A 122822-nucleotide genomic window follows, 5' to 3' on the forward strand; every position below is an offset into this window, starting at 1 on the left:
TGGTGGACACCTTCGGTGAGGGATGCTGTCAAGCTGAAGAAGGAGTCCTACCGGGCCTTTTTGGCCTGTGGGACTCCAGAAGCAGCTGATGGGTACTGGCGGGCAAAACGGCATGCGGCTCGGGTTGTCGCTGAGGCAAAAACTCGGGCGTGGGAGGAGTTTGGAGAGGCCATGGAGACAGACTTCCGTACGGCTTCGAGGCGATTCTGGTCCACCATCCGGCGTCTCAGGAGGGGGAAGCAGTGCAGCACCAACACTGTTTATAGTGGGGATGGTGCGCTGCTGACCTCAACTCGGGACGTTGTGGGCCGGTGGGCGGAATACTTTGAAGACCTCCTCAATCCCACCAACATGCCTTCTGTTGAGGAAGCTGAGCATGGGGACTCTGGGCTGGGCTCTCCAATCTCTGGGGACGAGGTCGCCGAGGTGGTCAAAAAGCTCCTCGGTGGCAGGGCCCCGGGGGTGGATGAGATCCGCCCGGAGTTCCTTAAGGCTCTGGATGTTGCGGGGTTGTGTTGGCTAACGCGACTCTGCAATATCGCATGGACATCGGGGGCAGTTCCCCTGGACTGGCAGACTGGGGTGGTGGTCCCCCTGTTTAAAAAGGGGGACCGGAGGGTGTGCTCCAATTACAGGGGGATCACACTCTTAAGCCTCCCTGGTAACGTCTATTCAGGGGTCCTGGAGAGGAGGGTCCGTCGGATAGTCGAACCTCGGATTCAGAAAGAGCAGTGTGGTTTTCGTCCTGGTCGTGGAACTCTGGACCAGCTCTACACCCTCAGCGGGGTCCTGGAGGGTGCATGGGAGTTCGCCCAACCAGTCTACATGTGTTTTGTGGACTTGGAGAAGGCGTTCGACCGTGTCCCTCGGGGGGCCCTGTGGGGGGTACTCCGGGAGTATGGGGTACCGGGCCCTTTGATACGGGCTGTCAGGTCCCTGTATGACCGGTGTCAGAGTCTGGTCCGCATTGCCTGCAGTAAGTCGGGCTCGTTTCCGGTGAGAGTTGGACTCCGCCGAGACTGCCCTTTGTCACCGATTCTGTTCATTACTTTTATGGACAGAATTTCTAGGCGCAGCCGAGGTGTTGAGGGGATCCGTTTTGGTGACCTTAGGATCGCATCTCTGCTTTTTGCGGATGATGTGGTCCTGTTGGCTTCATCGGAACGTGATCTGCAGCTCTCACTGGAGCGTTTCGCAGCCGAGTGTGAAGCGGCCGGGATGAGGCTCAGTGCCTCCAAATCCGAGGCCATGGTCTTGAGCCGGAAAAGGGTAGAGTGCCTTCTCCGGGTCAGGGGGGTCGTCCTGCCTCAAGTGGAGGAGTTTAAGTATCTGGGGATCTTGTTCACGAATGAGGGAAGAAGGGAACGGGAGGTCGACAGGCGGATTGGGGCAGCGTCTGCCGTGAAGCGGGCGCTGTACTGGTCCGTCGTGGTGAAGAGAGAGCTGAGCCAAAAAGCGAAGCTCTCGATTTACCGGTCGATCTACGTTCCCACCCTCATCTATGGTCATGAGCTTTGGGTCATGACCGAAAGAACGAGATCACGGGTACAAGCGGCCGAAATGGGTTTCCTCCGCAGGGTGGCTGGGCTCTCCCTTAGAGATAGGGTGAGAAGCTCGGTCATCCGGGAGGGACTCAGAGTAGAGCCGCTGCTCCTCCACGTCGAGAGGAGCCAGTTGAGGTGGCTCGGGCATCTGGTAAGGATGCCTCCTGGACGCCTCCCTGGTGAGGTGTTCTGGGCACGTCCCACCGGGAGGAGGCCTCGGGGAAGACCCAGGACACGCTGGAGGGATTACGTCTCTCGGCTGGCCTGGGAACGCCTTGGGATTCCCCCGGAGGAGCTGGAAGAAGTGGCTGGGGAGAGGGAAGTCTGGGCCTCCCTTCTGAAGCTGCTGCCCCCGCGACCCGACCCCGGATAAGCGGAAGAAAATGGATGGATGGATGGATGGATGGATAACTTAAAAAATGCAGTCAAACTATATTAGCAGCAAAAGACTACATTTGTCAGTCAAGGTGCTTAAAAACACCACAGATTTGGGAAAAAATGGTTAGAATAAATAAACAGGGTAGGGATTAAAAAATTAACCAACAGAGTGAAAAGATGTTATACTTTCTGCAAGAAGAGACTAGAGTTTGGGTTTTTTTTGCAGACCATCTGCAAAAATAGTGATGTTGGTTGTGTTATGGTAAGATTGTTATTTGGTGACATAAATTTACTTTAATGTAAGCCATTTTGCGCACCAAACACTTCTAAAATAAGTATGTCACTACAGTGAACAAACAATGGTAAAAAAAAAAGTTCCCATAATTTTGTAAAAATATGTTAGATATGGATTAAGTAGAATTTATTTTCCAAGTACGGGAGCTCCAGAGTACGGAGCCCTGCAGGGGATATGGGGAAATATTTTTCTTTTGCGTTACCTAACAATAAATTTTGTGTTCCCTCGCAATATGCTTTCTACAATATTTGGTGGTCTAGTTTGTATAGAGTCACGGATGTCAATTTAACATTTCAAATATATACATATTTAAAGAGCCTACCCTAGTGAAAAAATATACTTTAGTATATTTCAAATATACTAACATTTGTGTAAATACATTTTAAGTATACTAAGCATTAAGTGTACTTCCTATAAATATATACGAAGTATACTAAAAGCATGCTTGTACCAATTTTGACATTATAACTTCAAACATACTTAAATATAATTGTACCAAAATACACTTTTAAGAAATATATTAAATAAAAATATACTTTAGGTGAACAAAATATGTATTTGCCCAAGTGTAAATATACACTTGCTCAAGTGTATGTTTAAGTTAACTAATCCTAAGTGAACTTGAAGTACACTTATGATTAGTCTGACTTAAAGTATGCTAAGTATGTTAAACTGTAACATATTTAGTATGTTAATTTTTCAGGGGGGCGAGGAGTTACCTGTATATGATCTCTGCTTTATTGCGCTGCAATGGAAATTACTCAACCACAGAAACACAAAAAAATTAGTTTTTTTAAATTTTAGGTAATAGTCTACAAAATAACTCAGGCCAAATAAAGTTGCAAGTGAAAACAAATTCCACAACATTAAACTACTGTTTTGTATGTAATGTCCATGTTCTTATTGTGTCAGATCTGAACTCTGAAACTAAGCATTGATTTTGTTATTTTCAAAGAAAACAAACGCAACAATGAAGCGATTCCATGTACGGTAAGTCTAAAGTAAAATTTGGTCATAGGGACGCTGACAGAAACTGAACAGCATAATGGCATTACGTAGGGAAGCTGTTGTAGATCACATAGTGGAGTATTTACAGGAAGATGGGAAATAAACAGCTTTTAACCCAAACAAATTAGAAGGGAATACTGACCAAAGAGATGTACTACTACTGCTGCTACTACTACTACTAATAATAATAATTAATAATAATTGTCTATTAAAGGTAGATGGAAAAAGAAGGCCTAATGTAACGGACAAGAAGGGAGGTGGGATGAGATGGAAAGTGAACATAGCAGGATTTCATTCTGCCGCAGCCTGGAGGAGGAGAGGGAGGAGGAGGAGGAAGAAGCCTGACGCGGGACGTTTGTGGAGCGGAGCACCGCGGATTTCCTCCAGCTGGCAACCAGGGGCACAATGATGGGAATAACTGTGGAATGATAAGGACCGTTAGCTCAGGATGGGCAGGCGAAGAGATCAGCTTTAACTTCAGCCGGTGGCGGTTCAGCTTGGAAATGGTAGGAGCAAACCTGGTCGTTACAGTAATGTCTTTACTGTATTCCTAAAAGAGACGCGACCTAAAGAGTGAGAGGACCAACATTGGCCAAGCAGCTCAACTAAGTCATTAATTCCCCGTGTATTTCATAGAGCTTCGTGTCGGAGGCTGTTTTTCTGTCGAGTTCTTCAGCAGTTTTATGCCGCTCCGCGACATCACACTCCTGTTCCTTTCAAACCTAGCAAATAAACTATTCCTTCTACCGAGACACACGTACGGCGTCACCGCTCAGCCCGCAGACAGCGGGGGGTTTCAGGACTCACATTATACGCAACCATAAAACACTTAATATTAGAATTAAGTTAACTTTTACAGTCGACTCGTCCTTTCATCCAGTTGGCGTTATCAGTCAGACACTCCGTCCAAGGCGGAAGTGCTAAGCGTATATCCATCATTTAAATAACAATCCAATCGGATGAAGCTCACTTTTCTGATCACACACAGGCCGAATTTAACACACGGGCCTGAAACACCATTAGGTGGACTGTCACCTACCAAACGATAAGTTTTCCGATTCTAACAGGATAAAATATTTAAACTCCCGCAGTTTTCACCGAATTCTGGCGTATGTTGGTTCTGCTTCGTGAAACGGACTTGCTGGAACAATCCAGCTTTTATATGATCTGCAGCCTTTGCTGAGAGAATGGCTGTAGTGGTGTGTTAATAAAAGTTGTGTTGGTCGGCGCTTTGGAGCAAAGCAGGCCTGTCTCTGTCCCGATCACCAGCGGGACAATAAAAGGCCAAGCTGAAGTTCAGTTGCTGCTGCTGCTGCCTCCTCCTCCGCCTCCTCCCCTTTGTGGAAGGCTGGATATATTTTTTTACGTGTTTATGTTAGTCAGCAGAAAATGGCTGCAGTAACAGCCAGAGGGTTGAGTTAGAATGAGAGGCCGACAGAGGGCCTCCTTTCCTGGCGTAGAGATAAGGAGGCAAGCTGCTGTGAAAACACATCTTCAGCTTTCTATCTATATTATCTATCTAGCTATCTAGCTGTTATAACCACTGCATACACTTGCACTGATTGAACTTGTTCACAGACATAAGAACCATCCACTTCCATCCTTTGTCAACAGTGTACTTTAATGTTTAACATTAAGTTGGACTTAATGTATTATGGGATCTAAACCATTTTAGATCCCATTGTTTTCAATTTGGGCACCAACTGTGTTTTACATGTTAGTTTTCAGTACACTTCAACCAAAACATATTTACAATATAATTGTGAATAAAGCTGTCACATAATAAACTGTGAAAAAAATGAAGCATTGTGATAACTTCCTAGATGTGCTGTATGTTGTTTCAGTTGACCAGGTGGCTGCTGAAACCTGTGATGCAGACAAATTATTCGTGGTTTATATTTGAATAGTAAGAATGGCCTGAATTTAACTTTACAAGTCATAATGACCACTTAAAGTATTTTACACTGGAGTCACGTTCACTCAACCACACACACATGCACACACCAATATGCAGATTAGTACACAACTTGTACTTAACTTTACAATTTCAAGTCAACTGACTATTCTTCCCACTCAGCCAGTGTTTTAAAACATCTTCTGCTCTATTCTGAGTATTAGAAGTCTATTATCAGAGATGCCATTGAAAAACTAGCAAGAGAACTATCTGGGAAAATGTCATTCTCAACTGAAAGGAATTCTTTAATTCTTGAACTCAACTTTTTTTTAGCTTTATGTCAGCTGTTCATTGCTTTGAATAGGTGAGCAGCAGCTGGTATGGAAGGGAGTGTCTGTTATTGCATTGCTTCTGCTGGAAGAAATGCAACAATTTAAGCACATATACATCTGTAAGTTTTCATTGATTTTGACAAATCAGTGTCTTTAAATAATTAATTATTCTAATATTGATTTTATTGAAATATTGCTTTTTTTGACAGCCCTAAACTTAACTATTAAGATACTCTGCATACTCCTCATAAATTCCCTGCCATCCTCCCTGAAGGCTGTTTTTTCTTGCTTAGCAATTCCTTCAGGTCACTGGTGATCCAGGGTTTGTTGTTGGGGAAGCATCTCACTGTTCTGGTGCGGATAGTCTTAACTCAGATGTTTATTGTATTTATCAATCATGGCATTGATGTCCCCTCCATGTGGCTACCATACTGTGTTCCAAATAGAACAAAGAGAAAAACAAAGCTCTGTGTGGCCTCACCAGCAACAAACCCCAATAAAGAGTAGGCTACCCTGCAACATAGCGCTGTACAATCATGGTAAATGCAGTCTGAAACAAGTGCCATGGTGCTGAAGATTTATTTATTTTCATTATAAATCAGTTTTCCCTTTCATCTCTTGGTTGTACATCACAACCAGGAGATTGTGTCATTTGTTTCAGTTAATTTTTGCTGTTAAAAACATGGATTTTTATTTTTTGCATTAGAAAATCATGCAAAGAAAAGTAAAAATAGCTTCTGAAATTATTTTTCTGTTTTGTATTACTCTAATGTTTCGCCATCAGTTTAATTAATTTGTTTGTAAAAAGATCTCACATTGCCCATTAAAACTGAAGGAAGAGATGGGTTGAACTCTCTCTCTTTTGCACCCATTAAATCTCGTCCTTGTCTGATCTGGGGTTTTCAGAGCTAATTTCAGTATCATTTGAACCTTTGATGTGTCAGTCAGCACCTCCTGGTTGTAAAACTCCACCTGAATCGTAAATCATTGTGTTCCTCTGGTTACACATCATAGCAAAAGTACAAAAATAAAAGAGGAAGAACAAAAATTCATGTAGCTGCATAATATCCAAAATCACCAAGAAAAACAATTAAAAAAGCAATGTTTCAATTTGAAAAAAATAAATAAAAATACATCCAACAGCTTTTGATGTTTTCCAATATTTATTGCAATTGCTATGAATACTGTTTAAAGCTTTAGATAGGGTAGGCTAGGACGAGCTATATTGTCACATATTTGTGGGGTGCACTAATTATTAAATCTTTGTTTTACATTTAATGAGTTAATAACAAAAAATATCCACTAAATAAATCTGCTACACCCCAACTTTACAGCAGACTCTGATGATAAAAGATACTCCCATGGCTTATGAGGCTGGTCACCCTAGCCACCCTTGTCATTAAAGTCCACAGAGGAAAAATAATGATATTCTCTTACAGCTCATGTGCTCTCCTCTGAACAAAGTCCCAACTAGTGGACATGAAATGAAATGAAAGTAAATGAAGCATTCTTTCAAAACAGTTGTCTTGTTGAACACATATTTCCACCACTTACTCAAATCTAAACGGAGCTGGAAATTTATAAAGTTATCAATGTCTTTAAAGAACAGTTCTGTGTACATTTAATATGTATTTTTTCTTAGCTCTACTGCCAAAGATGTGGGCTGGTTTCTGCCACCTAGTGCAGTAAGCATGCATGACAACTGGGAAAATAAACATGAACATAATAATTTGGCAGTTACGTGCCAAATGTTAGTCTGTGGCTCAGTTGGAGAGAACTCCAGCTGAAACCCCAGCTAACATTAGCTTTAAGCTAACACCAGCAAATCCAGTCACCAAATAACATATCAGCTTACTACAAAGGTGACCTACCTGTTTACAAAAGAAAAAGCGCTCCCCTAAAGTTATTACCCCTAAAGAAACACCAGCAGCAACTTTTCTTAGACTCATTTGACAGGAGACCTGGGCTACAAAAAGCAGATCATGGTAAATCTTAGATCTCTCAGCTAAGCTCTTGATAGTGGCCAGTAGGAAAAAGCCACTGAAAGTGTATCTACTCTGAGTACCTCCTGGATGACTGAGCTTCTCACTCTATCTCTAAGGAAGAGCCCAGACACACTACCGAGAAAACTCATTTTGGTCACTTGTAACCATGACCTCATTCTTTCAGTCATGACCCAAAGCTCATGACCATAGATGAGGGTAGGAATGTAGAACAACTGGTAAACAGAGAGCTTCGCATTTTAACTCAGCTCTCTTTTCACCACAACAGACCGGGACAGCGCCCACTTCACTGCAGAAACTGCGTCAATCCGCCTGTCAATCTCTTGCTCCATCTTACCTCACTCGTGAACAAGATCCCGAATATCTCCCTGGGCTGCTACCTTATTGTGGTGGAGGGCCCACTCTGGAGCCAGGCCTGGGGAGGTGGGACATGTTAGTGAACGCCTCGTGTCTGGGCTTTAACCCATGGAGCCCGGCCGGGCTCAGCTCCCTCCCACCGATCGGAGGGACCAAAGGGGTCGGGTGCAGTATGGGATGTATAGTGACCGAGAGCAGGGACCTTGGCGATCCGATCCTTGGTTACATTTAGGCTAGACAAAGAAAAATTGTTCTTAGGTCTTGTATGACCGCAAAGTAGATATGAATTTGAAATCAAGGGAAGAAAAGAAGAGGAAAACAGGAGGAAGGAAGGGAGAAGAGATTGCCTGAGACAGCCAGTGAATTCTAGCAACACTGAATTCAGTTGTTCTGGATCAAGACAATTAAATTTTTTATTTATCAGTGTATATACAACAAACATTACAGACTAACAAAAAGAAAAAGGATAATTGATCTGCAAAATAAATAACCAGATAATAGAATGAATAATTCCAACAAAAATAAAATAACCAAACAAAAACAAGAGAAACAAACAGACAAACAAGGAGATATAGATTAAAAAGGATACATTCAAAACAAAGACAAAACACTACATAATCAATTGGTGTCACAACAAAAACAATGAAATTATTTATGTGGATTAAGGTATACTCTTTTCTTTTAATCTTTGTAGTTATTTTCTAATTTGAATTATTATTCAAATTAGAAATTATTACTATGAATTATTATATTAGGCTCTCTCATTTTCCTTCTCCTTCCCTGGTCTTTGTTTCCGCAGTAACATTAACTCACCGGCAATAAAATGGCATCTAGAATTATGGAGTATATTTCATTAAAATATTTAAATTGATTATTATCTATTGCTGATTGTTGTTCCATTGATATTTGTTGTATATGTAGATCTAGCCATTGTGAGGTACTGAATTTTTTTCCTATTTTTCCAGTTATCAGAATGTGTTCCTGACAGGGCCACAAGCAGCAGGGTTTGGGTCTATTTGGAGTTTATATTTAGTTCTTCTAAATTACCAAGTAACCAGACTGAAGGGGATAGTGGGATGTTATGGCCAGAGATTTGAGACAGTTCAATGATCGTTTATTTTTAGAAGTTTTATATTGGTGGATAGAGCCAGAATGTGTGGAGGTGGTCATCAGTTGTGTTAAGTGCACAGTGTGTGCAGTTGTCCGATTCTATAAATCCTGTGCTGTGTGATTTGTGGATTATTTTTATATTGTATTAACTGTATGTTGGTGTTGTAGGACATGGTAAAAATGTTATGGCAAACATTATTCCAAAATTGATTATGTGTGTGGCGAATGGTAAGGTATTTTCCCATTTACACTGTAAAATATTAGAAGGTGGTTTAACTTGAAAATTAAAGTCCACCTGCTGCCTTGAAAATGCCATTTAAGCCAACAAGAAAACTGTACTGGTTTTAACTCAGAAATAAGCAAGTTGTGTAAACATTCTTCTTTAAGTTTGTTAATCTTGAATTGTACATTTTAACTTATTTCTCCAGTTTAAATCAAATAATACTTTCACAGTATGTCGACATGTCGACAAAACTAGGCACTCAAGGACCTGCAGAGTCCAAATCTGGGTCAAAATGGTAGATTTTCAAAGAATACATCTTTTACTGAGAAAAAAGTGAAAGGAAAAAACCGCCCCCACCTAGTTGAAGGACACGCATGTATTTATTATTTTCATTCACAACATCAAGTTAATAACTACTTATTTTACTTTAAAATAATTGAAATTCTTGTTTCAAATTGCATGAACAAAATTTCTGATCTGATAATGAATTTTATTAAGATGTCTGACTATTCCTTTGTTAATGATGGAAGTGTGATATTATTGAGAAAATGATCAATTTCTTTGAAATCATTTTCCTTATTCCTCTTAAGTCATGATAGAATTGTCTGAAGGTGTTATTTATTATTTGAGAGTCATTGGTAATGCTTCCTGTGGAGTCTTGAATTGTTGTGATGAGGGTTTTTTTTCCATATCATGTTTAAATTGACTAGCTAAATATTTGCCAGATTTATCATTATGTTCATAATAGTTATATTGTAGTCTTTGTGTAACTTGTGTAACTTGTGTCTTTTTACGAATAATGTTATCAAGTAAATATTTAGTGCCTCTAATTTTCTTCAGTGTTTGTGCTATTGGGGTAGTTGCATATGAATTGTGTAATTTTTTTAGTTTGTCTTCCAGGTAATTCTCTAAGTTTTAACTTTTTTTTTTTTTTGAATGATTGTTATGAAATTATTTTTCTTCTTATCACTGTTTTGGCTGTTTCACAGATGAGAGATAGAGATGTGTTTATTATTTCATTTGTTTCCATTAAAATGACCAGTGTTTCTTAAAGTATTAATCAAATTGTCTTGTCAGTTGTCTTGCATTAGAAATGTGCTGAATCACCATCTTTGGCTTGCTTTTGTTTCAGTTTTCTTGTGTAATATAAAACTGATGAGGGCATGATCGGATATGATAATTGGATGAATGGTAGGATTGGAAATATCTGTTGTGGAAGAGTTACTGGTAAGAAGTATATACATACACCACACACACGCACACACACACATGCGCGCACACGCAGACACATACATACAGTATACACATACAGATTAATATATACATTCATACCTATTCCTAACTCTACACACATACATACACACTTGTACACTCACACACATTTAAATTTTTCTAAATTACTGGGGAGAGAGCAAAATAATAAACAAATCAGAAGAAAACCTTTTTGCGGGGACCTAACGTGCATGTAAAAAGAGAGACGAAGAGAAGGAAGAGTTAAAATAAAATACAGCAAAATAATGTAGTAGTTGTAATGACAGACATTAATTATCTGACAGAAAATAAAACATAATAATATTAATGAAAATAGAAAACAATAATGAAAAAAAATCTGACTTATTTATACAGTGTATCACAAAAATAGTACACTTCTCACATTTCTGAAGATATTTAAGTATATCTTTTCATGGGACAACAGTGACAAAATGACACTTTGACACAAGGAAAAGCAGTATGTCTGCAGCTCATATAACAGTGTAAATTTATTCTTCCCTCAAAATAACTCTATATACAGCCATTAATGTCTAAACCGCCGGCAACAAAAGTGAGTACACCCCTAAGAGACTACATCCCTAAATGTTCAAACTGAGCACTGCTTGTCATTTTCCCTCCAAAATGTCATGTGACTAGTTAGTGTTACTAGGTCTAAGGCAGTGGTTCTTAACCTGGGTTTGATCGAACCCCAAGGGTTTGATGAGTCGGTCTCAGGGGTTCGGCGGAGCCTCTGCCGCGGAGGTAAAGACACACTTGTGTAAAGTCGTGATGACGCCCCGCTTTGCCATCACTTGCTGCAGAGGATCACGTTACATTGCTTAGCCAATCAGTGCTGCGGAGGAGCACTGATTGAAGGAGTTCCACTCTCGGCATGGATTTGAACTTTTGTCTTTAATTACTTCAGCAAAGCTCACTGTTTTTACCAAATTCTATAGCCTAAATCTGCTCCTTAGTCGCATCTTTTCGGGGTTGCTACTGCCTCTAGTGGTGTGGGGGTGGTAACACAGCTAATATAATTACATTACTAAATCAGAATACTGCAAAGTATTTTGTGTGTCGGGTGGGGGTTGGAATAAGAAGGGTTCGGTGAATGCGCATATGTAACTGGGGGGTTCGGTACCTCAAAAAAGGTTAAGAACCACTGGTCTAAGGTGTACGTAGGGAGCAGGTGTGTTCAGTTTTGTAGTACAGCTCTCACACACTCTCATACTGGTCACTGAAAGTTCCAACATGGCACCTCTTTGCAAAGAACTCTCTGAGGATCTTAAAAGATTAATTGTTGCGCCAAATGAAGATGGCCAAGGCTATCGGTCAGGAGGATTGTCAACACCCTGAAACTGAGCTGCAGCACAGTGACCAAGATCATCCAACATTTTTAGCTGGGTTCACTCAGAATAGACCTCACGTTGGTCAGTGTACATGCTCAGTGTCACATCCAAATGCTGTCTTTGAAAAACAGGCACAGGAGTGCCATCAGCATTGCTGCAGAGATTAAAGAGATGGAGGGTCAGCCTGTCGGTGCGACCATACGCCACGCACTACTTCAACTTGGTCTGCATGACTATCACTCCAGAAGGAAACATCTTCTGAAGTCTGCACACAAGAAAGTCCGCAAACAGTTTGCTGAAGACATGTCAACAAAGGACATGGATTACTGGATCCAGGTCCTATGGTCTGATGAGACCAAGATTAATTTGTTTGGTTCAGATGGTCTCCAGGATGTGTGTCAGGTGTCAGGTGAGGACTACAAAGATAAGTGTGTGATGCTTACAGTCAAACATGTTGGTGGGAATGGCATGGTCTGGGATTGCAGGAGTGTAGCAGGTGGTGGGTAGTTATATTTTAGGAACGCCAATATGTACTGTGAAATACTGAAGCAGAGCCTGATCCCCTTCCTCCAGAAACTGGATCGCAGGGCAGTGTTCCAGCATGACAATGACCCCAAACACACCTCTAAGACGACCACTGCTTTACTGAAGAGGCTGCAGGTAAAGGTGATGGACTGACCAAGCATGTCTCCAGACCTAAACCCAATAGAACATCATTGGGGCATCCTCAGGTGGAAGGTGGAAAATCGCAATGTCTTGAATATCTGCCAGCTCTGTGATGTTGTCATGGAAGAGTGGAAAAGCATTCCAGTGGCAATCTGTGAAGCTCTAGTGAACTCCATGCCCAGGAGAGTTAAGGTAGTTTCGGTAAATAATGGTGGCTACGCAAAATATTGACACTTAAGGAACTTTCACCAAGGGGTGTACTCACTTTTGTTGCCGGCAGTTTAGACACTAATGGCTGTATATGAAATTATTTTGAGGGAAGAATAAATTTACACTGTTATATAAGCTGCACCCAGACTACTTTTCAATGTGTCAAAGTGTCATTTTGTCAGTGTTGTCCCATGAAAAGTTATTCTTAAATATGCAGAAATGTGAGGGGTGTACTCACTTTTGTGATACACTGTACATGAGGGTTTTAAAACAAAGTAATAGAATTACCAAAGAAAACAAGGATAAAGAAAAAAAAGAAATATAGTCAATAATGATAATGTTGTGGATAAAAATACAAAACAACCAGGTATGTATTTACATGCCCAAAAAAATCCATCCATCCGTCCGTCCGTCCGTCCGTCCGTCCATCCATCCATTTTCTGCCGCTTATACGGGGTCGGGTCGTGGGGGCAGCAGCTTCAGAAGGGAGGCCCAGACTTCCCTCTCCCCAGCCACTTCTTCCAGCTCCTCCGGGGGAACCCCAAGGTGTTCCCAGGCCAGCCGAGAAACATAGTCCCTCCAGCTTGTCCTGGGTCTTCCCCGAGGCCTCCTCCCGGTGGGACGTGCCCGGAACACCTCACCAGGGAGGCGTCCAGGAGGCATCCTTACCAGATGCTCGAGCCACCTCAACTGGCTCCTCTCGACGTGGAGGAGCAGCGGCTCTACTCTGAGTCCCTCCCAGAGGACCAAGCTTCTCATTAAGGAACTCCGGGCAGATCTCATCCACCCCTGGGGCCTTGCCACCAAGGAGCTTTTTGACCACCTCGGCGACCTCGTCCCCAGAGATTGGAGAGCCCAACCCAGAGTCCCCAGACTCAGCTTCCTCAATAGAAGGCATGTTGGTGGGATTGAGGAGGTCTTCGAAGTATTCCGCCCACCTGCCCACAACGTCCCGAGTTGAGGTCAGCAGCACACCATCCCCACTATAAACAGTGTTGGTGCTACACTGATTCCCCCTCCTAAGCCGCCTCGGCAATGGAGGTACCATTGCCGAGGTACCCTCGGAACGTGTTCAAAGTTCTGCCGGAGATGAGAGTAAAAGCTCCGTCTCACAGGGGACTCCGCCAGACGTTCCCAGCAGACCCTCACTACACGTTTGGGCCTGCCAGGTCTGACCGGTTTCCTCCCCCACCACTGGAGCCAACTCACCACCAGGTAGTGGTCAGTGGACAGCTCCGCATCTCTCTTCACCCGAGTGTCCAAGACATACGGCCGCAGATCCGATAAAACGATGACAAAATCGATCATCGAACTGCGGCCTAGGCTGTCCTGGTGACAAGTGCACATATGGACGCCCTTATGCCTGAACATGGTGTTCGTGATGGCTGCAGTGGTTTGTGATGGAGTTCTGTGACGAGCACTGAAGTCCCAACAACAGAACACCACTCGAGTTCAGATAGGCCCAAAAAATAAATAAAAATAAAAAAATAAAATCTTAGTGGTGATAGCAATAAAATAAGGTAAAACTGACAATGATAATGATATTAATAAAATAATTTACATATTAAAACAAATAATAATAATATTGATGACAACAGTTCTGATAATAAATCTGTTCTATTGAGTTCTTCAATATTAATAATAAAATATGGCAAAAACTCACATATACACACAGAAATATACCGCTAATTCCATTCTGACACAAGCATGTAATCAGCACAAAATGCAACAGAAAGGCAATTAACAAGAACCTTATTTTAAACACTTAATTCAGCTCAGATAATGAAACGTTCTCCCTTTGAGTTGATCATTGATCAAAGCAATGTCCAAAAATCCAAAAATTGATGGAACAAAACAACTTGAGGAAGGTGTCGAGGGTTGGCTGGCGACCCAGCGTGGGGTTCTCAGCCGAACCTGTGGTACTTTTGGTTGGAAACACAGAGGAAAGTATCTTTCTGGTCGAGGAATGGAGAGGCTGCCAAAGCAGGCAGACACGCCAAGAGTCTCTATGGGAACGCACAAACGCGTGGTACGCAGAATACTTTCTAGAAGTTCTACAGTGAACACTTTGAAGGTTTTGAAATAAATCTGCTTCTTGGCAAGCAGGTTAGAAGAAAAAGGTTCGCAGTTCTTGTGTCTCAGTTGGAGGTTGACTCCAAAGACGAGGCTTTGGGATCCAGGCCTTGCATTTGTATTGGGGATCAGTTCTTATCTGATCAGCTCCGAGTTTTATTGCAGGGAGTTTGACAGTGACGTCTCTAACACAAAGAATGTGATGTCTCCAGCGGTGGTGTCTCCAGTACAAGAAATGCTCAGAAATTAGATCTGATCAGTTTTTGAATTAAGATGGATTACAATAATTAGTTGAAAATAGATTTATTAACAATATATAAGTGGTATAAAAATATCTAAAAATGAAATAAGGAAAGAAATAAGAAAAGTAAATGTTTGAAAAAAAAGTTTAACATGAAATAAATGAAACAATAGATTAAAAATAGAAATCATGAAATGATTATTTTGGTTCATTTGTTGGAACATTAAACAATTTTATGGGGCAATTTATTTAATTCTCTATCTATTCTTGATTTTTGCAGAATTTGTCCTCCATAGGACCCACCACTCTGGGTTCACAGGACAGGCCAAAACTTATTCTAAGTAGTTCTTAAACTCAATTAGCAACTCTAGTTTACTTATTCTTAAACGTATTTGAACTCACACAATTTGTATGTGAAACTCAATTATTTTGGTTAAATGATTGTTATTCCATGCATTAACCTTTTGTGTGTGTGTGTGTGTGTGTGTGTGTGCGCGCGCGCGCGTGTGTGTGTGTGTTTGTCTGTTTGTCCTGTAGGATGAGTTCCATCCATTCATTGAGGCTCTGCTGCCCCAGGTTCGTGCCTTCGCTTATACATGGTTTAACCTTCAGGCCAGAAAGAGGAAGTACTTCAAAAAACATGAGAAGAGGATGACTAAAGAAGAAGAGAGAGCTGTTAAAGATGAATTACTGGGAGAAAAAGCAGAGGTAGATTTTTAAAATAATGCTGTGCAGCTAATTATCAACTAAAGTGCTGATTTCATGAACTGAGATTTCTGTTTCTGTATCATTCTGCTACTAGGTGAAACAAAAGTGGGCTAGCCGACTTTTGGCGAAACTAAGAAAAGACATCAGACCTGAATGCAGAGAGGACTTTGTCTTGTCAATCACTGGGAAGAAGGCTGCGTGTTGTGTCTTGTCAAATCCTGATCAGAAAGGCAAAATGAGACGAATAGACTGTCTCAGACAAGCTGACAAGGTAAATCGATAGATAAGTAGATATTTTCTGCTAAGGAGAGTTATTAGCAGAAAATAATCACATTATTTTCTACTAGTTATTAGTTATAAGTTATTATTTTCAGTGTATATTCTTGTTGGGAATGATTGAACATCATAGATGAACCAAACTTGTTAATGCCAACTCACAACGGATCAAATGAACACACATCGAAAGCATCAGTATTTTGGCCAATTGCAGTTATTCTTTTAAACCAGCAGGTGGCATAGCCCAGCAGGAGAAGCAAATAAATTAGTACACTAAAGTGAATTTTCCATACATATATATACATACATATACATATATATACACTCCTGATAAAAATCTTAAGACCAGTCAAAAAATTGCAAGAATTTGCATCTTGCACTATTGGATCTTAAGAAGGTTCTAAGTAGAGCGTCACAATGTTAAAGGAAAAAATCAGTGAAAGAGACAAGAACTTTTGAGCAGGGAATTTTCTGAAAACTGCATTTACACTAAAACATGATTTTTTTCAGCTGATCAAAAGTTTAAGACCATAGCTCAAAAAAACCTGAAAACCCCCCAAAACAGAACTCCAAGTGTCAAAAAAGGACTCAGTAAATGAGTAGCTCCACCATTCTTTTTGATGACTTCAAACAATGGTTTAGGCTTGATGCCAGTGTTTCCAGGAGGCTAGAGGGAACGTTGCTCCAAGTGTTGAAGATGGCTTCACGAAGGGCATCCACTATCTGGAACTGATGTCCATTTTTGTAAACTTCCCTTGCCATCCATCCCCAAATGTTCTCAATTGGGTTTAGATCTGGGGAACATGCAGGATGGTCCAAAAGAGTGATGTTATTCTCTTGGAAGAACTCCTTTGTCAGGCGGGCATTGTGAACTGCAGCATTGTCCTGTTGAAAAACCCAGTCATTACCACACAGACGAGGGCCCTCAGTCATGAGGGATGCCCGCTGCAACATCTCCACATAGCCAGCTGCTGTTTGACGCCCCTGCACAACCTGAAGCTCCATTGTTCCATTGAAGGAAAACGCACCCCAAATCATGACAGCACCCCCACGACTGTGCCGTGTAGAAAACATCTCAGGTGGGATCTCCTTGTCATGCCAGGAACGTTGGAAGCCATCAGGACCATCAAGGTTAAATTTTTTCTCATCAGAGAAGACAACTTTCTTCCACCTTTCAATGTCCCATGTTTGGTGCAAAGTCCAAACGGGCAATTTTGTGGCGTTGAAGAAGACGTGGCCTTTGAAGACGTTTTTTGTTTCTGAAGCCCTTCTCTCGTCTGATGGTTATTGGGTTGCAGTCAGCACCAGTAATGGCCTTAATTTGGGTAGAGGATCGTTCTGTGTCGTGACGAACAGACAATCGGATCCTGTGGCTCAGAGCTGGTGACATTTTTTTGGGGTCTACCACTTGACTTTTTTGTTCCATAAACCTCAGGATCATTTAAAAAATGCAAAATGACTGTCTTACTGCGTCCAACCTCAGCAGCGATGGCACGTTGTGAGAGGCCTTGCTTATGCAGCTCAACAATCCTACCATGTTCAAAGTCAGTGAGCTTTTTTGCTTCTGCCATCAGGAGGCCTTAACAGTGTAAAGACTTGACAGAAAATGACATGGAATCCAGATTTTTGCACAGCTTTTGGCTTTTAAAGACTATGGTCTTAAACTTTTGATCAGCTGAAAAAAATCATGTTTGAGTGTAATTGCAGTTTTCAGAAAATTCCCTGCTCAAAAGTTCTTGTCTCTGATTTTTTCCTTTAACATTGTGACGCTCTACTTAGAACCTTCTTAAGATCCAATAGTCCATCCATCCATCCATCCATCCATCCATCCATCCATCCATCCATCCATCCATCCATCCATCCATCCATCCATCCATCCATCCATCCATCCATCCATCCATCCATCCATCCATCCATCCATCCATCCATCCATCCATCCATCCATTTTCTTTCACCCTTGTCCCTCAGTGGGGTCGGGAGGGTTAAGATCCAATAGTGCAAAATGCAAATTTTTGCAATTTTATGACTGGTCTTGATTTTGATCAGGAGTGTATATTCCCTTCTCACCCTCCATGGATGAGAGAGATCTCATCCTCTGAGCTCGGGTCCTCTACCAGAGACCTGGGAGCTTGAGGGTACTGTGCAGTATCTTGACTGTGCCTAGAACTGCACATTTCTGGACTGAGATGTCTGATGTTGTTCCTGGGATTTGTTTTAGCCACTGCTCCAGTTTGGGGGTGCCTGCCCTGAGGGGCCCGATGACCACACAAAGCAAATTTGGAAGTGTTGAGTCAACTCCTACAGAGATGAAGTCAACACTTTGAAAGTGTCTATATTGTCCACTCTGGATGGTGTAGAAATTACACTTTCGAAAGTGTTATTTGTGATACAATTGAATCAACACTCACAGTAGTTGAAATTAAACACACATCAGTGTTGACTTACCCAACACTAGTGTATTTTGTCAAAAGTTAACACTATGAATGTGTTAAACACGCATGTAAAGTGTATATCAACATATAAATCTTGAGTTTTAAAATACTACTGGCAGGGTGTGCTGGGGTGGTGCAGGGGTTAAGCACAACCCACTTATGGAGGCTCTAGTTTTCAATGTGGCTGTCGTGGGTTTGCTTCCCCTTCTCTCATTACCCACTTTTTTTTGTCAATTTACTACCAAATAAAAACCATCCATCCATCCATCCATCCATCCATCCATCCATCCATCCATCCATCCATCCATCCATCCATCCATCCATCCATCCATCCATCCATCCATCCATCCATCCATTTTCTTCCGCTTATCCGGGGTCGGGTCGCGGGGGCAGCAGCTTCAGAAGGGAGGCCCAGACTTCCCTGTCCCCAGCCACTTCTTCCAGCTCCTCCGGGGGAATCCCAAGGTGTTCCCAGGCCAGCCGAGAGACGTAATCCCTCCAGCGTGTCCTGGGTCTTCCCCGAGGCCTCCTCCCGGTGGGACGTGCCTGGAACACCTCACCAGGGAGGCGTCCAGGAGGCATCCTTACCAGATGCCCGAGCCACCTCAACTGGCTCCTCTCGACGTGGAGGAGCAGCGGCTCTACTCTGAGTCCCTCCCGGATGACCGAGCTTCTCACCCTATCTCTAAGGGAGAGCCCAGCCACCCTGCGGAGGAAACCCATTTCGGCCGCTTGTACCCGTGATCTCGTTCTTTCGGTCATGACCCAAAGCTCATGACCATAGATGAGGGTGGGAACGTAGATCGACCGGTAAATCGAGAGCTTCGCTTTTTGGCTCAGCTCTCTCTTCACCACGACCGACCTGTACAGCGCCCGCTTCACGGCAGACGCTGCCCCAATCCGCCTGTCGATCTCCCGTTCCCTTCTTCCCTCATTCGTGAACAAGATCCCCAGATACTTAAACTCCTCCACTTGAGGCAGGACGACCCCCCTGACCCGGAGAAGGCACTCTACCCTTTTCCGGCTCAAGACCATGGCCTCGGATTTGGAGGCACTGAGCCTCATCCCGGCCGCTTCCCACTCGGCTGCTAACCGCTCCAGTGAGAGCTGCAGATCACGTTCCGATGAAGCCAACAGGACCACATCATCCGCGGGACACGGTCGAACGCCTTCTCCAAGTCCACAAAACACATGTAGACTGGTTGGGCGAACTCCCATGCACCCTCCAGGACCCCGCTGAGGGTGTAGAGCAGGTCCAGTGTTCCAAGACCAGGACGAAAACCACACTGCTCTTCCTGAATCCGAGGTTCGACTATCCGACGGACCCTCCTCTCCAGGACCCCTGAATAGACCTTACCAGGGAGGCTTAAGAGTGTGATCCCCCTGTAATTGGAGCACACCCTCCGGTCCCCCTTTTTAAACAGGGGGACCACCACCCCAGTCTGCCAGTCCAGGGGAACTGCCCCCGATGTCCATGCGATATTGCAGAGTCGCGTTAGCCAACACAACCCCGCAACATCCAGAGCCTTAAGGAACTCCGGGCGGATCTCATCCACCCCCGAGGCCCTGCCACCGAGGAGCTTTTTGACCACCTCGGCGACCTCGTCCCCAGAGATTGGAGAGCCCAGCCCAGAGTCCCCATGCTCAGCTTCCTCAACAGAAGGCATGTTGGTGGGATTGAGGAGGTCTTCGAAGTATTCCGGCCACCGGCCCACAACGTCCCGAATTGAGGTCAGCAGCGCACCATCCCCACTATAAACAGTGTTGGTGCTGCACTGCTTCCCCCTCCTGAGATGCCGGATGGTGGACCAGAATCGCCTCGAAGCCGTACGGAAGTCTGTCTCCATGGCCTCTCCAAACTCATCCCACGCCCGAGTTTTTGCCTCAGCGACAACCCGAGCCGCATGCCGTTTCGTCTGACCGGCTTCCTCCCCCACCACCGGAGCCAACTCGTCACCAGGTAGTGGTCAGTGGACAGCTCCGCACCTCTCTTCACCCGAGTGTCCAAGACATACGGCCGCAAATCCGATGAGACGATGACAAAGTCAATCATCGAACTGCGGCCTAGGGCGTCCTGGTGCCAAGTGCACATATGGACGCCCTTATGCCTGAACATGGTGTTCGTGATGGACAATCCGTGACGAGCACAGAAGTCCAACAACAGAACACCGCTTGGGTTCAGATCGGGGGGCCGTTCCTCCCAACCACGCCTCTCCAGGTCTCACTGTCATTGCCCACGTGAGCGTTGAAGTCTCCCAGTAGAACAAGGGAGTCCCCAGGAGGGGCACTCTCCAGTACCCCCTCTAAGGACTCCAAGAAGGGTGGGTAATCTGAACTGCCGTTCGGCCTGTAAGCACAAACAACAGTCAGAACCCGTCCCCCCACCCGTAGGCGGAGGGAGGCTACCCTCTCGTTCACCGGGGTGAACCCCAACGTACAGGCGCCCAAATGGGGGGCAACAAGTATGCCCACTCCAGCCCGGCGCCTCTCACCGTGGGAAACTCCAGAGTGGAAGTACGTCCAGCCCCTCTCAAGGAGACTGGTTCCAGAACCAGAGCCATGCGTCGAGGTGAGGCCGACTATTTCTAGCCGGAACCTCTCAGCCTCACACAGTAGCTCCGGCTCCTTCCCCACCAGAGAGGTGACGTTCCACGTCCCAAGAGCCAACTTGCAGGAGGAAGGCCTGTCCTGGTTCCACAGCAATGAGGAAGGCTTCAACACTGGCTCCCATCTTTGGCAAAATGCTAAGACAACAAATAATAAAAATTAACTATATAGAGAACAGCTACATTCAAATAGCAAACGAAGCCAATAAGAAAGTGCTTCTACAAAGACCTAGGATCATTAGAGTAACACATACCTGCACATATTTGACAACATGGTCCACAGTTTGACATGAGCTGTTTTGGCATTTTTCTTTGGCCCTTGGATGTAGGAAAGAGAACATGAACCAACAGAAGCCTGTTTTTTCCAGCCCTGAAGGAAAAACAGGAAATACAGCAGAAACATTAAAATAAATAAATATTTTAAAAAGAAGTGTGAGTAAAACTAATCAGACTCACCTCTATGTGTCACTATCATATTCATTCAAATTACTCTGCACACCCGGTTTGCAAGATAAAGCATAAAAAATTCAGAAATAATTAAAGAAATAAGTCAGCTTATAGAAACATTTTTGGACAGCATTAAAAGTTGTGCCAACCTGTCTGAAGAAATGTGTTGAAGTCATCATAACAGACTTCAGTCACCAACTAATAATAATAAAAAAACATTTTGGCAGTTTTTAGATGTGCCACATCGTCAAATGGCTTAATTAACTCCTCATTGTGTAGATACGTTCTCCAGAGTCCTGCTCATCACCTAATTATTGTATTCAGGTGTGGTGCAGCAGCGGCACATATAAATGTTGCAGGACAGTGACCCTCCAGGACTGGAGTTTGACACCTATGGCATAGATCAAGCCAACGGTCCAGCACAGCCGCTCCCCGTTTTGGAGTCTACAGCCAAAAACTTGATGAAAACGACCTCCGCAGCTAAATAATGTTAACTCAAATGGCCTCCAGATTTTCCTGACAGTTTTAATGTTTGGTTAAGATAATAAACAGTCGTATATACCGTGATAGCCAAACAAATAAACGTACGATAAGCGAACTATGTGAATCGATACTCTTGCGTAAGTGGACAATTGCCGTTTTTAATTCATATAGCACTCTATCTATCTATCTATCTATCTATCTATCTATCTATCTATCTATCTATCTATCTATCTATCTATCTATCTATCTATCTATCTATCTATCTATCTATCTATCTATCTATCTATCTATCTATCTATCTATCTATCTATCTATCTATCTATCTATCTATCAGGGCCGTGCAGAGACCACTAAAGGGGCAGGTGCTCAAAAAAAAAAAGGCCACATCTACTAACCGCATTCTAGGACAGAATATTAACAAAGCCACACAGCTTTAAGAGTTTAATAAACAATGATAAATTACAAAATTGTGAGATATACAATCAAAGCTAACGAACATCTCTAAACAGAGCATACAACTATGCATATGTAAGATATTTTATTAGTAATTTCTTTCTGCAGGTCTATTTTGTTATAGGAAAGTATTGTAATATTTAAACCAGCAATTTAGCAAGATATGTAAATCAGAGCTGGACCAGACATATTTTGTCTTTACAGAATTACACTATTAAAAATATAAATAAGGGCACAATGCAACCTTTTAGTGGACTGTAATATATAAAAAGAGCTGCCTGTTTGCTGCAGTGGAGATGAAGACGGTCCATTCAGGAAAGCAGAGCTGCATCAAACTTTAATGTGGAACTGCAGAAAAAAGAAAAAAACAAAAGCAAACATTGAATTGTTAATGTATGTCACCATGAGAAAAACCTGCTGAGTTTTGCTTAAAAAACTTTTTTAAACATTTAAATCACACATTTGTCTCATGAAGTGATTTTTTATTTTTTTTGCAAAACAAACTTATTTGTGCATGTCAGAAATCTTTTCTTGCTATTCTAAGTTTTGGGCAGGACGCAAAATCGCAACAAAAGATTTCTGATGTGTGAAAATAAAAGTTTATGTTTGGCAAATAACTTTTTAAGTTCACGTGACAAAAATTTGTTATTTAATTTTAAAAAATAAAGTTTTTTAAGCAAAATGATTTGTTTTTTAAAAAAGGAATCATTAGAATTACAAAAGTTTTGATTACAATTTTATTTTACTTAACTGAGGTTTGTTTTTTTTCCTCCATTGAATAATTAGGAAACAAATTTAACTTCATACTCTGCGAACCAGACCCTAAACTTAAAGTCTGGGTTGAGTTTTTTTCCCTTCATTAATTACACACTTTATGTCTATCATGGTAATTCACGGTGAGTTATTTTTAATCCTAAATTAATATCCTTGTTGGACTTTTATTTAAGTGTTATTTTCCTTCAAGATACATTTACCTAACGCCAGAATAAATGAAATGTACATTATGCAGCAAAGGAAATTAGAAGATCGGACATTATCCATTATGGAGATGATCGGTTTTGGACGGACGATGTGCCTCGTATTGCATAAGCGATACTGAAGAATGACTGATATCATTAATGGTACAGGGAAGAAGCTTTTAGTTATCTTGCTTTGCTAGCAAAGTCGTTAGCTATCAGCTAGCTAATAGCGCAACAACAACAGCCTGATGTCTGTATGATAAAAACACTGAATCGATAGATGAGAACAGTTTCTCCTCACCTGGCTGTCTCCTCCCGCTCTGTAGTTCTTCAGAGAAAGGCAGACACAGAGGCCTGTCAGTGTCTGTTGTATTTCATTACCTCTCTGCTTAAAAAGAGAGGTAATGATTGTTTCTGGATCCGAGCTGAAGCAGAAACAAGACGTTCAATGTTTTCCGTCATCTGCAAGTAGCAAGTCTACTCCACTTTATTCACCAAAAACGTTTTTTTTTATTCACCAAAAACTGTTCTATATTTTGGAACGTTCGCTATGTTGAGCTCCAGTTAGCCGCTTTCGCACTGCGCGAGAGGCAACTGCGTCATGCGTCACGGGCAAAAGGTCAAAGGTAACAAGGTGACCAAAAAAATAATAAAATAAATAAATAATAATTTTAGTACATGTTTTGTGTCAGAAGAGGGCTTAGAAAATAATAATACAAAAAAATAAAAAAAATAAAAATTGACCAAAAGGGCACTTGGGGACAAGGAGCAAAAAGGGCAGGTGCTCAAGCACCCCCAGCCCCCTCCCTCCCCTCTGCACGTGCCTGCTATCTATCTATCTATCTCTATCTGAGATAGATAGATCAGACGTCGCCCGGCTAAACAAGGTCTGCGTCAGGTGCTGGGGAACCAGAGCACCTTGATAAAAAATGGGCTACTGGAACAAGACGGAAAGAACATGCATGCAAAGAATGTGGAAGGAATGGTTAGTTTGACATCCCCAGTCAACACTAACTGCCAAACAACTAGTAGCTCAGTGTTCCAATATCCGCAAATTGCTGTCACAAGTTGAGGTACAACACAAATGCTACGGCAAGGGGGAGGAGCCAGGACGCCAGGTCAGAGGGGAGTTAACTCCAACTAGATGCCCAGAAACTGGGTATCTAGCTACAGTAATGAATGAACCATAAAAGCTGAACAAGGCAGCAACTGACCTGAGAGAGAGAATCGTGGCCCGAATGAACACCAGGCAACCCCGACACCAATTACAACGGTTGAGTGAAGTACCATCAGAAAGTCTCATTGAAGATGTAGGGATAGCATTAAGAACTATCCCTACCAACACCATAACAGAAACCAATGAGCTGATATACAGTTCAGCATCAGTGATCCTTGAGATGCTTGGCTATAAGAGCAACCATGAGACCCAATACCCACCATGGAAAAGACGGTTAGAGGCTAAAATCAAGATAACAAGGAGGGAAGTGAGCCAACTGTCAGAACTCCAAAGGGGTGCAATGAAAAGATCAGTACCTAAGCAGTACAGCCAGATACCCATACCTGAAGCACTCGAAACTGCCAAACAAAGGCTCCAAGCCTTGGCCAGCCACCTAAAGAGATGCACAAGAGAGAATGAAGCCAGGAGGATTAACCGGCTCTTTTCCACCCAACCAGCTAAAGTGTACTCCCAATGGCAGGGTAATAACAACAGAGCAGACCCACCAAGGCTGGAGACTGAACAATACTGGAAAGGCATATGGGAAAGGGAGGCGTCCCACAACAGCAATGCACAGTGGCTAACCTCTCTACGAGAGGACCACAGCAACCTCCCTGAACAAGCCCCAGTAACCATCACTGTGGCAGATGTCCAAGAAAGAGTCTCAGGTATGAAAAACTGGACCAGGACCAGGACCTGACATGATCCATGCCTACTGGTTGAAGAAACTCACTGCCCTCTTTGAGCGACTGGCAACTCAACTGAACCAGCTGCTACAAAATGGGACTCACCCTGAATGGTTAACTGAAGGGCGGACAATCCTGATCCAGAAGGATCCCTCAAAGGGTTCAGTCCAATCCAACTATCGGCCAATAACCTGTCTCTACAACATGGAAGCTCATGTCAGGCATCATAGCGGCTAAGATAAGCAGGCACATGGATAAATACATGAGCACGGCACAGAAGGGCATAGGCATAAATAGCAGAGGAGCCAAACACCAACTCCTGGTAGAACACACAGTTGCCCGAGACTGCAAAACCCGACACACCAACCTGTGGGCAACACTGTGGTCTTCACATTCCATGCCTTTTCCAGTTCCTCTCTGAGGCCCTAGTATTTCTCCAGCTCGGCTCATTCTTGTGCTCCTTTTTCCTGATGTTGTAGTCACTTGGTATTGCTACATCCACCACAACGGCTTTCCTCTGTTGTTTATCCACCACCACAATGTCCGGTTGGTTCGCCATTACCATTTTATCTGTCTGGATCTGGAAGTCCCACAGGTTCTTAGCTCGGTTATTCTCCACCACCTTTGGGGGGTGTTCCCCACTTTGATCTCGGGGCTTCCAGTCCATATTCTGCACAGATGTTTCTGTACACTATGCCGGCCACTTGGTTATATATGTCAACTCAGCCAATCACATGGCAGCAACTCCATGCATTTAGGCATGTAGACATGGTCAAGACAATCTGCTGCAGTTCAAACTGAGCATCAGAATGGAGAAGAAAGGTAATTTAAGTGACTTTGAACGTGGCATGGTTGTTGGTGCCAGATGGGCTGGTCTGAGTACGTTAGAAACTGCTGATCTCCTGGGTTTTCAGATCAGAGTGGGGACAAAATTGTTCATTGGCTGCAAAGGAGCCTGGCAGGAGAAGCAGAAGTCTTTGCACACCAAAAGTGCAATCTTTCTTGGGCTCTAGGCCTGGACTTTCAGCTTGCCATCAAAATCTGACCAGATCTGCGGTTTATATCTCACACAAACGGGTTTTTTCATCTCATCTCGGCTCATAGAAGTTGGCTCCTGCAGCTCTGCTCCTCCCAACGCGTCCTAATCTTTCATAATTCCGTGCTCCAGCTAATATACCCATAGAAAGGCTGCGGTAGCACATGTGACCCTAATACTGAACAGCGATTGGCTGTTCAGTAGTCTCGCGGGGATCGGTGATATTATATTAGAACTATTGAACTAACTTGAACTATAGTGGAAAAACCAGAGAATGAGGGAATGGAAGTTAAAATTCACACCCAGGTTACACACATGCAATTCCCATGTGATACACATGTGATTCCCATGTGATACACATGAATCCCATGTGATCACATGTGATACACATGTTTCCACATGTGACATGTCATGTCACATGTGTAAAAAATTATGTGATCACAAGATGTAAGGAACACTGAACACATGAACAAAATACTTGCCCACATGTGGAAATGTGACCCACATGTGAAAAACCACAACCACATGTGGGAAATGGGAATCACATGTTTTCACATGTGATTTTCATGGGATTTTTTTTGTAAGGGTACAGAGAATTCCAAGTGTAAATGAACCTTACAATCATTTTATAAAGTAATGTTTTTTGCCCATAGTATGACTTCTATACTGATTTGTATACCATAACATGATTTGTATATACTCCTCTGTATTTTGTGTCATTTCACTTTCACACTTTTTTTTCCCTCTTCAAATACAACATTGGCCTTTTTCCGTAAGGAAGGGGTGCAAGACACAGTTTAGCTAACTGTGAACATCTATAAAGGACACTTGTTCACATTGGGTGCAATAGTACATTTCTTTTGAGGGGAGGTGGCAGGGTCCCATGAGGGAGGGGGTTGATGACCTGCAGTTTTACTTATCATTGCATCTCACATTTAGGGAGGTACTGATACCATCCAGTTATCTCTTGATGGACACTAAGACAAAGTTATGGTTGGCTGTAGTGAGAATAATTTCATTCTTTGTTAATGATTATAATCTTTGTATTCCAGGTGTGGAGGTTAGACTTGGTGATGGTTATCCTCTTTAAGGGAATTCCTCTAGAAAGCACAGATGGAGAGCGTCTGGTTAAGGGAGGCCAGTGCTCCAATCCTGTTCTTTGTGTCCAGCCACGACACATCTCTGTTTCTGTGAAAGAGCTAGATCTCTACCTCGCCTTCTATGTCCAGGAGAAAGGTATCTACAGTCACCCTCGCATACACAAATATATATATATATATATATATATATATATATATATATATATATATATATATATATATATATATATATATATATATATATATATATACAGTGGTGTGAAAAAGTGTTTGCCCCCTTCCTTATTTCCTGTTTTTTTGCATGTTTGTCACACTTAAGTGTTTCGGAACATCAAACCAATTTAAACAATAGTCAAGGACAACACAAGTAAACACAAAATGCAATTTGTAAATGAAGGTGTTTATTATTAAAGGAGAAAAAAAATCCATGAGTATTGTTTAAATTGGTTTGATGTTCCGAAACACTTAAGTGGGATAAACATGCAAAAAAACAGGAAATGAGGAAGGGGGCAAACACTTTTTCACACCACTGTATATATACACACACACACTTTTACATTCTGTCTTCCCTTGTTTTCAGAGGCAGAGCAGAGTAACAGTCCCAGTCGTACTGGAGTTGGCTCTGATCAGGAGGACAGTCGAACAGCACCTATAGGTAACGAATCTCCTTAAGAAAAATTCCCTCCATATAGCTTGTTTGCTACAGCAATATTTGTGTGTGAAAACACACTGTAGATTAGGTGTCGCATTGACAGAATATTTTTTGTATTTGACCGGTATTTTTTTTTAAATCAACGGAAAAAACTGAAGCTCATCTGTCATGTTGTCACCCTCACTACTGGTTGAGATGTCGAACACTTTCAATTTTACACACATTGCGGAGATAAATAAAAAAAACAATACAAAAACATGACTTCTGAATACCATCTCTGACATGGACAGTGGAGTAAATGAATCTTGCTGACTGGGAGCTGACAGCGCGCTGAAGAGTTATGATGTGTTCTCACCAAACGTGTTTTGAGCAATCAGACGTGTCTGCTTTACATTCAAAGTCTATTTGGAGATGTATTGAAGGTGTGCACGATTTGAAGCATTCTGAGTATTTTGAGCATTTGACACACGTCAAGTGCGTACGACCTGTCTAACACGAGTTGGAAAATCAGAACCAACAGGTAAAGCGCTCATACTGTACCTGTGGAGATGATTCATTTCGTTGTTCTGTCAGTGGTTTTTATCACTGCAGAGAAGGAGAAAAGTTAGATATGTTCATCTGCTTGATTAATATGTGATGGGATCTGAATTGTCTGTTCAGCTTGTTCGATATTAATTAAACCACATAAAAATTAATTGTAAAATTAAAAATTGATGGATAAAAATAAAATATGATGGAATATGTTTGATGTGTTCAGTCAAACAGACAATAAAATATTTTAGTGCGACCTCTGATATAAATACCTGAAATATTTACTGAAACTTCTTTGAGCCAAATGTGAAATTAGGCTTTTATTGACTCTCACCTCATGTGTGGACAGCAAGAATTGTAATGAAGAAAAGGGGAGAGAACATTCCATTTGTAGGTGTTGTAATACTAATTTACAACAGTATATTTCTTTTCTTGGTTAATTTTTTAAGTCATCGTTTATAAATGAATACATGAGTATTTTAAATCAGTGGTCCCCAACCTTTTTATTACCGCGGACCGGTCAAGTCTTGGAAATTTTGCTGCGGCCCAGGGAGTGGGGGCTGGGAGACCGTCAGACAAGGCTTCTGGATGTTGGTGTTCCCGCTAAATCCTGAATATACCCAATTTGGGTTGTCTTGGCCCTTTTATCGTAGCCTGTGGAGTTTTCCCTGACTGGGAACAAGAATGCAACCTGTTGAATGTGACAGGTAGCCAATCAGAAAGCGCGGTGACGTAAGAACAGAGGGGAATCCCAAACAGCTGACATATCTCGCAACTGAGAGTGCGGTGGATATCGGAGATGATATGTGGAAATGTTTATTAGTAAAGGTCATTATTATATATTATTATGTTTATTCAGTTAAAGATGTTAACTATGAAAAAACAGTCACCTCCAAATCATAGTGCATCAAATAGAGCGGCTGCTCCCGTCGTCTTTTATCCACCGCCTTTTGTTTTTGTTACATCTTTTATCTCTTAAAATGAGTCCACAAACTATCACTATTGCTTCTACATCATCATCCATGTTTGGTTATTCTAAATTCCCATATGCTATGTTGGGGTTTTTACTGGATTATCCTCTGGAATTGGGATGTTCGTGACTGGAATCGGTTCGTGTTGCTCCTGCCATTTGTCTGAACACGAACCGATCAAACCTGTTGTACTTTTATCAGCTCTGTGGTCACAGAGGTTTGGAGAATAGGCCGACAATTCTTAAATCTTGCCGTCTAAACCAGACTTAAGACTCACAAGCTCTACTCATCTATTCTCGACCACTGCCCAAACGCTCTGACTCTGGTCACTATGGTAACGTTTACATATCCCTTCAAAATAAGATACAGATGCGCCACAAAAACGAACATTTTACTTTCGTGAAAATTTTAACTCACGATAATGACTAACAGGAGCCCGGAGTTTGTTTCTCTGCAACGAGATGGTCCCATCTGGGACTGATGAGAGACAATGACACCCGAAGTGTTGCTTATATCCACAGCCTGCTTGGTCTCTACGTGGCAACGCAGTTTGAAGCTTCATTGCCTCATTAGCAAGCCGGTCGCCACATGTTACGCAGAGCGGCTTGTAATGTGGGACTCACCTACCGGTCTGGGATAAATCCATTCTCCTGTCTCTTCTCTGGGCCTTTTCCCCTTTGCAAAGAAACTTTCCAAATACATCTGATCCGTTTCTTACTCATTTTGCTGTTTGTGGGCTCAGTGTTGGCGTGCAAGTAACCGAGAGAATCCGGTTAAAGGATTTTCAAAATAAAAGATCCTCCAGACTCAAATAATTCATAAAATGGAAATATTTAATTATTTCTTGCGCGGCCCGATACCAATTGGTCCACAGACCGGTACCGGTCTGTGAACCAGGGGTTGGGGACCACTGCTGTCTGGATACAGCCTGCACCTATTCCCTGATGAGAAATAGTCAGTGGAAAATAATTGCTCGAGAAGGGGAGGTTTTGAAGCCAGCTGACAACCAAAAGTTTGCACTTGCCAATGGCAAAACATATAGCGCCTTAGGGAAGGCAACCATCTTTTATGGGTGGCATGGGATGATGTGGTCTTTAGAGACCTTTGTGGTGGAGGATAATAACCTCACCTTTCCCATCATCTTAGGTCTCAATTTTCCATCCAAAACTTCTGCCATTATCAACCTAGGTGACCACACATATGGGTTAAAAGGGCCAAAAGGTTATACTTTTTACCCTTTTTCATCTTCATCATCTGTGCATGCTTGTTCTTCTCCAATTCATCTGATCCTGGCTCTGCCCATGGAGGAGAACAAGGGATCAACCACAGAGTCATATCCTATGATGACAAAGCAACCACCGGAAGTCCAGAAGCTTTTGATGGCCTGGCCATCTGTATGCTCAGATACATTGGGTAGAACATCTGTGGAAGAACACAGAATAATGACCACAGATGAAATACCCGTTTGCTGCAGAGCTTACCGGGTGTCTCCTTTCAAGTGGCAAATAATAAAAGAACAGATTGATGCAATGCTCAAAGATTATAGAGCCATCACAGTCTTCCTGGGGGTCCCCTGTTGTCCTTGTTCCCAAACCAGACAAATCTTTACGATTTTGTGTGGACTACAGAGCTTTGAACACCAAAACATGGGATGCCTATCCCATATGTGCATTTTTGCTCTCAATGAAATCTTAGATCTATACAAGAGACATAATACCACAATTTTTATGTGTTTTATAGATGCTTGTTATTACGCAATAATCAGCCACACCCCTACCTCTTCTCAGACTCCTGCTGACTGACTACTGACCAGCTCTTTGTCTAACGAGTCCGTGAAGCCTCTACCTCCTCAGTATTACCACAGATGAGCATGTAGAGGGTATTCTGTTTAAGCTGGAAGCGAGAAAGATGTGTCTAGACTCTAACTACCTTCAGATCCTGAGATTATGACCTTTTACAGTTAATGGATCGGACATCCAAATAGCCCATGGTAGCCCGACTCCAGAAACCACCCCAGTTAACGGTACCTCTTTGTCTATCAATAACGTGCACTTGTTACAGTCTAGATAATTTTAGAGACTCGGCCCGAGTCCCGAGGTCATTATTTATCATAACTAAAGAAACGTCTGAAGCCCCCCCATTTCACAAGGATCATGAACATTGATTTTATGTTAACCAGAAGAATTGTTATTCCTGTGACTTAATTAATTTAACTGTCCACAACATCAAGTAGACTTTAATATTTTATTAGCAAGCTTTAGCAGGGGAAAATGACATACAGCTATTTCAATCAAAATCAGAGGATCAAAATATAAAAGAATTTTTAGAAAACACACTTCCCTTCTAGTCCCTATACTGTGTCACTGAACCTTAAGAGAGGCTTTGGGATGCGGTTCCACTCTTTCCCAGATGCTGAGTTAATCTCGGCAGCAGAAACTCTAAATTCCATGGTCAGGGACCCATCTTGCTGTATCAGAGTCCTTTTTCAGAATAAATCCAAAGCTGAACTGGTGAATATTCTTCATGAACTCAGTTCTTTATCCATAGGTGATCTTTGGGGATACCCCCATGTCCACTGCAGCATCGTTGAGATGTTTCTGGGGTTGAGAGTTAGGCACATGTCGAATCAGAACCCCGGGTTGTGGATTATCGGATCTTGTTCCTTTCTAGAGCAGCGCGAAGTCTTCACCTTCCTGTGGTTTCAAAGTATCACCTCAATCTTGATCCTGCATCTTCTTGTGGTCTTGCCTCGAACGCTGCTGGAACAAAGAACCCCGTTCTTCTCCTGTCTCCACCTTTTATACTCTCAGTATTCCAGCCATGTGCACCTCTGTGACATACACAATCTTCTACTGTTGCGCTTACACAATCTCCCATTGGACCATTACCTCAGCCACTTTGGCTATCCACTTTTCGACATCTGGCATTTCGCTTATTTTGCAATCCCCCTTTTCTGTTCCTCTTTTCTCACAGTCCTCTTTTCCCACGCAAGCTCTTACATTGCGACACAGTATTAGGGCATCTCATCTTACTTCATTTATGATTTCTTATTTTTACTCTTTAGAATCAAGTTCACATAATTCATTACATTGATTAATGGTGCATTCTTAAAATGAAGATTACACAGTTGTTAATCACTTCAAATCATAATACTGAATTACTTGCTTCTTCTGGGTTTTTCTCACAATACAGATTGTACATGTTTCATTACAATAAAGATTACATAAGTTTTAATCAACATTAAATCATGATTCAAGATTACTTGTTTCCCTTGGGCTTTTATAATCTGTTTTCTGTGTATCCCGGAGAGATCTCAATCAGTTCCAGCCATGTTTCATGACATGCTTCAAAAGCATTTGATTATGTTAATCATGACAAATAGTTTCATAAATTGCATGAGAGAGGAGTTCCGAAATATTTATTAAGAATATTAGTGTATTGGTATGCCCACCAGAATGTCTGTAAAATGGGGAAACTCTGTAACTCTGTACTTTTTAAAGCATACTGTACTCCAATGTATACAGCCCACCTGTGGCGGCGTTACAGGAAAAGCAGTATGAATAAACTTGAGGTCACTTATAATGATGGCATGAGGATGCTACTTAGGTGCCGCGATGGAGTAGTGCCAGTCAGATGTTTGTGAATGCCAATGTACCAACCTGCGCTGCTGTGCTTCGAAACATTATGCACAGATGTGTAGATTAACAGACTCTGCAAACAGCATCATTCAGACTTTGACCAATCCTGTTCAAAGCTCAGTGAGGTTCTTCTCCAGTTTGTGGAATCATTGGCGCATTAGTTTATATGTCAGTGATTAGGGTTAGGATTATTTCGTTATATATATACATATATATATATTTTTCTTCTTTTTATTGTTATGGACCATAATTGTGTCTAAATAAAGAGATTGATTGATTGATTGATTGATTGATTGATTGATTGATTGATTGATTGATTGATTGATTGATTGATTGATTGATTGATTGATTGATTGATTGATTGAAAAATGCTACTTTTTCCAGCAAGAACTCAGGTTTCTGGGACACATTGTGTCAGCAGAAGGAGTTTAAGTGAATCCAGAAAAAACCCACACCATTACGGTTTATCCAACTCCAACTAACCATAAGACTCTCCAGAGATTCCTTGGAATGGTTGGTTGGTACCACAAGTTCATCTCACATTTTGCAGACATAGCTACGCCTCTTTATCAGCTGCTCAAAAAAGATGTAAGGTGGGAGTGGACAGTGGACTGCCAACGTGCTTTCATGACGCTGAAGAAAGCTTTGGTGGAATCACCCATACTGGGGCAGCCAGATTTCGAGTTACCATTCAAAATTCATACAGACGCCAGTGATGTTGGTCTGGGGGCTGTCCTGGTCCAACCAACCCCTGATGGAGAAAAAGTCATTGCTTTTGCTTCAAGATCATTGAAAGGAGCAAAGCACAACTACTCCACCTCTGAGAAGGAATGTTTGGCGGTTGTTTGGGCCGTGGAAAAGTGGAGACATTTTGTAGAGGGTACAAAGTTCACCGTTTACACTGAACATGCTGCCTTAACCTGGGTATTCAATTGCCCCAGAACCAGTTCTAGGTTAACACGCTGGGTGTTGAGGTTGCAAGACTTCAATTTTGAAGTACGATATAGAAAAGGAATGAACAATGTAGTGTCAGACGCTCTATCCCGCGCGATGCCTACTGACTCAGCTGGACCAGCACATGTAGCCCTGAATTCTGCTAAAGCCACGTTGGGATTACCCCTATCATTAGCAGAAATCAAGGAAGCTCAGGAAAAAGACTCAGACCTCATGGATATGGCCCAGGATCCGAGATACCACAGACCTGACAGGTCAAAATATACGATCTCTGGTATAGAAAAACCCCACTAAAAGATGGCATGAGATATCAGCTGGTGGTTCCCAAGTCTTTGGTTCCTCAGTTTCTCCAGTACTTCCATGATCGTCCATTGAGTGGACATCTGGGCAGGCTAAAGACACTTCTCCGGCTGTTGGAGGTTGCACGGTGGCCGTCAGTTCGTAAGGATGTGTGGACTCATGTAAAGAACTGTGCAGTTTGTCAGAAGTACAAACCGGACAGTCAAGCTCCAGCTGGCTTTCTGCAACCCACACCTCTGACGGAACCCTAGGCAAAACTTGGGGTTGACTTGATGGGACCTTTTCCAGCCAGTAAAAAAGGAAACGTCTTCCTTTTTGTTGTGATCGATTACTTCACAAAGTGGGTGGAAATGTTTCCTATAAGAGACAGCAAGACACAGAAACTCATCACTATCCTTCGGGAGGAGATATTCACTTGCTTTGGAGTTCCACAAAGCCTGGTGTCAGATCGTGGACCCCAGTTTACCAGTCAAGAGATGTCCAGATTTTGCTCTGCGTGGGGGGTAAAACACCATTTCACCACCAGCTATCATCCCCAATCTAACTTGACTGAACATGCTAACAGAACTACCAAAACAATGATAGCCTCATTTGTTGGACAACATCACAATCTATGGGACCAACATATCTGGGAGTTCCGTTTTGCCATCAATGGTGCTCAACATGAAACCACAGGGAAAGCCCCTGCAGAGCTAATGTTGGAACGTCAACTTCAAGGGCCATTGGAAAGGATGATAGCCAAACCACCATCACCTCAGCAAACCGTATACAAATTGTTGGAGCGACACAATGAGATGAAGGAAGAAGTCAAACGGAAAGTTGGGATAAGTCAAACCCGACAAGCCAAATACTACAATGCCCGGAGGAGGGGTGTATAGTTCCGGCCTGGAGATTTGGTTTGGGTCAGGTCTCACCCCCTTTCCAAAGCAATAGATAATTTTTCCGCAAAGTTAGCGCCAAAATGGTCAAGACCAGCTACAGTGAGGAAACAGTTAGGCCCAGTAAATTATCAGCTCCAGTGGAAAGACCAGAACCAAGAAACAGACACAGTTAATGTGGTTAACTTAAAGCCTTAATTTGGGGTTCAGCCTCCTTTGCCTCCGGCTGGGAGGTTGGGGGAATTGTAACATAACCACTATGTTTGGTTTTTTCTTCCTGGATAAATACATTGAAGAGTAAATGTATCATCTAGTTTGTATAACAGTTGCTGTTATTTCATTGTAAAATTATTCCAAATTTCCACTTTTAAAACTGATTTTTAGGCAGGTCATGCTGGTTTTTAGGTGAGGCTGATGTTAGTGTATAAAAAGGGGCGTGTGCGTCGGCGTGTGCGTCGGCGTGTGCGTCGGCGTGCAGCAGCGCAACCAGAGTGGAAAACGCTCACCGTCAGATCTGTGCAGCAGGAGACTTGACTTGACTGAATGTTTATAACAAGTTAGTGATGGGCAAATGAAGCCTCATGAAGCAATGAACCTTTCCAGCCCTTTGCTTTGCAAAAAGGTTCATTACTCGATGCTTCATTCATTGCTCACTAGGGACATCTGCTGGTGAAACTGCAACACTTTAACTGGTGTTGCATATTTTACCTGATGCCTGTGACGTGTCCTCCTTGAGTGTATTTGTGAGTTCCGCTTTAAATAGAAGCTGAATTTTACAATGTAAACTCCAAACTAATATTTTTTAACCTTGTAGCGTAGATATTTTCTTCAATCCCATGTCCAATAATTGAAGAGTAGTAAGGACAAAGTAGCAGGTTGAAAGTCTAGTGTGTGCATGTGTGTGTGTAAATATTTGCCATTTCCCCAGACTCACGACAGTCTTTAGCTGACTGTTTGTTTCTGCAGATGGTCCAGAGTTCCAGGAAAGTTTTGTGACTTCAGGAGTCTTCAGTGTTCCTGAGTTGGTCCAGGTCTCAAGAAGTAAGTCTTCTTTACCTGAACTGGGCAGTGAACGTGAACTGTCCAATGTCTCAGCATGGGTCAACAATCTAGAAGGGGGGGGGGGAACTAATGATTAATATATTAAGCCAGAAATTTAGCATACTACAAGTGTCAACCAACAAATGCCATGGAACCTTCATGAAATAAACTGATGGGGTTTACCTAAGGTGGCCATTTTTTTGGGTAAACTTTAGTTCTTATTATTTCATTCTCATTACACCATTCACTTACTTTCTCCCTAGCAGCCCCTTGTGCTTTAACCTTCCATTACATCCCATTTAGTTATTTAAAATATTTTTTCTTTTGAGCTCTTCCTGTACCTCCCAAAAATTTGAGTCTTGAACAACACCAATTAAGAAATATTCATATCCAAATCAGAACGTCAGAATGATCCAAAACATCGACAGTTGGGTGTAGAAGTTTCAGTTTGTGTGTACTCTTAAGTCTGGACAGAGTTTTTTGCTTCTAATTGTAGCTCCAGTAGTTACAGGAGTGGGACCTGGTTTCTCTATTGGGGAGCTTCAAGGTCATCTAGCCTATGACCTTAACCAGTCCATCAACCAACCGGTCAGCCTGCGACGGTCACTGGCCAGCACGTCCTCCAGCGGGTATTCACACACAAAACATGCATCTGAGTTACTGATTATATTATGATTGTATAATATACCGTATTTTCCGCACTATAAGGCGCACCTTCAATGAATGGCCCATTTTGAAACTTTTTTCATATATAAGGTGCACCGTATTATATAGACGCTTCAGTTTTTGTTGACAATTTGTTCTGTACTCTATTATTACACATCCATCCATCCATTTCCATCCGAGGTCCCTCTCCCCAGCCACTTCTTCCAGCTCCTCCGGGGGAACCCCAAGGCGTTCCCAGGCCAGCCAAGAGACATAATCCCTCCAGCGTGTCCTGGGTCTTCCCCGAGGCCTCCTCCCGGTGGGACGTGCCTGGAGCACCTCACCAGGGAGGCGTCCAGGAGGCATCCTGACCGATCCACCTCAACTGGCTCCCTTCGACGTGGAGGAGCAGCGGCTCTACTCCGAGTCTCTCCCAGATGACCAAGCTTCTCACCCTATCTCTAAGGGACCCTATCCCCTGCGGAGGAAACTCGTTTCGGCTACTTGTATCCGTGATCTCGATCTTTCGGTCATGACCCAAAGCTCATGAATGACCCAAAGCTCATGACCATAGATGAGGATAGGAACGTGGATCGACCGGTAAATCGAGACCGTGTCCTATTTCTAGCCGGAACCTCTCAGCCTCGCACACTAGCTCCGGTTCCTTCCCCACCAGAGAGCCAAGGATCAGACCGCCATGGTCCCCTCCCTCGGGCTGCCGCCCGTTACACACTGCACCCAACCCCTGACCAGGGGGGGACCCACGTCTCCTCTTCGGGCTGAGCCTGGGTAGGAGCCCGGCCACCAGGTGCTCGCCATCATGCCCCACCTCCAGGCCTGGCTCCAGGGTGGGGCCCCGGTGACCCGCGTCCTGGCGAGGGATCCAAGGTTGTTGTGCATCATGAGGGGTCTTCAGGCTGCGCTTTGTCTGGTTCCTCACCTAGGACCTGTCTGCCCTGGTTGGTTGGTGCTAGGATCATTGGGACACTCAAACCCCTCCACTATGATAAGGTGGCAGCCCGAGGAGAGGGCACATCCACATTTGTAAAGAAAAGGTCCCCGAGTACTTTATATAGTAGACTGCCCCAGTCATTGTTTCACTCACGGTGTTGATGTTGCGATATTGTGCCCAACTGCTTTCTGGGTAACACAGACCAACCGACACGCTGCCGCCGCAGTCTCTGTCTCTCTTCCCCCACCCCTCCCCCTCCTGGCTTTAAATGTATTATCAAACTTTATTAACAAACCAGCTTTCTGACAAGTATCCCAGCATGCACCGTGCACTTCTTCTTCTACGGGGGAAAATGAAGTCGGCGGCTGCTTACCGTAGTTGCTAGACCTGTTGTGACTCAATATTGGTCCATAAGGCGCACCGGATTATAAGGCGCACTGTCAGCTTTTGAGGAAATTGAAGGTTTTTAGGTGCGCCTTATAGTGTGGAAAATACGGTAATCAGTTGATTATATGAGTTGATGCTGATTGTATTTTAGAGTTAAAAGAGGAAAATTCAGAATCAAGGGACTCATCTAGCAGGTTTATTAGGCTGTGCTTGAAGTCGAAGAAAAAACAGAAGATGGGAGCTGAAGTAAAGCAGAATAAACATGTTGAAAGCAGGAGAGACCACACCCTGGAGGTTACACATTAAGGACAGATAGCTTCTTCTGTGTTTCTATGTTGACTTTTTATACCTGTCTGGCATATATCACTTCTTATCAGTGATCTAAGGGAGGATTTATGTTGCATTAGTGAAAATATGATTGGCATTGAAAAGGCCTGTGTTAGTTTTAGATAGGCTTGCATTAGTTTTGAATAGGCTTGCTTTAGTACTGGATGGGCTAGCTCAAGGGTGGGCAATCCTGGTGAATGTAAAAGTTGCAGGAAACCGATCCTCGAGGACTGGAGTTGACCACCCCTGGGCTACCTGCTTGCATGCCTACATCAGTCATCCCATAATTTCTTCTTTAAAGAAATTTTTTATGAAGAAAACTGGTTGGCATACAATATCTGTGAGCGACATACATTAGATGCATTTATGTGTGTTCTTTTGACAGTTTACTGTAATCCAACATGTCTACACACAAATAGTACAGGTTTGATATTAAAAGAGCAATTTTATTTAGCAGTACAACACTTACGCATATTTATTATTGTTCAAAAGTGTTGAACAATAACTTAAGAATGATTATACTAATCTGTTTGTAGGAGTAAACGCCTTAAGTCCGGCTCCATTGAAGAGGATGCTGACAGTCCTGGAGGGGAGTATTACAATTCACCTGCATCTCCTGCAAGCAGCTCCAGGAACTGGACTGATGACTTGGAAGGAGGTAACACGATAAGCAACATCTTATTGGACAAAGGTACCAGTTAGCCTGAGAGACAGACACTTAAATCGTTTTATTTTGTGTCAGCAGAATAATTTACTAATGCCCCTTTTCCACCGGCTTGGTTCGCTTTCAGAGCTTTCCCACCTGCTTTTTTTGGGGGCAGGCCCTGCTTTTCAGGGCCCTGCTTTGGAGCATGGCCAGCCTGGCCAGTCTTGTGTGAAATTCTATTCCCCTGTGAAAATCTGTTCCCCTTGTGTCGGGAGCGCGCATTGCAGCCAGAGAGGCGGATCTGTCGGATCCGACCATTTTCACGGTGCTTCTGATCAATTAAAACAACTCATATAATCATGTCAAGGTTGTAACATTCAGTTTAATCAGCTGCTGTTTAAAAAAGAAGCAATAACAAAATCGTAAAATAAAGGTCTTGTGTGGAGGTGTTCTTATGGCTGTTGTTTTTTCAGGTACCTGAAATAATCTGTTCCCCCTCAATCTCATAGGAACAAATTAATTTACCAGCAAGTCTTTGTTTATTCCTCTCATCATCAACGGTAAGTCCTGAGGATTTGGTAGTATTTGCTCTTTATTTGCCAAAGTTATGAGGGGGGAACTGTATATTGTAGCTGATTTAAATAATCTGTTCCTCTCAACATGAGAAGAAATTAATTTACCAAGAAGTCTTTAACTGTGCTTATTCCTATCTTGATGAACAAGAAATCCTTCTATTTTGGTACCATTTGCACATTATTTTCCAGAGTTATTACAGGAGAACCATATAATTTAGCTACCTGAAATAATTTGTTCCCCTGACACAACATGGGAACAAATTAATTGCCCCGTAAGTCTTTAACTGTTTTTATTTCTCTTATCAACAATAAATCGTGTAAGTTTGAAAACACCTGCTCATTATTTGACAAAATTATGAGGGGGGAACCATATATTTAGGTATCTGACATAATCCGTTCCCCCTCCATAGCGCAGGTACAAATTAATTTACTACCAAGTCTTTAACTTTATTCCTCTCTTGATGAATAATAAATCCTGCAACAGATTATTTCAGGTGGATAAAATATTTGGTTCCCCCCTCATAACTTTGGCAAATAAAGAGCAAATGTTACTAAAATCACAGGATTTATTGTTGATGAACAGAGGAATAAGAACTGTTAAAGACTTGTTGGTAAATTTGGTCCCATGTTATGGGGGGAGGGTTATTTCAGGTGACTAAAATAGTGGGTTCAAAACATCTGCAAGTGTTTTCAAACTTGCAGGATTTACTGGTGACAAAGAAAGGAATAAGCACAGGTAAAGATTTTGTGAAAAAAACAATTACAATTAGCTCCCCTCTTATGGAAGTGGAAATTATTTCAGGCAGCTAAAATATTTGGTTTCCCCCTTTAACTTTGACTAATAATGAGCAACATTTTCCAAATCACATGATATGTTGATGATGAGAGGAATAAACACAGTTAAAGACTTGTTGGTAAAGTAATTTGTTCCAATATTATGGTGGGGGAAAGGATTATTTCAGGTTGCTAAAATAATTGGTTCCCTCAAGCAACCTTGGAAAATAATGAGAAAATCTTACAAGAGAGGAACAAGCATGGTTAAAGACTTGCTGGTAATATAATTAGCTCCCATATTATCTGGGGGGGGGACAGATTATTTCAGGTAGGTAAAATAGTTGGTTCCCCCGTCATAACTTTTCAAAAATATGATCAAATGTTACCAAATCCACAGGATTTGTTGATGAATAAATACAGTTAAAGACTTGCAGGTAAATTAATTTGTTCCCATGTTATGAAGAGGGAACAGATTATTTCATCCCGCTAAAATATTTGGTTCCCCCCTCATAACTTTGGCAAAAATTTAACAAATGTCTTCAAACTTATAGGATTTGTGGTTTATTAAGAGAGGAATAAGCACATTTAAAGACCTGCTAGAAAATTATTTATTCCCATGTTATACAGGGGTAAAGGACTATTTCAGGCAGCTGAGATATATGGTTCCTCTCCTTTTAACTTTGGCAAATAAAGAGCAAATGCTAGCAAAATCACAGGATTTGTTGATGAAAAGAGGAAAAAGCATGGCTAAAGACTTTCTGCTAAATTAATTAGCTCCCATGCTATGGAGTGGGAATAGGTTATTTCAGGTAGCTAAATTATATGGTTCCCCCTTATAACTTTGGCAAAAAGCAAATGTTTTCAAACTTGTAGGATTTGTTGTTGATGATCAGAGGAATAAACACAGCTAAAGACTTGTTGGTAAATTAATTTGTTGCCGTGTTAAGATGGGGAACAAATTATTTCAGGCAGCTATAATATATGGTTCCCCTCCTTAACTTTGGCAAATAATGATCAACTGTTACCAAATCAACAGGATTTGTTGTTGATTATGAGAAGAATAAATACAGTTAGACATTTAAATGAATTTGTTCCCATATTATGGAGGAAGAACAGATTATTTCAGGCAGCCGAAATATCTATAACTTTGGGAAATAAAAAGCAACTGTTTTCAAATTCTCAAAGAAATTTCCTTAATCGAGTAATCTGCTATATTTTACATTAGAACAGGATTTACCAGAAAGCCTACACTCTCATCTTTTCAAGAAGTCTTAATTTTTGTGCCCTGCTATCCAGCCAGCTTCCATTCTCTTATATCAGCAATGAAAAATTATAAATACACACAACGTCTTGGAAACTCATGTTTGGTGACTGTCAAGCTTAAGTGACAAAAGTTGGAGAAAGACCAATTCTCTTAGCGATTAAAAACAACAACACAAAACAGCGTAAGAAGACCTCCTGTCATGGTGGGTTTGAGGTTCTTGAACCACATGCAGAAACACTCAGAGAGGAATTGGATTAGTAACTGGTTTATTTACAGCTCAGACAACACAAAAACAGTCAACTGCAGATCTACGCCGGTCCAGGGTCCGGGGATTTCTGCACACAGGAAGAGAGCAATGGTGACTTCAAATGCGGAAGGGAATTTCAGTTCTGAGAAGGCTCTGACAGTTCTTACTTGTAGTCAACTGGAGAGCGAGCGGGGAGGGGCAAGCAGAGCCAGGGAGGCGAGGCTTTTCCTAGGTTGTTTGCAGGTCAGGTGGTTCAAAGTGCTGGAGGGCGGACAGGTTCGTCTTCCTCATGAGATCGAGAGGGAACAGTGCAGAGGCGTCATGAGAGGATTCCTCCAAAAACTCAGGTAACTCAAAAGGTCCAAGTGGAACTCGAAACGTCCTGGAGAGGATTCACAAAGAAAGGTTAGATTATAAAGAAGTAACAAATCTAGTTACAGGCTGCTAAGCGACACTATGAGGGGCTCTGTGTACCAATGCTGGCAAACACTCTGGTGAGGAGGAACTGGCCGCCTGCTGCTCATATACTCCTCTCGGTGATGATTATTTCTTGCAGGTGCGTAAGCAGGAGACCTGCTGGCCCACTCTTCTGGAAAGATGCAGCCACAAGGCACCCTCTGGAGGATAAACATGGAAAAAACACAACTACCCCGGCCTGGTCCCCAACACCTCCACACAAGACCTCGTTTATTTACTTATTTTATGATTTTGTTATTGTTTCTTTTTTAAACAGCAGCTGATTAAACTGAATGTTACAACCATAGGCGTAACTTCCCAAAGGACTGGTGTGGACATGTCCCAACCAACTCTGGCATGAAGGGGACCGTCCCCACCAATATTTGCTGTACCTTTTTTTCTTTATGTGTCTTCATCTATGTAACTCGGCACAGATGCCAAGTTACATACTGTCTTCTAACAATAGATGTTGTGGCAAAAGCCACATGTTATTAAGTTTTAACAATGAAAAGAAATGTGCATGGTTTTAATATTGAATTGTATATTTATGTTTTTGTGGTACAGGTTTGTCTCCCCCAGTGAAGAAGGCAGAGCTGGACAGCCCTTCTCCACAGGAGGGCTCACCAAGGATGGGATCCTTCACTCAGCACCACCGGCCAGTTATAGCAGTGCACAGTGGTGTGTAGCACTCAGAGTCCCTAACATTCTCTTGCTCTGCTTTACAAACACACCAGGTCTTCCACAGTCATACTGTATGTTACATTTATAAGATATTTTCCTATAAAAATTTCACAAATATTTTATATTCTTTCAGGTCTCTCTCGATGTCCTCATCCCTCCTCATCGCTTCACTTTCCATCTTCTTCCTACTTTGCCCATGGAGCAATCCGATACCCCCCCCATCTGGCCCAGGACCCCTTGAAGGATCTAGTCTCGTTGGCTTGTGACCCTGCAAATCAGTCCCCCAGCTCTGTAAGTTCCTCTGTTCATCTATAATCCAAATATATCATTTTGAGGCACTTCACAAAAAGTCATTTCAATTTAGTGAACAATTGGGTGAACTGTAACAAAGAGCAGTACACAGAACAAAATGAAACCTTTTTATGGAGGAAAGAAAAAATCTTTTTGCCATCTATTGGTGGCAGCATCTTGGAGGCTGTCGGTAGAACCATGGAGGCCAGCAGCAGAACCCTGGAGGCCGGCAGCAGAACCCCGGGGGCCGGCATCAGAACCCTGGAGGGCTTCAGCAGAACCATGGAGGCCCAGCAGCAGAAGACTATACGCTGGCTGCAGAACTCTGAAACCCAACAGCAGAACCCTTGAAGGAGCTGCAGGATTGTAGGGCTCTGAGGTGAAGAGGACCAGGCTGAAACGGGAAGACGAGGAATCATTGTCCTGACCCTCTGAGGAATGACTTGATTCAGCCTGCCTTTCCAGAATGGCAGTGGAGGTATCGCAATGTCAGTGACATCTGTGCCTGGAGGAGGAAGAGGAAACAGGAGGCACTGAGACAGGAAGTGCAGAAGATGAGAAAGCATGCGCGAGGATTTAAGTGTCTGGAGCAGAAGGGATTTATGCCACCTGCTGTTCCCACTGCACCTCCTCCTAGAAGTTAATTTGTATAACATATTTCAGCAACAAGTTAGTTCAAAGTGTTTTAACGACATGCAGTCACCAATTGTGAAACCAGTTATGTTACATTTTGTCAAGTGCCATCATCAAAATCATCATTACACATCAAATATATTGGTCAATATTCCAGTGATTGTGATTCAAAAGCAACTCTAATTGTGCGTCCACATCAAACGCGTTTGTCTGGTTAACATTCAAAGTTTATGTGGAGGCGCATTGACGGCCCATTGCGGTGTGTTTGGAGCGTCCGATACATCCAACAAATAGGCCGACAACGAAAAACAATGGCTAGCACTATTTTGACGCACCTCCACATAGACTTTGAGTGTAAACCAGACACTCGAAACGCGTTTGGTGTGAATGCACTATAAGAGGTTAGCTTTTTATAACTGATTTCAAGGAACTCAATGTTTCAGCTGTTTTGCTGTCCTCCAGCTTCACAAACCCCAAAGAATGAAGCAGAGGTTTCCATTCACACAGCAAATACAGTCCATTGAAACTTTTATGGGAGCAGGGTTTAACCGACACATCTGCTGATCAGATTGATCCAGAAGATTGATTTCAAAAAACAATAAATCAGCCTAAAGGAGGTCCGGCATGTGACCTGAACATGTCCAACATGTGAGCATTATGGATCATGATTTTCAGGAGATGGAGCACTCCACACGCTCCATCTTCTTTGGGAATGGAATAAAAGTTAAGAGGATGGAGTGCTTCACGTTCCTCTGGAGCCCAAACATGTGTTGACCTTTCATGGTCCGCACACACCTCCCCATAAGAAGTGAAAGCACAGCAAGCACTTGACTTCCTCAGTGAGCTCCCCCAGCTGCTGCTGACCAGTCTTCATCTAAGTGGAATGTTCTGCTTCTGAAGGAAATCCCTGCTCAGGTCTGACCGTGAGGACGGGTCCACTCTTCCCCTTTCAGACATTTATGCTGGCTGACTGCAGTGAAGAGCCAGTTAAATCATTAGAGAGCCTTCTCACCATGGATGTTGACTCTTCTCCTCCATCTCCTCTGGTAGACGCTACAGGAGACATTCATATGCTACCATTAAAAGTTCAATCCTTAGCTGTTTTTGAAAACACACTTGTTTAGGGATTATTAGATTAAATTATCTGTGTAGACAAAGCTGAGTTCCTATATTATTATTTAAAAGTATACAAAAAATCCCCAAAAAGTTATCTGAAATATGAAAAATGTTAGATTAGCATCTTGAATTCATTTTCACTGCATGTAGCGTTAAAATGCTGCTTACATTTCTATGTGTCGCCTGTTACTATTTAAAACCAGTGTCTTTCTGTCTCTTTACCAAAAGATAATTATACCACTCATTTGTTTTGCAGCTGAATGGCAGCACTCAGGTTAAAGTGCCCAGCCATTATATCTCCTCCCAGATGTTAGCTCCCCCAGGACCAGCATCCTCCCTCCCCAGACCAGCAGTTCCCACAGAGTCCAAAGCTTCTACCTCTGCCTCTGATGGGGGGGGGAATTCCCCTACATCACCCAGTAAGTTTCCTCACAATGATTTCTATACTACATGTCTACACAGAATGCATCTGTTTACATGCTTAGTTTTACTCTGCATGAACTACAAGGTTTAGGAGCAGCAATAACAGACTCATGGTCATAAGAGCTGTTACCTGACCTTGAGGAACTCTACTTGTTTTCTGTTGTATGAAGCAGGCAGAAAAAACTGGCTCTGATTTATAGTTAGAACCAGGCAGACTAATATGAACTCTGCTCAGCCACAATGGACTGACATGGGACAGACACAAAGATGTGTGATAACATAACCACCTACCATTAATATTAACACATGACAGGAGTATGACATGACACAATGCTGCCGCCCATAGCATTGTGCTATGGGCGGCAGCCGAGGGAGGGGACCCTGGCGGTCTGATCCTCGGCTACAGAAGCTGGCTCTTGGGACGTGGAACGTCACCTCTCTGGTGGGGAAGGAACCGGAGCTAGTGTGCGAGGCTGAGAGGTTCCGGCTAGAAATAGTCGGCCTCACCTCGATACATGGCTCTGGTTCTGGAACCAGTCTCCTTGAGAGGGGCTGGACATACTTCCACTCTGGAGTTACCCACGGTGAGAGGCGCCAGGCTGGAGAGGGCATACTTGTTGCCCCCCATCTGGGCGCCTGTACGTTGGGGTTCACCCCGATGAACGAGAGAGTAGCCTCTCTCCGCCTACGGGTGGGGGGACGGGTTCTGACTGTTGTTTGTGCTTACGGGCCGAACGGCAGTTCAGATTACCCACCCTTCTTGAAGTCCTTAGAGGGGGTACTGGAGAGTGCCCCTCCTGGGTACTCCCTTGTTCTACTGGGGGACTTCAAATCTCACGTGGGCAATGACAGTGAGACCTGGAGAGGCGGGGTTGGGAGGAACGGACCCCCGATCTGAACTCGAGTGGTGTTCTGTTGTGTTGTTGGACTTCTGTGCTCGTCACGGATTGTCCATCACGAACACCATGTTCAGGCCTAAGGGCGTCCATAAGTGCACTTGGCACCAGGATGCCCTAGGCCGCAGTTCGATGATTGACTTTGTCATCGTCTCATCGGATTTGCGGCCGTATGTCTTGGACACTCGGGTGAAGAGAGGTACGGAGCTGTCCACTGACCACTACCTGGTGGTGAGTTGGCTCCGGTGGTGGGGGAGGAAGCCGGTCAGACCTGGCAGGCCCAAACGTGTAGTGAGGGTCTGTTGGGAACGTCTGGCGGAGTCCCCTGTGAGACGGAGCTTTAACTCCCATCTCCGGCAGAACTTTGAACACGGTCCGAGGGAGGTGGGGGACATCGAGTCTGAGTGGACAATGTTCCGTACCTCCATTGCCGAGGCGGCTTAGGAGGGGGAATCAGTGTAGCACCAACACTGTTTATAGTGGGGATGGTGTGCTACTGACCTCAACTCGGGACGTTATGGGCAGGTGGGCGGAATACTTCAAAGACCTCCTCAATCCCACCAACATGCCTTCTGTTGAGGAAGCTGATTCTGGGGACTCTGGGTTGGGCTCTCCAATCTCTGGGGACGAGGTCGCCGAGGTGGTCAAAAAGCTCCTCGGTGGCTGGGCCCCGGGGGTGGGTGAGATCCGCACGGAGTTCCTTAAGGCTCTGGATGTTGCAGGGTTGTGTTGGCTCACGCGACTCTGCAATATCGCATGGACATCGGGGGCAGTTCCCCTGGATTGGCAGACTGGGTTGGTGGTCCCCCTGTTTAAAAAGGGGGACCGGAGGGTGTGCTCCAATTACAGGGGGGTCACACTCTTAAGCCTCCCTGGTAAGGTCTATTCAGGGGTCCTGGAGAGGAGGGTCCGTCGGATAGTCAAACTTCGGATTCAGGAAGAGCAGTGTGGTTTTCGTCCTGGTCGTGGAACACTGGACCAGCTCTACACCCTCAGCGGGGTCCTGGAGGGTGCATGGGAGTTCGCCCAACCAGTCTACATGTGTTTTGTGGACTTGGAGAAGGCGTTCGACTGTGTTCCTCGGGAGGCCTTGTGGGGGGGTACTCCGGAAGTATGGGGTACCGGGCCTCCGGAGGAGCTGGAGGAAGTGGCTGGGGAGAGTGAAGTCTGGGCCTCCCTTCTGAAGCTGCTGCCCCCGCGACCCGACCCCGGATAAGCAGAAGAAAGTGGATGGATGGATGGATGGATGGATGGATGGATGGATGGATGGATGGATGGATGGATGGATGGATGGATGGATGGATGGATGGATGGATGGATGGATGGACGGACGGACAGGAGTATAAAGTAACTTGATGTTTTTTTATTTTACTGTATGTGATTCTAACCAAATACCAAATTTTTCCCTTAATGGGGTATATGCCACGAGAGGTGGTGACGTATTTCCGTTTGAATTTATGCCACATAGATTGGTTCCGGGTCCTGCTTGCTCCTATTGTTTTTACCCAAAGCTGCAAGATCTGTACCATGAAAAAGACGCAAAACTTAAAATATCTGTGAGCTACTGGTACAACAATCGAGTTTTGTGGTGTGCCGTTGTGTCCAGTAATTAGCCGGTACCATCCAGTGCTTAGTTTTTTTTTTTCATTTTCCTGCTGATATCAAGGCAACAGCGGAATGTAGCCAAAACTTAGCCAATAAAGCCAACACCCGGTTTGTAGCTGCCTGCTATTTCAAAGCTTGAGGATATTGAAGATCCAGCGTCAGAAATTGGAAGACGGAGGTTAAAAGGGAGCTGTATGTGCTTCGTTCACTGGAATAATTTGTTGGAGGAAAATAATGCAGGAGGAAATCCACTGCTACTGGAACAGGCTGAGAACAGAGGCAGCGATTCGGCACAAGGTAAGTCAATACATGTGTGTTGATGTATGGGTTTGTGTTATACGGAGTATTAAATTATTTTTAGGCAACTCCTTAGCTTTTTTTTAATGTGATAATTATATAAAATACATTTAACATGCAGTCGAAGCGATACCGAGCAGGTAATTTAAGAACAACCGAGGGCAGCAACGCTTCAGCCCGAACTAGTCAGTCAGATTAAGGTCCAAAACCTTTGTTTTACAGCCGTTTAAGTGGCACCGACCCACATAAAAAACCCACAAAACAAAGGTACAAATCACGTATTTCCCGAATCCCGAAAATATGACATCTACCTTTGCTGTTTCATAATTATAATCCACATTAGAGTGAATTTTTTCACTTGGCTGTTATAATTTGTTCTTGCGTTTCCCCTCTGAGCTTCTGCTTAGAAAATGAGGTTATGACTGCATTTTGTTTTTAAGATGGTAAATTTATGTTTGCCTCGACTTTTATCAACTAATGCCTCTCATATGCATCATTTTTTGTATTACTGTTTGTGCAGATATTAGGCGAACATTGTGCTTTGCCTGCTAGTAGTTTAAATTAATTTCAGCTGCACACTTTCAAAAGAGTATTCAGATTTTAACATGCATTTTCTAAGTAGTATTTTAGTTCACTTTTACTCAGTAACTTCAGTGTTGTTACAACTCTGAAACATTTTTTTTGCAGTTTCTTTGTGATACCAGAACTATTTCACTTAAACATTTAATTTCCTGAGATATTGTCAATTTATTTTCAAGCGAAACTCTCAAAAAGAGCTGAGGATTTATTAGTTTTGATTACGTTGTGCAGCTAAATATGGACACTTATTAGTTTTTTTTCTTTTTTAATTTTTCAGGTTTGCATCGCAACACCTTGTGATGTGTTTCTGAGCCTTGATTGAGCCTCTGTGCCGATTACCTTTTCACTGGATCCAAGCACCTGGACCAGCTGACGGCGTCCATCAGTCCACGGTCTGCCAGATCATCACAACGTGGACTAACTTTTTATTTACAGTACTTGACTTTTTATTTACAGTACTTGACTTTTTATTTACAGTACTTGGTTAAACTATGATCTTGAAGCCAGAGCACCAGATATGCAAAAATCTACCTGCAGACTTTGTTGGCTACCCTGACACTGCAGTCAACCTGGACGAGGCTGAGCCGGACTTCCTCTCCTCCAGAGTGACGAGTTTTAATCACCAGTAAAGGCAAATAAGTCTGATGTCTGATTAGCTGCTAGGAAGTATATCATATATTCACTGTTTATTTTGCTACCCGGTTTGTTCCTACAATAAAATGTAATCTTCATTTCACAAACCTTGTTTTCCCCATTTCTTTGTGTTTACGTTATATCAAGTATTTGCATGTAGATCAGGAATTCAAGTGAGATATTAAAATGCAGCACATTTAGGTTATACCAGCGAAGAAATGTGAATATTAAGTAATGTGTTGTTGTTGTTAAGGGCTGCACAGTGGCGCAGTTGGTAGAGCTGCTGCCTTGCAGCAAGAAGGTCCTGGGTTCGATTCCCGGCCTGGGGTCTTTCTGCATGGAGTTTGCATGTTCTCCCTGTGCATGCGTGGGTTTTCTCCGGGTACTCCGGTTTCCTCCCACAGTCCAAAAACATGACTGTCAGGTTAATTGGTCTCTCCAAATTGCCCCTAGGTATGAGTGTGTGTGTGCATGGTTGTGTGTCCTGTGTGTCTCTGTGTTGCCCTGTGACAGACTGGCGACCTGTCCAGGGTGTACCCCGCCTCTCGCCTGAAACGTTGGCTGGAGATGGGCACCAGCACCCCTCCCAACCCCACTGAGGGAAAAAGGGTGCAAGAAAATGGATGGATGGATGGGTGTTGTTGTTAATTTAATATGCTGAATAAGGCTGGATGATACAAAAAAAAATTTGTATCAACCAGATTTGATTTTAATCGATTCCCCCCGCCCTCAATTTCTATACTAAAATCACAGAAAATACTTTTTAAAAATGCCTTTATTTCAATCATTTCCCTGCCTTTCCTTTATGATAGAGAGTTGGATAAGGGAACATTACGGTCAGGATACAAGAAATTTTAATTGCAAGAAAGCAGTCATCGTTACAGCAGAATAAAGATTAAATTTTATAACAGTCTTAAAATTACAAGAAGTCAATGAGAAATAAAGATTCAGATTGATCTGATGTTACCAGCTCAGTCCTTGTGGTTCTGACATTTGTCAGTAATCAAGAGGATGTACATTTCCACCTCAACTGACCAGGTAAGCATTAAAAATAAAAAATACTGTATAAACAAATACTGTATACAAAACGGAAAAAGAGTAACTGATAGAAATACTTTATATAAAGAAAAGCAAAAACATTAATAGCAGGAGAAAAGTTGTTGGCAACAATAGCTCAGCCAATCTTTCCCTCCAGGAAGCCATCAAACAGAACTGTCCAACTCCAACTATAATAAAGATTAAAAAAAGAAAGTAAACGGAAAGTTAAATTAACAAATAATGCCAAATTAATAATTCAGATCTAAAGTGTTCTGGAATCTATTGACATTTTACAAATTTCACAAATCAATTAGAAGGTTTCACAAATGTTTTATTTTTTCTGCTGTTAGTACAGAATAATCTAGTTAGGTCTGAAATGTCTAAGTCTTGTAGTTTTTAAAGTACAACACATTAAAAAAGCTCAAAATAGTGAAAAATTAAGTGTAATCGCACTTTAGCTATTTTCCGAATTAGATGCTACATTCGGAAACTAACTTCAGCTTTGACTGATAGATAGATTGATTGATTTATATTGTGCCCAATCTATCTATCTATCTATCTATCTATCTATCTATCTATCTATCTATCTATCTATCTATCTATCTATCTATCTATCTATCTATCTATCTATCTATCTATCTATCTATCTATCTATCTATCTATCTATCTATCTATCTATCTATCTATCTATCTATCTATCTATCTATCTATCTATCTATCTATCTATCTATCTATCTATCTATCTATCTATCTATCTATCTATCTATCTATCTATCTATCTATCTATCTATCTATCTATCTATCTATCTATCTATCTATCTATCTATCTATCTATCTATCTATCTATCTATCTATCTATCTATCTATCTATCTATCTATCTATCTATACAGCATAGATATGTAGATTGCACAATGCACAGATAATCAAAACACTTAACATTTACATAGCATCTTTGTAAGCTTGTCCCTGTTAGCTACGTCAGATCTATGAGGCATTATGGTGAATACAAACGATTTATTAACTTACCTTTGAAGTTATTGTGAAGTTTTGATACATCCAGCTTAAATCCTTTGTTGTTGTTGGAGCGTTTCAGGACGTCTGAATAATTATATAAGCATCATTAATAGTCGTGCAGGACTGAGGAGCCACTGTTAACATACTGTTGCCTGTGCACCGGAACCATTCTATGTGGCATAAAAATGCGGAAGTGCTAAAACGGAAGTCCGAGGCATATACCCCATTATTCCTTCAGCAATTTAACTTTCAATCTGAAAAAATAAACTCAACCACAGAACCTCTTCTGCTTCACACATTTCAACAAGATGCTTTCCCTGCCTTTCCTTTATGATAGAGAAACATTTTGTTAGTAATACCACTAACATGAGAGTGTATAATTCCTTCAGCATACTCTGCTCCTGGGACCCCACCTGCCAGCCAGTCTTCCTTTGTTGGAGTCAACCCCCGAGACCCCGGGGGGCTGTACCACGCCCAGGTCAGTACAGCTATTTCTGCAGTCTTGGAATCAGGTTATGGCCTAAATTATTGATATAAAATAAATTATATGATTCCAGTGGTAAACCTGATGCTAGCAACATCAGCAGAAAATTATTGAATGTCTTCACCTAACAAAAGATGAAGACGTTGGTTGGTGTTGAACTGATAGAAACCTTGATTGGTGGATAGCGCTGCCTTCTAGGCTTCAGGCTGCAGAAGCCTGAAGCAGAAATGGCTCAAATAAAACCTCTTGATTTTTTCTGAATTTCATTTAAGAACTGTAAAATGCATTGTCAGCTGAATTATTTGGATTTTGGAAAAACAAATGCATTTTTCTTTCTTTAAATTTGCTACTTTTGACTTTAGTTTGCAATTTTGTAGTGTATACAAAATACCTATCCATCCATTATCTTACATGCTTATCCCTAGAGGGGTATTGAGGTGGGGCTGGTGCCTATCTCCAGCGGTCAACGGGTGAGCGATGGGGTCACCCTGGACAGGTCACCAGTCCATCACAGGTCAAAATACAATAATACTCTGAAAGAAGACATTTCAGTTCTGAGCAAGCATGTAGTGACAGTAATGCTCTAGGTTGAAACTTGTAATAGAAATGTAATCATGTTTTTAGTCAGCTGAGTAAACACAGAGAAGTAAGAGTACACCAAATTTACTCCAGTCTTCATCTAAGTGGAATGTTCTGCTTCTGAAGGAAATCCCTGCTCAGGTCTGATCCGACTCCTTCTTGTTTATATCCTGACTCTTCTTTGTTTCTCTTCCAGTCTTGGTATCTGGGCAACTAAGCAAACTTTGGCAGAAAGCTGATGAAGCTGACAGCACACTCCTGGAGGAAATAATCCCATCAAGACACCATCAGAGCAGAAAACATCCTGGTCTCATGCATACATAAATATATATGACCATGTATTTATGTATGCTTCTCACAAGAGAGGACCTAGATGGAAGGTGGATGCTGCTCAGCCATGTAGCGGTGCCTGATTGAACTCTGCTGTATAATACTGCATAACTGTCATAACTGACAGCTTCTGGGATTTTCACATGAAGGCTATGGGTTGGTGCAGATGTCAGATTGGTTTCTAAAGAACTACACATCAACTCTGCAGGTTCTGGGAAGCTTGTAAGCCCACTGCATCCCAAGGATGGACCCTGTTGTCCCAGGATACATGTCAGCCTTTATTCCAGGCTGTCCGCTTTAAGTCCTGCTGGAGGCCTGTATACATCGCAGCTCCAACGACTGGAACCTCCGGTCCTCCTGCCTTCACAATGCAGGTGCTGCTTTTAATATATGCAAACAAGCCTCCATTCATTTCCAGGCTGACTAGAATGTTTCTATGTATGTTTGCACTTTTTAGTCATTATTGAGATGAGCTGAGTTTCTTTTTCATTCCCATCCATCCTGAGACAGAAGCTTTCTTTTTTTGACAATCATCAATGCAACCTAAAAGCTTCAGCTTTTAGGTTTCATTGCAAAATATTTAATATGCTTTCAAGCTGAAAACAAGGAGTGAAATAAGATTTATCTTCTTGCCTTGTTCAACACAACACAAGCACTTTTAGAGATTGAGAGGAAAAGCTAGTAAACTTCTGTGGATGTTTGGGATAACATGCTGGAGATGTCTGTTCCTATGGAGACACGGGTTTCTGTCTGTGAGTCAGGACCTGTTGACATGCAGCCATGTTTCTGGGTAATGAAGGTGATCAGTGTAGAAAGCAATGCAGCAACCTGTTTGAGTTTGTGCGTTCTCTTTCCTGCTCTGTTTTGAGGAGATGTTATGTTCTTGTGTCTGTTTTGGAGCAGAAAGCCAACAGTGCACTATGGTCATATTGACCTCCTTTTTTTGAGAAAGACTTGGTATTGTTAAGCCTGACTGTGCTCTAAAGTGTTTGTGGTGTGCAGGAGTTCTACATACTGAGCTGAGGAGAGGAGGATGGTGTCTCTTTGACTTCTAGAAAGAGTATTTGGTTCTGTTAGGTTCTGGAATGGCTAACCTCAACCATATGTGCACTGAATGTACACTGTGTGGGACCTCAGGTTGAGTTTCAGACCAGAGCTGACATCAGCAATGGTGTGAGGAGACAAGCAAGGACCAGGTTTTAAAGGCAGATGTCGTTTTTCATGATGCTAAAAGTCTGGGGTCAGCTGTAAAATAATGCTTTAGTCAATTATTATTATTATTATTATTATTATTATTATTATTATTATTATTATTATTATTATTATTATTATTATTATTATTATTATTATTATTTCTAAATCGTGCTGCATAGAACATATTAAACATGATCAGTGTTTAATTTGATCAGCGTAATCCCCTGCTGTCTTTATGTAAAGGAGACTCAAATCCACATTCTTATAATGAAACTGAATCAAAACAGTATTCTCATTATCTCTACTTCTATACTCTTTTAGTACATAACTCCTCATCACGCTTTCATTTGTTGCTATGGAGATCAAAACACTAAACAAAAATTAACAAAGAAATACTTGTCCAGGACAAATAGTACAGGTCCATTCAATAAATTAGAATATTATCGAAAAATCCATTTATTTCACAAACTTTATCTGCAAGTGAAACACATTGTATAGATTAGTAACACACAGACGGATGTTTGAAAGCCCTTATTTCCATTAGTAATGATAATTATCCACTTACATTTAATGGAAATATGACAATTGAAATAAATAATATAAACATTTTAATACAGAAATGTTGCCTTATAAGTGAAAGTATGTTTAATACTTGCTTATTTCCAAAAGTTACTTTTGATCTGACAAATGAGCCTCATATTACAAGTTATTTAATATGATTACACGTTTGAGCAAACAAAAACTTGTAAAATTAAGAGTTTACCTAAATGTGTCCATCGGATGGTGGTGGGTTCTAGAAGAACTAAAAAGCACACTAAATGTTTCTGTTCGTAAAAGCCTCGTCAGACTTTAGGCTTGGTTCTCAATATTTTGCTCATAATTTGTGTGACATAGAATGTCCTGCAGGTTGTGGTCTGAAGTTTAACACCATGTTTGGTGTCATCTGTCTTGTAGACTGGCAAAGCAGTCTACAGTTCACTTTGCTGTTCTATACTCCATGATGCAGCAGTTTTATTTCCCACCTTTAACATCTACAAACAAACTAAATTTTATGTTTTACCAGTGCACTTTATCTGATTGGAGCTGTTGTTTATCAGCTCATTTCATCTCATCACTTTCAGTACGAGCTGCTTAGTAGTGCTTTTTGTCCAAACCTTGCATGTTTTAATGCTAAAAAGTTATTTTGTTATTGCTTTGACAACCCATAATTTCAAATAATCTTCTTTATCAGGATTGTCAAACTTCGCTTCTCAAGTGGTTTGTGTTCTGGATGTTTAATGATCATGAGGGGTGACTGGTGGGCCTCTGTACAGTTGGATCACATACTAAGGTAGAGATTCAGCCAGCTGTGTCACAGCAGGTTCACATCTAACACAACACTTCTCTTAGCAAAGAGCCGGACACCTTCGTTCTATAATACACTCCTAGTCTGTGTCCAAAGTGTGTCCTGTCAGCCATTTGCAGCCATCAGAATGAATTTACAACCTCCACTGAAGGATGGTACCAATCATTTGGTGCATATTTAATACAGAACAGACAACCAAGGCCTTTCAGAGTACATGCAGTCTAGTGAAAGTCTTAAAATGGAAAAATACAAAGCATTCATCCTTTATAAACTATGTTTTGGTGCTTGAATTTAAATATCAAAGGAAATAAAACAAACATTCAGTAACTTTTTGTCAAAGGCAGAGTGTGGTGCAGCTGTTAATCTTAAATACAGCAAGGTTTGTCAAAGAGAGAGTGACCCATATTCAATTATGAGATTCAGAATTAAATTTTGTTCAAGAAAAAATTTTGCCCAAAAAATTTAGAATGCATTATTTCTGTTTCGATAAGGAAAACATACAAACCCCCATCATGTTTTAGCATAGTCAATAATTTACATATTGCTGTTCTAGAAAAGTATGACTAGCTTTTTCATTTTATTTAAATATTTGATGTTTATTCTATTGCTGTACAGATAATAGGATTATAAAATGATCACCGTTTTAGATCTAATCTAATTTTTGGGCCTTTAAACCTGATGTTGGCAAAAAGTTAGGACACTTCTAGTCCATGTCACCATGGAAATGTGGCTCTCTCACTGTAATATCCGTCTGGTTTGATCAGGGTTCAGATTCTGTCATATTTCAGAAGTGTGACCCAGTTGGGGCCCAGAACCACAATCAACAAAAATATTATACAGTAAATGATATGCTAGATTGGATATTATTTCTGTGAACTTTTTTTTTTTTCGTATTTTCAAAATACTGACTTACCAGGAGAAATCCAGACGTGTTGCAAGGTTTATAGTCAGAAAATGGAAAATGGTTTTATATTTTGATGGTTCATCGATTTGCCTCCTGCTGAGTTGTGATTTTACCAAAATGTAGCCATCAAGTGTTGGAAGCCAATGTGTGCAGATGCGGGACAGTGTCCACTACTTTGTCTTCCATGTCAAAGCCTCCATATGGATCTTGTCAGGTGCTACATGTAGAGAAAATCCATAAAATTTATTCTCACAATGATTCTTCCCTCCACGCACAAGTTTGGATTTCCTACCAACTTCAAAAGAAAGACACAAAAGAGTCACTTCCTTTCCCTTTGGTGGGGCTCTCGCCTGTTCTGCATGGTGCTGCGACTACTGCTGTGCTGACCAGAGGAATGCATGGCCTTACCTAATATATCCCAACTTCTATCCTGCTTTGCCTTGCAGTACTCTGGAGCAGCTGATGGAGAGCCTCTCTGTGTCTTTCTGTTTTTATTACAGCACTGCTTTTTTGCACGATAGTTCATAAAACACATTGTGTGCCTTGCCTATACATAGGAAGCAGTAAAACATTGAGGAAAGCTGAGATGCAGCAGACAGCACTTTTAAAGGTGCATGAGGGAGTTTTTTGTCATTCTGCAGGGTTGCAGATGTTTTAGGTTGACCAACTGTCTATTTTCCACATTTCGGTTGTGACTGTATTCTCAGAGATGGGATGGTTTAGTGATGGAAATGATTGTATGAAAAATAATCTGATGTCAAAGTTTCTGTATGTTTCCCTAAGAAAGATTGCTCCAGACAGAGTCTGCTACTTTGTGGCTCCTTCAGATTTATAAGCAGCTCTCTGAGTCTTCAGCACTGAATAGTCATAATTGAGTCATATTGTGTTAGACCATGGAACACCTCCATCAGTGGAGTGAACTTCCAACCATGTAACCAAGTCATGGAACGTTCAGGTTCATTCTCCATCACACTGGTGCATATTTATATCAGGAGTGAATGAATTACCCCGTGTGAAGGAAATGGCTTTCCAGCATTGCCTCTGTGTATATCTGATGCCGTAGTGTAGATTATAGGATTTCCAGTTAAAACTGGATCCACTAATTAATGGCTAGAATCAGCGTAGAGTGAGCACTGCAATCTAGAAGGCAATATAGCCCACATGTAGGTGCCGCTGAAATGTATGTAAACACTATGCAATGACCTGATAATAACCTTATACCATACGAGTATGCTAAGTTATGCAGACACTCAATCTGCACTGATGAAGAGTCTCTCATCTTGCTTTCTACAAAACCGTGTGATGCCAGCTGTAGTCTGAAAACGATTTAACAGCGTTGGATATTGAGCTGCTTACCACAGCAGGCTGAAATCAAAAGACAACTGGACTTTCACTCTCTTTTCCCTATAAAGCTAAACTGCAAGCCTTCAGAATTGACAAAGGCTACATTCAGACAGTAGGTCTTGATGTCCAATGTTTTTCTGTGTGGACGTTTCTATTACTAATTAAATGCAACAGCAATCAGACTTCTGAGTTCATAAGACCCAAAGCAATCCGCATGCGCAAAAGAAGAACGTGGACGTCACACAGCAGCGCTCTGTTTACAGCAGTAATAATAGCCGCTGCTGTCTATGGATGAATTTTAAAGTTGCTGAAAGCTGACAACACGGTCACCAGATCATTACCAGACGAAGGAAGCTGATGAGAAGAAGATATCTGGCTTGGTAAATCCAGACATGGTATCAACATATCTCTTGTTTACATCAACAAGAGATATGATGCATATCTCTTGTTGATGTAAAAATCAGATAAAATGACATTACCATTCACACTGCATACACTTTGAAAGCTATTGGATACAATTTAGTCTCACATATGAAAGTGGTATAGATCAGATTTTTATTTTTTATTTTTTTGGTGAAAGAAATTGGAATTGCGCTGTTCAGACTGCTGTGAAAAAGTCGGATATAGATCACATTTTGGCAAAAAATTGTATTTGGGTCGCATTGACCTGCTCTGTGAACTCCTGGACAGGGATAGGTGTTGTCTTCAGAGAAAACTGAATGAAAGCCCGGCTCCCTTCAAGTTCAGCCGGTTGGACATGACCCAGATGACTGAGAATATACACAGGCATGTTGAGCTTCTTGTTTCAGGTTTATTTTGAAATGACTTTATTATTCTCTCTGTTTGGCTTCTTGGCTGTGAACACGTCAGAATGTATGAAACATTTACAGAATTGTGAAAAGTTGTAAAAAAAAAAAAAAATGTCCATAGAATGTTTAAGTATCTTGTATTCATGTATGTTGAGGCATGTGTGTGTGGGTGTGTGTTTCAGCCCACAGTGGGAAGTGACAGAAGTAGAGAATATATTTATGAGAGATGGGGAGGAGGCAGAGGTGGTCTTAGAGACATAGTTTGGTTTTGACAATCTGCAGTAACATTAGTAGAGATTCTGAATCATTCGTGTGACACAATTACCAAGATAAGGTTTGATTAAATGTTGCTCCTCCCAAGCCTTAGCTAAAAGCTGATGTTAAAACTGTAAATGAAAAACTGTTTTCTACCAGGAGATTTAACTTGAAGCTGTTTAATCTGATTCATGACAAGTTAGTGCTAGAACTCAACACACCAACAAGCTCTGTGAGTCATCCTACAGATGAAGTGCTGCAGTTCAGGTCCAGGGTGAGTGAGACTGCTGGAGGGAAAGAAAAGTCACAGGTGGGGGCAACAAGATCCTGCACTGGTTAAATTAAAAAGAACGTCAGTGCATGTTCTGTGTTAAACATAGTCTTCTGGAAGAGCAGAACCTGATTAAGGCATGAAGAGAGTGATGTCAGAGCCATTGTGGCTGTAAATCAGCCTAGTGTTCAGTCTGCTGACTTGATGAGACGTGAACATTTTAAACATGTGCTGATAGAAATGATGGACTGAAGGAAATGTTCAGTCATTCACTCAGACTTTGGACAGGGATCAGGAAAATTTTAACTTTCTTTCAGTCATAGAAAACTGTAATTGTTGGGCTAGTGACTAGCTAATCCATGGTCAAAACCTCAGGCTAGAATTATTAGTAAAATAACAATATTGACTCTAAGCAGATTGAAAAATAAGACAATTTTCTGAAGAGCTCAAAATGTGTTTTTATTATTGGTACAAAATAATCAGACAATGGAAGAACTTTAGCCATGTAAAAATCATGTGCTACACAGAAGTCATTATTTTCATGCAAATGCATCAAGTCAACAGCAAATAAAAAACTACCAAAAAATAATCTCAACATGCAGTGCCTATGAGATTCATTACAGCATGGATAGAGTCATGTATATCCTCCACCTCAGTTCATGACAGTATGCAATCCAGTGCAGGTCTGAAGGTGACAAGCCATAAAACAACCCAAAGAGACTGAGCTGTATGATGTCCATGGAAAAACTTCATAGGAGGTAACAAATCCAGGCAGCTTCTTCCTGTGATGAATATTCATGGCTATTTCTTTTTATCAACCCATGTAATGCCTTTTTCTGAAAAACATGAAAAGGGTCATATTTAGAGTAAGGACTCAATATTTTATTAAGAGGTCAGTGCTAAAGGAACCTTCAGGGTTTTTATTCCCTGTTGAGCCTGAGCAGGTCACCAACCGTGCTCACAGGCCCACATCACTAAACGGCTGGTGAAAACACACTTTTCAATAAACAGCAGTCAGTGAGTCTGGACATCCTGATGGCAGTCAAAGACTGTTAGCTACACCCAGTTGTGTGTGTGTGGGCGTGTGTGTGGTGGGTGTGGGTCATGTCATCGCCACTTTATTTAACAGCTGTTGCTGCAGCTGTGAGTCCTGCCTTCTTTGCGAGTCAGACAGCTGATCACTTCCTGCTGGTATGTGGCAGTGAGCTCTGATCGCTGCTGCAGGGAAACCTGGCTCACTTCTGTCTTTATCCTAAGAAGAAACTTTTTTATTTACCAAAAAACTATTTAGACCCTATAGAGCATTTTAGATGAAGCACTGATGAAGAAATCATTGAGTTAGAAGGAAACAATGGTACAGAATGATGATTTGCTTAGACTTTCATCCAAAAGTGTTAAATTAATATGCATTTACGCTGTGTGTCAAATTTTTATATAACGACTAAAATATTTCACTCTTTTAGGCTGAGGAAAAGTCAGGTGTTACTTCAGTGAGAAAATGTGCAAATGAACAAAACTTCCTTCCTTGATGGGGTCTTATAGAGAATTTACTGTTTGCAGACGACAATGTCAAACTTCTGTAGGGAGAATTTTTGCTCTGTTCCAGCAACCTGCATCCCAATGCAACTGCTTTCTGGACCTCTGCTTTAGTTCAGACCCTTACATGAATGCCTATCTTGTTCCGTGCTTAAGAAACCCTGCAGCCACAGATTCCTGTAGTCCCATGTTTCTAATTTGATTTGATGTGTGTCCTACTTGGATCCTGATCTGCAGCAGATGTCCAGATTGAGCTGTCAAGGTTGCAGGTTTTCCTGGGATCAGAAGGCCAGTCTGCTGGCTCACAGCTGCTCTGCTCTTTACTCTGCTTGCTGTAGGCACTTTGTAAAGAATCAGACATTTTGTTGTGAAAGATCACTTTTTTGGATTTTTCCCAACAGAATTGCTCTAATGTATAACAGACTGCTTTGCTTGTCTCCCGATAAATATATTTAAAATTTTCCTTTTTACAGAGCAGGCATGCAAAGACTTCACATGGAATTGCATGATTATTCAGCCATGCCCTTTCACAACAGCTTTTCATACATGAAGGAAGAAGAAACAAACAAAAAAGGGTCAAAGATTTTATTTTCATGTGTGGGTTTGTCTTAGAGCTGGTTGTCGTTCCTCCCAATTTTCTAAAAATGCTTTGTACCAGAACCTGGTTATGTAACAAGCCTGACGTAACCCAGGGTTACTGTCGTTTACTGTCCCATTGCAGTGTGTGTAACACAAAGTCAAAACAATAATGCACATTTATATTTGAATTAGGAAGAACTGGACTGCGGAGGTCAGCCTTGAACTGGATGTTCACTGTGGAAAGGGCTACTGCTTTAGACCAGAGCAGTTTTAAAAACACCTTTGACAGCTTTATTATTATTAATATTGTGTTTGCATGTTGAAACAAATATCAAACTTTTTAACATTGAGTAAAAATTTTTAGACAGTATGTTAAAGTTTCTGTTCATTTTTGAATGTCTCTGTGGTTTGTTAACTTTTCTGTGCATGTGCATCTTTCATTGTTATTCATCTGCTTTGGGGGAAACCTACACATTTGATAATGTGTCTTTAATGTTTCCATATTTACCATTCCTATCAGCAAATTTTAGTGAATTCATTACTGGAGCTGAGTATGTTTTCCTATGCAAAATATACCATTAATAAACAAACTATACTGATACCAAGAACTCTGCGTGTGCGCATGCGTGTTTGATTCTTTGTTCAATGGGTTTATACTGTAAGTTTGTAAAGAGCAGCTCTAATGCAGTGACACATTCAGCCACCCTATGGGGGCACTCTGGGACAGATTTGGAAGTAGTTTAGTAGAAAAAGAACAAAAGAAGACTAAAAGAACTAAGCCGTTGCATTTATTTTTACATTATGGGATAGCGGGTTTCCATGGAGGTCTACCAATCTACCTTATTCATTTATTGATCCATCACATTCAACCAATAGCGTCCCCAGCTCTACTGCTTTTATCCAGGTGTTAAAAATAGTTGCAATCTTAAGAGGTATACCCACTTGATAACATACTAAAAAGTACTTCAGAAAAATGTAGTATATTTAAAATACACTATTTTTTCCATGAGGGCATGTAGGAATACATGTCGATCTCTAAAAATGTTGCATATTGAATCCCAGAAAATGTCATTAAGTAGCAGTGTGAGTGACCCAATATTGTTTTAATTATATTTAAGCATGATACACTGCCAATATCTCAAGTTTTCCCTCTTAGAACAGGGAGTTCTGTAATTTTAATTGTAGATTGGTTAGAGGACAACAGGCAGCAGCTTCATGAGGAAGCAACAACTGTTGGTGCAACTATTAGAAAATGGAATAAACTGAAGAAGAGTGTCAGTCTCCGTCAGACTGGGGCTGAGTTAGACTTGTTTTATATTATTTTATTTTTCAGTTTTCCTTTCTGTCTGTGACAAACAGCTTATTACATTTACCATGAACAGTCATAAATCTTGAACAATAGACCTACATGAAGAAAAACATTAAACAAAGTTAAAAATACATGTGTAATTTAATGAAAACTGCAGCATGATATAATTGGGGTGCAAATGCATACCTTAATATAATCAGCAATTGATTACAAATGTTTTGGGCAGGCACCATCATCCCAAACTCATCTAAAGAAATAAAACAAATAACAAAGTAAACTATGTATTTAGTATGTCTAGATGCCAATAAAATAATTTCACATAACACTGTACTGCTAGAAGCAGGATAAACTCAGCTGAAGAGAAGAGGTACATTTGCTTTGATGTGCTAGAAATATTTAAAAGGGTATTAGATAAAATTTTTGTGAAATCACTTCTAAATTTGTAATTGGAGTATGCATACATATATTTCCATTTGTGCTAGTGGGGGTGAGGTAGGAGCAGAAGAGAGCAGATAGTGCTATCCAGATTAAGATTAAATCATTTAAGGTTAAAAAAAGCTTGTTATGATCGTCCAGAAAACCGCCCTGCCATATCACTTTGTGATTGTATGCATGTTGGGCATCTTATTATGCATTGTTCAAAATATTAGATTAAAACAAAAGGGGAACAGAAGGGAGAAATTTTGCAATTTAGAAAATAAAGTCCTGGCTACGGAATGTGGGGAAGGAAATGACGTTTCGTGTCAAAACGGGCTCGTATTCTAGAATTAATTTTTCAAGTCTCTGTCCTACACACTCCGGTACCGTAGGTGGCGGTATACACTGTAAGATAACATTGTCACCCCCCAAGAAAACATAAGGACTGGGAAGAAGAAGTTAAAACAGTTGGCGGCTGAAAGCGGCAAAGCTCTAGGCAACAAGATAGCTGAAGCAGTCTTTTGTACTCAGCCTGTTCAGTAGCTTTCTAGTTTGAACATCACCATCATGGAGGAGCTGTTCAACAAAGTCTTACAAGTCCATCTGAAGCATAAGGACTGCGAGGAAAGGTAAGCTAACTCCGCCCAGCCCAGTGTATATCTGATCAGTAATACACCTACAGGTGGTTAAATTGCGCTTTCTACACCGTTTACAAATTCTCTAGAATAGGCTGAGATTCGTAGAAGCTTGCAAACTACTGCCCCTGCGCTGTGTCTATCAGGCTGCCGTCTTCCAGCTCAGCTTGTTTTAAAGAGACAGCAACCCTTCAGAGGTGGAAAATATGATGATCTCAGTCTGCAAGAGCACAGAGATGTAATTGGCTACAGTTCTTGATGCATTAACGATCCATCAAGCACCGTTAATGCTGCTCCTCCGATATACTGTCTGTCCCAGTCTGATTAACTCAGTTTGCTGTTCATTCTCTCCATAGCTCATCTTAAGGCTCAGTTTAACATACAATCCCATTACAATTTTATCCCTAACTAAATCAAGAATACTGATAGTTTTCTTGATTTAACTAAATCAAGAAAACTGGGTTTTCTTGATTTAGTTAACTAAATCAAGTTAATAAATCAAGTTTTATAACTTGATGTTAAAAATCAAGTTAATACAACTTGATTTTATAAATCAAGTTTTATAAAACTTGATTTAGCCTTTTAAAATAAATAAATAAAAAATGGCGCTTTCTAGTCAAAATAAATACCTCTAATCTTTGTCTTTAAACAGAGTCATAAAGGCTCTTCTCATTCTCAATGACAGAAATCCAACATGTTAATGTATACTCCCTCTCACCAGTGCTACCAGGGCCCACTGTTGGAGCAGACATGTTATCAGGACACAGTAGTGATGGGCTATCTGAATCAAGGCTTCGAGACTTGTACCGAGTAAAAAGGGGGCGCGTCCGATGAAGCCCTGCTTCGAGACTTGTGTCATCTTGCTGAAAACCACGTGACTGGCAACAAACGAGGCCTCGTGACTGCTTCATTTTGCGTGTCGGTTTTCAAAATAAAAGCGCGATGAGCCGTGCTGCATCATGGGTTGTCCTTTTGGTCTCGCATCAGAGGAGAATATTTGTCTTCAGTGGCCAAAATAAAATGAACATTGACCAACATATTTGATGTGTATTGATGATGGCACTCATCAAAATGTAATGTCTGGTTTTCTCAATTGTAGATTGTTTTTTTTATGACTTTATATTTTTGTGATTTTATGAACTGCATTGTTGCTGAAATGTGCTACAGAAGTAAACTTGATTAATTGTCTGAAATGGAGCCAGTAAGAGGAAAATCTCTGACATCTGGGAATACTTTGAGATTATCCTCACAATAAAATTCTTCTTGGATAATAATTAATCCCTCCACCTCCCAATTTCTCACCTTCTGCAAAGTTCCACTATTATTTGTAGTTTGATTAGCAAAGATATATCAGTCTTTCACAGCAGAAACAGATTTAAAGGTGTTGCAGAACTAAAATTCAACATCTAGCCAAATATAAGGGATCAGAGCCAATTATAAATTCAAGAAAAAGTGAACGCCCCAACAGGCACTGCACTCCCAAGACACTAAAACATCAAAAATCTTTATTGTCAAATCAGTCTGACATAAAAGAAAACCCAACACAACCACTGACGTTCAACATATACCAGGATTAGGTTGGCTTCAAATAATTTAAATAATTAAAACATATGATTCTCCTGTTACTAAATATGAGTTTGATGAAAACTTTGTGACAATATTGCATTTATTAATTTTTGGAAGTATGATCCAACTGAGTGACAAAGCTGTTAGTTTCACCAGCAGATGTCACTAGTGAGTCATGAATGAAGCATCGAGTAATTAACCTTTTTGCACAGCAAAGGGCTGGAAAGGTTTATTGCTTCATGAGGCTTCATTTGGCCATCACTAGGACACAGCACAAACTCAACATAAATTGTTGCTGACAAAACCATAATAAACTTGCAAATATTGTAAGCATGGGCTGGTGTTATTGTAGGATGACAAGAATCTTCGACTTTCATATATTCTTCTTGGCTGAACAGCTCGTCTTCCTCCAGCCCAACCGTACACCTCAATGTCTGCATTAAAGTGTCATGGTCGATGAACAGCATGATCTTTCTATGGCCATAAATATTACAACTCTTTAAATGTGTATACTATATTCGACATTTTAAATTGATAATTTGTGACTGTATCCAAAATAGACCAGGGTGTATTTGCTTATTGTGAAGGAACACAACAATTAAGAGGAAATGCAATACTTTTGCAAGGAAACGCAAAATAAATTTTTCCTCATGTTCCCTAAGGGGCTCCGTAGCATGGCTGTGCCAGACAAGTACTCCTCGCTGCAGCAAATAGAAAGTGGAGGGGAAGGACCACTGTCAGTCTCATACCTTATTTGGAAATGGGACCATTGCTCTCCGAAAGTGAAGGGGGCTTTATTTCCTATATAATCCGCGTTCTCCCATTTTAATTTTCTTTTGAAATCTGTGATATAGTTTCATTTGTAGGAAGGAGTTTCACTCTCGGCATGTATTTCAACTTCTCTTTTTTATTTACTTAAGCGCAGCTCCCAGCTTTTAACAAATTCCGTAGCTTTCTGTGTACTTCTAAATCTGCTTCTTAGTTGCATCTTTTCGGGCCTGCTACTGCCTCTAGTGGCGTGGGGGTGGTAACATAACTAATATGATTACGTCACTAAACGAGAATACCACAAAATCTGTATTATTTACTATTAATTTCGCCATTACTGGCAACGTGAAAGATAAATTATCTTCTAAAATACCATATTTTTCTTCAGGATGTAGAGCTAATAAGGTGATATAAACAATACCTTTATACATTATAAATAATATCTATATATCTCCATCAATCTATATATCTCCATCAATTATAGAAGAAACAAAAAAATAAGACATAAAAAACATCAACAACAATAAAAAAAACCATATACAATGTATACATAAGAAATTTAATGGAGCAAAATTCAATAACGAACAAATTAATTAGGTTCACAGACGAATAACCAGGGTTGTTAAACATACAAGCAATAATCCACATTTTTGTTTTGTTGGTAGTCCTATATATAGGAAAAATATGATTAAACTATTTAGTCTTCCAAGGTGGAAATTTTTCTTTGACTCTAAAACGATAAAATAAAACTCATTAATACAATCACAATATTAACAATTTGTGCATCAAGTAAAACACTTAGCATGCTAAATGTTATCATTTTGTTTGGCTAAGAATAATTATTGCACTGTCAATGAATGACTTCTAATAGATGTTCTATAGTTACCAGAGGAACACAGTAACGCCTTCATGAGCTCAAACTGACGAAAAAAAGAGGATGGATGCTCTATGCTGAAATATTTTATGCCATCTTCCATGTTCTTTCAGCAAACAGTTGAGAGAGTTGTTTTTGGTTTCACCACTATTTACCAACTATTTTCCTGGCATTCAAAGTATTCTTAAAAGATTGTCTGTTAGTCTGCAGCTCATGTGACTAAACCAGCCGAGGAGATGAAAAGCTAAAACACTCAACAGTTAAAACTTAAGTAAAATTTTTAAGTTTTAACATTTTAACTAATTGTTAAAATGTTAACATTACTTAACTAGAAGTAATGTTAGCTAACGTTACTTCTAACTAACTAGAGGTTTTGCATGAGTTACACTTGTTAGGTAACCCCAAGATCACTGGGTCTTCTTAAAAGATAGAGTGACGTTTATTAAAAATGTACCCAGTGTTTTCAGAAAAATTGGGCTGACTGTCCAGGAATTATCAAAGGTATTTAAAATTTGCCATAGTTTCAACAGGTTGGCCAACTAGTGAAACTGGAACCACTTTCAAGTATTGTTTATGTCATTTAATTAGATCAACTTCCTTAACTATACATAGGCCTGTCACAATAACAAATTTTGCTGAGCGATTAATTGTCTAAAAAATTATTGCGATAAACGATAATATTGTTTCAAGACCTTTTGACATTGATTTAATGGAAATGACGTAATATTGCATGCGATTTCCTGCCATAGATACTTTATTTTCAAAAGAACACATAACACTGGAACCGATAAACTAAATAAACAAAACCAAAAGCAAAAATAAAATGCATTCTCAGTCTCCATTAACAAAAAACGTACTTAAATAAAAACTAAGCAACATAAAGCCAAAGTGGAAATAAATACTGCATTCAACCAAAAGAGTGCAGATTATGAAGTCTGTATACTATATTGCCCTTCAGTAATCACTAGATTTAAATAGAGAAGATGGGCACATCCGACTACCTAATGGGCTGTTCACACTACACGATTTTTTGCCCCTATTTTCCCCTTAAGACAATCTTAGAACGTTGGCCGATCTAAGATTGTCGCTGGTGATTTCGTAACCGATCATCCTGTAGTGTGATCTAGATCGTCGGGGCCGCTCCGATCTAAATCGATGGTTTTCCCCGACTGGGAGTTTAACGCTGAATGTGACAGGTAGCCAATCAGAAAGCGTGGATTTTCCACCACGCTTTCTGAGGGGAAATTACGGAGGGGAATCCCAAACAGCTGACACGGCGCAACCCGAAGTCCAGCGGACATCTGAGATGATATGTGGAAACAACATTAATATTTTGTAGCACCTTAAACCACTCTATGAGGAAAACTAAAATGGTAGGTGCTTGGGTTCGACACAAACTACTGACCTGGTTTGTAACAAATATGACCCAGAGAAACAAAAGTTCAGGCAAAATCATTCAGGTTCACTTTATTAATTAAGGTGACAGGGAACCCTCACTGTTAATCACCAATTGAACGGTAAGCTGTAAACACTCTTTAAGATTTAAGAAAACAAAAAAACAACAACATATACTTAATGTCCAAGCTAGTATATTCTCCTGCACCAATAGTCAGTTCTACTCACGACCTCCAAAGTGATGGGGGAAAACGGAAAAACAGGAATAAAAGAAACGTTGCAGGCCTGTGACCAACGAGGAGTAGATGTTTAAATCCCAGAGGGAGAACCAGGAAAACAAATCACAATTTGAGAGCGTTGCAATTCCGGGAAAACATAGAAAATGCTGTGATGCACTCCCTCCTCTCAACTTCGCAGAGGCCCAACGGCTGCAGCAGAACCGTGGCGCTAAAGCATTAGCCCACTTAGCTTAGCACGAAGTCCGTCGTGACCACTTGCTTCGGCCCCTCTTGGCTCGTCCCTCCAACGTCGACTGAACTCCTTCAACTTCTCCTGACTTTCGTGCCCTCTCGTCCCGTTGTTCCTTTGTCTCTCTCATTCGTCTGTCTTTATTCCTTTTTTTAATTTATTTCTCTTTCCTTCGCTTGTTGCGCCTCCGTTCGCCACCATTACGACTCTCCCCCTTTCTTTCTTCCGCCTCCTCCCCTTTCAACCAATCCCCAGCCCCGCCTTGGACGAACTGTCCCTGTTACCAATAAAATGGTGAGACCAGCTAAATGCACAGTGCAGTTTATGTCACACTACTTCCTTCACTTACAATATTTACACAACAATAGTTTTAATCACCAAATAAGGTAATTACTCAATAGTGACCTTTATATTATTCAACTATTAAGGTGAAGGAAAATAACAATGTATTTCTTCCAGAAAGAAGGATACTAAACATTTAGTTGTTCATCAATGTATGTCTGAGTAAACAAGAATTTACTTTTAATATACTTGTATCTTGTCTTGACCATGTAAGAGTTATATTAACCTTAACATACAGTAATTACCACAACCTCCGTTTACCACTGGGCTACATCTTCCCCCTGCTAGAAGATTTTGATGTCCTCATCAAAATAAAAGACAACTAATAAAGAACAGTTTCAGTGAGAACTTAACATAGAACATGTTTCACACATGGCCATGGGGTGGCACCAGAAGGTATGGCAAAACTGGCTTCTGGGGACTTGGTAGATTCCACTTCCCACCAACACTCCATGGCTGAAGACTGTCACCGGCTGGTCAGAAGGCTTTCCGAGTTCATTGTAGCTCAACCGAACTACAGGTCGGGCAATTCTCTGTAATCTTTTAGCAAGGATTGGTAGTGGCTTGAGGTCGGTTTCCTCCACTGGATCAAGGGCTGGATCAGGAATAGCAATAATGTCGGAGTAGGTACTAGGAACTGGCTCCAGTTTTCCCAAATCTTGGACTGATCTTGTTTGGTCAGTTTCACTGATAGTGTGCCCAGATATTCTGTTGGACAACTCTGGATGAGTCAGTAGTCCATCCAAATCGACTCCCAGTGGTTTGGGTAAGAATACTTCCTCATACTCTGATTCTGAGTGCATTTCCTCTTCATTGTTGGAAGACTTTAAGAGTCTGTCCACCTTTTGTTGCTGTGCTCTTGTTCTGCATTTTTCTGGTGGTTCTGTCTCACTGTCATCCATTGGAAGTCTCACAAGGTATCCAATAGGCAACAAGTTATTCCGATGAACCGTCTTCTCTGCACCCTCACCCCGTTCAGGTTTAATCTTGTAAACAGGGAGATTGGCAATTTATCCACAATAAAATAGGGTATAGGTCTCCATTTGGCTTTCAGCTTATGCTTTCCTGTGACACCAAAGTTTTTCAGTAAGACTCTGTCACCCTTTTCCAGAACTTGTTCTTTCACATGCTTATCATGAGCTGCCTTGTTCCGTTTATGGTTCTTGTCAGCGGTCTCTGTCGCCAAGTCATAAGCTCTCTCGAGATCTTTCTTCAGCTTGGTGACATACTGATGATAGGAGACAGACTTTTGACTTTCATCCGACACACTGAAACATATGTCTATAGGTAGCCGGGCCTCTCGTCCAAACATTAACAAGTAGGGTGAGTACCCTGTTGCCTCATTTTGAGTGCAGTTGTAGGCGTGAACCAACTGACTTATCTTTTGACTCCACTTGTTCTTTCGCTTTGGATCAAGGGTTCCGAGCATTGACAGAAGTGTACGGTTGAATCTTTCGGGTTGTGGGTCTCCTTGCGGATGATAGGGAGACGTTCTTGACTTACGGATTCCAAGCATCTTTAAGAGATCTTTGATCAGCCTGCTTTCAAAATCCCTCCCTTGGTCCGAATGTATGCGTGCCGGGAGTCCATAATGTACAAAGTAACGCTCACAAAGAATTTTTGCTACCATGGTCGCCGTTTGATCCTTAGCTGGGAAGGCTTGTGCATATCGCGTAAAATGATCTGTCACAACTAGGATGTTGGAAAACCCCTGTGAGTCTGACACAAGTGACAAAAAATCGATGCACACAAGGTCAGGAGGGCCTTGACTAGTTATCTGTTTTAAGGGAGCAGCTCGCTGTGGAAGTGCTTTACGAGTGACTCATCTTCCACAGTTTCTTACAAATTGCTCAACCTTAGCTCCCATCTTGGGCCAATAGAACCTGTCACGGATGAGTACGACAGTTTTATCCACTCCCAGGTGCCTAGACTCATCATGGAGTGATCTTAACACCATGGGGACATGTTCTTTAGGGAGCACTATCTGATGGATTTCAGCTTCGGAGGGTCTCATAACTTTTCTGTAGAGCAAACCATCTTTGATGACCAGTTTACTCGCCTCCCTGTTTAGCAAATTAGCCATAGTGTTATCCCCTGGTGAGAATGGTATACCCTGGCAAAGTGACTGTTTGATGGGAGCGATTGCCGGGTCTGCATCCTGGGCTAGGATGATGTCGTTGTGGCTAAGTCGCATCAAACAACCCAGATCAAGGTGAACTGGATAAGCGTAGCAGGCAAGTATGCATCAGGGGAAACTCCTAGAGCAGGGGTCACCAACCTTTTTGAGCCTGGGAGCTACTTCACAGGTCCAGAGCAACACGAAGGGCTACTTTTCTTGGCTCAGCCTTTATAACAATAATACATATGATTACATGCCGTCTAATAATATTAATGTTAGGGACTATTCACAATAGTTATCAGTAATTATTACCATGGCAGCTATGGTTAATTGCTATTATGTGATCAGAAGCTCTTAGTTTAGTTTTAAGTTTGATTCCCTTTCTTAGCTTTTCTGTGTGATTCTAAATTTCCCACAAGTGACTGACAGTCTGGATTATTGCAGCTGCTGGACGCACTGTGAGATTTTCCTTTAAATAAAAGAAAAGTTATTCCATCCATCCATCCATTTTCTTCCGCTTATCCGGGGTCGGGTCGCGGGGGCAGCAGCTTCAGAAGGGAGGCCCAGACTTCCCTCTCCCCAGCCACTTCTTCCAGCTCCTCCGGGGGAATCCCAAGGCGTTCCCAGGCCAGCCGAGAGACGTAATCCCTCCAGCGTGTCCTGGGTGTTCCCTGAGGCCTCCTCCCGGTGGGACGTGCCCAGAACACCTCACCAGGGAGGCGTCCAGGAGGCATCCTTACCAGATGCCCGAGCCACCTCAACTGGCTCCTCTCGACGTGGAGGAGCAACGGCTCTACTCTGAGTCCCTCCCGGATGACCAAGCTTCTCACCCTATCTCTAAGGGAGAGCCCAGCCACCCTGCGGAGGAAACCCATTTCGACCGCTTGTACCCGTGATCTCGTTCTTTCGGTCATGACCCAAAGCTCATGACCATAGATGAGGGTGGGAACGTAGATCGACCGGTAAATCGAGAGCTTCGCTTTTTGGCTCAGCTCTCTCTTCACCACGACGGACCGGTACAGCGCCCGCTTCACAGTAGACGCTGCCCCAATCCGCCTGTCGATCTCCCGCTCCCTTCTTCCCCCATTCGTGAACAAGATCCCCAGATACTTAAACTCCTCCACTTGAGGCAGGACGACCCCCCTGACCCGTAGAAGGCACTCTACCCTTTTCCGGCTCAAGACCATGGCCTCGGATTTGGAGGCACTGAGCCTCATCCCGGCCGTTTCACACTCGGCTGCGAACCGCTCCAGTGAGAGCTGCAGATCACGTTCCGATTAAGCCAACAGGACCACATCATCCGCAAAAAGCAGAGATGCGATCCTAAGGCCACCAAAACGGATCCCCTCAACACCTCGGCTGCGCCTAGAAATTTTGTCCATAAAAGTAATGAACAGAATCGGTGACAAAGGGCAGCCTTGGCGGAGTCCAACTCTCACCGGAAACGAGCCCGACTTACTGCCGGCAATGCGGACCAGACTCTGACACCGGTCATACAGGGACCTGACAGCCCGTATCAAAGGGCCCGGTACCCCATACTCCCGGAGTACCCCCGGGAGGGACACGGTCGAACGCCTTCTCCAAGTCCACAAAACACATGTAAACTGGTTGGGCGAACTCCCATGCACCCTCCAGGACCCCGCTGAGGGTGTAGAGCTGGTCCAGTGTTCCACGACCAGGACGAAAACCACACTGCTCTTCCTGAATCCGAGGTTCGACTATCAGACGGACCCTCCTCTCCAGGACCCCTGATTAGACCTTACCAGGGAGGCTTAAGAGTGTGATCCCCCTGTAATTGGAGCACACCCTCCGGTCCCCCTTTTTAAACAGGGGGACCACCACCCCAGTCTGCCAGTCCAGGGGAACTGCCCCCGATGTCCATGCGATATTGCAGAGTCGCGTTAGCCAACACAACCCCGCAACATCCAGAGCCTTAAGGAACTCCGGGCGGATCTCATCCACCCCCGGGGCCCTGCCACCGAGGAGCTTTTTGGCCACCTCGGCGACCTCGTCCCCAGAGATTGGAGAGCCCAGCCCAGAGTCCCCATGCTCAGCTTCCTCAACAGAAGGCATGTTGGTGGGATTGAGGAGTTCTTCGAAGTATTCCGCCCACCGGCCCACAACGTCCCGAGTTGAGGTCAGCAGCGCACCATCCCCACTATAAACAGTGTTGGTGCTGCACTGCTTCCCCCTCCTGAGACGCGGATGGTGGACCAGAATCGCCTCGAAGCCTTACGGAAGTCTGTCTCCATGGCCTCTCCAAACTCCTCCCATGCCCGAGTTTTTGCCTCAGCGACAACCCGAGCCGCATGCCGTTTCGCCTGCCGGTACCCATCAGCTGCTTCTGGAGTACCACAGGCCAAAAAGGCCCGGTAGGACTCCTTCTTCAGCTTGACAGCATCCCTCACCGAAGGTGTCCACCAACGGGTTCGAGGGTTGACGCCGTGACAGGCACCAACAACCTTGCGGCCGCATCTCCGATAGGCCGCCTCGGCAATGGAGGTACGGAACATGGTCCACTCAGACTCAATGTTCCCCACCTCCCCCGGAACGTGTTCGAAGTTCTGCCGGAGATGAGAGTTGAAGCTCCGTCTCACAGGGGACTCCGCCAGACGTTCCCAGCAGACCCTCACTACACGTTTGGGCCTGCCAGGTCTGACCGGCTTCCTCCCCCACCACCGGAGCCAACTCGTCACCCGGTAGTGGTCAGTGGACAGCTGACAGAAAAGTTATTGTATATTTTTATTATCCCTCTTTATTATTAACAAATTGTGCAGAGAAAAAAATGTCCGACAAATTATAAGGTAGCACAAAACTATCCCTGCACATGACCTGTAAGTGCGCATCTCTCCAATGCGCATCATGTGCGAGTCGCACAAAACCAGCGCAAACTTAAACCACTAAAGCAGCGAACCCTTTTTTAACACAAACGATGCTAAATACTAATAAATACATGGAAGCGGAGCCGACCTGTGATCCACGGAAAGAGGAGAATGTTGATCCCGGTTCAGGTGTCAGACGTGCAGAGGAGAAGGTGAAGCAACATTGTTTGCTTAGTTTTTACTCTTTTGGAAAACGTTTCAACTAGATTAAATTGTTTAACACACAGTCTTAGCGCGACGCTCAGTAGGAGCGGCAGATGTCAGCTAACGAGTGACCTGCTAACTGTCCGGTTCGGGAAACATCAAAAAGCTCATAACCGGCGACCCGTCAGAACCGAACACGGTAAAAAGCTCAACCGGAATCCGAACCGCTCCTAGAACTGCGGGAGGTTCAAACTCCGCTCATTCAGTGTTAGCTTACAGAAAAAGCGCCGAGCCGCCAAATAAACAAAAGCAAACTGACCAATAAGATTTAAGCTTTGGGTGCCCTTTGACCCCCACAGACTCGGATGTACAAGATGTGTTGACGCATAATATATTTTTTTCTCCACAATTTTAATTGTAAAGAGGGTTCGATAATTAAAATTTCGGAAATTTTATTTTATTTTTTTTTACTTCAAGTTTTAAAAAAAAAGACCTAAGAGCTCCTCCCACTCTAAGCTAGGCAGAGAGGGAGCAGCAGGCGCTGCTGCCCTCCGATAACATCCTGCAGGCGCATATTCTGAACTTTAACCATAGTTTTATGCATAAAAATTTACATTTTAAATTTTTTTTATAATTAGCTTTTTTTTAAAAATTCTGAATATAAACAAATTTTACTACTTCAATGTAAAAATATTAAATAATTCATTTGGCAATGCTCCCTAATGAGAATGGCTATTTTTAGAACTTGCCCCGCGGGCGACAGGGGGCCCGCGGGCACCACGTTGGTGACCCCTGTCCTAGAGACTCTGCTATCGTGATTGTCTCACAAACTTTCTGTGGGTTGAGCTGCGTACACAGCGCTTTGACACTTTCAGGCGGCATAGTTTGCCAGTCTTTGTCTTCCGCTGGTAAGGGGTTTCGTGATAGTGCATCAGCATCGATGTTGTGAGCCCCCATCCTGTACTGCAATGTGAAATTGTATGTTGAGAGGGCAGAGAGCCATCGATGACCAGTGGCATTGAGCCTGGCTGTTGTGAGAATATATGTCAAAGGATTGTTATCCGTTTGCACTTTAAACTGAGCTCCATACAAATAGTCATGGAATTTGTCAACTACAGCCCACTTTAGAGCCAAAAACTCAAGCTGGTGCACCGGATAGTTTTTTTCAGATGCACTCAGCTTCCGGCTAGCAAAAGCCACAGGTCTCAATCCTTCAGGGTATTCTTGATTCAGAACTGCACCCAGGCCATGCAAACTGGCATCTATGTGGAGGGTATAGGGTTTGGTCGGGTCGGCAAACGCCAGTACCGGTGCATTTGTGAGGCAGTGAATGATCTGTTGAAATGCATCACTGCACGACTGATCCCATCGATTGCCGAAAGGCTCGTTAACCCTGTAGTAGGTTTTGCATATCCCCTGATTAGACTTACTTCTCTTTTGGGTTGGAGGATAGCCTTTGGCTCAAAGACGTGACACCCATTTTTTTTTCCGGCTCTACTTTTTACAGTTAAAAAGAGGTTTAAACTCATAAAAAGAAACCATAAATATGTAATATATCTTCCCCATTAACACATTCTTTAACCTTTCAAAAGCTGTTCTTTTTTGGCCATTTTTGGGGTGTTTGAAGGGTCAAAATTCCATGCAGTGCGACTGTCCAAACTCAATTACTGTTGCAAAAATGTCTTTAAAATTCCTGTTTGGCATGAATTTCAAAGTCTTTTCTTCATTCTGTACAAATTTTCAAAGCATTTTTAGTTATAATTCCATTATAAAATTTAAACAAACTTTGTCCGAAAATGTCATTTTACAAAATATCATGTGGTGCGACCAACAAAAAATTCAGATTTTTGGACTTAAATTTTGAAATCCAGTAAAAAACAGGAGGTTGAATCATCCAACAGTCTGACAAGAATCACTGGATACAGCAAACAGGTTTGTTTATTTTTCTTAAATTTCAGAAAAAGTGTCACTTTTAGCAGTAGGTATGTAGTTGCCATATTTGGGTGTCATTTGGTGCGACCACCAAAAAACTATTAATATTTAAATATACCTACTATTTTCTGTTTTGATTATAAATGTTATATTTGCCTTGTGTTTGAAGCTAGGTTGTTTTTTTAAGGAAGCAAATTATTTGCATTTTGATAATGACCGAACATGAAAATATCATTTGGTGCGACCGAATATCATGTGGTGCGACCGTTGTAATGATACATTTATGTGTTTGAAAAGGAGTTTCTGTGCTTTTATTTTTGATTTCAAGACTCAAATGCAAAAGCAATACTTTGTATAATTATTTCCAGAATATGTTTTTGTGCAGTTTTATTATTGTTTTGCATTTTATTGTATGATAAAAATATAATGGAACATTTAACATTACGGGAATAATTATAGCATATATTTTGTCATTTATTGTTTTTATCTATTTTACTAGATCCCACTGTCATCCAACTGAGCTATGATGAAGTACCATATGTGACCCAGGTACTTCAAGATTTGAGAGAAGTCGTCCAAGTCGGCACCATCAGACTGTCGGCACCATGCGACAGTCTGATGACAAGAAGTTGGTCACATGGTCACCAGAACCTGAACCAGCAAAACCTCAGCGTTCCAAATTGAACAGCCAAGACTGGGCAAAGTTCACAAATGCCTGGTTCTAAAAATTGCTTGAAAATAAGCATTTTCCTTTGTTCACTCGGGCATTTAAGTACCCAGGAGTAGAGGTGTGCTGATCAATCAGCCACCGATGGTCCCACCGGTCAGATTGATCTGGCAAAATGGTTCCATTTTGCCAGATCACATGGTGTCATTTATACCTAAAGCGAAAAATTAACAGTCAATCCACGAGATCAGTTTTGGCGATTGGCAATGATCGGCCCTCACTGATCAGAATCAGAAGGAAAAAATTTAATCGCAGCGTCTCTACCCAGGAGTAGCATGATGGTTTTTAAGTTAATTAAATTTTTCCATTTTGAAACCATTACTTATTATATGGTTCTGTTTAAAATAGTTAAACTGAATTATTATATTTTCATTAATGCACTTACATTTGGGAGATTGAAAATGTCTTTCCAGTTTTTTAAAATTATAAAATTAAAGCAGTCTCCTGTACATTCTGATTTTATGAGGGATATGTTGGAAATGTTTACTACAAAGTTGATTACTGCATTAATTTTTAGGCAAATTAAATTGGTGTGTTCTATTTGTGTTGTTGTTTTTGTAATGTACTGTAACTAAATGCAATTCTATTTTCATGTATTAAAAGGATTTTAACCTGTTTTCTGGCCTACATGTATTGTATAAATCATTTTGTGCGACCATAAATCATTTGGTGCGACCGATTAAAAATGTACATTTATTGAATTCAAAATAGAATATCTAGTGTCTGGAGCATAAATATTAACCACTAATACAGTTCCCTTAAGTGACTGGTATTTATTTATTATTTTAACACATTTTGATAAAATGGTGAAGAAAAATAGCGGTCAAATCAATTATAAATGGAATTTCACAGGTTTTTTGAGGGGAAAACTCTCATAATTGCCAGAAAAATAAAAAGAAATTTTAAAAATGTGTTTCTAAACACCTTAAATAAATGGAAACTTATAAAACAAATGTTTAGTACATCATGGAAAATACCATATTTTTAGATAAATCATGGTCGCACCAAATGACATTTTTTAGGACCACAGCCAAATCATATTGATAAAAAACCCTTGAAAAGGTCTAATTTGAATGTGAAAATATGATTTCTGTATGCACAACATATCAAATATTCTAGTAATTGCAATGGATATAAATATTTTTGACATTTTTAATTTAGCTTGGTGGAAATCCTTATACGTCAATGACCCCTTTGCATAGTTCAGTAAGAGGTCGGACAATGATGGAATAGTTCTTTATGAATCGCTGATAGTAGCCACAAAATCCAAGGAACGACTGCAGAGAAGAGAGGTCGGTTGGCTGCTTCCACCGGGTTACAGCTTCCACTTTTTTGGGGTCAGTAGCAATACCCTGCTCAGAGACGATATGGCCAACATAGGTAACTTGTGAACAACAAAACTGGCACTTGTCAAGGGACAACTTTAGTCCAGCCTCCTCAAGGCGTGCTATGACCTTCAACAGCCTCTCTTCATGCTCTTCAAGGGTTCTGCCAAACACAATCAGATCGTCCAGGTACACTATGACCTCCAACAGGTGCATATCTCCTACCGCTTTCTCCATCAGCCTTTGGAATGTCGCAGGAGCCCCCGTTATCCCCTGCGGCATCCGTTCAAACTGATAGAACCCCAGAGGACATATGAAGGCTGTTTTTTCCTTGTCCTCTTCAGCCATAGCGATCTGATAGTAGCCGCTGCGGAGGTCTAAAACAGAAAACCACTTACTGCCCGTCAGACAGTCTAAGGCATCGTTGATCCGTGGCACAGTGTACTGGTCTGGGGTGGTTCTGCGATTCAAGGTTCTGTAATCGACGCACATCCGCAGGTGACCATTCTTTTTGCGGGCAAGGACAATGGGCGAAGCGTAGGGACTTCTTGACTCCTTTATGATGCCTGCTGCAAGCAGCCCTTGAAGATGACGCCTGAGGTCATCTAAATCGGCTGGAGCTATGCGGCGGGAACGCTCCCGGAAGGGTGTACTGTCAGTCAGACGGATATGATGTTCCACACCCTTGGCCAAACCTACATCCCACTCATCAGTGGAAAACACATTGGAATGCTGTGACAGCTTGTGCTGTAGTCTTTCTTTCCATTCTCTGCTGATTGAGGCGTCGCCAAAATGGAACAAAGAAGGGTCAATGGGTGGAACAGTATTGACCTTCGTTCCTGGGGCATCCATCACCATGTCAACTACATACAGGTGAGCAATAATGGTGCCCAATGGAATAGCTGTTTGCTTTAATGACTCATTTCTCAGCAGGACCAGAAAACTGTTCTTATCTAGCATTTTAGAGAACAGTACCGTGGGCTGGACCAATACACTTGGTGGAAGAGCAGGTGAGGCAGCACATTCAGTTATTAGTATGCTGTCTCCTACTGTTTGATTCTCCTTGACTTTACAAATGGCAATGTGTTCTGTGCCAGCAGGAATGATTAGTGGGCCTGGCCCTGTCCACTTTACATCAGCCACAGGTAAGTTTCTAATATCTTTTGCAAGCTGTGGTTTATGGGCAGATAAAGAACTTTGTTCCTGCACTTGGACTCTGGCTGAGTGGACTTGCTCTGAGCCTTTCACTTCTGGGTTCAAGTTGATTGGTTGAATCCCTTTGACATTTGTGCCGACCAAGACTGGTACAGTCTCAGAACAACGTGGGTCAGGACACACTAAGGCAAGAGCAGGAACCGACTTGATTTCTTCAGACTTTGACTGACTAGGGAGCTCCAGATCAACATGGATGTATCCTTTGTATGGGTAACCACTCTTTGATTCACTGAGGCCCCATATGGATAGACCAGTAACTGGATGGAGTGGGATGTGTGACAAGTGTTCTGAGTAAAAGCTGTCAAAGATGATAGTTACTTGGGACCCACTGTCCATCAGAGCAGTGCAAATCTTGCCATTGATCTTGATTTTGGCAAGGGAAGGAGGTCCAAACCCTAACCCTCCACCTGTATCAACTTTTGTATTACTTTAGGGTAGTTCTCTGGGGCGGTGCATTTAGTTGCAAAATGCCCATCCTCCCCACACCGGTAGCAGAAAAAAATCACTAGAGTCCCTTGGTGTGAAAGGTCTTGGGGGTACTGAATTTGGCTTGACTTCATCATGATGTGACATGGTAGTGGGACTAACTGGGCCGAAGACACAGAACAGAAACTTGTTCTCGGAGCTCTCTAACTTCTTCTCTTAGAGCTTGCATGCTTTTGTCTTCTACTGTCTCTTTCGGTGGGTGTTAGCTCAGAAGTTGCGGCAGCAGTGCTAGGCGTGAATGATGAGATAGTTAATTCACTCACTTGCGTGCGGAGCCCTTGTATTTCGGCTTTCAGATCCATCACCCCTTTGTCTGGCACTGCAACTGTACTTTTAGCATACACAGCTTTGGGAGGTTGTAATCTACGGCGGGAAGCTTCGTGTTCTTCTTCATGCCGTATTTCATTCAACAACTGTAGAAACGGTCTCTGTCGAAGATTTAACATCATTAGATCTGATCGAGTGCCACCTTTAATGAGCTGGTCAAGACGTGCTTGGTTGGCTGTAGCTGACTGCAGGCCACCCTTTTTAACAACTTTATTGAGAACACGCTCCATGCGCCTCAGAAATTCAGAGAGTTTCTCACTTGGTTGCTGACGTAGCTGTCTGAATGGCGTGCTCTCCAATATTTCGAGGTACTCCATAGCTGTTGCATCATGGTTGTTGAAACGAACGGCCTGCAATATTTCCAGAGCCGGACCCTTCACACTTTCCATCACTCTCATTTTCATTTCTCTCTCAGGCCGATCGGACTCTTCGATCATTAGCCTGGCTTGTTCAATCCAGTTCTCCAATGTCTCTTCCCCTGGAGGAGTGGGTCGAACTCCAGAGAATGTGCGTAGACGTCGGTAAGGGCTACCCTCACTGCTTGAACGAGGATTTGTCATTTGCAGGACTTCACCAACTGCTCTTATAATGGCTTCAGGAGTGGATGTTCTAAATGGGGAATCTTGACCCGAGTCAACAAATGGGTTACACCCATTTCCAGAGTTTTGTGGTTCATTTTCCTCTTCGGAAGGTCCAAAGATTCTCCATGGCTCATCAGAGCCCTCTGGCAAGACATCCAGCGGACAGGCTTTTGCATTGACTTTCTGCCTACACTCACACAGCACAGTTAAACGTTGAGTCTGAGGATCATACATCCTACCTCTCACTTTAACCCGACCAAGTGCTTTGATCGACTGCAGAGTTTCTTCAATGGCATTCACCTCGACCTCTTCTGGGACATCCTTAACCAATATGGCATACTCTGGGTCAATGCCTTCGCCCTTACACCAGTGCCTCAACTGAGCCATCCCCATGACCTTTACTATGGTACTCTATAGGATTAGTGCTTAGTTAGGTTGGGTTAAGCAAACTGAGCAAGTTTAAACTAGTTTTGGTTTCTCTGGGTCAGACTAAATATATTTTATTTATTTATTTATTTTATTCCCCATAGTGGGGAATACCACTTTATGTAGCACCTTAAAATACTCTGAGGAAAACTAAAATGGTGGGTGCTTGGGTTCGACATCAATCAGGTACACCCTTATATAGGCAATACCACTGACCTGGTTTGTAACAAATATGACCCAGAGAAACAAAAGTTCAGGCAAAATCATTCAGCTTCACTTTATTAACTAAGGTCACAGGGAACCCTCACTGTTAATCACCAATTGAACGGTAAGCTGTAAATACTCTTTAAGATTTAAGGAAAACAAAAACAAACAACATATACTTAATGTCCAAGCTACTATATCGTCCTGCACCAATAGTCAATTCTACTCACGACCTCCAAAGTGATGGGGAAAAACAGCAAAACAGAAACGTTGCAGGCCTGTGACCAACGAGGAGTAGATGTTTAAATCCCAGAGGGAGAACCAGGAAAACAAATCACAATTTGAGAGCGTTGCAATTCCGGGAAAACATAGAAAATGCTGTGATGCACTCCCTCCTCTCAACTTCGCAGAGGCCCAATGGCTGGAGCAAAACCGTGGCACTAAAGCATTACCCCACTTAGCTTAGCACAAAGTCCGTCGTGACCACTTGCTTCGGCTCCTCTTGGCTCGTCCCTCCAACGTCGACTGAACTCCTTCAACTTCTCCTGACTTTCGTGCCCTCTCGTCCCGTCTCTCATTCGTCTGTTTTTATTCCTTTTTTTAATCTATTTCTCTTTCTTTCCTTCGCTTGTTGCGCCTCCGTTCGCCACCATTACGCCTCCTCCCCTTTCAACCAATCCCCAGTCCCGCCTTGGACGAACTGTCCCTGTTACCAATAAAATGGTGAAACCAGCAAAATGCACAGTGCAGTTTATGTCACACTACTTCCTTCACTTACAATATTTACACAACAATAGTTTTAATCACCAAATAAGGTAATTACTCAATAGTGACCTTTATATTATTCAACTATTAAGGTAAAGGAAAATACCAATGTATTTCTTCCAGAAAGGATACTAAACATTTAGTTGTTCATCAATGTATGCCTGAGTAAACAAGAATTTACTTTTAATATACTTGTATCTTGTCTTTACCATGTAAGAGTTCTATTAACCTTAACATACAGTAATTACCACAACCTCAGTTTACCACTGGGCTACAATTTGTTCAACATTTCGTGCAAAGAATATAGAAATGACAAGGGGAGGAGTTGGAGCCAAATTGCTACCGCAGTTGATAAACCCGGTAACTTTTCAGCTGTTCTTCGTTAACGTTGCATAAATAGGTTATAATGATTTTCATTCAGTCAGGACCAGTGGTGGAGAAAGTACTCAAAAAATTTACTTAAGTAAAAGTACAAATACACAGACAAAAATGTACTCAAGTAAAAGTAAAACTACCACATTAACATTTGTACTTAAGTAAAAGTAAAAAAGTCCTGGCTTTTAAAAATACTTAAGTATTAAAAGTAAAAGTACTTGTTTAGACATAGATATTTGATTCTATGCATCATCATTTCAGGGATGGAAACATCTTGTCTCCTGTCCTAACATGAACTTCACTTTTTTTTTGCCACTAGTGGCATTTATTTTTAAAGAAATCCAACAGAAAGGGGATGGAAAGAAGGTGGGTGGGGGAGGACATGCAACCAAGGAGCCAGTAACAGTGTTATAGTCAAGACCACCTACTTAAGACCAAGTCAAGACTAGCACCCTGCGCTACATGACACAAAAAAATTAAGTTTTACCTATCAAAATTGCTTCTCAAATTGATCTGAAAGATCCACATTCCCATAAAACACCTAAATACTCAATGCAGACTTTGGCACAGCGTTGTCCCATATTAGTCCATGGGCCAGTTTCAGGGTGGCAAAGTATCAATATTTTTTGAAAAGATACATGTCTCTAGTTAATATTTTTGTATGATAGCCCTTCCAAAATGGTAGCTGAGTCATAGTTATAATCACATGCAGTAAACACAACCGCTTTGGAAAAATTCTGTTTTTTGAGACTGTTGTATGTCTGGTTTAAGGTCCTGCTATGGGCATTTGTCAAAGGCCTATAATACAGTGTTTGGTATCATCTTAAAGGGGACACTCTTGGCTTTCATTTAAACCAGGTTTTGAGTCTCTCTGACCAACACAGAAGTCTTTTGAACTCTTTAAGGCCAAAGTAATACACATTTTTTCACTATTTTTCCTAAACTCAATACCTGTCTTTTAGCTTTGTTGTGTCCAGAGACATTATGGACAAAAACGTTAACAACCGCAATATTCAACAGACTCTAAGGTTTCAGAAAATATATAATATACCCATACTGCAGGCTTATGGGAATTAGCAGACAAGTATACTTGCCAAATGATAATTCTGCGCCTTGGAATTCTTGCCAAAAATTCATGCTTGGGACAGAATTTTTTATTTCAGCGATACATTTGAACAAGTTTTTAAAAAATGTCTATGTAATATATATTTCAACATAATTCTTATTAAGTAGTAGATTGCATCTTCACTTGGAATTTCAACATGTCAACCGTTTTGAGTAGTCAGTTTTCAACTCTTAATGACAACATCCATGATTCAAAAGAGTGAAACAATGTTGTCATTTTATTTATTTACACAAAATGTCATAAATTCCAGAAAACAATAAAGTAACCTATAATAACAAAGCAGTAAACTTGTAACTTTAATGAAAAATGTTCTGTAAATTGTTGCCATTTTATATTCTCCTTCTGTAACACTATTCTTCTTCATCAGTATCATTATCATAGTAGTTGATCAATTCCTTGTTAATGTCTATGTCCTCCTCCTCATCTTTCTGATTGCTACAGGTTTGTAGCTTGCACATTTCTGTGCATTTCAGCCTGTTTGCAAGGCAGGAACAGTCCGGTAATTTGCAGGTCCGAAGACACTTGCAGACCACATGTTAGAATAAGTGGAAGGTAATTCTTCTCCATTGTTTAAGAAATCTAAATGTTCAAATATATACCAATACATATCTATACTATTTTATTAGTAAACTAAAATACTGTAGTTAACATTTCTAGTGAAATTATTACCTTCGTCATCAGCTGTCCATCCATAACCTTTTGGCTCTGGTATGTGTGGCTGTCCCTTCATGCACCGCCTCGACACTGCTGCCTGGTAATTAGCACGCTGGATATGCTTTTTCAAGCAGTCCCTGCAAGGAGGGAGTGTGCTAGAGTCCACTTCTCCTACTTTTGTGCAGAACATCATGTAGCGGAGCTCATTGACATTATATATGCCTGATGCTGGCGCATACAATTTGCAAACAAATAACTCCATATTATTGTATAATCACACATCCCAGGATGTTCCCATCGTTTTGAACAATTTTTGGAATGATCTGTTTCCTTTCACAAGTTTGAGTGCACCGAGTTTTCCTTGTCCTGCAAATGCACTGACACTGTCACAGCCTGTGAAGGTGTGTACACCAACAAGTGCATCACATAGTTCATCTCCGAAGAATTGCGCAAGATTGCTGATGTTGATGTATCTTGTGCGATTTTGAGTTCCACATTTCAGATAGAGGTGGCAATTTATCATCTCACAATGTCCAAGACCAAGTATCATGACGTCAGTGTCCTCACTAACAATGACTGTGGTTTTGAAGCCATTGTAGCTGGCATGCTTTGCATGTAAGAGCATGTGTGTGTCTGCCTCCTCATGAGAAGATTTCAGATCTTCAGTGAGAGCCCAGTGTGTTTTCTTGAGACAATGGCACATCTCACCAGAGGTTACAAATAGTTGTTTATCCTGAAGCATTCTAAGTTTCTCAGGTTGCTTCCACTGATCTACAATAAAAGCAGCCAAGGCCGTCTTGCCGTTTCCATTACTTAGAAGTTTTCTCCACTGCACAACCTTGTGTCCTGGGGCAATGGTCTTCCACTGAGTGCTACTTGCTGAACACCGATTGCATCTCTCAGCATTCTTGATTGATGTTTTCCTGTATACATCAAACACCACATCTATCCTACTTTGTCTTCCTTCATGCAGTGCTAATTTCAGCACATATTTAGCAATCTCTCCAAAGGTTTTACCATCACCTTTCAGTTTTTGAAATAGGCTCATTCCATCAATGATACATGCAGATTGTTCTATATCTTCAACTTTTGGTCCTGATTTTTCTAACTCTCTTGCGAGAGCAGACTTGTTAGTTTTCTGCAGTGAGCCATCAGGATTTGCAAGTGCCCAAGGCAATGGACCAAGTGGATGAGCCAAGACATTTTTAATGTGAAGATCTCTACTCTGTGAAACTATTGTCATACGGCCAAAGAGGTTTCTATCTGCTTTCAAGACCACCTCCTTGTTTTCAGCTTTTATTTTGCTATTTTTGATGCTTGAGAATATTTTCAATTTCTGTTTCTTCATTTTATCATGGAATGTGGTTGTTGGTGAACCTTCTTCTAAGCGTTCTTTTCTGAACTTTTTATAGGCTTCCTCTCCAGTTTGGAGAGCTTGCAGCAAATCATTGGCTATGTTTGGTGACACAGCAATTCCTGTGGAAAGACTGATGTCTGAATGATGTTGACCTAGAGGATTTACCCAATTTTTCTCCATTAGTTCTTACAAAGGCGTTAACATCTGCCCTGTCCTTTTCTATCCTAGGCTTCTGTAGGTCGTGATGTTTCACTCTTTCTGTGGGCTCAATATCTATCATGTTTCTGAGTTGCCTTAGATACTGACTTCTGTTCTCTGAAGTGAGGTAGTATCTGGTCACTGCTCCGGTTTTCAGGCTGAAACCTTTGGTTCCTCCAGCTGTCTTAGTATCCTTATTTACAGTCTCTTCAATTGTCTGGTCTACAGGAATATTTCCAAAGGGATTGTTCCTTCCCAGCTCGACAGCAAAACCACCGATTACAAAGTGGGCATGAACTTCAGGATGATCAACCTCAAGGCGAGACATTTGAGCATAGTAGTAAGGTAGATATCGAGCATAGTTCAGTTTATCATAGGCAAAGCACCATGGAATGATGGATCTGATTGCTGCAAAATGCATCATCCACTTTTCCTCTCTTGATGCCCGAATAAGACTAAGCAAAATCTCAACCATGTCCACATAAGACATCCAGAAGGCTGAGAGGGGACCATTGTCCTCTCTGAGGTAGTTGAGAAATTCTTTGAAATGCATCAAAGTGAGCTGGCATGAGTCTTTTCCCCAATGGGAAAGGTTACACACAGGTTACCAACTTCTTGCAGAGTTTCTTCAAAGTAAATGAGATCTTCAGAATGATTCCGTACTAACCAGGGATGAAACTCTTTCCAGGCTAGTGTCAGGAAAGCCTCATAGAGCAGTTTGTGGAGCCTATTGCTCTGTTATATCTGTAACCATCAATATCTCCTGTGACTGAGCCATCAGCTATCACTCCTGCTTCTATGTAAAGGTCCCTTAGACCAGCATCAGCAAAACGTTTTCCAATAGTTGCCATGAAAACACATGTGGTATGAAACACCCCCATCCTCAAAATTATGTCTTTAAATTTATCTGGATGTTTCCATGTGATTTCAGTAGCTTTGGCATAGAATGCCTGGTCAAGAACAACTACTATGATGTTAAGCTGAAGAGACTTCATGATTCTTACTGACTGGTGAAGAACTTCATTTACTGTTGATAGTTGTGTGGCAGGAGCATTAATTGTTGGCAAATAGCCAATACTATCCTCTTGTATACTTGTGTTGCTGAGTTAGAATGTTAAATCCAGTCCAGCTACATATGTCCTTATTTGATTGACGAGCAATCAGCCACATGTGGTTTGTCTGCTGCATCCTGCAGAACAGCATTGTGATCAGCATCAACTGTCTGTGTAAGTGGTGGACTAGCACGCTCTCCTGCATTGTGAATGGGAAGAAGCATCTACATTGCACCAATGCTTCTTTTCTTGGTTTTTGGGATGCAAGGCAAAGGTCTAATTTCAGCATAGTGGCCAGAAACAGATTTTGCTTGCACTGTGATTCCATTCACTCTGTGAGATGTTCCTTCACCACTAAGAGTTTCCTCCACTCTGTCTATATTGTCCCATGCCAGTGTTGTGAATAGGCCAGGCTTGATATTCTGTGGCAGTGGGACAACATCCTCACTTGCTTCCTGCTTCTGAAGACAAAGGGTTGTATCAATTTCCTCTAGTTGGGAATATGAAACAGGACGTCTTCAATGTGTATCAATTCTACGTTTCCAGTGAGTGACTTGACAGCAATAGGCAACACAATGTGTTTAGTAGGCTTCACTTTGCCACAGGTAACGGCATAAACTAAGTCTTGGCTGAACGAAGCTGTGAGCTTTTGCACTCTCATAGATGAATCATTTTCTGCTGTGTATGCACCCCCTATTGGTGTCTGCAGAAATTCTTTCAGAGATGTACGAACACAGTTAATCTTCTCAAGATCTGATGCATGTGGTGGCCACACTTGAGCGGTACCTTGGTTGTGAATATCATGTCTGATTTTCAGTGCAACATCATTTAAGTTGCTATTTGATTTCAAAACTTTTAGCTCCTCTTTGAGTTTGTGGCAGACCTGTACAAGCTCATTCATTGTTAAAGTGCTAGGGTACACCAATAGTTTTTTTTTTTCTCACATGGCATGATATGTAAAGATTCCCCAAATTCTGCTTCAATTTTGCGTCTTAGATATCACTTTGTGTTATGTGTCACATGTGTCACTCCACCATCAGTCATTTCTGCATTTCTGTTATTATGGTGGTCAGGTCTCTGAATGCTATAACTCTTGGGTGTTTGATTAAGTCTTTTCTGATGAATGTAAAAACTCTTTGAAGTCCCATATTTTCTACAGATTTGTAACATGCTTCCTCAACAACATTAGTGTCAAAAATGTTTATGCTTTTATAAAGATCTTTTATGTAGAGCCTGTAGCAGAATCTGTGGTAATAGGCGTTTGATGCTAGTAGTTCACAGTTGACTACGGCCAACATCCTGGCATCACCTTTGGCCTGAGCTGCTTGCCTTAAGGTACAATCTGCTGTTGACTGTTTACATTTTGTAAGAGTGTCTTTTGTCTTTAACCCCTTTAAATATTTTATAGATTGAACACAAATAATACATTTAGCGTCAAATACATTTTGTGTGACTGGCTCTTGTCGAGTAGATTTTCTTTGGTTTTTAATCTGTGTTGTCTCTGTAGAACTTCCACTGTTAGTCTGCATTCTATTCAGATATTTCTTCATTGTAAAGATGCTACGACATTTCCTATGATAAAAGACAGATAGTATTCTACCCTTAGGTAGGTCTTTGTTAAGGTTCAGGATAGGACAGTAGCTTCTTATTTTAGCTGCTCTCAGTAGCGTCTTCCATGAATCTACGTCTTTTGGTGCCACAAGGTTTGAACTGTCATCTGAACAATGTATTAGACATTCTCTTCTGAAACGTTTTGGATGTGGTTCACTTGTTCTTTGCTCCGCCATGTTTTTCTAACCTGTGAGGTATATTGTCTGAGAAAAAAAATGTAATAAGGTTAATGCTATTTCTACATCTGCAGTCATAAACCAGCACTAAATAATGTCTTAGATAAGTAGGAAAAAATTATGGTGTAGGGCAGGGTTATTCAACCATGGAAAGTGGTTTGGCCACTTATGAACAGCATACAAACAAAGGTCATTCACTCTTGCTGTTCAACTCAAACTTAGAGTACCTCTTAAAGTTTTTTAAATCAACTAATTTGTGTGCTTGACTTAATCAGTTCTGCACCACCACACATAATTTATACCCTGGTATAGGGTATAAGCTTGCCAACAGTTCATTTTAATAGTACATAATGTGAATGTTAACAGTTAACTTAACAGTTACATTATGTACTGTTAAGTTCACAATGTATAACAAGTTAGCTACATTGTTGTCTAATGTCATCGTTATCAAGTGACATATTAAATTTCGTAATCTGAATTATGCTGACAACAGCACGCTAGTCATCTGACAATAAAAACAATTGTAATTTTTTTTAACCTCAAAAATAGTTGTTTAGTGTTCGAGATCTTCTTCCACACGACTGAGCTGGTTGTCATGTTTCTACATGGTCGTCATGGGCAACAAAATAGTACCCAAAGATGGCTAAACTCGCTAAATCTGATAAACATGTCTGAGTATATTATTTTAAAGTTCTTCTAAGTGTAATTTATTATTTATGCACATTTTCTTTTAAAATAACATTACAAACATGAGTGACCCCATAAATACCCCCTTTGTGCTCCCAAACACATCACACCCCCAACCGCACCCAACCCCCAACACACTCAAAAGAACTAGTTAATGTAATAGGCTAGGTGTCTCCCTTCAAAATACAGCTCATAATCACTTCCCATAAGCAGATAGTATGGGTATATTATATATTTTCTAACTCCTTAGAATCTGAGTATTTTAGTTAACTTTTGTGTCCATAATGTACCTGGATACCACTGGGATAAAAGAAATGTATCTAGTTTGGTCAAAAAGTGTGAAAAAATGTGTATTAATTTTGGTTTAACGACCTCTGTGTTAGTCAGAGAGACTCAAAACCTGGTTTAAATGAAAGCCAAGAGTGTCCCCTTTAAGATGATACCAAACACTGTATTATAGGCCTTTGACAAATGCCCATAGCAGGACCTTAAACCAGACATACACCAGTCTCAAAAAACAGAATTTACTTGTACTTCGTTACTTCCCACCACTGGTCAGGACTTTATGCTGCCTCTAGCCACATGCATCACAGGTAGATTCTAGTAAAGCATTGATTGCTTGGTTTTAAAATTAGTTAACTGGACTTGTAGCCATTATTTTGTGACCTTGTGGTTGGACACCACATGGCACGATCAAACCCGTTATACCTAGAATTTCTGTCGGCTAATGTGTGGTCTCTGAGGTTTTGAAAATGGGCTGACAACTCGTGTAGTTATGGAGTACACTTATTTAATAAGTACACTTATTTTCTAGTTAAATTGTATTGCATTGGTCTCCCATAGTCACAGGTTCCATTGGTATAGGATCGAAAAACCCTCTCTGACAATCCTTCCGACCGAGGGAAAAATTATCCTATGGCCCCCCCCCCTAGGCAACCACCCTCAGGCACCAGTGAAATCAATGACCATGGTACCCACAATGATTTCTACTCGAACACCATCATAGGACAATCGACTTGGTTTGAACCGAGTAGTAATAAGGCTTGACTTCTCAGTAGCGATGCAGTGCAGCGTTGTGTAGCACAGTTCCTGCCCTCAGGTCGCAGAAGCAATTTGTTGTTCCGGGTTGATGTTTCCTTGATTTTATTACTCTGCCTTCCAACTGCCCAGGTTCAGGGTCCCAACAAATTGTCCATGAGTCTCTGAGTCCAACACACAGAGGGTCCCTGAACCGCCAGTCACTCTGGTTGCCCTGAGAAGACAGGAAAACTGAGCAGTATCTTATAGTACAATATGTTCCAATTAAAGGTCTTCAGTACTTGTATGGAGAAATCCTTGATGCTCCTTATTGGATTCTAAAGTCCCATTAATAACTCACATGTGACCTGCGCATGAGGACCTTCCATATACTGTACATTTCATTTAACATATTGTCCATGTCATATTATTACCACTTCTACATTCCTCCCCACTATCACTCAGTGAAGGAACATCGTAAATCAGAATTGAACAAAACTGTGACAATACAATAAAGGAATCTGATAAAAAGAAAACGGTTCACACAACATCCAATGTGGTTGATCCGAATCATGCCACTACAGAATCAAATTATCCATCTAGATGCATAAACCTTTGCAACCTTAACGGTGTCAGTTCCCCCAGTTATCACAGTCTGCTTGTTCACAGTCCCATGGTTGTCCCGGAACCACGACTCCACCGAGACGCAAAATAACAAAAAATAAACACATCAATAAAATAACCACCAAAACAACGTCACAGTAACAATCACAACCGTATAGAACATTTCATGAAGGATGTAACAATTATGAATAACTCAAAGGATATTGTTGCTTCAACTCACTCAGACAGTACTCAGACTCAGCCATTCTCCTGGGCAAACATCCCTACCTGATTGCAGATTCTGAAACATAGTTTTGATGAGAATATACATTAAATGGGATTGAGTTATGTTTGGGATTGTATACATTTATTGATCAGGGTTTTCATGCAAGAGAAACGAGGAAAGAAGCAAGGGTGAATAGCAAGAGAATCAGAAACCCCCTTCTCCTCTGGAAGACCTCCATCTTCACTCAAAAGATCTAGGAACATCCAATTTGTTTGTGAATGTGTAGAAACATTGTCTGGGCCGATACGCTGGATAACCTTTAATTCAATCCAGCGCTGTGAAGCTCAACTATTCACATTATTACATGAGTCATATCTACCACACAGTGCTTATGCAATGGCTAGGTATAAATTGTGAAATACCCCCCTATGACCATAACTACCCCACTATGGAAAGGGAAATTATCAACTTAAGCATCCAAATCAATATCCATCAACTATTTAGTTTATTTTTAGTGCCACAACTGCCAATTATTGCTAGGTCTCAATTTAGTTTTACAAATGCTTGTGATGAAAACCTTTCCCTGTACAGCTTATAACACAACTGTCATAAAGTCTCTGCTCCTGATTCCACCTGCAATTTTACATTATGCTATTCATCTAGAATATCATAATGTCAAATTATTTATTAAGGGCCAAATAAGGAATTTGTTTTAAAAGTCGTACATTAACCTGTCAGCAGTTTGTTTCCTATTAGATCTTATGTCAAGCCCATCGATTTAAACTGAACAGGTATATGATTTGGAATTAAATAGTGCTTCAGTTTTGTTCTACAGTCGACTCTTTTACATGGTCTCTAACTTTCAGCTGTCATGGGTAGATTTTATGCCATAAGTAAAAGAAGCTTCAACTTAAGTTTACTTCTTAAATTTCAACCAAGTCTTTCAGCAAGCTTGTTGAATATCGTTCCTCTGTGAAATGTTTCGCCTCCCCAGCTTAGAAAATTTTAACCCTTCTTAAACTCTTTGAATTGCCTTTTTGATAAAAAGGTGCTTATGAATTAAAATTACATTGCCTTGAGCACTTTAAAATTGTTCCACAAGATTAATCTTACATAATCGCCAACCCATTTTTCAAAAATTCTTCTATCTGAAGAAGAACTGTCGTACTTAGATGTAAGTCATAATATTAAATGTACACTGTGTGTCAGAAGTGACTCCAATGTTTGTTCGGTCCAATAGCATAGGTTCAATAGAAAGCTGTTATTTTGAGTTTTAATGACCAACCATCAGGAGAGATCTGTTCCAATTCCCTGTAGTTCTGATGACCTAAATCAAGAATTAACATTATCCATATTTCACTTTGTGTTTCATCATACCGTCTCTCCAGGTTTTTCTCCTCCTGTTTTGGAGATATTTAGATGTCTTCCATCAGGAGAAGGCGGCTAGAATAGGACAGATTTACAGCTTCTGAAAGGACAGATCTAAAAGCAGAAACAATTAGTGATTTGATTAGACAAGGCATGCAATCAAACCCTGGTCCTGACTTTACTCTAGTATACTAAGGCTGAATCTGTTGTCCTGGTCGGAATATGAAACATTTCTTCTTCCATAATGTGTTAATGACGAAATGTGTTGTAATTGACAAATATAGTAAAATCAGATCGATACCAGATATAAACTTTTTCTTATCCACAGCCTCAAGTTACAGAAACAAATTCATGACCGATCAACAGAAACTCATGATATTTTAATCTTAGAGTAAAATTTCAAGTTCTCTACACAAGTTTAAATAAAATACAGAGAGAAAAATGAACTGAAGTGTACATTCTGTCTGTTGATAAAGGGGTACAAATGAAACACCTACTGCAGAGTTTAAATAAATTTATGAATTTTCAAAACAATGCTAAGAGTAGCATTGTTTTGAGTATGATGTTTATGTGGTATTGCCATATTGAAGACTGAATCTAGTTGGTTTCTACCAATTGTTTTGTCTCTAACATCAACTGTTTAATGCAAAAACCCTACTGAGACACAGTTCCTAGAATTAAATATATTTTGGTCTAACCTTTAACCTGCTGACCCCCCTTGAAAGTAATCTGGCTCTAAGATAGGAACTACGTCATTGTCAGGTTCACTTGAGCTTTTAATTATCTGACTCCTTTACTATCCAGGTATTTATCCATTCCTTTATTGTATGCTGTTCCATTAATTAATTTCTACGTAATCAACACTCAGTCATTTGCCAGTTAGTTGTTTTAAATTGTGGATTGTATTTCTTATAATTAGGAATCTATACTCCGATTCACTCAAACTGAATGGGTAGGTGAGGGGCCTGTTTTTCTTTGGATCGCCCGTGTTGCAGCTGGAGCTAAGCCCCCCTCTTTGTTTTCACTGCTTTTCTCTCTCAGCTGTGGCCTGAGTTGCGTCCTGTGTGAAGCTGCTGGCGTGAGCCTTGTGTGACAGAGAGGCGCAGAGACTGAAACACAATTCATAAGTCACATTATACTTTCACATGACAATTAACTCAACATAACAAACACTTTCGACTCATCCAAAATGCAAAAATATAAATGTACACATTTGGGTTTCATGATCATAAATCTTAAAAATAAAATCCATTCTCTTTGCTCAATATACATCTTTCACATTCTGTACGCTTTATGCCCATTTTTTTCCAAACCTTGATAATAATTATTGAACTAGGAAACAATTTAGATCCACACATTTGACTCTGTCGACCCAGTTACTCCTACAGATTCGAAATGATCAATTGCAGAAACTTAAGGGTGTCCTGCCAACCTACTCTACAGTTCGGACTTTTGAGTACTGTGAAGTCAGGCACACTGTGGATGACTAAAGGCCTTGAAACATATTTAAAATTGTAGTTTGATATGGATCCGTCAAAGTGAACTCGAAGTTGTACCCCAGCAATATAACAAACAAATCAACATTTAGACAAACAGACAACATGGGAACAATATCATAGATAATCTCGCTCACACTCATCCCACTGCTTCGTACATATAATCATGGTCGTGGCGGGGTGTGTTTGTGTATATGTGTGTGTATGCGTATGTGTGTGTGAGTGAGTGTGTCGGAGAGGGTGGTGGTATGTGTGTAAGGTTATGGCACGCGCTCACGCAAGAGAGCGAGTGGAAAGTCCAATAGTCGGCTGCTCTCAGGCTCTTTTTTTTTTTTTTTGAGTTGGAACGGAGCGAGGGCAGTGCATTTCTGTCTAAGTTTGTATATGCGCTAAAAGTGACTGATAAGTGACAAAACGAAACTCTTGGTGCTTACAGTCAAAACATGCAATCTTTAACCGCCATCATATGCAACCACATTTCATCAAACAGTCATCCAGACATACATATTTTCACACATATATTTGCTAAACATCCCATTGCACACATAACATCATTCCAGTAGGCCTACTCAGACACACTCCATACCTTCCTCCCGGGTATTTAGGACATAATATAGAGTCTCATGGAAATTTAGTTCATTCTCTAATTTGTGTGTGTACACGGTTGTGTACATTATTGACACATTATTTTTCGAACATTTGATTAAATCATTACTTCAAGTTTTATCTATTTTAACTAAATCAGAGATCTCAGATTTCACTGCAGTTTAGGCCATTTATTTATTTATTTTTATTTTATTTCTCCCTTCTGTCCATTCTTCCCCGGGGAACTAGTTAATATGAGCTCAATTTGTTAGCATGCTCGTTTATGAAAGGTATATAAAATGTAGTTTGCTTGTGATCTAGCCACTGTCCAATTTTTGTGTGCACACATTTAATTAGAGTAGAACTTAAGTTATTTTAGCCAAGGCTGACAGAAATACTTTAAACTCCTCACCAAAATCTCAGACAAAAATTAAAGAACAATTACTACAGTTAAACCCACAAAATAATCTGTAAAAAACTCTTTTATTCACTTGAACTTCTTTCAGGCCAGACAATATCGTGGAGGATTTTACAGAAAATCACAGTAAATCACTCCACGGAGGAAAATACGTTCCTCCACTACGGAAGGCGCACCTTCCGGCCTCTTATTATTTCTATAGTGCTTTTCACAGAGATCCCAATCTCTCTTCGCAGATTCAGATGGCTTAATATTAAAACTCACGGCCTCTTGCCGTACTTTTGAACTCATGGCTTCTCGCCATACTATTAACTCAAGGCCTCCTGCCGTATCTAACAAATCGTGATATATTATTAATTAGTCAGCTCGCGAAAGTGCCTGCTCAGAAGAGCTACACCAGGCTTGCTGATATGCGGTAACTCATAACGCGGAATAAAAATTCCTAAATGTTACCATCGCCAAACGGGCGGTACCAGACTGACTAAGGTGCTTATTTTTAGGGTGTCTGTCTTTCCAAAATGTACTATATACCTATGAGTCTAACGTTTTGTGACAACCCCACCTTGCGCAAGGTTCTGTTTGTCAATGAGCAGGAAAGAACTTCATTTCTTTTTTGCTCTTCAAACCGACAGCAGACAGGAAACCGCTCTACAATTTAATAAGTAAGAGATGAGAGATAAATTCTCAACTCTTTTGTGTCTGGGCCCGCGGTTCTCTGTTCTGCAGCCAGTCCGAAGAGTCACCTTCCATCCTCCTTAACTTCAATGGGCTCAATCGGCACGTCGGGTGTCACCACTTTATGGAGGAATTCAAAGGTGCTAAACTCATGAATTAAGAGACGATACACAAAACTCCATTCTCTCCGGGTCACAGGCAAACAGGAAGACATTTAATGCACATCTGCGGCATCACACATTACATTTTCATCATCTCATTTTCATCATCTCAGTATCCAAAATGTCTTGCCTCCTGCTTCTGGCTTCGAGCATTTATACCGTTTCATTCTGCTATTGTGTATTGGAACCCGTCTGACCAATGGCGTTCCGAATCTTCCGAGGTCTGGCTGGTACGGCTTGGCCATTTCTCAGGTCTGAAAAAAATCAAAGAAGATGCGAGTATTTTTAAGAGTTCAGAATGTTCAACATGTAATAGAGATTACAATACAAAATCTCACCCTACACTTGTTTCGGCATTAAGAAAACGACAGACCGCTTTCTATAAGAAACAAACAAAGCACTGGTCTCGCTCCACGTGTTATTTAGAAAAGCTTTCTTACCGTGAGTTCGGTCTTGTTGGACCGCCGCGGTGTCATCTGTTGTTTTCCGCCGGATCATTGCTTAATATCAAAACGATACTGAAAAGGTAACTCCGTGAAATAGGACTTTTTCCACCATTTCACACAACGCTCGGGTATTTTCGTTCATGTTGGGTGTAGCAGTTAGCACTCGTTACCACCAGTGCAAATCTTCCTCTGGAGTTTAATGGCGGCTGCTTGACCGACTATGAAAGCGCATTACTGCCACCAACTGGACTGGAGTGTTAAATAAAAGTTGACAGAAAAAATACATTCTAAAAGTTATTTTTCAAAAGTTACGTGACAGTATATTTTATTTTTATTATAATTAATTGCTAAAATGTTTTTAGCAATTAATTATGTTTATTTACTCAATTCTACTTTGAGCTGTCTCCTTTTTAGTTTATATAGAATATGATTCATAACCCGTGAGTTATATTTAGTGCTTACCTAACAAAACTTTAAAAAAAGAATACAAATGTTTATACTCTATCAGAAGGTATCACAAACTTTCAACCATTTTGTTCTTCAATTTAAACTTGAGAGTTAAGCAACTGAATACTGAAAAATCTGTAGTTTCTTAAGTCCTGTATTGTGATGTGGAATGACCACTACCACTCCAGTATAGCATGACTCTGGGTCTTTAAAGCAATGAGTGAACATTAACATTAGTTTGAATATTATTCACAAAAATACTTTATGTACAATCTACCACTCTGGAACATGGTTTTTATTATTATTTTTGATTAAGTTGTGCAATTCCTCCCATCACAAGATAAATCTTCAGATAGGAGGAATGTCAAAAGTAAGATCACGTTTCACAAGTCTATTGTATGTAATCATGCATATTCTTCTTTTATATAATCAATTCAACCAAAACTAAGTTTTTCAGTGCTCCTAACACACATGTAATATATATTTTAATGGATAAGATAGATTGTTTTCTCCAAACATACTTCTTTATGGTGAACAGAAATTTAAAAGGTTTAGCTACAAACAGTGGCGGATCTAGCGGGATGGCAGGGGTGGCAGTTGCCACCCCAAACGAGAGCCTCGCCACCCCTGTTGCCACCCCAGCTAGCGACTATGAATTCAATAAATAGTTATGGCAAATCGGACATTAAGCGCATGAAACTCTTTTTTCCCCGACTACATTGAATGCACCACAATGTAACCTGACACCCACTGCTAAGTAGCGGGAAGTGCGAGAGAAGGACAGAGCGCGAGGCAGCAGCATTGATAGATGTATATGTTACTGGACTGGACATGACGTGATTTATTGTAAGTGATGCGCCATTGCTGTCCATTGAGTCAGGAATATCGGTGGTCAGGAAAATACTACAATCACGCAAAGAATCAGAACAATGTTTAGTAGTTAATTCAACCATAGATAATGGTAATAAGGGCTTCAGATTTCACAGGTGAGGAAAACGTTTTAATTTAAAGAAAACATTGAACAAGTGAGCAGTGGGTCAGTTATACTAGCCTAACTGTTGTTAGTCTGCTACTGACTTTGATAACCTTAGCATGTGCTGCGCAGTTCGGTGTGTTTTGGTTCCGTTAGCATTAAACAACCCGCCCACCACGTCATCAGTAGAGCAGCCGTTTAAATCAGCTAATCAACCGCCGCTGTGCTCAGGTGAAAACTTATTAATAATCACAATATAGACATTAAGCCTGACAGCATAATGTAACAGACTGGATGTTCTGTTTTAGTGTTTTTGCTACTTTTTTGTGTGGGAAATGTTTGTTTTTTGGTGTTGATTCCTCTGATCGGTAATCTCTGCTCTGTGTGCTCGTTGAGCTGTTGTCTGTCGGTTGCCATGGCAACGGGTCCGCGTAAAGCGACACAGAGCGAGAAAAGGCAGAATAAAAGTTGTTGGAGCTATTTTTTCTTTCTTTCATTATCCATTTGAATTTTGTTACTTTATTCTTAAATTTAAAAAAAATATATTATTTACAGAGTTTATTTGTAGGTTGATAATTGTTGATTTTATTTATCTTTTTGTTTTCTTATTTTATTTATTTTCTAAATTTAGACAGGAAGTAATGTGCGTCAGTCCACTTTCTATAAGTGCAGGGGCCTGGAGAAGGACCAGCAGGCATTTGGGTTTGGGATCGATGGTTTTTAAGAGTGGTAGCATGAGAACAAATAAAGGTTTGATGTCTGCAATTGTTTGGTGAAAGAGGAAAATAAATCACCAAGAACAATCAATAAGTTTGGACATTGAACCTTGTTTTGCCTGTCTCTAGAATCATGACCCCAGTGCCTTAGTAGCGGCTTGGTGGAACTTTTATTGGATGTTTGGCTTTGCGAACAGTCAGAAGTGGTTCTGTTTGGTTCTTCACCTGTTTATCAGCTTTATTGTACCTTTATTGTGGCGCCACTGAAGCCGCTGCAATTCCTAAAACAAGCGACAAAAACTGAGCTAATATCCCGTGTTCTAAAAACATGGTAATATTTATAACAGTTGTCAAACTACGGTTCCTACAGCATATTTAAAATAAAACAATTGACCAATATAAGTAGATATTCGCCCTTTCTTGTATCTTGACAGAACTAACAGAAACTAAAATGTTTATAGATTTATATCATGGAGAATTTATCAAACATCAGTTTTCTAATCTTTATTTTAAGTTGTATGTCCAATAACAAATGATGGCGCTACTAATATTTTTGTGACAGATTTCTCCTTGTCCTGTATTGGTGGGATAAAATGGTTTTCTGGACATAATGTATGTCAATTGATATGCATATCAGTAATGCATATCAATTAGCAGGAGAATAAAATACGTAAAAATAATTAACTATACTACATTAAGAAATTGTATTTAAGCCTCGGTGCTACATGAAGCTCATTTTGAGACAATGCAAGTTAAAAACAATATTTCGTATTGTTTTTAATGCAAAATATTAAAAACAATAAATATATGTATATATACACTGCTCAAAAAAATAAAGGGAATACTTAAACACTTAAGTGTTACCTTTATTTTTTTTAGCAGTGTGTGTATGTGTATATATATATATATATATATATATATATATATATATATATATATATATATATATATATGCTGCCACCCCTGAAAAAGTCCCTGCCACCCTCTTGCCACCCCATTAATATTTTTCAAGATCCGCCCCTGGCTACAAAATGAATAAGAGTCAAAAGGCGGTGCTCAACAGTTGATTTGCATTTGCATGGCACTCAGCAACTTCATTTAAATACAAAAACCTCTGCTAGGCACAAGGGGAGAGGGGTGATGGGGGAACATGGACACACAGTGTTTTTGACCATTTTTGGCAGTGTTCGACTCCGACAAAAGTCGAACACTTTTGTGTTCGACTTTTGCGCACGGCAGAACAAGGCCGTCCGCATGGACAAAAAATGGGACAAAAAATCCAATTTTTCGTCCTGTGTGTGTTTATAAGGAAGCGAATCTGTCAATCTGTCAAATGCATTTGCCAAACGAATTCTTAACCTTTTACAGCATCAACTATGGAGCAGCCTCAAACGAAAGGTTTCCGCAGTGGGACCATTTTGATTTTATATTGGAAAATAAATTTGTTTTCATTTTTGTTGTTTCATCCGGTTCTCGTCAGTTTCTACTTTATCTATCTGAATCCAAATTTAGCTGAAATTGACTCTTAGTTTACTTTCTTATCCTCCTGACTACCAGTAGTTAATTTTTGTCCTCTGTAGAGGATATTTCTAAACTTGAATATCTCCCACCCCCTGCATTCTACTGAATTAATTCCTTTTGGTGTCTGGAGAGGACATCTAGTGCTTTTCAATGATGCCACATGGGAAGGGTTGGGACTTTTGTACGTACCTTTTTCTAATTCATAAAAACGGCGTTCATCAGTAAGAACACATTTTATGGGTGATTTAAAATAAATGGTGGTTGGACAATTATTTTTTTCCTGGCAGTCAGGAGGATATTACGTTTTGCAGGTTAAGTGTCGCATATGTTTGACTAAACTGTCTTATTTAAATAAATCCACCTTTCAATGTTGAGGCATTATGAGGCCAGGCATGAGAATGAAGTCTCAGATTCACCTAGATAAACTCAGATATGCAGCCATTCTACAAATTACTCAGTTGCTTTTTTATAAATTATTTCATATACAGTGAACCCTCGCTGTAACGCGGTTCACTTTTCACGGTTTCGCTGCTTCGCAGATTTTTTTGTGCAGTTTTTTTTTTTCCACAGTGTTCTGCGTCCTGATGATTGTTAAAAACAGTCTCCGGGCTTCTTCTCTACCTGAGTGCAAATAACGTTACGGTGTTTAATACAGATTGGTCATTCAGGAGATGGAAAATAAAACTTTCAATGTCTGCTGGAAAAAAAACTGGCCAGAGGCAGAACAAAACCCAACCGGAGGCTCGTTTGATGAGATCCGTCGCTCTGCCGTAGATACAGCTGTGAATCTGGCGGGGCAGGTTGGAGGAGAAGCTTTAATGACATGACTCCGGATCACATTAATGCCCGATTGATGCACACGCACATCCGCTGACCTGAAAACAGGTTTTGATCTTTGGTTTCAATGTAGAGTATTTATTTATGCTGTGTAATAACTGTAAAAAATAAAGGTAACTACTTCACGGATTTCGCATATCACAGGTTATTTTCGGAACGCAACCCCTAAGAAAAACAAGGGTTCTCTGTAAATGTAATGTTTACTTAAGAAGTTTTGTCAAAAAAACGTAACAGGCTAAATTTCAAAATGTTGTAAAAACTTTTTTTTTTTTTTTGTGGGAAAAAAAAACACAAATTAAAATTCATTCCAAACACATTCACTTAAATTTTTACTTTATGGTACATGTTCTTCACATTATTTATTGACTGTATATCAAATATATTTTAAATTTAACTGAAGATATGACATAATACAATATATAATATTCAATAAAATACAAAGACTTAAATCTTACAGTATAGACTAGGTCATCAAATCACTACGTTGCCTGTAGGAATTTTTAATGTCCAGCAGGTGTCAGCATTGAATGACACAGAATCGACACAGTTTTGCTATGTGTCGAAACGCCTCCTCTACCCATCACTACTATTTCCTCCTGATGTAGAAGCCATGTTGCTACAGTCAATGTACAGTTTATGCAATCCACCAAAATCAAATCCTACCGCCTACGTTTGTTTGTTGCGTTCACTCGCGTCTCCTTCCGCCCTCCACCGGCTGTTAACCGCCTGCCCAAAACAACAACACAAATTTATCTTCCGCCCCGGATCCTTCACAATAAAAGTCACCCAAACTTGCGTGTAGGTCCCGGGTTGGAATGAAACACTACGAAACTGGAGGAGCAAATTAATCCCCTAAACTTCAAAAGTTTTCTCATTTTAGAAAACGAAACATTTAAGTACAACATTTAATTAGCAATCTAAGAAAAACGCTTTCAAATGGTCCAAACAGGCTGAAATCAATAAGTAGTAGAAACACTGAAAATGGCCCTAAGAGTCAAGTTTATTTGTAGACAGAAAAACTATTAATCAGGCTTCATCAGTTTCAAAATGATGCAAAAATGTTAAAGATGTAAACAAATGGTCTCTATATATGTTCCAGGTGTAACACCTGCAAATCTGGTTTGTTCCTTAAATCCTGTCCTCTGATTTCAAGTTACACGTTTTAAATGGATGTACAATATCCAGAGCAATAAATAAAAATAAAAAACAGGGTATTGACTTTATGAGTAGCTAATTGGCGTAATTATAAATTATAAAGGTAGATTAAACTTTCACCCATAAAGATCTACACGCCTGAATCAAATGAAAAGTTTTAGCTGAGCTAATTCACTTGCTAACATATGTAACACCCTGCTTTGTAAACTGACACTCTTTATGAGTGACAGAGGCCGAATTCTCATCATCCCAGACCATCTTGACTTTAACACCAAGATATATTTTACAGCTTTTCAGCATCAACCATTTCCTCCATCAACCATGTTTACCATGGTTGATGGAGGAACAAAGAGCAGAAACTACATGGACCTGGAATTGGCACCACAAAATCCCAAAATTTGTGGAATTTGTCAAATATTAAAATGTCAAACACGTCTCAAACCTATTGCTGAAATTTATATTTTAGAGGATTCCCATTAACTTAGAACAAATGGAAACTGGCTGGCAGGCTGTCAGGTAGCATCATTCTGTTTACCCTGCATACTGCACACCCAAATGGTGGCGGAGGCTCCACCACATGGGCAACTAAAAGAATCACTAACATGTGCTATTTGTCCAAAAAGGTGAAGAAATATGAATCATGCAAAATAGTTGTCTGAAATTTTCAACATTTGATCAGGTGAATAAAACCGTGCAGATTGAGGAAAACTACAAACACAATGGTGCCCAATGGTGGTGAGCACCACCGGGCAGGACTGTGGAGGCCATTCAGGTTCATCCACACCAGACTTTATGGACCTTGCAAAAAGCAAAGTCCATAACTTTGCTTTTATACATTATATCAAATATATTTTAAATTTAACTGAAGATGTGACATAATACAATATATAATATTCAATAAAATACAAAGACTTAAATCTTATTGTATAGACTAGGTCATCAAATCACTACGTTGCCTGTAGGAATTTTTAATGTCCAGCAGGTGTCAGTATTGAGTGACACAGAATCGACACAGTTTTGCTATGTGTCGAAACGCCTCCTCTACCCATCACTACTATTCGCCATAAAACATCAAGGTGCAATAACTTCCACATACAAGGTCACAGCTGCATCAGACTTCCTATGTCTCACTACAAACCAGCCGTCATCACATTTGTAGTCAATTGATGACATCACCTTAGCCCCACCCACTTCCGACAGGAAGTCACCTGTTTTTTCTACTGTCTTACATTTTTACTCATATAATATATTTTAGCAGAGCGCATCCATCCTCTTTATTCATCAGTTTGAACCTATGAGCTCATGAAGATGTTACCTCCAGCAACTAAGAACATTTATTAGAAGTCTTTTATTGACAGTCATTCTTAAGAAAATGAAAAAAAAATATATATATATATATATATATATATTATGTATAAAAGTATTGTTTGTCATTTAATTAGCTCTACATTCTTAAGAAAATGAATATATATATATATATATATATATATATGTATGTGTATATATATATATATATATATATATAATGTATAAAAGTATTGTTTGTTATTTAATTAGCTCTACATTCTTAAGAAAATGAAAAAAAAATGTTTTATAAGATAATTTATCTTTTATCTTGTACTGGCAAAAGAAAACTTATCTTTTGCCAGTAATGCTGAAATTAATAGTAAATTATAAAGACGTTGTTGTATTCTGATTTAGTAATGTAAAATTATATTTGCACGAAAAGATGTGACTAAGGAACTGTCAGTTGCGCTGAAGTAAATATTCATGTCTACGGGAAATGGCGCCTCCTTCACTTCCGGAATGCAATGGTCCCATTTCCAAATAAGGTCCGAGACTGACAGTGGTCCGTCCCCTCCCCTTTCTGTTTGCTGCAGCGAGCATAAACAGCAAGGTCCTCCTGCAGCGAGGCGCCAGAATAAATAAATAAATATTTATTTATTTATTTAATAAATTCATTCATTTTCAATCTGACACAGAAGCTGCGGTATGTCACCAAATTAGTGACAGATGTATGTATTTAGGGGTTTTTTGTTTGTTTTGTTTTGTTTTTGGTTCAAAATAAAATAATTAATTTTCAGTCTGACACAAAAGCCGTGGCACACGTCAAAGAAGTTAGAAGTTGCCGTTATTGGCTGTAGCTGGTTGTGGCAAACTGTGCCAGGTTGCGGCAGGCCACAGCTGGTCTGGTGCCGGTGCCACGATTTGAGCCTGCTGTGTTTCCTATTGAATGCTGAAGTTTTGGTGTAAATCACTTAACAAATACTGCAGTCCTTTGCATTTGTTATGCTGAAAACAATATAGCGATGATGACTGCAATTTGATGCATCTACAACTTTAATCAGATTAGTTTACTTACTCTTTAACTTGGTTTTATATCCAAGCAAAGCCAGGTTAAAGATAACTGGGTAACTTGGTTTCATTTTACAGGAAAGCAAATGTCCGTGTCATGATTGAGCTGTCAACTACTCCAATTCACAGAAGGGTGAGTTTAGCTTTTCCTGAACTATCCCAATAACGTATTGTGAAAGTGCAGCACACAAAGATGGACAGTATGCCTAAGCAACATTTATTCATCACTTGTTTAAATATTGTATTAACTAATTTATTTTTCCTTTGTCAAATATTAGGATCTTCTAGTAAAGTTAACTGATGATACAGATCCATATTTTCTTTTCACCCTTCCTATATCAGAAGAAGACTTCCAAAGGTTTGTATTTGCTAAAGAATATCAGATTATGTTTAAAATTTAAATCTGATTTTTAAAATGTATTTATTTTTGCTTTTTGTGTGTTTGAGTAGTTTGAAAGTGCAGCAGGGCCTGTTGATAGACTTTGCATCATTTCCTCAGAAGTTTATTGACCTGCTTAACCTGTGTAACGTGGAGCAAGACTCGGACAATCCCAGGTATGAACAAATGCTTTTCACCATGACACTCAGTCAAATAATACAAATATAATGTAATTGTAAAAATGATAAATATTTGTATCACTCATTTCAGAAATGAAACCTGTATATTATATTGATTCTATATTGAGCTTTGAAATATTTCAAAGCTTTATGTCTTTCAATTTGGATGATTATGACTTATGAAATTCAAAATGTGGAAAAAAAAGGTGTAGAATCCAGGCCGGGGCAAAGATACAACAGTCAAATTGAGCTATCCAGTGTGGGTCCTTATGCAAGACCCTTCGCGCTACTGCCTACCTCATACCATGAGAGACAATGAAATGCACGCTATGCCGGCTCAGACGTCGCCCGGCCAAACAAGGTCTGTGTCAGGTGCTGGGGAACCAGAGCACCTTGATGAAAAATGAAACGAGACGGAAATGGGCGAGAGGTGAAAACATGGATCTAACTCCAACTCAACGTCCAAAGATTGGGTATGCAGCCACAATAATGAACGAACCATCAGAAAGTCTCATTCAAGATGTGAATGCAGCATTTAGAATGATCCCTAGCATCAGTGATCCTGGAGATGCTTGGCTATAAGAACATGATATTCAATACCCACCATGACGATTAGAGGCTAAAATCAAGGTAAGGAGGGAAAGTGAACAAATTGTCAGAGCAGAGATGAAAAGATCAGTACCCAAGAAGTACAGCCAGATGCCCATGCCTGAAGTACAAGAGAAAATGAAGAAACTCACTGCCCTCCATGAGCGACTGGCAGCTCAAATGAACCAGCTGCTACAAAATGACTCAAGGACAGCACAGAGGCACTCATCCTGGTTGAACAGGAACAGGCCCTAAACACCAGACCCAATGTGTAGGTTGTGCAAGGAGACCCCTGAGGCAGTTGATTGCAACATCAGGAAAAAGGAGCACAAGAAACTGGCGAAATACCAGGGCCTCAGAGAGGAACTGGAAAAGGCCTAGAAGGTGACGACCACAGTGGTACCTGTGGTCATTGGGGCCCTCACCTCCCAACTGGAACAGTGGCTAAAACAGATCCCAGGAAGAACATCAGACATCAATCCAGAAATGTGCAGCCAAGATACTGTGAGAGAAGGGAATAGACTGTGTACACCTGGAATATTGTCTGAAGCTTTTTGTGGGATTTTGTTGATTTTTGTGGTCGAGGTTTTTGCTGGTCTACATGACTGTGGCTTGGTTTCATTGGAATTCCACATTTCTTACTTTTTTACTCTATGTAAATGTGGATGCAGAATTTTATCGCCTTTGATGGTATTTTCAATAAATTAAATGGTCACCCTTCAGTGATCATCACTATTATTTATCCAGTATTTTCTGATGTATGTTCACAGGTTTCTCCTTCATTTGACATGTCAGTCTACAATGGTCGAGGGCTGTGCCACCTTCAGCATAGTGGAGACAAATGCTTTCAAACACCTGAACCACTTATCTCTGCGGCTTATTCAAGGCTCAGAGAAAGAAGTGAAAGAATATTTGGCAGCCTGTCTGGCATCTTTGAAGGTTAGCTCACACTGTTCTGTGTCACAGAACTTTGCAGTGGGATCCGCGCTGGGTCATGTTGTCAACTTTACATTTATGCTGATACTGATGGAAACAAGATGTGAAAACTGACAGCACTGAGTGTGATGATGCCAGATTCTTCTCTGAAATTGCATTCAGAAATACAGTGTGCCATCTTAGTTTATAGAGGTTTGTGGACCACAGACTAAATGTCCAGGCCTGTTTAAGGCACACAAGATGCATACATAGAGCCACATGTACATTGCAACAGCTGATCAATTTAAACATTTCCATGCAGGTTAGATCTTTTTAATTATTTTATTGCATGAAAATATCCGTTTCCTTTTCTACTAAAATTTTATTGTAATGCAGTTGTAATTATTATTACTTAGTATGAAAGCACCATAGAAGACAAGTAAACATGCTACTTTGCCGCCAGAAGCTGACAATACATTAAATACATAGTTTTATGTTCTGTGTTAGGCATGTCGATATAATGATCTGAGAGGCCAGAAGCCGTTATATTTTATCAGGAACATTCCATTCACTAATGCTCTGCACTCCTGCTCAGACTCAGAAGTTTTTCTTCCTGTTTTTCCAACTTAAAATAGAATTTTAACTCTTTCAGCCAGGATGAAATGGTTTGTGGTTTTAATGATTACCATGATTAAAAAATATTAATAAATATAAAATAAACATTACTATGTTTATTTAAAAAATAAAATGACCATTTAACTATATTTAGTCTGGCCCGCATTTGGTACTGAAAATATCCGGAACAACCCTGTGAGGTTGGCAGACACCTGAGTCCAGCATCGTTTTAAACCAGAGCACATAAAGACTGCTAATGTGTTAAGCTTAGTGCGCAAAGCAAAGTTCTGTGAGGCAACTTCCAACGCCATTTTGTCACAGTTCAAAACAGAACTGAGAGGACTTTCAGATAATCACTAAACTCTGTTATTAGGGAACATTAAGGTCTCCTACAGCTAGAGACAGATGGGCCAGACCAGAACTTTGTCAGAAAATGCATCTCTCAACAACAGTAAGGCAGTTCATAGTCAATATAAGAGACATTTTTTTTGTTTGTTTTGATTGAAGCGAACTGAAAAAATTCTGAACCGGATTGTTGTTCACCCCTAATCTTTAGTGACTACGCTTTCTGATGTGTCTCATTCATTGTCTGATGGACAATTTTCCTCAGTCACACCAACACAGCCGTAAGCAGAACTCAGAAAGTGAGGAACAGCGATTTAAGCCATATTAAATAAAGTTGGGACCTTCAAACGCTATGTGGAGGGCTTTTTGAAGCTGGTTTGTCCTCACAGCACGCAGAGGGAAACTACAGGAGCTGCTTATGGCAACATATTTCCTAAAAAAGTTAACAAAAATGTAGAAAACTATTAGAATTTGGTTAAAACATTTTTTGTCATAAATTATAGTGGAGTATCTTTTTTCCTCAAGAGCTATAACGCTACAAAGGATTTGGTGAAAGATTTAGAAAAATAAATGTTTTAGAAATATTTGTAATCTATTTTGTCATTGCCTACCTCTGGTTACAGAGGAAGTCTTTGTTCTAAATACCAAAAATAATATTATCTTTTCTTTTGTTTTGTCCAAAAGAGTAAAGATATGACTCTTTTGGTCATATCTTGGGCTGGTATTGATTTCTGCTCCATCTAAATATGTTCAAGTACACTGCCAATCCACACCATCTTATAAGAATATTTAACCCTAATATAGCCATTTACTTCTGGAGCGTCACTTGGAAATGAATTAACACTTTGCAGAGAAGACATACAACAGTACTGATGAGTTTTGTTTTCTCAATGTTTCAGGCAGAAAAGCAGGCTTTAGACAGGAAGTTCAAGGAGACTGAAGATGATCTGTGTAGGCAGCTGAGTTATACTCAGCAGGTGAGTGAATGAGTTTGACCCTGCAAACACAAAAATCCATCACCAGTGTATAGATATAGTTTACTGACGCAATCTAGAATTTTCATCATATTTACCGTAGGAAATCTGTAAAGTTACTACTTCAACTGAGTTATCAGTCTTTGTCTGTGCTTGTTTTGATTTAGATGCTTGTTGATAAGTCTTAGTGTAACTTAGAGTTTATATTGGGTCTAAAATAGTCTAACCTGACCCGGTCAAATCCTATGGTCATTGTGGTTTGTCTGATCCATCCGGACTAATTTACTTTAATTAGAGTCATACTGCTACCAGTTTAAAATATTTCCAGACCTCTGATTTGCCCTCTGCTGGTTTAGTACTGTAACGTCCACTACTTTCAGCTTTTAACATCTTCCAGCTCCATTTTGTCACTTGTAACGGCAGGGTGAGTCAAGTGCAAATCTTCTGGGATGTGTGATTGACAAGGGAGTACACATGGCAGGGTAGGACTGTAACAAGCCCAGCACCCTTCATACGAAGGGTGCTGGGCTTGTTAGCGTCTAACTTCTGCATCTCCTCTTCTGTCACCAGGGTAAACTACCTCCTTCTCTATTTAGACTACAATAAGTAGATGAACACAACTTTATATTGTGCATTCTCGTTTGGTTATGTTGGTGCTGTTTGTATTGTAGGTTTACTGAAATCGCACCACCGTACATCAACCATTTGATTTTAACCTGAATTTTAGGCTGGGTTCTAATCTGTAGCGTAGTTGGTCATACCTGTCACTAAAATCTGCCCTGAAAAGTGAGATCAGTTACCTGTAAAGTGACCACGTGCTTTGTGTGGGACTCTTAATATTTGTACTTTTTTCATAAACTGAGATGATGTCCCATATTTTGATTGTTTTCAAAGACATTCAGCTATCTATGTATGATGCACATTAATTTCGAATGAGAAAATCAAATACAATCAATCAAATCAACACATTAATTTTTAAATATGTGACTGTTATTACACCATGTCAGACTAGCAAAATCACCAAAGTGTGGGCGGTGTAGTATTCTATAGTCCATCCATTTCTTTCTGTGTGAAATTAACAGCTTCCTCCTAGATCTCTGACCACATGCTCATAGCTGTGAGTGTCCTCTAGCCTGCCACCAACAAAATAATATGCATATCTTTGTCTGTTATGACCATTCTTAATATTGATTTACATTAATATTTCCACAGTGTCTCCAGGATCACTCATAGTGAGATTTCACAAGTAGAAACTAACAGACATAACATGGAATTCATGGATAAAAAAAAAAATCCATGAATTTGCCATATATATATATACCAACTGTGCCATATATATATATACAGTTGGTAGAGCTGTTGCCTTGCAGCAAGAAGGTTCTGGGTTCGATTCCCAGCCCGGGTTTTTCTGCATGGCGTTTGCCTGTTCTCCCTGGGCATGCCTGGGTTTTCTCCAGGTGCTCCGGTTTCCTCCCACAGTCCAAAAACATGACTGTCAGGTTAATTCGCCTCTCCAAATTGTCCCTAGGTGTGAATGCGTGTGTGCATGGTTGTTTGTCCTGCCTGTCTCTGTGTTGCCCTGCGACAGGCTGGTGACCTGCCCAGGGTGTACCCCTCCTTTTGCCCGGAACGTTAGCTGGAGAAAGGCACCGGCAACCCTCCCGACCCAACTAAGGGACAAGGGTGTAAAGAAAATGGATGGATATATAAATATATGTAATGTATTGATCTCATGCAATATTCTAATTGCTTAACTGAATTTTGTAAGCCCGAATCATCAAAATTACGAGAAACAAGGCATGGGAAATATTTATCTTCATTTGTAATGAATCTACATTATATAAGTTTCACTTTCTGAAATGAGTGACAAAGATGTTGAATATTTGATGATAGTTTAATTTTTGGAGCTAGAATCAGAATAATTTATTGTCATTGTCACAAAGACAACAAAATTGCAGTTTCAGTTACAACCATCCATCATGCAACCACACGAGGGGAAAAGGGGGGTAGTTGGCTGAGGCCTCTCAGCCCGACAGGTGCCGACGCTACACTTATAAAGTAACTGAAACTGTTATGTGTAGAATGTATCAGATTATTGCTGTAGCCTTTTAGAAGCAGAGCCAAAAATATTTACCAATGGATGTGTGTTCTCTTCTAGACTCTGTCTGAAAAGACTAAAGAGCTGGAGAAACTGCGGTCAGAGTGGACGAATAAGACCAGCTCCCTTTCTAGCCGTCATTCTGAGGAGTTGCAGTTAGAGAGGGAGAAAATTTTAGAGGTAAGACTCAGTTCCTTGTTTTCAAGTGAAGAATTTAAAATTCAACACCTAAGATCAGCAGGGGACGGGTAAGCTGAGCTCTGGAAAATGCAACAGCTGGAGGCAGGCAGGCACTAGGCTGTTGTAACCGCTGCCAAAATAACACTGGTGGCTCGTTTGGTAAATATAGGGAGGAAAACTTACAGCTAACAGTTTATTATCTGGGCTGCAAAGATCACATTTCACTGCAACATGTCCTGGACCACTATCAGTTGTTCACATGCACTGCTAATCCACCTACTTTTCTATTGCCACTCCTTTTAAAGTCTCTGTCTGCCTGTATAGTAAGGAAGCCTGGTAGAGAGACGTTGGAGACGTGAATAATACCATGCAGCCATGTCTCAGTGAAACACATTCTCCAATGATACACAACCACATTTAATGACGCATAACATGCATTCAAGAATTGATAATGTGATTATGAACAAGTGGGACCTTCATAAAGTAATTAAGTGTGAAATCGGAGCTGCAGACATATCGGATCACTTTTCTATCCAGGTAAAATTAGACTTAAATAGTAGGAGGAGGAACACAGTTTGGAAATTAAACATGGGCATTCTGAACAAGAAAGAAGTAGAAGAACAAATAAAAAATTAATAAAACAATATGTAGAAAAAAATGACAATGAAGGAATCAGTCCAATAGACTTATGGGCATGACCCTACTAAGGCACTGGCCTTAGTAGCTGCCATATATGCTGCCACCCCTGAAAAAGTCCCTGCCACCCCATAAATATTTTACTAGATCCGCCCCTGCTTATGGGATGCATGTAACGCAGAGAGAAACAGATAGCCATAGCCTCAAAACACTATCAGAGAAAAAGAGTCTTGTATATCAATTTGGTGGGAAAATTAAAAATTCTCGAGATAGGATGTCAAACAACCCACAATATTCAGCTGCTTAAAGAAATAAAAAATATCTAAAAAGAAATAAACAATCTTCCGAAAGGGGAGCTCCAGAAAAAATTCAGTTATCTTAAACAAGGCTATTATGAACAAGGAGCTAAGGCAAATAGATTGCTGGCAAGGCAACTCATAAAGCAGCAAATACTATACATAAGATTAAAAACTCCTCCACAAATCATTTACAGTATAATCAAGAAGCTGTAGAAGACACCTTTAGAAAGTACCAAAACAACCACCTTCCTCAAAAGATACTAAAAAAACACATTTCTTAATTCTCTGGACTTGCCTACAGTTGGAGTTGAACAAAATAGGAGACTGACAGCCCCAATAACACATGAAGAGATGTCAAGAGCCATATCGAGACTTAAAGCTAAAAAATCCCTTGGAAGCGACAGGTTACCCTCTGAATGGTACAGGACCTTTAAGAAGACATGATACCCATTTTGCTGTCATCATTCTAATATCTAGTTACACACTGCTAACTCTGCCCTGTCCGCACGCATCCTAGAAAGAAGTTTGGTTTTCAGTTTTACATTGGTGTCTTCCCTAGTCTACCACATTCCAACGTCTTCAGCCATATCAAGTGTTGTTTTTTGACAGATTAGTAAGGTCTGCAGATGTTCTCCTACAACACTTAACATTCTCAGAGACTGGCCTTGTTGGGCCACATGTTGTATCCCTGCAGAGTAATTTGTAGCACCAGAGAGAAAAAATGAGTCTTGCTCACACCGTGTTTGTCTCACAACTGGGATTGGTTAAAGAATGGAATGATGAAGAGGAAGACTTTCAGGTCTTTGGGCTCATACTTCAGGAGTCACCAGACCCCTGCAGTCTTAGAACATTGACCATTAACACTTTCAGAATATTCAATCTCACTAAAGAAGATGCTAAAACCATTTTCTTGATATAAAAGGGAGCCACTGAAGAGAAACTCAAACTGGAGAAAGAGTTTGAGTTTCTGCTGCATTTTTAGGCATCTTTGAGGATTTTCAGGCATTTTGAGGCTTTATGAAAAAATTTTAACATTTAAAGCCGAAAGGGTCAAGCCTATTATTGCTTTGCCTGTTCTGCAACAGTTTGAGGTAAAATCGAATGATGTTTGTCTTTGTTCTGTTATTTAGTTACAGAGCAGATTTCAACACGAGATGGAGCGACTGCGTCAGGACCTGGAAGCTGCTCATAGGAAGAGCTCCCAGCAGCTCCAAAGTAGAGTGACTGATCTCGAGACTTCCTGCAGGGAGCTGACTGAGAGGAGGTATAAGAACGAGTCCATCATCCGAGACCTAAAAATCAAACTATCAGGGTCTGAAGAGGTAGGTGATGGGGCTGTGGCCTGCTGCTGCTTTTACACTTCACATGTTTAAAAACCCAGTCATGGGTTTCATTGTCTGGCTTTTGTCTTGAAGTAGCTTTGTGCTGTGTGAGTGCAATGTTTTATAACTGGATGTTTCTTGTGATGTGCCATTTTCAGCTTTTGGCTGTGCATAGATTTTCAGTATAGATCATATGCAATGTTTTCTGATGACACCTGCCCACACAAGAGGATTGTGACATATAGTAATTGTAGGTGTTCACAGTTAATGTTGATTTTATTAGCCTTTTTAAGTAATGCCAGATCACACTCTGTGTCACCGACGCTCATACGCGCTGAATCAGGCGTGCTTGTATGCAGGTGAACACAAGCTTCTGCTAGTAGACAGAGAGGTCAAAGAGACCACAAGAGGGTTTTCTAACCCTCTTGTGGTCGTAGCACGACATTGTTCAGGAGGTCGAATGTCATGGTCGGACAGCGGGGAAGCAATGGGAAAGGGGGGGTTGTAGTTGTCCTGTCAGTCTGCCAGTTTCTGAAAAAACACCAAAAAAAAACTTTTAAAAGCGCAAACTGAGTCAGTACAATCCCGCTGGACCGCGCACAGAGTAAAACCTGTCCCAGAGGTCATCTCTTAGCTGGAGGGAGTCTATTAAGAATTAGATTAATTTATCATTTGCTAAAGTATTAATGTTATTGATACAAGGTTATGCTAATGGTAGATATATTATTTATTTATTTATTTATTTTTGCTTAGACCCTTCTCCTCATCAGGTCAGCCTCCTGCTGTGATTAACAAGCAAAAGTAGCTGCTGTGGATAATCTAATTGATTGGTGAAGAAGTGAGGAGTGAAATAGTTTTTCTACCACAAAATTAACATTTATATTAGAATTTTTGTATGAAGTGAACTCTGAGAATATTTCTGTTATTTTTATAAGTAAAGAACACGCTCCTTTTTGAAACCAGAAAACTCTCCATGACATTCATTACATTCATTGGTTGAAGTGTTGTGCTGTAAAGCTGTTTTCTGTTTATGTGGGCAGGAATGCCAGCGTTTAAAGCAGCAGGTCTTGAGTCTCAGGAGGGAAAACAGCACTCTTGACACAGAGGTCCATGAAAAGGAGTGTGTAGTGAGCCAGCTGCAGGTCAGAGTGGCTGTTCTGGAGCAGGAGGTCAAAGATAAGGAAATGGTGATGTACCGCACCAAGGAGGTGTTGGAGGCCACTCAGCAGCAGAAGGTTGGAGCTAGTTCTTCCCTAGTGCTTCCACAGTCATGTTTGTGAGTCAACTGAAGTCATAATAAATATTCTTGGTTCTCTAAACAACTTTTTTTTTTTTTTTTTCACTTGCATAATTCCGTTTATATTCAAGAACTGAAATGTGTAAATTTGCTTTCGCCCTGGTATGGTCTTCATGTTGTATTCCTTTACTGAATGGTTAAACAAACAGTGTTTCTCTATGAAGCCCTGGCCTTTTCTGAAGGAACTAAGAGAATATACCATATCATCTAATTATTAAACTCTGTATTTGAATCTCATGTTTGTTCACAAACACTATAAGGTGTCCTTATCAGAGCCCTGCTGCATTGATTTCCCATGTCAACCACTGAATGAAGATGAAATCCCGGGAGGGGTTTCATCACTTTCTCACGTGTTTACTCACATTTTCTATGATCAGAATCTGTCATTTCTTCAGACATGTTTTAAACTTTTTAATCTACGTTGTAGGAATCAGTGGAGGAAAGTGCAGAAAATAAGGAAGTGCAGTTGAGAAAACTTGAAGCAACAGTAAAATCGCTGTCAGAAGAGCTGCTAAAGGTTTGTTAAAGCTTACTGTTGTCATGTCACCCCTTGAACACAACGTGTCACCTAAGACATGGGCAGACATATCAAGTTATCAGTGATAGCATGGGTTACTAGAACACAGACAAGGAGTTTTGTTTCCTCTTAGCTCTTTTTCTAGTATTTTTGGTGGGAAAAACTCTTGTTGATATTGAAAGATTTATTTTAATCTACTAATTGTGTTATCAAATGGATAAGTAGGGTTATCATCCTCTTATTAGTGCATGTACAGTCTCAGAACAAGAGGAAGACTGACTCCGATATATTCAGTTGATGGTTATTAATTTTCTTACTAAAGGGGCAGTAAAATCAACCTTTTTGAGCTTTACATCGTGTCATGATGTTATTCCCTCATCAAAAGCATGCCCACGGCGTTGCCTTAATTCTTTCATGTATATTTGAGGAATCCTTGAATCTCCCAAGGCAACTATTCAGGGGCACCTAAATGCTTGTTCCCACAAAGCCCCGCCTATCTCCACAAAGCTCCTCCTCACAGCTACTTCTCTCTAACACAGTAGGCAACGGTTGTTTACAGTTTAAGCAATTTCCGGTAAACTTTTTGACATTGAACTAGCTAGGGCTGTAACGATTTCTCGAATGATCCGAGTAACTTAATTAAAATTCCTCGAGGAAAATGTATCTGCCTTGAAGCTTCATTAAATTATGTTGTATTATTTAGCGCACCATGTTCCATCCGGGTCATTATTTGCATTGCACAGCGCTCTCACTTCCACCTATGAGTTGTTGATGAAAGCTAAGTGTTATTAGCATAAAATCCCATCTTCAATTTTGGCCTGGGAGGATTTTGTTGACTGATGATAATGTCTGGGTTTTTGTCATTTTTTGGGGGGACCAATAAGCACCCTTAAAATGACTCGATTAATCGTAAGAATAATTGATAGAATACTCGATTACTAAAATATTTGTTTACAACAGCCCTAGAACTGGTGCATTACGTATGTCATGGGTAAATGTTAGCAACTGGATAACATTTAAAACTTCAGAGTCCATGCCTCTGTCAAGCAATCGTTTCTCAATAGCTTAGGGTCCAGACCCTCTGGACGAAGCAAAGCATAGAATAAGGGGCTGTTTTTTTTTACCAGACTATAGACTGATTGTGATTTGTTCCAGTGTCCAATGTACATTTTTTATTGTTTTAGGCTAATGGGATAATCCAGAAACTGCAAGGAGAGGTACGAGGTCTTGTTGGAAAAGTAAAGGTCAAAAATACTGTGACTGTGTCACAGGAAAAGGTTCTTCGAGAGACACAAACTAAACTTGAAAGTGTTGACAAGGATCTACAGAGTGCTCAGAGGCAGCTCCTCAGTAAGGAAGAGGAGGTATGTCTGATGTGTTGTGTTTTTACTGAGCTTTCATGTGGTGTAGACATGTTATTAATTTTATTTCCCTCAAGCTTATTTTCACACCATGTAAGTCTTTAATTTCGGCATAGCAGTCAATTGTTTTCTCCTTCACTTTGTATGGAAACAAACATAACTTTAAAGAATCAAAAATGTAGCAAAATGACTATTTGAGATCATTTTTGGCACTAGTGGCCTTTATTGAACAGGGCAGTCTGACAGGAGCTGTCAGACTGCCCTGGGGCAACTGTGGCTACAATTCAGTAGCTAGCTACCATCATTGCAAGTCATTTATCATAATGTTTTTGCAAGAGCAAATAGGGAGGCCTTCCAAACTCAGACTTGCAGCTCATGACTAAATTGTTAAACTATGGAAAATCTTGAGTTGTAATTCTGTTTTTTCTTATAGCATCAATTCATAACAAATATCGTCTCGAGATGCTTTACAAAAAAAGTTATTTCAATTCAATGATGCTGTCATGGACCAAACAGTACAGCAGTACAGGTGTTGAATTCAAAAAGTGGGTTTTTATTTACCCCAAAAATCTGAAAAATTATTGACAAAACCAACACTTAACTGGCATGCCATTAAAAGAGGTCAACTCAGTACACTAAACTCAGAATCATAACGGATAAAACTGACAGACATAAGACAAGCTGACCTAAAATGAACATTTAATACACTTAAATACTGGTTTAGCTAAACCATATAGATACAATAGAGGATGATAAAATGGCTGCCACATGACGACTAACACAAAACAATAAAATAAATCCCAAAACACAACCTTTCCCCCGTCCCTCCTCATATTGAAGCATGTGGTTGTTCAATGAGGCCATCAGCAATACTTCAGCCCTTAGCCACACCTTTTGCCCGCCAGGAAGGAGAGGCCAAACACCCACGAAACCAAAACAGAAAGATGTATTAATACCACATAAAATTGAATTTTGACCTAGCAGTCCTGATATGTGTACACTCCATATAAACATTGTAAGGTGTGATAGAAAAATGAATTAATAATACATTATATAGTAAGGAATATTTAAAGTAATGTAAACTAAAGTGAAACCCAGTTGTGGTGAGTTGTGGATCTTACCCTGTGTGACTTGCAATCGCACACACAAACATTAAAGTCAAACACTTTATTTTAGAAGCCTGGCTTATTTAGAGAATATTTTAAAAAATCTCCTTGTATTATAAATGTAAACGATTAATGTGAAAAATATTGTATTTGTATATTACAGGTCAAAGAACTGAAGGAGCAGTTGGAAATGACAGTGCAAAAGCTAAATGAAAGCAAAGAAGTTTTAAAAACAAATGAAAATGGTAAGGAACCTGCTGGAGCGTCTTTTATCCCTTATTTAACAAGATTAATTATAGTTTACCTTAGAAACCCAGGAATGCATCTCAGACTGCACTGACAGATGGTTAGCAGTAGTCTCCACCACTACTGCGACTATGTAGAGTTTCTTCTCCTTGAGGTGCCACAGATCCAGGAGCTGGCGCTCTGCTCTGCCACAGGGACAGAAGGATGTGAGCTCCAGCTCACTGCGTCCAGCTAAACTCAGACATTTGGACGCAGCTTTAGTTTGCTGCAGAAGGACTGGCAGCTTTTAGTACTCCATCCAGTTATCTGGAGGGGAAACATCAGCAGGAACATGTAGAGGTGTTGTTGAGATGAGGCTACATGCTGAGCTGTCCGGCCTCCTTCTGCTAACACCCCCCACTCTGGGCTTCCTTCCCCTGCAGTTTTCCACTCATGTCCTCCGCTCAGTTATATATGTTCTGTATAACGTTAGTGTTTATACAGATGATTGAAAAGAAAAAATAAATGTTTTACCTGAAGCAAGAGCCACAGTTGAACACTGAGCTTATCAGTGAAGCATGAGCCAGTACTCTGCTCAGCTCTAAACAATGAACTGATGAATTATTTTCAATGCCACTTCTTCTCCCTGCGTTTGCAGTTATAAACTGGCTTAATAAGCAGCTAAATGAAGTTCAGCTATCCAAAAAGTCACTGCCTGCTGAACCTCTGGACTCGTCTCCAGGATTATCCACACTAACGGGACTCAGGGTACGAAGAGTTTTCCTCTTAGGTTTTCAACTTTTTATAATTAACATCTCAACTCCAAACCAGCAAGCTCTTTTTATTTTGCACCTTCATCAATACTGTGACTTTAATACATATAACTGTATGTGTGTGCGCGTATGTTCTTACTTCTAGGTGCAGTTTCACCCTCAGCCTGGTAAACCTGCTGTCTCGTCAGACGCTACTCCTGCTGATCACAGAGTTCATCTGACGCTCAACAGACAGTCGTGAGTTGAGCTCAAAATACTTTTCACCCAACAAATAACAAAACTTAAGCTTCGATCACGGTATGGAAACTTATAAGCACAATTTTATAAATTGAATTGTAATTCAGAGTCAGAATCATATGATAGAGAATTAGGGCCATCTAAGAAAAAATAAAAACAATAAGATTACAAGATCTTAATATTACAAGAACAAACTCTTTGGAGAATAAAGTCGAAAAAATACAAGAAAAAAGTTTTAATATTCTGAGAATAAAGTCTTAATTTTACCAGAATAAAGTCATTATATTATGGTTTTTTTATTTTATTACCGTGGTCTTAGTTTTCAGTGGCCCTTCATCCTATCATGTGGACACACATTTTATCTCAATCATTTACAGAAAGTGACCATGTTGGTTTCCATGTGGTCGAGGCTTAAGTGTCCTAGAGGAAACCAAATGTTTGAGTGTTGTCTTTTTAAAGCTGGTGTTTCCTCCTGTGTACAGTGGAGACTCCGCTGGTCTGGATCCCAAGTACTTCAGCAGCGGAGAGGATGGCATCCCAGCCTACTCTTTATCATCAAACATTATCCAAAGAGGTAAAACTACTGAACATTTGCAAATTGAGTAATTTGTCAGTCTTTCCTTTCCTATATTTATTCTTCAGTGTAGTAATACTTTTAAATTAAATAATTAGGATTTTTGTAAAACTTCATTGAAACATCTCCATTCATGAATCTTTGTTTTTTGGGGGGGGTTTTAGAGTTAGCCTTGAAAACAAAGCCTTCTGGGACCTCTGCATACTTCTCGTCATGAGCCAGCTCTTCCTCTGGTGTCATCCCATGGGTCTAGGAGGTTTCCATCATAAACAAAACCAACGCTGTACCTTGGTGTTTTTATTTTCCAAAGCTTTTTGCGCTTATTTGGGATTGCTTCCCCATGTTATTGGTGTTCAACTTGTTTTTGTGACTCTTTGGCTTCAAATTAAACTTTTCAAAATGTTGATCTTTCTTACTTTAAATGATATTTTCCTTTTTGTTGTCAGAAAGTCATTTCAGTTATTAATTTGAAGGGATGAATAAAAGGCTTAAATGTTATGGAGAATTTTAAGTCAAACATTAGCTAGAGTAGCGGTTCTCAACGTGGGTGGTACCGCCCCCCAGGGGGCGTTCAGAGGACGGCAGGGGGCGCTGGCGGACATTTTTACAAAAGGGGGGCGCTGAGATGCCTTTGGGGGGCGTTTGGTCGAAGGTAAATTTTACACCTTAAATGCACAACAATACCAGTTTAGACTTTGAGCAACTTGGTAAAACTGTATTCTTCTTCTTCCTCTTCTTCTTCTATTCAGTGTTTGTTAGCTTCTTGGCGCAGCTCCGTTCTCCTGCTACTGGTAGCTAAAATCACAATACCCTCACTGTGTATCCCTCTGAAAAATGAACCCATTTAAATCAAGAAATCCCTCCATGGTGACACCACGATAGAGAGCGTTCATTTGTATAGCGTTAACACGGTGCTGTAAGTGGTCCGGTATGAAACGGGGGTGATAGAACAACACAGCACTTTTAAATTTCAATACTTAGAATGCAGAAATTGTTTCCGTTGTTTTAAAAGGTTTATGTCGGTCTGGCTTTTCCCCATCGATACGCTTTCCGACCGCCCTTCACCTTAGGGGCTTAAAAAAAAAGACGCGCGCAAAACTCTGAAACAGGAGAAGCGGGACATAAAACGGAGCGACGAACTAGATGTGAATTATGGCATAAAAACAGAGAATCCGACGCTGAACAGTGGAAAATCAACACATGATGTGAAACACATGACGATTAGGCGGCGCAGCAGGTGATGAGTGAAGATTACTGATGGTTAATAAACGATCAAATAAATCTAGCAACAGGAAAGAAACTAGTGGACATAGCAATAAACCAAAAGAGGACAATACAATAATAATAAAGAGGACAGAGGACAAAGGGAACTAAATGGAAATGAATGAAGATTAAAATGCAAGAATAAACTAAGAAACTAAAGTAAATACAGAGGAATAAACTGGTATGGCAAGACCTTTCGAGCAATAATTAATACAGAGGACTGTATGGCAAGAATAAACAGACACCATTTCTAGGTAAAAGGTAAAATAATATTGTTGAAGTGCCATGGGTTTGTTGAGGCCACATCTAGTACTGAGAATAAATATATCTTACAGACCATAAAAGTAAAGAACTTATCACTTATTGTAGGTGAGTTTGCTCTAAAGTTGAAGGACTGTTAGGCACTGTTCAGGTTTGTCACCGCTCTCAACCTGGAGTGTCAGCCAGAACACCACTCAGGCCAGGATTCAGCTCAGGACCAGAGACGAGGATGAGGTGCAGCAGATGTTAATGAAGACACGAGGCAGGATCCCTTTAACTGTTCTGTATTCCAAACTGGTTTGATTCAATGAACATGGATGAGCACAAATGTGTGTTTACATGAAGGTGTGTGTGGTTTCCTGGAATAAACAAAATACAAAAAATAAGTTCCAGGTGTCCTATCATTACACATTACACCATACCATTATACCTTAGATAAACTAAAAAGAAACCTCTACATCAATATTACTAGCAAACTAAGGCAAGTTAACTCCACAGTTAACTAATAATCATGCCTCTGCTCCCCTGAAAGTAGATATGCATGTTCGGCACAATGCTCTACAATACACACCTAGCAGTTAGCTCGGACTTAGTAACGGGTGAAATAGCAAACAAATGAACTTCAAATCACTCATTTAGCTGCAGTACACACTCAAATATTGCAACTTACTTCTCAATGACGCACACTTATAAGGAGAACACACATATCTTCCAAGTCTTTCCCACGTGTTAGCGCAGCGGTCCAGTTACCCAACTTCCCCACCAGATATCAGCAACGTTGGCTACGGCAAGGTGATGACATCATCACTGTCCTAACTATGGTATGCCTTAAGGGACAAAGTAACGCTGAACAGAAAACATAATACAAAGAGTAATACTCAACACCAAACCTAAACCATTTAAGGGTCTTTTGAACACTTATGTTTTTAATTAGATTTGATATATTTATTTCTTCAATATTATTTTTCATGTCAGTGTTAATGACACTTTCAATTTGACTCATTAGGATTTGATTAAGAACCAGATTTGTTCTTTGTAATTTCTGTCCAATAAAACTATTAAACTTAAATCTATTGACTATTGACAGGTCTATATAATGACAATGTTTCTGTCTCATATTTGTATGGCATTAAAAGGACCTGGAACTTTTGTTTTTCCACTGAAAGCTCTGGTTTGAACAATAAATGCCATGTGGGTGAAGTTTTATGGTTGATACTCTGATGTCCCATTTTCCTGAAGGCAGCACAGAGCTGCACCACCAGAAACCAACAGAAACACTGAATAGAAAAATAACTATGATTAATGTAGTTACAGTTTTATCCATGTTTTAATGTTGCAGAGCTCAGTCGTTTTGCAAATAGATAAAAGTTTAAACTGGCATGCTGTACATCTTTTATCTGGTCATTTTGTGTAATATTTAACAACTAGAAAATAGAAAAGAACAAGAATATTTTTCCCACTCTGATTGGCTATTACAAATTTTAACTTAAATGTTCATTGCATTTTTTGTAGACGCCTGTGAAAATAATTTCTATTCCTATGACTTTTTTGTTCTCTGGAAAATAATTTTTGATGATAAATACAGAAACAAGCATAAAAATCAAAACATCTACAATAATGATAGTAATATTAATAATAAAATAATAGTGAGTGCAAAGTAGTCTACAAATTCTTTGGTGGGGGGCGGTGAGGGACCTGGATAAAGGCTAGGGGGGCGCTGGGCTGAAAAAGGTTGAGAAACACAGATCTAGAGATAAAACTTTTATGTTCTTAGTACATGTAAAGAGTGCCCCCAAGTGATAAGCAGATAATCAGAAAATTGGGGGGCTTCCTTCTTTTTGGATCCATTTCTTGAATAAATTCTATAGCTGTGGCACAAATATTTACTGGAGACATTCTCAGATTAGTATAAAATTTAACCCAGTTTTTGTGTGTATAACTGCCTAGTTCATCATGAAAGGATTCAACAAGGTCAGAAAGCTCCTTCAAAATGCTGCTCCACATTGGACCATCTTTTCTAGTTTTTTGTCAAATAGAAGGGAGCGGGAGATCGACAGGCGGATTGGGGCAGCGTCTACTGTGAAGCGGGCGCTGTACCGGTCCGTCGTGGTGAAGAGAGAGCTGA

General features: G+C 40.7%; 2 protein-coding genes across 6 annotated transcripts; both read left to right on the forward strand.

The window, feature by feature from the left end:
* The first annotated feature begins 3490 nt into the window (after positions 1 to 3490).
* Positions 3491 to 62019, forward strand: nfic (nuclear factor I/C). Of its 3 annotated transcripts, none has more exons than XM_081606697.1 (13): positions 3497 to 3731; positions 15472 to 15642; positions 15737 to 15913; positions 27289 to 27472; positions 27917 to 27991; positions 36227 to 36301; positions 36798 to 36930; positions 39149 to 39303; positions 43139 to 43252; positions 43389 to 43546; positions 45552 to 45714; positions 52171 to 52259; positions 53041 to 62019. In XM_081606697.1, exons 1-13 carry the CDS (start codon positions 3651 to 3653, stop codon positions 53059 to 53061), a joined length of 1596 nt encoding a protein of 531 aa, XP_081462823.1. In that variant the 5' UTR covers positions 3497 to 3650; the 3' UTR covers positions 53062 to 62019. The 3 variants fall into 3 exon arrangements, with proteins under 3 accessions (XP_081462824.1, XP_081462823.1, XP_008406392.1); XM_008408170.3 differs by having other exon boundaries at positions 3501 to 3731; positions 39149 to 39270; XM_081606698.1 differs by lacking the exons at positions 45552 to 45714; positions 52171 to 52259; positions 53041 to 62019 and having other exon boundaries at positions 3491 to 3731; positions 43139 to 43308; positions 43389 to 43476.
* A 1521-nt stretch (positions 62020 to 63540) lies between these two features.
* Positions 63541 to 119577, forward strand: sass6 (SAS-6 centriolar assembly protein). Of its 3 annotated transcripts, XM_081606695.1 has the most exons (17): positions 63541 to 63766; positions 64494 to 64845; positions 104632 to 104686; positions 104832 to 104911; positions 105004 to 105108; positions 106470 to 106638; positions 108474 to 108551; positions 110707 to 110826; positions 112892 to 113083; positions 114124 to 114318; positions 114808 to 114897; positions 116082 to 116261; positions 117528 to 117609; positions 118248 to 118357; positions 118508 to 118599; positions 119082 to 119173; positions 119338 to 119577. In XM_081606695.1, exons 2-17 carry the CDS (start codon positions 64826 to 64828, stop codon positions 119388 to 119390), a joined length of 1713 nt encoding a protein of 570 aa, XP_081462821.1. In that variant the 5' UTR covers positions 63541 to 63766; positions 64494 to 64825; the 3' UTR covers positions 119391 to 119577. The 3 variants fall into 3 exon arrangements, with proteins under 3 accessions (XP_081462821.1, XP_008406393.1, XP_081462822.1); XM_008408171.3 differs by lacking the exon at positions 64494 to 64845; XM_081606696.1 differs by lacking the exons at positions 63541 to 63766; positions 64494 to 64845 and adding an exon at positions 97735 to 97842.
* Positions 119578 to 122822: the final 3245 nt, after the last annotated feature.

This window comes from Poecilia reticulata, chromosome 4 (genome assembly GCF_904066995.2).
Source record: "Poecilia reticulata chromosome 4, P_reticulata-male-v2, whole genome shotgun sequence".
NCBI lineage: Eukaryota > Metazoa > Chordata > Actinopteri > Cyprinodontiformes > Poeciliidae > Poecilia > Poecilia reticulata.

Excerpts from the sequence above, each read along its gene's own strand:
- sass6 (XM_008408171.3), top strand. The coding sequence starts at position 63,705 with ATGGAGGAGCTGTTCAACAAAGTCTTACAAGTCCATCTGAAGCATAAG. Across the intron at positions 106,639-108,473 it reads CCTGTCTGGCATCTTTGAAG|GCAGAAAAGCAGGCTTTAGA; the intron begins GTTAGCTCACAC and ends TCAATGTTTCAG. Across the intron at positions 118,358-118,507 it reads CCACACTAACGGGACTCAGG|GTGCAGTTTCACCCTCAGCC; the intron begins GTACGAAGAGTT and ends TCTTACTTCTAG.
- nfic (XM_081606697.1), top strand. The coding sequence starts at position 3,651 with ATGATAAGGACCGTTAGCTCAGGATGGGCAGGCGAAGAGATCAGCTTT. Across the intron at positions 15,643-15,736 it reads TACTGGGAGAAAAAGCAGAG|GTGAAACAAAAGTGGGCTAG; the intron begins GTAGATTTTTAA and ends TTCTGCTACTAG. Across the intron at positions 43,253-43,388 it reads AGTTATAGCAGTGCACAGTG|GTCTCTCTCGATGTCCTCAT; the intron begins GTGTGTAGCACT and ends ATATTCTTTCAG.